The sequence below is a fragment of the Sorex fumeus genome, unplaced genomic scaffold (genome assembly GCF_029834395.1).
Source record: "Sorex fumeus unplaced genomic scaffold, SorFum_2.1 ptg000006l, whole genome shotgun sequence".
Lineage (NCBI taxonomy): Eukaryota > Metazoa > Chordata > Mammalia > Eulipotyphla > Soricidae > Sorex > Sorex fumeus.
In genome coordinates this window covers 32,966,998-33,111,176 of record NW_026606063.1, presented here as the reverse complement: position 1 = coordinate 33,111,176, position 144,179 = coordinate 32,966,998, and positions in this window count along the sequence as shown.

The window sequence follows — 144,179 nt, the reverse complement described above, 5'->3', positions numbered from 1 at the left end:
GCATCTCTCTGTCACTAGGAAGACATATCTGTGAATTGTTAATCCAAAGGCTCTTGGGAAGTAGGCAATCTTTGAGTAGTGCTGACTTTTTTAACCATGCCTGTATATTAGCACCATTAATAAGATTTTACCAGGGATCAGAATGCTGTCTTTCAATATTTTAGTTCAGTAATTCAGGGGTAAGGCCAAAAAAATTTTATGTGTGTGACTCATGTTATTTTATATGAAGGGGATTAAAAACCTAAGACAGACGTATAGAAGGCAAAAGAGGCAAAAAATGATGTGTGGGAGAAGGTGAACACCTCACTCCAGCCTGTATATGGAATTCGGGTTACATCAGTCAGGCAGGATAGCAGAGGTTTCCACAGAAAGAAAACAGTAGAACTGTGTCAAAGACCTCCTGATCTTGAGATCCCCTAGCAAAGAGTTATACTTCTTTCCCAGTCTTCTAGATTGTCAGCCATTCATATATATGCATTTAGATATAGAAGAGTTAAATGAGTTCTCTGGGAATGTGGTCTAAGAGGGAAAAAATTGAAGAAATTAATCTTATTCATATCATAAGATATTTGACACTATAATTTTATATTTCAGGTATGTGGTGATTTTTTGCTTTTTAATTAATTCATACTGTCTTTCAGTAGTTTGACCACGTCAGGCTATACTCATTCATTTTTGTTTAAGATTCACCCCAATTCCTTCACTACTCAATGTCTAAGCCAGCTCTTTGGAACCTATATACCTAGTGGCCTCATTTTCCACTCTGTGACACTACCAAGACACTTTTAAATTTAATAAATCAATATTTGCATAATTAGCAGGAAGTCCTGTTTTTCTACACAACAGGTGTCCATAGTTAGGAAACTGCAGCTCCTACAGAGCCTGTTGTCCAAGAAACTAATTGAAAAAGAGAAAATTATAAGATCCAGATGCTTTCCCGAAACAACACTTAGTCATCACTCTATAGAAAAGATTTTTCCACATCCATTTTCTAAATCTTGTTTATCTACATCCCATAAGAAGAGACCACAATGAATCCAAACCTTAACTCTGAAACATAAGAAAATTTCACTGTCACTGTCACTATCCTCCCATTGTTCATCGATTTGCTCGAGTGGGCCCAGTAACATTGTGAGACTTGTTGTTACTGTGTATGGCATATAGAATATGTCACGGGTAGCTTGCCAGGCTTTGACCTGTGGGCGAGATACTCTCAGTAGCTTGCTGGGCTCTCTGAGAGGGGTGGAGGAATCGAATCTGGGCCCAAGGAAATTTAGTATTTTTAATTTCACAGCCCTTGTGATCTGAAGTAAAGAATACATGTTTAACTGGAATTGAAAAAAGTACCAGCAGACAATAATCAGCATAGTTATGTACCTATCTATAAATATATAGATATATTTATGAGTATATGTTTATATGGATGGATGCATTTTGTCCGTTATCTTATATAAAACCTGGAGATTATTTTGTTAGTAGACAAGATAATAACAGAGCAGAAGACTGCTTTGGAGTCAGACACCTTATTGGTTACAACCAAGAAAAATTTTACTTGACCTTTAGACATTGCATTTTTCCTCTCTGTTAAAGATCATAATACTTATTTCCCAGGATTTTTGAATGAAAATTAAATAGGTTTAAATGCTTACCTTGTCAAAACTTGAAATGTAAGAGACTTAACAAAATATTATGAATCTTATGAATCGAGCATAGCAAAATCCATTCTCTATTATCAAATTATGAACAAATAGCAGACATGACTATCTTAAGTGGATCAACAGAGAGAGTATGATGCTAAGTGAAAAGAGTCAGAGAGAGAGGGACAGACATTAGAAGGACTGCACTCATTTGTGGAATATAAATTAACATATTGGGAGATTAACACCCAAGGATAGTAGAGATGAGGACCACAAAGATTGTCCTACATCTTGGAAACCACCTCACATGCTGGGGGAAAAATGCCGCTCAGATAGAGAAGGGACCACCAATTAAAGGATGTTGGAAGGGCTTGCTTGGGAGCTATTGCATTTTAGACTGAACATGATGGCCACTTAATACTTGTGTCACAAACTATTTAATATCCAAAATGAAAGAGAGACTAAAAGATGATGTGCCTGTCACAAAGGTGGGGTGGGGGGATGGGGAGGTGGTGGTGGAAGGGACACTGGGATCTATGATCAGGAATTTCTCCTGATAGTGCTTAGGGACAATATGAGATACTAGGAATTTAACCTGGTTTGGCCGTGTGCAAGACAAGCCCCTTACCTGCTGTGTGATTGCTCCAGTCCCAGTGAATGTGTTTTTTCTTTTTAAAGGAGTCTAAAAAAGCTAAAGAAAATAGTATTGAGGTCCTTAAAAGAGCTTTTAGATGCATTTAACATTAACTGACTTAAAAATAAGGTATGGATTGTATTTTGTAGTCCCATTAATCCAATTAATCCAACAAAGCACTTTGCCTTGGGAAAATGCTACCTTTGATATTATATCAAGACATACTATCAAGCCTTAAGTTACTGATATGAACTGATTTTGAAAGAAAAGATCACCTCTGTAATAACAGCTAATTGGTCATGACACATATTGGGTGCCAGGCACTTTTCTAATCTTTGTTTATGTTGACACGTTTGATTGCTTTGAAAACTCATTGATGTCAGTGCCAGTGTTTGGATAAAAAATAAGGTATAGTGCAAGTTGACTTTGGCATGCCACTTAGTAGTAACTGGCAAAAATGGGTTTGAGACCAATTTTCCACCCTGCTGTGACTCCATCACTCAGTAGCATTGTTGGGAACAATTTTTCCACAAGGTGCTTGAATACATTGCTCACCAGGTCTGGGCAGAGGTGGGACGAAGGATGATGGGCATGTGGAGAAACATGCTCCAGGGTGTAACATAAGATGTTGAATGCACAATCCTACTTGGTAGGCCTCACTAAAAGGAGCTACATCCCTACAATTTCTGTTTTCAAGAAGCAATGAATGAAAGAAGCAAGCTAATTTTAAAATGGCACTATATGGACATATAAAAATCTCTATATGCATATCAAAATTCTTTGTGATACTTTTCCTCAAAATACATATCCATGAGTTGTATAATTATATGTATATAATATCTTCATCTATTTATAAGTACGGATCCTGTGTCTTCTCATCTGAAATTCTCTTTGTGGTTGTTTTGGTGTTTTGCTTTTCTTGTCTTTTGTATGTGTGTATGTGTATGGATATTTTTTTGAGGAAGTACCACAAAGACCACAATTAGTGGTCACTCTCAGCCTAGTGCTGAAGTTTTGTTCCTCTTGGTGCTTGGGGGACCATGTGGTACTGTTGATTAAACCTGGATTTAATGAACAAAGAAATTGTGGTATATATACACAGTGATGCCATACTAAGTGAAGTGTCAAAAATAAAAGATAAATACTGACTAAATATGTGGAATATAAAATAAAAAAGAAGGTATTTGACAATCCTCAATGGAAACAAAGACTAAAACATGAGAAGTAGAAGTCATTGGGGTTGGAGTGAAGAGGAAAGGGACCATGGAAAAATGCTGGAGGAATTTTGAAACACTGGTGAAGGGAAATTTGTGTAGTATTTTCCAGCCATAACATAAAAACTTTAATAGTATTGTAAACTGTGATTCCTCAATTAAAAGAAGAACCAAGGTGGTATATGGGTATTTTTCTGAGCAACTGAAATCTAAAAGTACAAAAGATGATTCAAAATAAATGGGTATGATTTGTGAATTATCTGGATCCAGTATGCACACATATTTGCATAAAATGCTTATTTACCTTATTTCCATCTCCCAAACTCTCTCACCCAATGTCTCATTAATTAATATATTAAAGTACATATATTTTATTTCTAAAATATTTTAGTTGTTCAAGGTATAAAATGAGTATTTTTTTTCTCATCGAGCTCACTGTTTGCCTTATTAAGAGATGCCTGCTAATACTTCTGTTATGTGTACTTTTATTTATTTGTTTTGGTTTTTATTAAGTGCTTTTTTTTTTTAAAGATCTTTGACATGTCGTTTGCACGATTTCAGCCTAGTTTAACCAGTCAGAAGAAAAACAAGTCATGTGTAAGCTTACTTAGTCTAAAGAAAATGTGGGAGCACCAGTTTCAGACACTTGAACTGTGAAGGCAAATCAAAAGCCATTTAGTCTGATTTGTGTGTGGCAGGGAGTGCAGAGAGGATTAATGAAATAGATGGATTACAAAATGCAAGGCATTAAGTATTGGAAAGGGCTAACAATCAGTGTTCAAAAGTGTAGTCGTTTGACTCTGCACAGGCATGAGACCAGCCAGTGCTTGTGGGAGAGACCACCCAGGAGAAGCAGACAGAGGCTGTGGAGAGGCCCTGGAAATATACGCCAGGGGCTGTCTTCATGCCCCCATGGCTTTGAAGACTGACACTCAGGTTTGGAGGTCTGCTTTGTCTCCAAGATATACCTAGCTGTACCCAGAAAAACTTTCTGCTTGGAAACAAGAAAGCCCTTTGTACTTCAGTTTGTTCTGTGATTATTCCCATTCCCAGCCAGAAACTGCTGAAGGATTCTGAAAAGGTGTATGCAACAATGCTGGGGGATTTCTGCTTGACACTTCAGAGAAAGAGTGCTATGCCTATTAGCACAAGATTATTATCATTATTAATATTCATTTGAAACTCCAGATTTTTAATTTAACTGTATAACTTGATATTTATTGAATGTTGACATTACATTGTCCATATTATGCTATAAAGTACATTAGTAGGATATATCTGCTATATAGTTAACACACATCCTTTTATATTCTTATATTAAGATATCATTAATATAAGCATTTTATTATATATACTACTAATATATAATATAATTATTACCAGTATTAATGTCTACAATAGAAATATAAAGGTGATTATAATTTTTAATCATTTAATTAAATGCTATTATATTAAAATATTTATCATAGACATACCCCTATTCAACAAATCTGATAAGGGTATATGAATAATATGAAGTTCTATTTCCTTTGCTTATAGATTTTTAGTGCTCATAAAAGTGGCTAAAAGACAAAAAGTGATGCACAGCTAAAATAATGATTTTGATGCCAATTATAGATTACATACTAAGATAAACCATCCTTACAATGAAAACAACCAATATGAAAATTCCAAACTTCATTTGGTAAAAATATTTATACCTGATTTTTCCCACAGCCTCTATTTTGTAAAGCTGGGCAATAGCTTAGAAAGATCTAGAGAAAGCTAACAGGTACAAGACCTTTACAATCTCAATTCCAACCCTGCCAGGACAGCATTTACTGCAATACTTTGTTGTATTCAAGTCGCAAGCCTGTTTCAGATTCACAAGTGCTAGAATGTGGACTGACAAGATTTAATCTAGCATTTACACAAGCCTGGAAAATATGTGCATGTTCTTTTTGTTTAACTTGAACAACTCTCCTTTTTTTCCATTAAAAAAATAGAGGCTCCTGATGGTGATGATAGACCTGAAGTCTGGGCCGGGAGGTTTGGGGCTCAGGGTCACCAGGGTTACCTGCAGTAGTCCTAGGTGGATGGGGAGACAGCAGGGATGGGGAACACCTGGCCTTGTTCATATGAGGCTTGTGTTTTACACTGACCCTCTCCCCATGACGAGTCTATTTTCAGCAAAAATTATGTCTATTATTATCACCAAATATTTCTTTGATAAAGAATTAATCCAGATTTTTAAAGTTGTCATGTTAGATAAATATAGATTTCTCAGTATCAATTTGTGTTCCCCAGTTTTAGGATTTAGTTCTATAAATTCTTCAGAGGATTTGGTTAGAGCCAGGACCCTTGAAACATCTGAAGACATTGTTTACTCTAAACCTCTGTTTTCCTTATTGTATGCAGTAAGTAAATTTTACTCAAAACTTTTCTTAAAACGATTGCAAAATTGAGCAGGATTAAAAATTTAGCAGACACACACACACACTGTAGCACTGTAGCACTGTCCTCCCATTGTTCATCGATTTGCTTGAGCGGGCCGAGTAACGTCTCCATTGTGGGACTTGGTGTCACTGTGTTTGGCATATTGAATAGATCACGGGTATCTTGCCAGGCTTTGCTGTGCAGGTGAGATACTCTGGGTAGCTTGCCGGGCTCTCTGAGAGAGCGCAGAGGAATCGAACCTGGCACAGCCGGGGCTGACTGCACACAAGGCAAATGCCCTACCGCTATGCTATCATTCCAGACACACACACACACACACACACACACACACACACACACACACACACACACATTTTTTATCCACATGCGACAAGTGAAATGTCTATTTTTTTTAAGTCAAAAAGCACTTTATGGGGCCAGAGTGATAGTGCAGCGGGTAGTGTCTGCCTTGCATGTGGCTGACCTGAGTTCAGTCCTCGGAATCCCATTGTACTCTGAGCACCACCAGGAGTAATTTCTTAGTGCTAAACCCTAAGTATTGCCAAATGTGACCCCAAAAAACAAAAACCAAAACAGAACAAAAAAGCAATTTATATAGGAGATTACATATATCACAACTGGAATAAAACTTCTTTTTTAAGAAAAGAAAATAACGTTCAAATCTCAGTGTTAACTTGTGTATTTAGAAGCTGAAAACTTTGTAATTTTGTGAAAGTATATTTTCCTATGGAAGGAAAATATATTTATTTTAATAATTATTGTCTTTAGTATATTTATTTTAAATAATTTTGTGGGCTGGAGCGATAGCACAGCGGTAGGGCATTTGCCTTGCTTATGGCTGACATAGCCAACTGGAGTTTGATTTCTCCACCCCCTCAGAGAGCCTGGCAAGCTACTGAGAGTATCTCGCCCACAAGGCAAAGCCTGGCAAGCTCCCTGTGATGTATTTGATATGCCAAACACAGTAACAAGAAATCTCACAGTGTAGACGTTACTGACCCACTTGAGCAAATCGATGAACAGCGGGAGGACAGTGCTACAGTGCTATATATGTATAGTATTTCCCTCTGTTTCCCTCTTGGAGATCCCTGCAAGCTACCGAGAGTATCCTGCCCATATGGCTGAGTCTGGCAAGCTACTTGTGACGTACTCAATGTGCCAAAAACAGTAATGATGATAGTCCTCATTCCCCTGACCCTGACAGGGCCCCCAGTACCCCATCGGGCTACACTAGCATGCAACAGGGATGAATAGACATGTTACTGGCACCCGCTCGAGCAAATTGATGAACAACGGCATGACAGTGATACAGTGATATATATATCTATATATATATGTATATATATCTATATATACATATATATAGAGAGAATTTAGGCTCAAAATTGATGATTCTTTTTTTCTTTCTTGAGGAGTAGGGTTTTTTTTTGGGGGGGGTTTAGTTGGTGCCATGGTATCACCCTGTAGTCTCAAGAGTTTACTACTAGCTCTGCCTCTCTCTGCTGTTTACAAGGCAAGCACTTCAACCACGTACTCTCTTTTGCCCCCTGCTAATCTTTTCTGATTGTTTTCTATGCCCCACATCATGACTGAACAAGCTCTGACTTATTTAGGTTCAAGAAGCAAATGCCTGAGTGACTGTGAAGACCAGCGAAGACCCCGGGTTCCCGAGTTTGGCCCTGTAACTCTGATTTCTTCTAAGTCTCCCCTTAAGTGGGAACATTAGACTCTATGGTCTAAATTTGAAGGTGCTGTTCTACACTTCAATTATTCTAATTTTTAATAACAATCCTAACTTAACTTTATACACCAGGCTTTTCACCCACAATTGATAGAATCCAGTGGAATCATTTCTATTTTCACAGAACTGTTTATTAACAACAGAATTACATACCATGGTGCTGAGGGCCTCTTTTTCCACTGTACAAAGTATTTTAATTATTACTCAGAGTAGCTATAGGAAAAGAGAACTAATGAAATGAAGTGCTGATGTAAATTAAATAAAGGCTGTATTGAAATAAAAAGAAAAACTCGGCAATCTGACTCCAGGATTGTTAAACAATTTAATGCTTCTCTAATAATTATTCAACTCCCCCATAAGATAACTAAAAGATATATCTCAAAATAGGACACAGGTCTCTATCCAAAGTAAATTGGTAAAAACTATGCAGCATCTTGGCATAAAAATTTCCATTTGCTAACAGCCTTGTTACCAAGAGTATGAAAAATGTTTTAAAGTTACATATCATCTTAATACATTACGTGCTATTGCCCAAATTCATGTGCATAACTATATGGTAATTTCAAATATATAATTAAAACCTCTCCGTGGATTTTATTTCTATTTAATTATTCTGTCTTGAGCAAGAGAGATTGTTTTTATTGTATAATAATTTGTAAAGCTTCAAACTACTTAATAACAAAAATATGAATATATTACTATACTTCAAATATTTCTTCAGTAGGGAAACATTGTAGTGACATAGGTATGTGAGTTTAAACTAATCATGCTTGCTGGGGTCAGATGGTAAAGGATCAGAAAAGATATGTCTGCAACTGATTGGATGGACTACATATGCCATTAAATATTTTCCATTTGAGATGCAGTGTGACCACTTGTATCTTATAAACTTAATGTGGTAGACTGAAGATCATGTGCCTAGAGAGTATTCTTCACAAAGCTGGTTAAGTGGAGAGGAGAGACAACAAGGAGACGCATCAGCAGAATTTTCCACGGTGGAAGCTATGGCACTGATGGAGCGATGTGACTGAGGCAATGACTCCAGAGTCATTTCCGTGTCGTGATCAATGGGACAGGGAGAACAAAGAAGTCAGCAGAGTGCTGTTATATTCTGAATCAGCCAGGGATAGCTGTCAGGGGACTAAAGAAGCTGGTCTGGAGTCCAGGTCAAAGGTCAATGTAGGTACCCCTCTTCTCAACATTCTCTTGATTTTCATGACTCTCAGTTCTACTTCTTGTCTCTTAAAATGAAAATTCTCTCCAGTAGAGAAACGCAGGTCTATTATGCTTTCAGATCAGTTTTTCATAATAAAAGGCAAACAAATCAATAACTTCTGAACAAGTTGAATATGCAAATATTTGAAATGGTGGTTATTAAAACTCGTAATTCAGTCTCTGCAGTCTGCCATGGTCTTTATTAAAGAAGTTTCTCAATTCCTCAGTTCGTGTATATATATAATGTGAGAGGAGGTAATGATATTCATTGCTAGCTCTGAGAACATTCCCCTTCATTGGAAGGATATAAACTCTGAATATTTATATTTTAAAGCAAAGGATGAGTTATGCTATATTACTTTTCAATAATTTTATCTGAATTCAGTAAACAGATTATGAATACCATAAATCTATATTTATCAAAGCATTTATATCTTCTCAGTTAGAGAGAGAGAAAACACCTTTTCATTGATCATGGGTTCCCATTTGTATCGGTGTCTATAGATCTAATTTTATGATTGTCTGAAACATTAAGTCACAGAGGGAGTGAGCAGTGAAGCAGGTAACAGCAAGCTCACAGACTTGCCTAATGGAAGTGAATGGGGTGATGGGGAGGGAAAATTAAGGAACCTTAACCACAGGTTGAATTCTTCTTGAAGTTTAGTTGTAAGGTATGGATGCCTCCCAGGTATCATTTTCCTCTTACACTCTTCACCACTTTTAGGATTCTTTTTGATTTTGAGTCCTTCATTATAGTAGCACTGAAGCGCTGTCCTCCCATTGTTCATCGATTTGCTCGAGCAGGTGCCAGTAACATCTCCATTGTGAGACTTGTTTCTGTTTTTGACATATCAAATACGCCACTGGGAGCTTGCCAGGTTCTGTCTGGTGGGTGGAATACTCTCGATAGCTTGCCAGGCTTTCCGGGAGGGATGGAGGAATTGCACCAGGGTTTGCCGCATGCAAGGCAAACACCCTACCCGCTGTGCTATTGCTCCAGCCCGATTATAGTATATCTCTTTTTTAAATTTTTTTTTTCTGGGGAGTGTTGCATAGGGTCTGGAGGAACTTGAAGGTTAAATATTTAGCATAATATTTTAAGGGAGGTATTGGAGAGATAGTACAGGATTAGGGAACTTACCTTATACTTGGCCTACCAGGTACTCCATAAACATAAACATAAATATAAGCATAAACACTCCCACCCCCGAGTCATGCCAAGAGTCATCCCTGAGTATAGAGTATGGAGTAGGAGAACTGTTGGGTGTGGCTCCAAAACCAAAAAATAAAAAATAAAAATAAAAAAGGAATTCTGGGGGAAATGCAATTTACCCTATAACAGTTCTATTACACATTTATTACAAGAGCTGGTTAAGGCTGTATTTTCAGTTTTTTTAAAATTTTTTTAATTTATAAGATGATTCACAATATTTGATCACCATTAATATTCAAACACCAATCCCACCACCATTATACTTTCCCACCACCAAATTTGGTATGTTTCCATCCCAAGATCCAATCCCTGTCCCAAAGCACAATCAAAATAATGTATTTTGTATTGTCTATTATGGGGCTAGAGTGATAGCACAGAGGGTAGGGCATTTGCCTTGCATGTGGCCGACCTGGCCGACCCGGGTTTGATTCTTCCACCCCTTTTGAAGAGCCCGGCAAGCTACCGAGAATATCTTGCTCGCACAGCAAAGCCTGGCAAGCTACCTGTGACGTATTCAATATGCCAAAAACACAATAACAAGTGTCACAATGGAGACATTACTGGGCCCACTCGAGCAAATAGATGAACAATGGGAGGACAATGACAGTGCCTATTATGGAAAACTGCTGAAAATGCTACAAACAAGTATCTGTAGAGGAGACAGTGTGAAGATTGTTTTATTTTGGCAAGGGCCATTAAGACATTCTTTAGAATATCACTAACAGGTTGTTAAAGGTTGAGTGACATGAGCTTTTGTATAAGGCTGTATTTTCAAGTTTTCAAATGTCAAATATTTCATCTTGAATATTGTCCTTGTATTCGGTTAATTGTCCCTTGTGCTGACAGAATTTTATTTTGTCTATTTTTAAAAAAGGTTTGGTTACTCCAGTTGGTATTGTTTTGCAAAATATATGGTGCTGGGGTCTGAACCCATGGTCTTGAACTTGAAAAGGTTGTGACTCTAACAATTGAGAGTCTAGCCATGGTCAGATTTTTAATTAGATAAATAAGCCAAAAAAAAAAAAACAGAGGCAAAAACCAATCAACCAAACAAAACCCCTCTCACAAACCTGTTAGCGGAACCACATGGAACTATAATAATATATAGTTACTTTCTTTATGCTTATAAACATTTATAGAGTCTCTAGTGTCTTACTTTTTAAAAATGATTCTTAAAAAATGTCATACTTTTATAATTTCATAGAAGGTTTGGGGCAGCTTTCCCACTACATGGGGTTGAATCACTATGCCCAGATGCAATTCCAATAACTAATAGGAACAGAAAAAAAAAATGGAACTGTGTTACCGATAAATAAATGAAGCAGGTCAGTGTGGTTACTATTTCCTGTTTATAATATTAATAAATATAAAGTATTTCCATTATCAGGTCATATACATTACCTCTAGCAAGAGGATGATGTGAGTTGGCGAAGTTTTTGTGGTGTTTAGCTACTTGGTTGGAATCCATGATTGGTTTCCATCTTCAGGAAATAATTCAGGCATAAGTATAAAAAGTTTGTTTTACATTTTCTATATGGTTTACAGTCGGGTTATTTCTAAGTAACTAATGGCATATAACTAATTAAATAGACTCAGTACATTTATATCCAAAAGCTAAAATTTTATTGATGAATATTTCTTGACACAGAAAATTATTCTCAAAGCTGTAAAGAATAGAAGGTAAAGTGGTTTAGAAAATATTGCATATATTACAGTGCCATTTTTAGAATTCATTTGTGCAAAAAGTATCTGTCTGGACAGGTATATACTGTGGTGCCCACAAAGGTTGTATCTGGTATTATACATATTTCTGGAATTTATTTTTCTTGTTTCTACTTTTTTGAAATTAAACATGAGTTATAAAGTTATATTTTCTCTCCCACCTTTAGCCACTTTTCTTCATGCTTGAAGTCTCAAGTTCAAGAAGATTATTGTCAGCCTACTTATCAAACAGCAAGGAGAGTTTATGATCTATTTATTATATCACCTGGAATGCATCTTAAAATACTGCTTTCCTAACATGTTTTGATTTTGTTAATAATTATAATATGGAACTTGTGGTCTGGTAACTGGGTGGCCAAATGATTATCAATGCTTGGTGATAACCTTTTAGGAAGTCAAAGTAAGTACTCAATCTATCAAATCCATTAAAAAAATTCTTTAGGAAAATACAACTTAGGTTGTCAGGCATACTTCCTCAGCAAAGAAAGAATTCAAGATAAGCGAGTACTCTGAGTGACTTGGGAATAACATAACCTTGTAAATCTGATTTAACTGAATAGACTTTGAAAACATTAAACAAACAGAATACTTTCTACTGGAGCTTTGCCTGAATTAAAGTGTAAGAAGTATTGACTTTACAGAACTCAATAGAACTATTATTTGTGATTGAATGCCAGATTAAATGTCTGGAGAACAGCCAAATACCAGGTTGTAAATATATAAAGATCAGGAGTTACAGAGAATTCTCTTCTAATCCCCCTGATGTTTTGTTCACTTTCATAGAATGTCGACATTCCTCTTTCCCTCAATTTCTCACCTTTTTAGATGCTACTAACTAGTTTCCTTACTCCAACACCTGGAGAAGAACTATACTAAGAACATTTCAATGTAAAGATAAAGTAGCTTATGAATCTGCAAAGATTGTTGTTTGGCTTCTTCTACTTAATTCCCTGATCCCATTATGAGTCTTGAAGGAATGTCTACCAGAGATCATTCACCTTCATAGGTCTGACTAAAAGAAGCAATTGTTAGAAAAATATCAAGCAGCAGCCGAAAGCTAGGGAAAATTAGCACTTTCACACTGTCCTCCCATTATTCATCAATTTGCTCGAGCGGGCCCAGAAACGTTTCCATTGTGAGACAGTAACGTCTCCACTGTGAGACTTGTTGTTACTGTGTTTGGCATATTGAAAATGCCACGGGGAGCTTGCCAGGCTTTGCTCTGCGGGCGAGATACTCTTGGTAGCTTGCCGGGCTCTCCCAGAGGAGTGGAGGAATAGAACTAGGGTCGGCTGGGTTGGCCACATGCAAGGCAAACACCCTACCTGCTGTGCTATCGCTCCAGCCCACATTTAAAAAAAGCAAAAATAGAACTCAAGTAAAATCACACAACTCACTTTCTATTTATGAAAATAAACACAGACAATGCTATTCTAAACATTTTAGCCCTTTTCTGAAAACTTAAATATGCTTTCATTCCATTTTTTCTATAAGTGACTATCATTATAGTTGAATCAATACCAAGCAACAGTTATAAAGTGCTTTATAGTTTGCAAAATACATCTCATGTATACTTTGTAATATAATGCTCACTGAAACCCCTATTCTACTACTAATCAGTAATACTTCCCATTTCAATTATTGGAAAAATAGCACTATTAGGGTTATTATTATTAAAATTAAAATTTCAGGGACTGTGAGCTAGCCCAATGGACATGCTTCACATACAGAAGGCTCAGATCCTGTCCCTGGTACTGCATGGTTCACTATCACCTACTGGTTCTCTATCACCAATCACTAAAATGGGAATAGCTTCTGAGCTCTGCCAGGTATGCAAGCCCCTAATAGAATTAAATGTATTTTCTAACTCCTGAAATTTATAACCCGTGAGTTCTTGAAAACACCTGGCTCTCATTTTATAGCCCATGAAACAATAAATAGTCAAGAATATTAAAGGTTAGGCTTGAGTCTTCTTAGCTTGTCTTCTGTATTTATATTCTAAATGATCTCAGCAATTTCTCAGGAAATTGCTGTTGTTGCTGTTGTTGTTGTTTTGTTGTTGTTGATATGATGAAGCCAAGTAATTATAATGTCCTGAAGAAATAAGAAAATCATGTGGGAGATGGAATCAGAAACAGGGTTCAAGAGCAAATTTATTACTGATAACTATACTTCTATCATTTGCTTCAGCTTTTGAGAATCTGTTACTTTAATTTTTTGCAATAATTAAATTTGTTTATTCCTTAGTTTGAGATGAGAGAATTCAGTATTCCCTAAGTGTCAATCACATTTCAAGAATCTCTAGGTGGAGAGCCTGAATGTCACAATCGTCTTGGAGAAGTGGTTGAAGATTAAACAGCTTCCTAGTGCTGAAAAATATCATCAGAGATTCCACATACATGATGAACAACCTAGTAGATAATAGAACCCTCTGGGGTATTTTGCATATTTAACTCCTGTCAGCAACAACTATTTACTGATGTGTGTGAAATGTATAGGAGATGGAAGGTGCTGTTACAGGAAGTGTCAGGTATTATTATTTAAAAATTCCACAAAGGTTTTGCCAGAACATGTGCCTTGACATTCCATTTTTACCCACGACTAATAAAGTTTTAATGTTCTAAAATCTTCTTTCAATAAGTAAATATTATTACTTAGTAAAAGCAGCAGGGAACAACTTCCCATGAGACAATTGTGCAAGTTCAGGAACTTGAGAAGAATTCTTTATCTACAGTTCCACAAATGTTCCACAGTCTTGAATTTTTTATTGACCAAATAAGGCAAAACTTTATGGTGAGCTAAGGAATTACTTGTAACAGACCATTTTTTTTTCCAGGAAATCTCCATTTCTTCAAAATGCAAAGATCTAATTAGCTTATCTTTCAAATATAATTTATAGTCTGAAAATGAAATAGTTGTGTGTGCTTTCGCTCTTTGACCAAATGATACAACTGTTTTAACGCATTGCTTAGTATCTTGTATTTTTCTCTAAAAATAATTTGTTGTCTATATTTGCTATGATTTAGTTTCAAAGAAGTTTGCTGTGTGAGCTGTCAAGATAAACAATGAGTTCATCAAATTGAGATGAAATGGTGTCAACAGAACTCAAAATAGACCTACCTTCTGAATATTTTTACAGATGTTAGGCAATCTGGTGTAGAGGAAGGAGTTAGAGTGATAACACATTTGTGTTCCTCAACAAGGGACTCTTCACAGAGACAGGATTTTGCTGTTTGTTTTAGGGCTGTCATGGCTATGAAGGTTTCTGAGAGGACCAGGTTCATTGCCATGGTGAAAGTTGTGTGTACGTGGCTGGACAAGCACAGAAAGGAGTTGAATTGTTTAAAATTTTACCACAGCACTCAAAAAACAAGTGAAAGACATGTTACTTGGGATATTATCAAAAATTTATTTTTAGTTCTCAATTCCCGGGACTTTTTAAATTGCTAGCTGCCCCAGCCTCCAAACCCCATATCCCACATGATCTTAATATTTAAGTAAAATCTACTCATAATCTGAATACTTGATGAAAAAAATACACAACTTATATATGTCCATAAAGAATTCAAATAACAGAATTGCCTAATATTCTTACACTATCTCATACAATGTCCCGACTTGACTCACAGACTTAGGTATATAGATTTAGGATTGAGCAGAGATAAACTTTTTAACAAATAACAAAAGCATCCTCTTTTATTTACTTTATTTTCCATTCTTGCCCTGAAAGCCTAAAGGCACTTAAGCCACTTAAATAGCTATGTTATAAAATATGAACATAGGAAGAAATTGGCAATAAGAAGGAGATATCCAGCCTTGGACAGTTATTATTCGCTTTTAAGTTGGTGTGTACTCAGCTGCTCGATTTGCTCAAGTGGGCCCAGTAATGTCTCCATTGGAGACTTTGTTGTTACTGTGTTTGGCATATCGAATACGTCACAGGGAGCTTGCCAGGCTCTGCTGTGCGGGCGAGATACTCTCGGGAGCTTGCCAGGCTCTCCGAGAGGGGCGGAGGAATCGAACTCGGGTCGGCCATGTTGGCTGCGTGCAAGGCAAACGAACGCCCTACCACTGTGCTATCGCTCCAGCCCGCAGGAGAAAAAAAAATCATGCTCACATATTAATGCCCAATAGCAGTGTGGCATATACTGAAAAAACAAGAACAGCCAAGTGATGACTCTGATTTCTCCTATTCTCCAAAACCAGATGCAGATTTTGGTCCCAAATCGGCACCTGTAAGTAGGGTCTCTTCCTATTGTCTTCTCAGTTTGGCTTTTAAGAATGCTTATGTTTCTAGCAATATTCTTATTTGCATATAAGTGCGTCCATTCCAAATCGCTTCAATTGAAAAAAAAATAGAATAAACACACTGCATGGAACCTCTGTCCCAGAATGAGCTCACAGTACGGACGGGTAGATCCTAAACACTGCTTTGTCTCTGCAATGCACTCATCTTTCTGATATTTCTGACTAGAGCTTCATCTTAAAGTGAAGAAAGTATGAAAATTAGCTAGTAGATATTCATTATGCTATATTGTCAGAAATCTTATATACTTGTTATTATTTAGGTTACAGTAGGTTCACAGTAGATTGAAAATATGTAATGGCTCAAACCCAATGGAAGTTTCTTGTTAACTGTTCTATTAAGGAACCTAGAATCAAGAAACCTAGAATTCTCTATCATTTTCAACATGTGGTTACTCTCTTCGCTCTGCAATAGTCTTCTTCCACCTCCCCTGGAGGAGGGAGGAGCATGGCAGAGGAAGGTGTATTTACTGAACATAAGGGTTAGTTCCAAAGAGGCACATGACTCCCCAATCCCATCTAGGGATTGATGCCAGTCATGTGGTTCATCTAGTGCTTATAGAGATGGTTGCAGAGTCCAATTGTATACCCAGAGAGAGAAGGATATAGACTTGGTAAATATCTCTGCCACACTACTTCTAGGATTATTATAAAGAGTAAATGAGTCAATATATAGATAAAACTTAGAAAGCTCATGAATAGATAGTACATGCTTTATAAACTTTAGCTATCACTATGCACTACTATTAGATATAAGTTCGTTGTTAAAAATTGGTAATTCTCTTCTAGCAGACAAGGAAGCAGGCAAGTGGAAAAAAATTTGGATTTGAAAATGAACCCAGATTTTCTGTAGTGCACACATTTTTTTCCCACTAAGCACTATTTTGTAGATTGTATTTCAGTAGTTTTTCTTGCACTGATTCCTTTTAGTACCAAAAAAATGATGATAAAAAAGTTAATCAAAACATTTGCTGACATTACCCAGAACAACTTTTCTTATAATGTATTTTTTTTACTTCCTAAAAGAAGGGTTGGTATTTACTTTTGTGAAAACTAAAGCAGGTTTAGGAATGGATAGCTCATAAAGTTTAAAATTACTTTCCTTGTTTTAAATGTACTTATTACCTAGTGACACGGTGATTCTCAGTAAACATTTAGTTTCCGTTCTTGACATTTTTTAATTTATGTTACACTGACACACAGCAATTCAACAAAAATTCGCGTTGGAAAATTTTGCCTCAAGGCTGTGAACACATTCCCTGATTGTTAACATATATTCTTTCTTTCTACACATTGTAAGTAAAGGTGGGGTGTGCTCAATCTTCACCTTCTCCCCCTACTCTTGTTAATATCGGTCATTACCTTTGTGTAAGCCTTCCTCCCTTTTCCATGTGGAATGCAAACAGTAAATATGACTCCAGAGCATGAAGTTCTGCTTCTTGATTCTTTAGAAAGATTCTTCTGTATAGTTTTCCCTCTAAGCCTTTTAGGGGAACAACTGTCTTTATTGCATCTTACATATGTATTATCATATCAAGTCCTTGGGATGTATTTTTGTTGACAAGGAAATATGTATAGTGTGACTAAAGATGACAAGTGTGTGAAAGCAAGATTTGCTTTGTCTTTTAAGTATGCCATGTTTTAAGGGCTCTTTGTTTGGAAGGAGTGTTTTCTTCTTGTCATAGCGAACATAATAAATGATGTTGCCTTTTAAGCACATCAATTTAACTGGGTCTGTTGTGTCAGGGGTTTGTGCCTGTCTGGTATGCTTAAGGGAACATATCAACTACCTCTTGAAGGGACACTAGGGTGCCATCCAACAATAGGCAGAGCTTTGTGTGGAGTTTGCAGTTTCACCCTGGAATCTGAGGAGGACCGCAAATACTGTAGGCATGAGAAGTCTGCTAAGATTGTTCAGGGTCACAAATTTGTGGCAACTCTGTGCCACTCTGTGAGAAGCTTTTGGTACAGAAATTATACTTATGTACATTGGTTTATATTACATGGTAATGAATTATGGATATAACTATTTTACAGTGTTCATTTTTTAAAAGAAAACTAATTGTCACTAAAGTGAGAGTTAACTTTATGGCTTTTGAATTTTGCCAAGTGACAAAACTGAGGTGAATAACATCCTTGAGAGTCGTGACTTTCTAAAAACTGTCTTAATAAACCTTAAAGAATGTGAAGAATTATTCAAGCGATAATGAAAAGCCATATTCCACTTTAAATGGATATAAATACATAAGATGAGGAAGTGTGTTTCCCATCAATGATAACCACAACAAAACATTGATCAAATGTGTGTACATTTTATCTGACCAAGATCATGATCATCCTGTTGTTCGTCGATTGCCTAGAGAAGGCACCAGTAACGTCTCCTTCACCCTAGCCCTGAGATTTTAAAAAGTGCCATATTCAAGGCTCTTTCAGGGTTAGGAGAATGAGACCCATCATTGTTACTGGTATTTGGCATATTGGGTACACCATGGGGAGTTTGCCAGACTCTGCCATGTGGGCAGGTTACATTCCGTAGCCTGCCAGGTTGTCCAAAGTAAGAATGAGGTAATAAGATGTCGCATGGCCGCGAATGCTGGGTTTTATAATATCTGGGTCTTGGCCATTGATGGGATTACACAGCGCCGGGGGTGGGGGTGCAGTTGGTGGGTGTGACCACTGCCTACTGGAAGATGGAGGATCTGGGTGGAGGATGATTAGCCCTGATCTGAGCAGTCTTGGAGATCTCAGCCCCGGGACCTGCATGACTTTGTTCCTCTGCTGGTACCTTCATGTGTGTGGAGAGTGGTCTCAGCATGGTTGTCGCTGGTTCCGGAGGTCTTCGGCTGCCGGGACTCTGCTTGGGGCAGGGAGAGAAACTCAACCTGCCCCCTCCAAGGGACACCGACAAGGACAGCCAGGCGTGGGGACAGGAGATTCTGCACTGTTCCCTTCTGGGAGGTGGGTTTTATAGTCTCTGGGTCTTGGCCACTGATGGGATTACATAGTGCCGGGGAGGGGAGGCAGTTGGTGGGTGTGACCCCTGCCTACTGGAAGATGGAGGGTCTGGGTGGAGGGTGCTCAGCCCCATCTGAGCAGGCTTGGAGATTTTATATTATACTCAAGAAATATTTTGAGATAAAAGTCTTGTGTCCATTAAAAATATGAGCTTAACAGATATAAAGTTTCTAGTGTGGAGCTGTACTCTCTACATTTCTCTAATTTTATATCCATAATTCTAACCAGGCCCGACCCTGCTTAGCTTCCGAGATCAGACAAGATCGGGCGCGTTCAGGGTGGTATGGCCGTAGCACAGCGGTAGGTCGTTCGCCTTACAAGCGGCCAACATGGCCGACCCGAGTTCGATTCCTCCGCCCCTCTCGGAGAGCCCGGCAAGCTACCGAGAGTATTCGATATGCCAGACACAGTAACAACAAAGTCTCCAATGGAGACGTTACTGGGCCTGCTCGAGCAAATCGATGATCAATGGGAGGGCCTTTACCTTTACCTTTATATCCATAATTCTAATCAGTACCTGGCATGGTTCTAGCAGTTATTAAACTTTATGATGTTACTGTGCAAGAGATTTAAATGTTGTCTGTCCTGAAGAACATTAGAATAACACAGGCATATTTGAGAATCACTGTATCACTGTTATCACTGTCATCCTGTTGTTCATTGATTTGCTGGAATGGGCCTCTCCATTCGTCTCAGCCCTGAGATTTTAGCAGCCTCTCATTCGTCCTTCCCAACGGTGCTGTATTGGATGCTCTTTCAGAGTCAGGGGAATGAGACCCGTTATTGTTACTGTTTTTGACATATCGGATACATCACGAGGAGCTTGCCATGTTCTGTATGCATATTTGTGAATACAAACAAACAAAACAAACACTGTCCTCCCGTTGTTCATTTGAGACTTGTTGTTACTGTGTTTGGCATATTGAATACTCTCAGTAGCTTGCCGGGCTCACCGAGAAGGGTGGAGGAATCAAACCTGGCTTGGCCGGGCTGGCTGCGTGCAAGGCAAACACCCTGCCACTGTGCTATCGCTCCAGCCCCACACTACAAAAATTTTTATAACCTTTTAAGGCTTTTTTATCCCGCAGATTAATAATTTGAATATTTAAAAAGAAAACTGTCCTGAAACTGTCCTCCCGTTGTTCATCGATTTGCTCTAGCGGGCCCAGTAATGTCTCCATTGGAGACTCTGTTGTTACTGTGTTTGGCAAATCGAATACATCACGGGTAGTTTGCCAGGCTCTGCCGTGCAGGCGAGATACTCTCGGTAGCTTGCCGGGCTCTCCGAGAGGGGCAGAGGAATCGAACTCAGGTCGGCCATATTGGCTGCGTGCAAGGCAAATGCCCTACCACTGTGCTATCACTCCAGCCCATTTAAAAAGAAATTATAGGAATTTTTTATTGCATCCAATGTTTATCATGTATACATAATTATGTTTCTAATAGAATGATGAGCAACATTTCATAATTTTGGTAGAAAATAAATTTGCCTTTATATTATGTGACTAAAATATAAAGGCAAAATGAATTAATAATTCATTTAAAATTCATATAGGCGAAGTACCTAAAACTGCATTGCAGGAGAAATTAGACCCATTTTATAAAGAAGAAAATTAAGGCTAAATATAGTTAGGTAATGACTTAGATCACATAGCTGGAGAAACCAGTGCCTGAATACACATTTGTCTGAACCCTACAGTTATGCTCTGTATTCCCATGTTTTATCATTCTCTTTTTGCTCCTGGACTTATTACTCATGCTCTCAGTGAGGCTTTCTTCTGTTGGAGAGCTAATTATACATAGTATTATTAGGAAGACTATTTCTTTAGTAATGTAATTATCTTTTAAAATCAGATTTCTAACCAAAATATATAAACTTAAGAATATGCAAAGATAAAGAATTTTTTAAAAATAAGACACCCCTTTTCCTATATGGTATTATATAAAAGTAAGTATACTCAGTAGAGTAACACATTTATAAGGTATGCATGAAGGATCTTAAAATTTCATTTTCTTTTAAACACGAGCCAAAATTATTTTTAATACATCTCTTTCTCTCTCTCTCTCTCTCTCTCTCTCTCTCTATATATATATATATATATATATATCCACAACCTATAGGTTTTTCTGCTTTTCTGTAATCTATCTATTATGTGTCCTAAGTCTGTAAGGAGAGTATTTCAGAAGAGATGAAATGGATTCCTTATCACTGCCAAAGTTTCTCTTGGTATGGAATGTTTCCTTCTGTCTTTTTATACACACTCACATCTTACTACTTGAGTTTACTAATGACTGATTCATTAAAGCTAAAGGACCAAAACTTCCTGCAACATTAAAACGTCAGTTCTTCTTCAGTATCACAGAAACAGCTTAGAAAATAAAAATGTTATCTAAAACACGGTTGGATTTAAAATATCTTAAGTAGTTACTCTAGAAAATCTGGAGATATGGTTAGGGAAGAAGGCCCAAATGGATCCTCAGATACAGCTGAATTCACTTAACACATTCACTTAATTCACTTAACACATAGCACATTAAATGATTCCTCATTCATTCAGTCTCACTTATAACAGTTCTCCATGATAGACTCAACAATACACCTCCCTCCCACCCAACTACATATGGTCCAAAATAGTTGCAAAGTACTTCCCCTCATTAAAAAAAATGCACACATGCACGTGTCCACTCACTCGCGCACGTGTGCACACACATACACACATACACCATTTGTGCTAAATTTAAGGATAATCAGTGATATTTAGAAGCTTTTAGACTACACTGTGTCATTGTATCTCAGATGAAGCTGCTCTGGTGAATTAAAAAGGAAGAAAGGTTTGTGACAAGTGTCTTCTTAAAGGTTAGGCAAAATCATAAAAAAAATCACAGTAAAGGGATCACTGGCACTACTTGAGGAATAAGATGTCTCACAAGAAATTGCCTTTGGATTATATCCTAAAAAATAGAAGGAACCTGTTAGACTATGGAAACTACAGAGGCATATGCATATTGTCCTGCTGGGCAATATCAAGTGTTTGTGATTTTGCAAGTAGGGAACGTGTGGGGAGATGAAACTGATGAGCCCTTTGTCTCTTTCAGGGTTAAGAATTTGGAGTTTATTCTGTTCATGATAGTGAATGTAGAAACTTTCAATAGGTGGAGATGCAGCATAATATATATGGATGAACTACATCCAGGTGTGCTTGGGGATTACTATTAGCTCTGTGCTCAAAGATCACTCCTGGCAGTGGCTGGGGAACCAGATGTGTTGCTAAGAATCAGTGATGTGGAGTGGGCAGAGAGTGGGGCCACACAGGGACAATTATAAAGCATGGGACCAAGGCTGCCGATGTCATGGAAACCGAGGTGTCTCAGGAGGACACTGGGTAACTACAGGACACCATACCCCTGAGATAAGAAGAATTAAGGACAGTTTGAGGGTTCTTGAAGAGGAGTCTTCATTTTGCACATGCTGAGGTTGACCTCAATCTCAGGTGCCTGTAGGAATTTCCGAAAGGATGTCTTAGTTGTAAATATATTGATGGGGTCAGGGATGGAATGAATTGGCAACAGTCAGATTGCACATCATCAAAATAAGAGAATAATGGAAGTGCTTGGAATACATCTATTTCCAAGTATGCTTTGACAGGAACATAGTAGTTGCTCCCTAAGGCTCCATACTCACCAATTATGACCAACCCACTTCCCCACTGACTTTCACTCTAAATGGGGCCATCCCATCTTGCCCCATCAAGGATTCCTGCACTTCTATTCACTGTAGTCCCTGGTATGGGAGATTTACTGTTTTACCCAAGTTCCCAGTCTCCACTCTTTATTTGAAGTCTTCGTATTGTTACTTATTACTTGTACTAATGTGTAATATCACACTTTTGATAGCCACCCCCCATTCTCTTTAAAAGCAAATTGATCGAACTCTTGAAGTTTAACCCTGCATTTATTTTCTGTTTTTTTTGCATCCTGTCTTATAATTTACTAGTTGAACAACTATAGAGTAGTTACTTAGACTCTTCCTTCTGTGATTTATTAACACAGTGTGAAGTATATTTTCCCCAGGTTGTTATATGGGCTGTATAATGTGTCAAACACTTTTCACAGTCTAGTACATGGTAATCCCTCAAAACATTAACTGTTATTTTTATTTCCCAAAACTTAAATGTTAGAGTCACTATGTTTAAAAAGGACATAATCCAGACAATAATTGAAAGTTTCATAATGATCCTTATGTTGTTACAGTTTCATTTTTTATTTTCGTTTTTGGTGAAACAATTTCCTGAGTTGTTTCTGTGAGTTCAGTTGATAATTGTGGGATCTAAAGAATTTGTAGTTGAATTATTACTGTTTTACCTGTCTTCTTAATGAGTTTACTGTCATTGGGGCTGAGAAAATTTATACCTAAAATTGTCATGATTCAATAACCAAGGATTAAAATACATTTACCAGTTATGGGGAAAGTGTATTCATCATGGTGTGTCCATATCAGTAATTTTTCTGAGATAGGGGTGCAGTACACATTCCATCTGTGACTTATGTGAGTATTTCATCAGGCTCAGTACTGGTGCTTTCTAATTTTAGGAGAGTGGGATGATGCATCAGTAAATAGGAGAACCTTTAAGATTTCACTGAGTGGTTAAGAGAAACACTTAACCACTCTTTGCATTCTGACTTTTAAAGTCTTTAGTTACATACAAATAAGTGGTTTTCTTTCTTTCTTTCTTTCTTTCTTTCTTTCTTTCTTTCTTTCTTTCTTTCTTTCTTTCTTTCTTTCTTTCTTTCTTTCTTGGCTGCTTCATAAAAACTCAATAGACCATAACCACACGATAACCAAGCTCATTGAGGTTTCTCAGGAGTTCAAGATGCCACTCTGTCTAACGTTCATTGATTTAAAAAAGGCCTTTGATTTTGTTGAGATAGAAGTGGTCATCAAAGCACTAGCCAATCAGGGCATTCATATTCAATACATCAGGATCCTCTGTAAGCTGTGTTACGGATTTACTACCAGAATCTCACCATTCTACAAAGAAGTGATAATCGATGTCAAGAGAGGGGTTCAGCAGGATGATACCATTTCACCGAAACTCTTCAGTGCCACCCTCAAGAACATCATGTGACAACTGGAATGGGAAGGAATGGGAGTGAAGATAGATGGTCAGCAACTACACCACCTCCGCTTTGCTGATGACATTGTTTTAATAACACCAAACATTAGCCAAGCAGCACAAATGCTGGTCGACTTCTACCGTGAGTTTGGAAAGGTTGGACTACAGCTGAATCTTACGAAGACAATGTTTATGAGAAACAGTCTCGTTCCTGACATTCCATTCGCTCTCAGTGGAACGACCATCACTGAATGCAACAGTTATGTGTACCTAGGTCGAGAAATCAACATGATGAATGACCTGGCATCTGAGTTGCGCAGGAGGAAGAGAGCAGCTTGGAACGCCTTCAAAAGCGTCAAAGAAATAGCTAAGAGGATGAAGAACCTCCAGCTCCAGGCACATCTCTTAGATTCCACTGTTCTTCCTGCATTAACATATGCCTCAGAGACCTGGGCCCTATGGGTCTCCCAAAGAGGAATAGAAAGAGCTATGCTTGGAGTATCACATTTCACTCAAATGAGAGAAAGAATCCTGAGTTCCGACCTCCATCAACGGTCAAGAATCAGGAACGCTGTCTCATTTGCCAAGGTGTCGAAAATCAGATGGACTGGACATGTAATGAGATTTGGAGATGACCACTAGACTAGAGCTGTTGCCAACTGGATTCCACGGGACGTCAAAAGACTGTGTGGCCACCCACCTACAAGATGGTCAGCAGTCTTCCTCAAGACCCCAAATGATCAGTTTGAAGCTCTTAGTGTTCCTAGAACAAACAGACACCATTGGGCTATACTAGCATGTGACAGGGACGAATGGAGACATTACTGGTGCCCGCTCTAGCAACTTGATGATTAATGGGAAGTCAAGTGATCAAGTGATCATAAAATCTCATAAGTTCCATAAGACCTCTAATGATTTTATCACTTGCTCAGGTCTTAGAGAACACCAAATGGGCTGGAGAGAGCACAGCAGGTAGGGCATTTGCCTTGCACACTGCCGACCCGGGTTCGATTCCCAGCATCCTATATGGGCCCCTGAGCACCGCCAGAAATAACTCCTGAGTGCAGAGCCAGGAGGAGCCCCTGTGCATCGCCCGGTGTGACCCCCCGCAAAAAAAAAAAAAAGAACAACAAGCTAGGGCAGGCTGAAAGGCAGAAAGTCAGAATAGATAACACTAGCTGCAGAGAGCAAGGTGCCCTGAATTCACACACCAGAATAACGGTTGCTGTAGTGCTGGGTTAGGAAAACTGCATAAGTACTTACTATTTAGGAGCAGTTGTACTTTTATTCAGTGACATTAACCCAATTAGGCCATTATTATATTGCCACAAAAGAAGGGTTCACTTAGAAGATGTAGGAGCCCATGATGTAAATTAGGGAAATATTGGGCCACTTAGACACTGTGCTGTTTTGAACTGAATTGAAAAAAAAAATCAATGTAATTGTGCTTAGGCTAGCTGAGCTCCCCTGTTGTCATGGCTACAACTTAAGTTATCGATTCATCACACTAAATTCTTGATTTCCACGGGGCCTTTGCAAAGTTGGGAATATTTTGCGTAGAAGAAACTCAGTACAGCTGACTCTAAGAACAAAGTCAATTCTCCGGTGTGTACATGGTCCTCCAACTGATGCTGTTTCACTGTCCCTCACAGGTCTAGGTGATGGCCTAAAGCATCTGACAGCATTGACTTAGGGCTAAAGAGCAGGTCTGCAAGAGGCTTGCACACTTCATTTCATTTCATTTCATTTCATTTCATTTCATCATCCTGTTATTCGTCGATTGCCTCGAGCAGGCCCCAGTAACGTCTCTTTCATCCTAGCCCTGAGATTATATTCAAGGTTCTTTAGGAGAATGAGACCCATCATTGTTACTGGTATTTGGCATATTTGGTACGCCACGGGGAGTTTGCCAGACTCTGCCCTGTGGGCAGGCTACATTCGATAGCCTGCAAGTTTGTCCAAAGTAGGAATGAGATAATAAGATGTCATAAAAAGATGTCCTGATAAGATGTCGCATGGCCACGAATGCTGGAATTTGGAGGATCTGGGTGGAGGATGCTCGGCTCCAATCCGAGTAGGCTTGGAGATCTCGGCCCCGGAACCCGCATGGCTTTGTCCCTCTGCCATTACCTTCATGTGTGCGGAGAGTGGTCTCAGCATGGTGGTGGCTGGCCCTGGAGGTCTTCGGCTGCCGGAGCCCTGGTCGGGGTGGGGAGGAAAGCTCAACCCGCTCCCCTCCAAGGGGCCCCAGCGAGGAACAGACAGTCGCGGGGGCAGAAGACTGCACTGTTCTCGTCCGGGAGCTGGATTTTATAGTCTCTGAGTCTTGGCCGTTGATGGGATTACACGAAGGTACTGGCAGAGGGACAAAGCCACGCGGGTTCCGGGGCCGAGATCTCCAAGCCTACTCGGATTGGAGTCGAGCATCCTCCACCCAGATCCTCCAAATTCCAGTAGGCGGGGGTCACACCCACCACCTGGCCCCCTGGCGCCGTGCACACTTGATAGCAGGTTGAAATGAGAGGTTTGAGAACAGTTCTAGAAAAAATTCAGTGAGACAAATGGGTGAAAGCAATCACAGTCATTATGGCCACTAAGTTAATAAGGCAACTATCATCTCTACTCAAAGGCCTAAGACCATTCACTCAAAAGTAAATTAACAAAAGAAAATATTTTAAAGTTATTTTCATAATACAAACACATATACATGTATATGGTGATAAGGTGATATATTTAAGGATGTGAATCACTGTATCACTGTCCTCCTATTGTTCATCGATTTGCTTGAGCAGGCCCAGTAACATTGTGAGACTTGTTACTGTGTTTGGCGTATTGAATAGGTCACAAGTAGCTTGCCAGGCTTTTCCTTGTGGGCCAGATATTCTTGGTAGCTTGCCGGGCTCTCTGGGAGGGGCAGAGGAATCGAACTCGGGTCGGCCATGTTGGCTGCATGCAAGGCAAACCCACTGTGCTATGGCTCCAGCCAGGATGTGAATATTATATATAATTTTTTGTGTAACTCAAAAATGATTTTTTGTAGAATGTTTTTCATCTGGTTGAATAGAAGAACCTAGATCACCAAGGGAAAAAAACAAGTCTTAGTATCTGGATTCTATGAAATGACCAACATAAATTGTTCCAAATGTGTTAATTTGAAGTCTGTTTGTGAGGTAAATTAAGATGAAGGCTACTTTATGACAAAATAAGCCCAACAAATTAGATGGGAAAGTAACACAAGCCAACTAAGCTCAACAAACCGAAGCATTCATACAGAAACTCAGCTAACTACATCTTAACAAATCTTCATACAAAGACTTAATGACACAATCGTGAAATACAACAATTTTCACAAATTTTCTTTTACTGAACTATTTTTGATAGTTCCATTTGGTGGACCACATAGGATGCTGGGGATCAAACTTGGGTCATCTTCATGCAAAGTAAGTGCCCTACACAGTGTGCTATTGTGTTGGCTCCATATTTTAGACTTTTCTATGTGTCAATACTGAGAGTTTGCGCAAACATTTTTTTTCTATCACAAAAGATAATAAATTTTAAGTTCTTGAGAACTAGTTAGGCTGAGAAGTCCTACAGGTGAAGTTCCCATAAAGTGATTTGTATCTATAGAAGAATAAATAGGAAATATCACTTTCTTGGCCACATGAGGATAGTGGGACAATGACATCAGTGAGTCAACAGCAGAGCTCTCTGTAGTATGCTAGCAGCTTTACTTTGGTCTTCCCTCATCCAAGACTATGTGTGATAAATATCTGAAAAATGAGTCTTTCTCAGAGGCTTTCTAACTGTTCAGAAAGAGTTAAAAAGAAGACATTCTTGTGTTAGTTTTCCTCCTCAAATAAGCAAAACACTACTCAAGCTATTTTGCCTTTTCACTGGTCTTTAGTGTGAAAACTTGGTTCTTATTAAAGGCCACTTAAGTCTACATTATTTCACAATGATTGCAAAATTCCTTGCAGATACAGATAATCATCTCAGCTACTAATTGTACAGAAAACAGTGCCTACTGCTTTTTTTTCTTTTAAGTAAAATAAGTAGACACACAAGAATATTGAGTTAATGAATAATAGGGAACAATCATAAATCCAGATAACCCGAATTTGTAGTTGAATAATATATGTTCACCAATAGGTGAATCCTACCAGTTCCAGTAATTCATAGAAAAAAAGCATCACTGGTATTATTCTAAGACTATATGATACTTATATGAAAGTGCAGTACTTCAGTTCAAGCTCCCTTTTAGAGAACTGTAAATGGAATATAGAATATTAATGTGGCTGTTATGACCAGAGAATTGCTAGCTGATGGGAAAAACCCAGACAGCTATTCTTTGTTTTTATTCATGAGTATAAATAAAAATCACTCTTTGAAACCAGGTGGCTAATATAGTCTGGTTCCTAAAAACAGAATGTTTTCTCTAGTGGCTCCAACAGTCTACATCCTGGGTGTAAATATTTTATATTTGATTTCAGTTTTCTAAAAAATGCTGCCCCGACATTTGTGGGTAGCCTCTTTAAAATTCAGATAGCAAGCAAACAAGTAAGATGCCCAGATCAGAACACCTGTCCTTGTGCTGTACAGACATGTACAGGGGAAGATGCAAGTTTCCTGCACTTACAGAATGTACCAGAAAAGATGTAGTAAATTATGTGGAAAACCCAAGGAACAAAATATCTAAAAACTAGGGGTTGGATGTATAACATAATATTTTTGTTTTGGGAAGTGTCCATTTGACTTTGTTTTGTTTTCTCCTCCTATGGCACTTCATTATTTCTATCTCTTTAGGTTCCTATAAGGAAATTATGCATCATCTTATAGTGTAACATTGAAGTCACCTCATGCCTTCAGGGAAGGTAATCAACATCACGCTTGTCTTATCATAGAGCATCAACTTAGTATCCAGAAATTTTCCCCTTGCATGACTTGAATTCTGATTATTTCAATATTTAAGTAAAATTAACATCCTTTACCTCCTGTAGTGACTAGGGCTGGAGCAATAGCACAGCGGGTACTGAGTTTGCCTTGCATGTGGCTGGGTCAGCTAACCCAGGTTCGATTTTTCTGCCCCTCTCGGAGAGCACGGCAAGCTACCGAGAGTAATTCACCTGCACAGCAAAGCCAGGCAAGCTACCCATGACGTATTTGATATGCCAAACACAGTAACAACAAGTCTCACAATGGAGATATTACTAGGCCTGCTCGAGCAAATCAATGAACAACAGGACAGTGCTACAGTTCTTTCGTGACTAAGAAACTGGAGCATTCAAAGTATGTATAAACTTTCCCAAGTTAATATGGTTAATAAATGGCGGTTCTAGAACCAGAACCAAATGGTCTGTCTTCCAGGTCATTATTTTTGCTGCCATGTTTATTTTTGCTCTGATTAAGAATGAATATGTAAATTTTGGGTCTAATTTTTATTGGTATCAGAGGAATTGTTATCTTTCAGGTGGCATAAAACAAATGATTATATGGTACCAGGAAAGAAGCATTTGAATTTGAATACTTCAGACTGAAATGTAAGATCTTTTTGTTCCTTATTTTATGATATGCTTTGAATGTAGGAATCATGTTTCATAATAGCACTGCACTGTAGCACTGTCCTCCTGTTGTTCATCGATTTACTTGAGCAAGCACCGGTAACGTCTCATAAAAAATTGTGAGACTTGTTGTTACTGTTTTTGGCATATTGAATACGTCATGGGTAGGTAGCTTGCCAGGCTTTGCTGTCCAGGCAAGATACTCTTGGTAGCTTGCCAGGTTCTCTGAGAGGAGCAGATGAATCGAATCGGGTTGGCCACATGTAAGGCAAGCATCCTACTTGCTGTGATATCACTCCAGCCCATGTTTCATAATATATATTATATAAATGAAAAACACCAAATTCATAGAACTATGGTAAGAATAATATGAGAAGAATCTTAAAAAAAGTTATCCCTGTGCTTGGGTCATAGTTAATTCTCCGTGTGTAGTCAAACACATTTTTCAGTCTGATACTGGGGTTTAGATTTCCAGAATATTTCTGGTATGTTCCTGGATAGGTAGTAGTGAACACCTGTATGAAGATTCATTCACACAGAAGGGAATGCCTTGCTGGTACCTGGGGAATGATGTAAGAAAGGAGCCCACAACAGAGAATTTGAGACTCATGGTCACCTACCATGAGAAAGAGATATGCTAGCTTGTCAAGAAATCTGGAAAATGACAATCATGAGTTATGTGCTGGTGGCAAAGGAAATACCAGTTTAGTGGGGGAAGGGTATTTACTTTACATCTCACAGAAACTTATTCAGTTTTCATATTAATTAAGGATCCCTTTTGATACTTACCTTTGACCTCTTGAAAGCCTGTAGATTTGGGATCATCAAGGAAGAATTCATTGTCTGGCTACCGAGGTTCTCATGGATGTCTTTTGAGCAGTCATGGCGCAAAACGATGTCTTCAAAAATTGTTTGTGGTGATGGTAGTGGTGAAGCATAAGAAGAATGTTTATGATAATTTTGAAAGATAGTCCCTGGAGGAACCCAAAGGACTTGGTGAGAAACTTGTGGGATAGAAGAAAGGGGATAAATTATCTATTTTTTGGCATAAAACAAAGAATAATACGGCACTGGAGAAAAAAGTACTATATAAAAAGAACAGAGGATTACATGACACTCACATTCTGCCATGACATGAGCCACTGAAGATTTGAATGAGTCATGTCAGTGACACAGTGCTGGGAAATCTGCCTCGGCAAAGTAGAAGGAATTTCAGTTGGAGGATATATATGAGCTTGAACCTAGTTTGAGAGGAAACATCCAATTAATTTTTGCATTATAAATGAAGAAACAAAGGAGAATTCATCTTACTGTGGGAGATGCTGAACAGATGAAAATAATACACCCATCCAGGTGGATGTCCTAGTCCACACGTGCAGCAAGCGTATAGCAACATAGGTGAGTAGGATAAGAATGTAAGGTGATTGCAGCATGTGGGGACTAACATTAATTCCTATGGAGAGAGAAACACGAGGTGAACATTGCAAATCAATTTACAATTGTTCAATCGTGGGTTGTAAGAAAAGCTCACAAGTTTCAACAAGGAGGCACAAAGGCTCAGAGGGATTAGGAAAACACGAAGCTCAGGTATTTTCATTACTATTATTTTTTAGTGTAGTTTTAAATATCTTTGTTTTTTCCCTCTGCATTCAAGGTTGATTCCTCTGGAGATCAAGTTTTTGACAAATTGTCCACTCTTCAGGTAGAAGCTACAGAACACAATTCTACACGCTGTTAGATAAATGCAAAGAAAACAATTAACGTGTTTTTATTTATCCCTTATAGAAATCTCTAGTGTGATTCCTCGTGACTAACTTTTGTTTCTCTATTCTAAGTGTTATCCTAATTAAACCTTTCTACAGATTTTTTTTCACTTTTCAACAAAGTTAGAATGAATGAATTTAAAAAATACAGATTCTAATTAGCACTTGCTTCATATTAAAGAAAATAATCCTTTACTTACTCTTACTAAGAGAATTGTTGCTGGGAAGAAATAAATTACCTTTGAGATATAGTTTTTCTTTTAAGATAGTAGTGATAATTCTTGGCAAAAGCATTGCTACAAACGACAGACATGTCTTTGGGCTAATGAGTTCTGGAACAGTCTGAATGATAGAGGAGCCCCTCAGAGTAGTAGCTATATTTATGGAAAAGAAAAATATCCTTGCAATAAACATTTTATAGGAAGCTATGCATGAATGCATTTGTTAAATTGTTTTAAACAACTCCAGCACCTAATAAAAATAGGATTTGAAGGGAAGCTAAAGTTTCATTTCAGGATATAGTAACATCTGCATTTGTTGAATGATTTATATCTGTGACATTAACTGAGCATTATTGTAAAAAAAAAACACTGTTTGACCTCAGGCAAGCTGGTGTGAGGCACAAGCTTCTTCCAGGTTGAAATTTTCCTCTTAAATTTTTCATGAAATTCTCCCAGCAGGGTCACTGTGGGGTTCTGCAAAGATTTTCAGCATCAGAATTGCTACAGCTCAGCCATCAGAAAAGCATTTATTTCATTAGCACTTCCTCCCCTTCATTGAAATGCCACATGATAACATAGAATAGGTTTAAAGTCCATCAATTGTAAAATTATCATTTTTCACCAAAGCAACATTATATTAAACACTTAATTATTCATTACTAATGCTTGTCAGGGTGAAATATTGGCCCTACTAATTTTGAAAGAACCAGGCCAAGCTTTTCTTCCTTGAAGGTTAATGGCTGAGCCCCTGGTTTCATTACATTTCCTAAATGTAACACACCTCATATGTCATTGTAGAACTTTCCTGAGCCCCAGACCCTTTTAGTGAGCAAAATCCATACCATACGGAGCCATGTTTTATGACGCTATTCTCTATGAGAATGAGAAACTCATTTCAGTGGTCATGGTGAGGAGAGCAGAATCTGGGGTGACATAGTTTGTAAAATACTATCAACTGAATTGATTTATTAGTGGCTATATTATTAAAAATAACATCTCTTGATTTACATAAATTATGTACTATTAAATAAGCCTGTTTACTGACTTGGAATTATGCAGTGAAATGTGTCTGTATGAATTACAGCAGTGTTAGCTGCCTGCGTTTGGTCACGACACTCAAGATTTCAGCACTACCGTCTTAGATATTTACAAGCCAAGATTCCCACTGAGGAACACCTGCATTATGTAGGTTTATAGATAGTTTAAAAAAAAAACCTTGTTGGCTTCCACGTTCTACACGCTATATTGCCTTCTGAATGCTCCACATGATGTTAATTCTGCTAACAGAGATAAGTCTTAATCAATCTGTCTTCCAGTCATAGCTGGAAGCATCACAGAGACTGGAAATATGGACCTGAACTCACAGCCTTGATTTACCTGTGTCTGCAGAATGGTTTTCCTGAGTCAGAAAAGATAATTTTTCTCTGATTTTTCTAGGAGAAGCTTTAGAGAAAAAAAGGTGAATCATCCAGGACACATTCAACACTGTGTAAGGGTAGTCAGAAGGGGTCACCAATCTAGAAATAAATCACATTCTAGGTCATTTGGGATGACTTTCATCTTTGTTTGCATCTGCTAAGGTTTTCGTCTCTAATTTGCTCAAGTAATAACCCAATTTCTTATGCTTATAACAGATTGTTTTCATACTTATTAAAATGTTTATGAGTTTAATATTATAGCTTAATTATGCATCCCATAAATTTATTCATTGAAGTCGTGACCCCCTGTATCTCAGAATGTGACTGTATCAGGAATTAGGGCCCTTAAGAAGGTAGTGAAGGTAAAATGAGAGTGGCCTCAGAAGTAATCATACTGATGTCACCTTGACCTTGGACTGGCCTCAGTCACTGTAGGAGAATAAATTCGATTGTTGCCCAATCTGTGGATCTTATTACAACAGCCCAAAGAGGCATATACTTTTTCTATTTTTCCTTTTTATTAAAATGCTTTGGTAAACATATACATATATAATTCATAAAATTAGATACAATTATAGATTAGTTTTGTTCTCGATCACAGTTTCTTTTTGCCTTTTCCAGTCCAAAAATTTTTCTGTACCATCTTCAAACATACTTTCATAGACCAGTAAAATGTGTAAAAAAATCTATAACTTTTTTATTTCCTCTAGTTCAGGCAAATTTTGCTACAGATATTTTGAAGTTTACCTATTAGGAACATCAATATTTAGAAACGTTCTAAATGTTCTTACCTTCCTCAATAACTATATGTTATTAATTTGTCTTTACATTTTGAAGGTACTTGATAATATATAACATCTGTCTCAGCTTTTTAGTCACATTAGTTTGCCTTATGTTTAATTTCTATCTTTTTTCTTTAAGTTTATTTACATTTAATATATATTGCTTTTAACTTATTTGATCCGATTATTATTTTATTTATATCTAAAACTGTCTACATTTCAATCAATTTTGGTATATTTCTATTTTAGATAATTATTGGTAAAGTTTGTTTTGCTGTTTGTTACACATTTTTCTCAACTTTATCTTTTGGTTACTTGTTTTCTCTTATTTAAAAATTTATTTCTGGTAATTCACATAAATATCACTATTGCTTTTGAGATACAATTCTTTATTCTGAAAATGTGGTGTTCTAAGAAATTTAATATTAATTCTCTATTTTTTTTCACTTTTCATCTCTACTAGGCCACTGAATGATAAATTTCAGCATTTTATGATAGTGTTACTTATTTCCTGGGGTGTTTTGCTACATATTGTACATATTTTACAAAATACAAGTGATAAAGCTCCAGTGAACAGTTTTTATTTTTCCTTTAAATTGTGAAGAATGTTAAAGAGTATTTTTAAAGAATGAGGAAAATAAAATGTCTTTAATATTTGTTAGCTATTTTTTATATCTGTTATCATTATTTCATATTTCTGTCTGATGTCATTTTTCTTTAACCTAAAACAATTTTTCTAATGCTGGTCCACTGGTTACAGATTCTACAGGCTTACTTTTATTAAAAGTTACTTCTTTCTCTGATTTTTGTGGGATAATTTGTTGGGTAAAGAAGTCTGAGGTGACTATATTTCTCCCTTTACCTTCAGTGATTTCAACCCAATTTTTCTGACTTTTAGTGTTTCAATAAATCAATTCTAGTACACATAGTTTCCCCATGTAGGAATATAATTTTTTTTAGTTGCATTTTAGTTTTTTTCCTTCATCTTTGGTTTTCAACAGTTTGACTATAATGCGATAGATATATTGTATTTACTCTGGTGGGGTTTGCTGAGCTTTCTGGGCTTCCAGTTTAATATTTTGCACTAAATTTGGGAACATGTAAATTAGTTTTTTCAAGTATCTCTTTTACTATATATCTTTGTCATTATTATCATACAGATTCCAATTTTATGAGCATTAGTGTTTGATAATGTACACAAGAATTGATGCTTGCATTCTACTTCTTCAGCTATGTGGGTTGACCTTTTCTTTGACCCCTTCTTGTTCTGTGAAGGGGCTCTGGGTGAGCATATAAACCTAATCCTCTTCCTCTCAAATGTTCTGTTCATTCTATTCAACTGCTGAAAACTGTTGTTGCCTACATATAGTTCAATTATATACATTTTATATATAACTAATACAAATCAGAAATCCTATTTATTTTTAAATGTTTTTTTCTTAAGAAATGGGAACCAGGTCAGGGAATTCAGATAAAAAGACGATGTTAAGAAAATAAAATAATATAATATGAAACTAACACCCAACAGTAGAGACAAGGGCCAGGAAGACTGCGCTCCATGGTTGGAAGCCTGCCTAATGAGCTGGGGGACAAGGCGGCTGGAATAGAGATGGAATTATTAAGTCAGTGATAGTTTGAGGGATCTCTCAGGTTGGGAGATGTGTGCTGAAAGTAGATAAAGGACCAAACATGATGGCCTCTCAGTATCTGTATTGCAAGCCATAATGCCCAAAAGACGGAAATTGTCAGGGGGAGGGCTGGGATGGTGGGGAGGGGTGGGATAAAGTGGGGAGGGGGTACGGGGAAAATATACATAGGTGGAGGAATGGATGTTTGATCATTTTATGACTGAAACTCAAAAATGAAAGTTTTGTAACTCTATCTCACGGTGATTCAATTAAAACAAAAAAGGAAAAGATAGTCAAATATACAAACCAGAAGCCAACTATATTGAAATCACTGTAGCACTGTAGCACTGTCCTTCCGTTGTTCATTGATTTGCTCGAGCAGGCCCAGTAGCGTCTCCATTGTGACACTTGTTGCTACTGTGTTTGGAATATGAATACATCACGGCTAGCTTGCCAGGCTTTGAGAAACCCAAAGTTTAACAACCAAACTTAGAAAGATCATGAAGGCAGGCTGGAGGGGTTAGAGGAATATGGGAAGGAACCTGGGAATATTGATGGAGTAATTTAACACTGGTGGTGGGATCAGTGCTGCAATATTTTATGTCTAAAACTCAACTGTGAATGATTTTGTAAATCACAGTTCATTAATTTAAAAAATTAAAAAAGGTTTTTCTCATTTTGTTCCAAACTGTACTAGGTTTTTATTTAAAGAAGTATAAACATTCTCTAGAGAGTTTTCTCACAATATCATAATTTAAAGTAATTATATTAGCATTTTATATTTCTGCTATTGGCTATGATAATTCTTTGCAATTATCTTGTTATAATGGGCACTTATAAAATTCTGTGTCTTTTGTAAGCTTATGAGAGTTGGTGTATTACTATGTACCCAAAACATGCTTAAGAAGTCTTGTTCCTTTGATTGAATATTCTGAATTATTGAGATATAATCAGAAACCTAAACCACACAGTGAATTTCCCGAATATATAAATAAGGCCCATTATGTGGGTGTGTTAATGTCATAGGTTAGACACCACAAGCTACTTTTTGTCTTATTTTAGTCACTAAAATTTTTTATTGCCTCTTTTTTTCGTTGTTTTCCCTTATTGCCTTATAAAAGTTACCGCCTTTTTAGTTTTGATTTGGAATTTTTTTAATTCCTTCCATTAGTTTTGAATATCATAACTGAGTCAAAAGTAAAGCATTCCAAACACTGATGATGTATATCAAAATTTTATCATGCAGGAACAGCCACAGATATTTAATCAGTTTTTCTAGAGTAGAAACACAATTACTTATACTCTAGTTCTGAACAGTTAGAAAAGAATTATAAGCAACTGACTACCTCCAGATTCAGCCCAGTAGCTACCTAGAGAGTAATACGATATGATTCTCAGACTATTTAAATTCAGCATTACAATTTATGGATTTAGAATAAGAACTAGATTTCCCTGGCAAAAGAAACTGGTTTCATTTGGTGATGGAGTGAGTTTCTATTAAAGAACTGTCTGACCTTCTAGCAAAATTTAACTTTCTAAGCCCTTGGCATATATATCTTGGAACTTGAAAGTGTTATAGAAAGTTAAGATATTATTAATATTGTCACAAATTGTGTTTTGAAAAGACTCTTGAAGGGCTGGAGTGATAGCACAGTGGGTAAGGCGTTTGCCTTACAAACTGGCTGACCCGGGGTTATTCCCATATGGTTCCCCAAGCACTGCCAGGAGTAATTCCTGAGTGCACAAGCCAGGAGTAATCCCTGTGCATCGCTGGGTGTGACTCAAAAAGCAAAAAAAAAAAAAAAATTATTGAGAAGAGAGACACGGAGCATAGGCGTCCCTGTCCTTTCTTTTTCTACTCTAATATCAGTATTTTGTAAGCCAGAAAATATATTTATAATTGTTTCGAATTTTTAAAATTGTCTTGTTCAGGTTTCAGGCTGACAGGATCTTGGAAGTCACCAAAAATTCCTACTAACAGGTTAAAATTAAGCAAACCTTATTGGGGCCTTTGGGCCACATTCAATGGTGTTCAAGACTTATTCCTGGCTCTAAATCAAAAAAGTCATAGTTGGTAATTTGGACTTCATTCTTTTTAAAAAAAAACTTCTGCTCTGTAAAGGCTATGTCAAGAAATGAACAGGCAAAGCACAGATGAGAGGAAATATTAAAAAAAGACACGTCCGATAAAGAACTGTCAGATGCAATACACGAACAACACTCAAAGCTTAACAGTAAGAAAATAAACAACTCAACTGAAAAATGGACCAAAGATCTTAACAGTCACTTCACCAAAGAATATAGAGGTGACGCCCTCTCCTCTCTGGAAAGAAAGATGGCGGCCGCACGGGAGCCTTGTGGACAGCAGGTTTGAGCCGGGGGTGGGGGCGGCAGGGACCTCATGGGAAGGGGGACGTTCAGGTCCATCCTTCATGCCCTACTGAGGTCACCAGTTGCCCCCCACGAGCGGCTCTCCAGCACGGCCACGACTCCAGAGCACAGAAACCAATCTCTTAACTATCTAACTTTTAACAGAAATATTTCCAGGGTCAATAAGTAAAATAGCAGAAATCCAAAACTGCGCGGCTACAATAGCGGCCGCACGACATCATTTAATTCTTAAAACCCAGCTGTAGAAAGCAAATCATTTCACAAAGCTTTTTCAGCATGTCTGATTTGGGGGGGAGGGGGTCGTAAACTCTAAATAATAATGGTGCATCTTTTATCGAAACAATGAATCTAGTCAAAGTAGATAGAGTGCTAACTAGAACTCATCTGCCTCACAGGAATTGGGAGGGGTGGGAGGTGGGGTTCTATTGGGGTTTGCGGTTAAAAGTAAGTATTGGTAAAGGGAAATGTGTTTGATATTTACATGACTGAGACCTAAACCTGAAAGCTCTGTAACTTTTCCCACAGTGATTCAATAAATAAATAAATTATAAGGTAAAAGGTAAAGGTAAAGGCCCTCCCGTTGATCGTCGATTTGCTCGAGCGGGCCCAGTAACGTCTCTGGCATATCGAATACTCTCGGTAGCTTGCCGGGCTCTCCGAGAGGGGCGGAGGAATCGAACTCGGGTCGGCCATGTTGGCCGCTTGTAAGGCGAACGCCCTACCCGCTGTGCTATCGCTCCAGCCCAAATAAATTATAAAAAAAAGAATATAGAGGTGAAAGCAAGCATATTATATTATAAAGTACTCCATATTATATCACCGATGAATGTATATTTAAGCCATAGAGTATTACTACACCTATTTGAATAATTAAGACCTTTAACGCTGAATGCAAAGAAAAAGTTGGCCAGAGTGTGAAACAATGGAAATGCTCATTTATTGCAGGAGAAAGTGCAATGTATCTATACTTTGGAAGATTACTTATTGAAGTTTTCCCCCAAATTGACTGCATGGTTCTTGGAGACAAGGGAATGGTCCAACAGGGAGCAGTAGTCTCAGCTACAGTTAAGGGGTGCTAAATAAATTTTTTTTTCTGAGTAGTGGAAAATAGATAAAATGAGTTTAGGAACTTCTGGTTTAGTGGTTCTTATGTTGCCAAAATACTATTAGTATATGACTCACCATTTTATTTTATTTCATTTTTAAAATTGCCGTATGCTTTGATTTACAATACTGCTAATGAATGTTTCCAGGCTTTTTACATGTTCCATTCTAACCGGTTTGAAATGACACATTAGTGTTGGTTTGATTTGCGTTTCCCTAGTTATGAGTGACAATGAGCACTTTTCATATCCTTATTTGTATGAATTATTTAGGAAGGTATCTATTCATCTTCTCTCCCCAATTTTGGATGGTTAAGTTGGAGTTTTTTGTTTTTTGATTTTGGGAGTATTTTATAGAACTTATTAACCCTTTACCTTACATATTTGGGGCAAATATTTTCTCCCATCCAGTGCTTCACCAAAGTGAAGCTATGCTGTGTCTTTTTATTATACCTTTGGTTTCTTTTGCTGTGCAGGAACCTTTTAATTTGATGTAATCCCATGGGGGCTGGAGCGATAGCACAGTGGTAGGACGTTTGCCTTACAAGCGGCCAACATGGCCAACCTGAGTTCGATTCCTCCACCCCTCTCGGAGAGCCTGGCAAGCTACCCGTGACATATTCGATATGTCAAACACAGTGACAAGTCTCATGATGGAGACGTTACTGGGCCCGCTCGAGCAAATTGATAAACAACGGGAGGACCGTGACCATAATCCCATAAATTTGTCTTGTTTTTGCTGTTGTTGACTCAGTGGTCTTGTAGTCAATTTCCTGAAGATGTCTGTGCTTCTTCCAATGCTTTTTCTTCCATTTTATTTGATGAACTTTGGTCTAATCTTTAGGTCTTTAATCCACATTGATTTCAGTTTTGTGAATGGTGTGAGGTATGAGTCTACTTTTAATTTTTTACAAGTTTCCCTAGCACCATTTATTGAACAGATTTTCTTTGCTACATTTGATATATTTAAAGAGCCTTTGTCATAGATTAACTATACATAAGTCTGTGATCAAAAATTTTAAATAATTTATGCTTATCATAGGAGTTAAAAACATATTCACACAAAAAATGGCAATAGAACTTTATAGTAGCCTTATTCAAAATTGACAAAAAATAGATGCAACCATAATATCCTTTAGTAAGGATGAATAAAGCATGGTTTATCCTGACAATGAAATTTTATTTAGCAATGAAAAGTTATGAAATCAGATAAATAAAAGAGGAAACTTAAGTGAACACTACAGAATGAAAGAAGTCAATCTTAAAATACTAACACTGTATGACTACTGTACATTATAAAACTATAAAACTATAAAATATTATAAAACTATAAACATTTAAAAAAAGCTATAAAACATTCTAGAAAAAGCTAATCTGTGGTATCTGTAAAAAAAGTCTTGATTACAGAAGTCTGATATAGTTTGATGAGTATATGAATAGAACATAGATTTTGAAAGAAGTAAAGGTATTCTGTACGATTCATTAATAACTGGTTTGGTGTAAAAACTATAAAATGTACTTAAGTGAACTATAATATAAACATTGTATCTTGGGTAATTATGAAATGTTTATCATTGACACAAATATCCTACCCTGCTGCTGTACAAAGGGTATATGAGAACTGTATGTATTTCTATCAAAATTTCTGTGTTCTAAAACTGTTCTAAATTTAGTCTGTTTTTAAAAGTGTTGTGTAGGAAATTTAAGCCACACACTGTAAATTTTAAGCATAATAAACTAATATTTGTTATATTATTATGTTACTATAATAAATCACCTCCACTACCCAGCCGCAGCCATGCTCCAGGCCACTTTCTGGATGGTGCAGGCCGAGCTCTGCACATGAGTAAAGCCCCACAGAACAAGGTAAAGCAGAACTTAGTGAACTTGGACTCCAGGCTCAACGGGACCCCAAAACAGAGATACTCTGCCTGCTTCCACCAATCTCTGGCTACCCAGGGATCACACCCAGAAGACCCACCATGCTGGAACCTAATAAATAACCTCAGCGACTGACCTCCACTACCTCCACTACCCAGCTTCTGCCACGTTCCAAGCTGCTTTTTGCACTGCATGGCCTCAACACATCATAAGACACTTAATAGCTATCTTTCATTATTACCACACATATTTGATCGGATTCAAATATGGTTTGAACCATGGGAACACCTATAAAGGCGATTAGAGAGTACCCTAAAAGCCTCTGTCCCTCTTGGAGAGCCTGGCAAGCTTCCGAGAGCAATCCGCCAGCATGGCAGAGCCTGGCAATCTATCCGTGGTGTATTGGATATGCCAAAACTGGTAAATACAATGGGTCTCATTCCCCTGAGCCTGAAAGAGCCATCAATATGGCAGAGTTAAGAAGGATGAGCTAGAAGAGGCAGATAAAATCTCAGGGCCAAACTAGACTGCCAACATGAAGAAGGACTAAAATAACTGTCTGTATTTTCAACATGCGTACACTGGCATCGGAAGCATCCATCAAGGACCTGATGGTGTAAGTGCAGAAGATCAAGTATGACATCATTGGTCTGACACAGATGAGTAGATATTGACCACATCACACCATTTAGACACTGGAGAAGAACTGTTCCTTAGAACATGCCACAAAAGAGGTGTCGATGGTGTCGGTGTCCTTGTCAACACAAACTTGGCCATGAGAATTGATTCATTCGAATGCCTAATAACCCGAATTGGATGATTACGCTTAAATAGATGTGACTCACTGATGGCAGTTTCTATCTTCATTGTCTATGCACCAACATCCAATTATGATGAAGAAGAAATTGAAAGTTCTACATGGAGCTGGAGAAGTTCTATAAAGAAGACCACACCTTCTACAAGATCATTGTCAGTGATTTTAATGCCAAGATAGGACCGAGAAGATCAGCCAAAGAACTCCACATTGAGACCCATGGCCTAGAACGGAACAATCAGAGTGAGAGACTGCTTGAGTTCATCATGTCGACCAAGACCATCCATGGTAACTCACAGTTCCAAAAGGATGAGTCTAAACGTTGGACATGGGAGTCTCCCAGTGCATGGTTCCAAAATGAAATTGACCACATCATATTCAATCGATGTTCTTGCCTGACCGATGTCACTGTTGTCCCAAAGTTCCAAACAGGATTGGACCACTGTATTCTTTGTGCAAAATTCTACTTCACAGAGTGGGGAGAAAGGGCTGCAAAGTTTAAAAAGAGAACTCTCAGAACGACAACCAACTGGGAGCTCTTTGGCACTATTGCAGTAACATGGGAAGATGCTGTCCTTGACGTCATTGACCAAGAATATGATCAACTGATTCAGCACCTCCATGATTCTGTGTGGAACGCTGAGAGAGAGAAAGCCACAGAAAGATGCCTGTCTTCGGAAACTCTCGAGCTGTTTAGATAATGTGGCTTGGCATGAGCCTCAGGTAACCACAAATGAAAGTCCCAGCTCACAAAACAGGGCAGAGAAGTGATAAAGGAAGAGCTCAAAGAGAGAAGAGCAGTAGTGCTGGCTGATGTGGCAGGAGCTGGGAAAAGCATTTGCAACACTGACCTGTCCTTCACCAACTACAAGACCAAGATGACTGCCCTCCGAATCCTGATGGATCTGTCACATATTCCAGAAGGGCAATGGAAAAGATTATCCATGACTTCTACTCAGATCTCTTTGATGGCCACGTCCACCTGCCCACATACCAAATTCCACAGGATGGATTCCCAACATTCGCCCTTCTGAAATCTGACACATCAATTCGTTGGTAAAGAAGCAAACAGCACTTCACCCAGACAAGTTCAGATCTTAACAACTGAAGTACTCATCAATACACTGGCTCGGCTCTTCACACACTACCTGCCTGAATGCAAAGTTCCATCCCAGTGGAAAACCAGCAGGACTATACTACTGTACAAGAAGGGAGACATCCATGACATTGGCAACTATTACCTGTTCTGCCTGTTGTCTGACATCTACAAACTGTCCACTCGAGTTATCCTGAATAGGATTTGCGGAACACTTGATGAAGGATAACTATGCAAGGAAGCCAGGTTTTGAAAAGGATTCAGCATGATCGACCATATCCACACGATAACCAAGTTCATTGAGGTTTCTCGGGAGTTCAAAATGCCTCACTGTCTAATGCTCATCAATTTAAAAAAGGCCTTTGATTCTGTTGAGACTGAAGCAGTCATTGAAGCCTTAGGCAAAACAGGGAGTTCAAACTCAAAACATCAGGGTTCTCCGTGAGCTTTATTATGGATTTATTATCAGGATCTCACCATTCTACAAGGAAGTGATCATCCATGTCAAGAGAGGGGTTTGGCAGGGTGATACCATTTCACTGAAACTCTTCAGTGCCACCTTCAAGAACGTCATGCGATGACTGGAATGGGAAAGAATGGGACTGAATATAGACAACTACATCACCTCCACTTCACTGATGACATCATTCTAATAACACCAAACATTAGCCAAGTTGCACAAATTCTGGCTGACTTTGACCATGAGTGTGGAAAGGTCAGACTCCAGCTGAATCTCACAAAGACAATGTTTATGAGAAAAGGACTCATTCCTGATGTTCTTTTCACTCTCAACAGAACGAACATCTCTGAATGCAGCAGTTATGTGTACCTAGGTCAAGAACTCAACATGATGAAGGACCTGGCACCTGAGCTATGCAGGAGGAAGAGAGCAGCGTGGAACGCCTTCAAGAGTGTCGAAAAATAGCTAAGAGGTTGAAGAATCTCCGTCCCCAGGCACATCTCTTTGATTCCACTGTTCTTCTTGCATTAACATACACCTCAGAGACCTAGATCCTACGAAAACAGGGTGAGAACGCTATTCGGGTCTCCCAAAGAGGAATCGAAAGAGCTATACTTGTATTATCACTCTTCACTAAAGCGAGAGAAGGAATCCGGATTTCGACCTCTGTCAAAGATCGAGAATCAGGGCTGCTTGTCTCATTTGCCAAGTTGTCGAAAATCAGATGGGCTGGACATGTAATGCTACTTGGAGACGACCGCTGGACTAGAGCCATTACCAAATGGATTCCATGGGAAGTAAAGAGATTGCTTGGCCGTTCACCTATGAGATGGTCAGTCTTCTTTGTCAAGATCCTGAACAAAGGGCTCCTGGAGCAAGCAGATGCCATCAAGTTACACTAGTATGTGACGGGGATGAATGGAAGTCATTACTGGCACCTGCTTGAGCAAATAAAGGAGCAATGGGATGTCAAGTGATCAAGTGATTATTAATTTATATTTTCCAAAGTAAATTGACAAGCACTTTTCAAAGTAATTAGCATCTTTATGCAGAAAACATATATTTAAAATTTAATATAATTGATCTATAAATACGTATTTATTAGCTTGATGGTCTTCATTGGTTTCTTCTTGGTTATAGTATTGACTCATAATGCATAATGTAGTAGAAACTGTGTGGGTAGAGACAGATAAAACATGATTTCAGCGAAGACTGTCCCTCATGTGGAATTTTCTGTGGACATAAATGATGCAGACCAATCAGATATATGTGCTCTTTATGATTGACAATAACTGAGATTTGCTCCAGGGCCAATTCATAGATAGATCTTTGCTGTAAAGGAATAGTTCACTCATTTCTGAATGTGAATTCCCTTTATAATTCTTTATGTCACAGAGATAACAGTTTCCTTTTTTGGGGGAGACAGACAAATTAATTGAGAAATATTAAACATACATTAATGAAAGATAAATGACTATTCATTAAAGACAATAATTCCATAAATAAATAGAATAGTGAATTAACAGAAAGGAAGGAGGATATAATTATCACTGCATGCTGCATAGTATTTAATCAGCCACACTTAGTGATAACACTTTCCTTGGGCACACAGCTTGTGTGACTTGAATTGCCTTCTCTCAGTGGAACATGAGGAAGAGAGAGACGGGGGCGGGGTGAGGAGTGCTCTGTTGAATGCAGCTTTACAGAGTTATTCCATTTCTGGATTAGAACAGAATGTTAAACAAATATTGATTGAGTGTTTATACATTAGTTTTAGATTCTATAAGGGAGAAAAATAAACAAAGCTTCTTGTCCCTGATTTACAGTAAAGCTATAGAGAGATCTTTGCATTAAATTGTATTTAATTGGAGAAGCATAATCATATGCTTTTTTAAATTTTAGTTTTTATTAAGACATTGTGATTTACAAAGTTATTCACAATTGAGATTTAGATATATTGTGTTCCAGCACCAGAATCACCACCAGTGTCAACCTCCCCCTACCAGTATCTCCAGATTTCTCCACCACCACACTTGTATCCCTGAGCCTCACCCACCAGCCTGTAAACTTAACCTTTTTAAGTTTAGTGTTTTCTTTTTTTAATTTTTTTTGGTCTCCTGCTTTTGGTGTTGTTGACTCTGCAGTTTGGCTATATAGCTACACCATTCCTCTCTATACTAAGGTTGTATATTGCAAATTGCTACAACTTGAATGGATCTGGAGGGAATCACTTGAGTGAAGTAAACCAAGGAAGGAGGACAAACAGGGTGACCTCACTCATCTGTATTATATAGAATAACTGGATGAGTGAACGTAAGGTAGTAAAGAATGGGTTAGTAGATTACCCATGGCCCAAAATATGAGAAATAGAAGGATACCAGAGGGGGGAAAAATGAGGAAGGTAGCAAGAAGAAGCAGACAGGAAGTAATAGGGGCCAGGGTCAAGGGCCTTGGATACTATTCATAATAGAGACCAGAGAGAGATGCTAAGGAAGTTCTCAGGGAGGCAGTGGTTTGAAGTAGACAGAGAAGATTTTGTAGATGAGAAGTACTTGCATGTGAGTCATAAGTAGTTCAAGGACTGGGTTGGATGCTATGAGAACATGGAAGTACATGAGTATTTTAGCAATTGTGTCAGAGTATCACAAGCAGGATAACTTTAAATAATATAAATTTCTTTACAGTTATTTGTTGGGTGACATTGCTTTGTCTTTTCTCCCTTGCCACAAGGAACTCAGGTTTATTACAGTGCTCCCAAGTCACTCCCGTTCCTTTCTTTATCTGTAACCACTTCTATGTTCTCTACCCCAACCAGTTAAACAGATTTTTCCCCTAATTAGAATCTGTTAATTTGTAATGTCAGATCCTTCTAGAACAATGAAATTTTATTGTAAGTTAATATTGCCTTTCTTCTCTCTTTATGTCTTTTGAATAGTTTAATGCAATGTCCTTTATGTATAGATACAGGAAGACAGTTAATATTATGCTTTGTAACTTAGGATTTAACTGGCTTTCAATATTATTCACTCCCAGGCATCTGCTTTTTCGACTTAAGCTCAGTTGCCCTTAGTTCCTAACACCCCAAAAGCAGGGTCCCGACGAGGGACTGAATGGACCCAGGGCAAGCAGTGAGCTACGCTGGCATCGAAATGGGCCAGCCCAAAGTGCCACAATTCTTAACTATAAGTTAAGAGCTTGATCATAGACAAATGCTGTCATGATCCAAAAATAACGACAAGACTAGGACCCTGCTAGGGATAGGAAAGACTATCTGGCCTGAACACTGTAGTCTGAGACTGAGATGGCCCTAGGAGTGCAATTCTATAAGCTTTTTAATGTATTTCTTACTGTACCCATACAAAATGATTAATATTATGAATGCTTGTATGTTTGTTGGATGAGAGGAGAAACACACACGAGATTTTGTTCTAGGGTGGGTCATCCTTCTAAGAGAGTAGCTGTCCTAGAAGAAGTACCCCCTGAGAGAAAAAACTTTACCCCTATGGATTGTGAACACACCTATGTGTAAGCCTCAACCCCTCATGCTTTGGGATATAACTAGACTGTAAGAGTGGGCTGGGGGATCAGGATCCAGACTCCAGAAGGAGAAGGAGAAAGGGCATCAAGATCTAGATTCCAGAGCAAGAAGGAGGATGAAGGGGGATCGAGGAGGAGAATGAATTAGCATGGGGGGAGGAGAAGCACGAGAGTCAGAGGAGAATGGAGATTGGAATGGAATAAACTGCAGCTGACACCAACCACTCTGGGTCTCCTTTTCTTCCTTCACCAGCCCATCACCATCAACCTCCCTGGGGTGGGGGAACCGGTGTGAGTCTACTGAACGCAGGTGGCGGGAGAGGTAGAGGTGCTTCTGTCTTTTTGAGTTTACACAGTTTGTGAAATCAGAAATCTAAAGTGCAGGTTTCTGAGGGGTTGTGTTCTCTCTCTTAGCTTCTTTCTGATAGTTGTAGGCAGATCTTGTCTTGTGAAGGCAACACTACATTTGTCATTCCATGATGGATTTGACTGTGACTTCGTATGTCTTTTTTCTTTTTTAGTAAAATCAGCTATTTTTAAAAAAATTTTATTAGTAAAACACCATGAGATACAGTTGTAAACTTACAAATTTTTGTGCTTTGGTTTCAGTTATACAATGATCGAACACCCATCCCTCCACCAGTGCCATTCTCCACCATCACTGATCCCAGTATCCCTCCCAACCCCCACCCCCCCCATCCCACCCTGACTCTGTGGTAGGGAATTCCCTTTTGTTCTCTCTCTTCTTTTGGGTGCTGTGGTTTGCGAAAGAGGCATTGAGTGGCAATCATGTTCGGTCTATCTTCTACTCTCTGCACACATCTCCCATCCTGGGAGGACCCTCCCAACAACCTTTACTTGATGCTCCCTTCTCTATCTGAGCTGCCTTTTTTCTTAGCGTGTGAGGCTGGCCTCCAAGCTATGGAGTAACCATAACCTCCTGATACTTATCTTGGGTATTATTGAGTGTTAGTCTCCTATTTTGTAACTTTATGTTACTCAGATGAATGCAATCTTTCTATGTCTGTCCCTCTCTTTTTGACTCATTTCACTTAGCATGATACTTTCCATGTAGTACCACTTGTACATAAATTTCATGACTTCATCTTTTCTAACCGCTACATAGTACTCCATTGTGTAGATGTACCAAAGTTTCTTTAACCAGTCATCTGTTCTTGGGCACTCAGGTTTTTTCCAGATTCTGGCTATTTTAAAGAGTGCTGCAGTGAACAAACAAGTGCAGATGTCACTTTGACTAAACTTTTTTGCTTCTCTGGGATATATTTCCAGGAGTGGTATTGCTGGGTCAAATGGGAGCTCAATTTCTAATTTCTTGAGAATCATCCATATTGTTTTCCAAAAGGGCTGAACCAGCCGGCATTCCCACCAGCAGTGAAGGAGGGTCCCTTTCTTGCCTCATCCGCGCCAGCACTGGTTGCTTTTGTTCTTGTGGATGTGGGCCAATCTCTGTGGTGTGAAATGATATCTCATCGTTGTTTTGATCTGCATCTCTCTGATGATTAATGATGTAGATCATTTTCTCATGTGCCGTTTAGCCATTCAGATTTCTTCTTTGAGAAAGTCTCTGTTCATTTCATCACCCCGTGTTTTCATGGGGTTGGATGTTTTCTTCTTGTGGAGCTCAACCAGTGCTTTGTATATTCTTGATATCAACCTCTTGTCAGATGTGTATTGGGCGAATATCATTTTCCATTCTGTAGACTGTCTTTGTATTTTGGTCACTGTTTCACTTCATGAAGAAGCTTCTTAGTTTAAGATAGTCCCATTTATCTATCTCTGTTTTCACTTGCTCGGCCAGTGATGTGACATCTTTGAAGATACCATTAGCTTCAATGTCATGGAGGGTTTTGCCAACTTTGTCTTCAATGTACCTATGGATTCCGGTCTGATGTTGAGGTCTTTAATCCATTTTGATCTTACTTTTGTACATGGTATTAGGCAAAGATCAGAGTCCAGTTTTTTGCATAAAGCTGTCCAGTTTTGCCAGCACACTTTGTTAAAGTGGCTTTGCTTGCTCCGCTTCACATTTCTTGCTCCTTTATCAAAGATTAGATGACTATTTGCTTGTGTGTGGGGTAGATGTCAGTATATTCAACCTTTTTCTTTTGATCTGTGGCTCTGCCTTTGTTCCAGTACCATGCTGTTTTAATTATTACTGCTTTATAGTAGAGTTTGAAGTTAGGCAGGTTGATTCCTTCCATTTTCTTTTTACCAATAATTGCTTTAGCTATTCATGGGGGATTATTGTTCTATATGAATTTCAGGAGTGTTTGCTCCATATCTTTGAAGAATGTCATGGGTATCGTTATAGAGATCACATTGAATTTGTACAATGCTTTGGGAAGTATTGCCATTTTGACAATGTTAATTCTTCAGATCCATGAGCAGGGGATATCTTTCCATTTTCTTATGTCCTCTTTTATGTCCTGAAGTTGCGTTTTGTAGTTTTCTTTGTACAGGTCCTTTACTTCCTTAGTTAAGCTAATTCCTACATAGTTGATTTTATGGGGCACAATTGTGAACGGGATTGTTTTTTTCATGTCACTTTCTTCTCTTTCACTATAAAACACCTGCTACTTTGGATAATATCCTTTTTATGTATTGCCTCGTTTTTCCACTGGGATTAAAAAATATTTTTATCTCTATCATTCTGGTTTTTGTAATATTATGATAGAAATTTATTTTGTGCATCTTTTCCTTTCATACTTTATTTATTGCATGTTCTCTAAAGAGATAATTTTGCTTGTGGGTGGTAAAGAAAGTAAGATAAGTAAAGGCCCTCCCGTTGATCGTCGATTTGCTCGAGCGGGCCCAGTAACGTCTCCATTGTAGACTTTGTTGTTACTGTGTCTGGCATATCGAATACTCTCGGTAGCTTGCCGGGCTCTCCGAGAGGGGCGGAGGAATCGAACTCGGGTCGGCCAACTGGCCGCGTGTAAGGTGAACGCCCTACCGCTGTGCTATCGCTCCAGCTTGTGGGTGGTAAGTTTTAAAAAGATGCTCATTGTGCCTGCAATTGGGATGAACTTGTTTCAAGCTTAGAAAATGCTGATTTTAGGAAACTCCTTGTAGCTATACTAATAGGATGCCATCATGTATGTGCACCCCTGCATTACTTGAGTGTGAAGCAAATTAATGATGAGTTTGCAGTATCGCCCTATAAAAATAGGCTCTTGGACCTCTGCGATTTGTCTAAGTTTTCAGGTGCTTTCAGGTGCTTACTTGCTTGCCTATCCTATACCATTGGTCTGATCAACTGGTGTAATAAAAGCCTTCTTGTGTGCCTGCCGTAGATTGTTCTCATGTGCTTGGTTAAGGAAACTCCCATTATAATGGTAATATTACTTGTTTATTGTAGGTGTTGTGATTTACAAAGCTATCAATAGTCATGATTTATGCATACAATGTTTCAGTACCACATCCTACACCAGAGAGTCTGCTTCCCTTCACCACTGTCCCAATGTAAACCCTACCTTCTTCTACTTTCCCATTACCCCACCATAGAAAGCTTACTTCTGTAGATCAGTTCTCATGTTTGTTATATCATTTTCCAAAATAGTTATTAATATTTAATAATTATAAATGTTATGCATTGTGTATTCACTCACCTTAATAAAATTACATCTGTAGCAATCCTTTTTCCAAATAAGGTCACTTTCTAAGCTGAGTGTTTAGAATTCATTATATCCCTCTGGGGGGCACAATTCCCACAAAAGTAAAAGTAGCCGTGCTTAGAGCAGAGTACATGAGGAAGCAAAAAGTGAAAAGAAGGGGCTGGAGCGATAATACGGTGGGTAGGGTGTTTGCTTTGCATGCGGCCAACCCGGGTTCAATTCCCAGCATCCCATATGGTCCCTCGAGTGCCACCAAGAGTAATTTCTGAGTGCATGAGCCAGGAGTAACTCCTGTGTATCGCTGGGTGTGAATCTCCCTCCCTAAAAGCAAAAAAAAAAAAAAAGTGAGAATAAATGGTAGAATGTAGAATTGTTTCCAGTTAAAACAGGTCTCAGGTGCACATCTGTAATGAGCACACTACTAATACCCACACTTGCTTACTGATGATCAGAACCACAAGGGAAGATTTAAGATACTTTCAGTATGTGTGTCCCTGGGTTCAATTCACAGAGGCTCCATGCGCAGAGTGTAGCCCATGCACGAAAATTTGGAAAGGGTCCAGAGTGACTATGACCATTTCTGGGAAAGGGACAAAACCACATAAGACAAAGCCACATGAAGACTCTAGCAGCCACAGGAGTCACTGCTGGTTTGCACTTCATCACCTTACTTTAGTTTTGTAAGTTTTACCTATAAATCAAAGCATTTCTTCTCTTCCAAGAATATGGTCATTAATTAATAAATAAAATCCAGTTACACAAATACACAGGTCCTGGGTGACTGCTCATATCAGTGAGTCACCTAGGAAAATATTAAAAGAAGATAGAAGAAAGCAAACCACAAGGCTTCACTGCCTATTCTTTATGAGCCTGACCTCACCAGATTACCTGGGGAGAAATTCTTCTGTCTCAGGACTGGGAGGTCTTGGACTGAGAATATCTTCAGTAGCTCTGAGTATGGTTGTGAGTTCACATGATGCACCCAGCATGAAAGTGTAGCTAGGAAGATCATACCTTCATGATTTGTACATTTAGTTCTTGGGAAAATGTTGATGTATATATTTTATAGGTTATTGGGTATGTTATTTCAGCTTGAGTGTCTGAACTCACTGCAGAGCAGAGAAAGCTGTCCATTGTGAATCTGCTTCCCATTTCTGTGGCAGTATGTCTAGTACCAGGTGCTTCCTTTTAAATATCTAATTACACTAAAGTGCGCATTCACACATAAAACCTTTGTCAAAAGAGGTCTGTTGATATTTCAGCCAGAATCATCATAGAATTTGTATGATGAATTCCTGCATTAAATCTTCTAGAGGTAGTCCTGTGGAGTGGAACACAACTTGCTTTGGATTACACATTTGGCATAGTGTCACTGCAATTGGCATTGTAAAGGTCTCTAAATGCATTTACGCCCATGATTGTCCACTGTGTGGTTAATAAGCAAGTTGCCAAACTGACCTCAGGATCTTGTTTTTCTGTCTAAGCCAAGCACAAGGATTTCCAGCCAAATGGGAATGACTAATTGGTAAATTGGAGAACTCAGTTAATTGAGAAAAAACATCTCCCTGATTACAGGATCTCTCCCAGAAATAAGCAAGTATATCCCAGGTTGGGCCAGTAAGATCCAAGAGGAAGGAAGTTTGCTGAAGGGTTTCTGTAAAATGTGTTCAGATTTTCCCTAAAGAGAAAAGCATGTCTTCATTTGCTGTTCCTGAAAGCAAAACCCAGAGCTGTAGTTTAAAGAAAGTGCAGGCATACAGAGAGGCACAGAGATCCAGTTATCCTACAAGGCAAACATTCTAGACAATTTCCCCCCTTGTCTCAGTTTCCCAAACATAACAGTTGCAAAACTATCGAAAACATTGTAAAAGTTCCTTTGGGTATATGATGAGTTTTTACATACTCATTAATTGTACAAAGTTTAAACTTATTTACTTGATTTGGACTATGATAGCAAAATATTAGAGATTAGGTGGCATAAAAAGCAAGATTCTAATTTCTCACAGTCCTAGGGCTAGAGGTCCAAAATAAAGGCATATTCGTGTCTGGTGAGTCTTTTTACTGGATCATAGCTGACACTTGTTATGTTCTCATATGGAGCAAAGTGTAAAGAAGTTCTTGATTCTCTTCTGTAAGGTCCCTAATATCCTAAATGGAGACTCCATCATCATAACCTAAACATATTCCACAGTATCTACCTTCTAAACTCATAAATTTGGGTATTAGGATTTCATTATATACATTTCAGGGGGGGACACTTTCATACTAAAGAATTTACTATATTCATTATCAGGCAGTATAATGATGCTGCCCTGTCCCAGATAACATATGCTTTTCTCAGGCGTTTATGATAAATAAGCATTTCAGCACCCAGAGAGTAAAAGGACAGCAGGTTTCTACTCTCATGAAAATAGAAGGATACAAACAAGCAGTGAATTCATTCATTCCTCTGAGGGATCTGGTTCACTCAATGACATTCAGAGACATGGACACAAAAAGAAAGAAAATGAGCCCAATTCTGAAAGAGAGGGTGATAGTCTACCTGCTATTAGCACCAGCAGGTCTGGGGATGCAATATGGTTAATGAATGTAAACACGTTGACAAAATTATCAAGATGTTGTGAATGGGGTAAGCCTTGGTTTGGGTGTGCCTGTGTTTCTCAACGTGGGTGCATGGGGAATTCTAACTGAAGCCTATCCTTGAAGATGTCTTTTTCCCTTATACCATCCTTTACTGCTATGTATGTATCTGCCCCCGTGCCTGGCTGTCCTCACTGGGGTCCCTTGAAGGCGAGAGGGTTGAGTTTTCCTCCCCATCCCGACCAGGGCTCCGGCAGCCGAAGACCTCCAGAACCAGCCACCACCATGCTGAGACCACTCTCCACACACATGAAGGTACTGGCAGAGGAACAAAGGCACGTGGGTCCCGGGGCTGAGATCTCCAGGCTTCCTCGGATCGGGGCTGAGCATCTTCCACCCAGATCCTCCAAATTCCAGTAGGCGGGGATCACACCCACCAACTGGCCCCCTGGCGCCGTGTAATCCCATCAACGGCCCAGACTCAGAGACTATAAAACCCTGGAAGCTCGCGGTCGCATTTGCGGCCACACAACATCTTATTATCTCGTTTCTACTTTGGACAAACTGGCAGGCTACCAAATATAACCTGCCCACATGGCAGAGTCTGGCAAACTCTCCGTCGCGTACCCAATATGCCAAACACCAGTAACAATGATGGGGCTCACTTTCCTAACTCTGAAAGATCCTTGAATATGGCACTTTTTAAAAAAAATCTAAGGGCTAGGACTAAGGAGACGTTACTGGGGCCTGCTCGAGGCAATCGATGAACAACAGGATGGTCGTGATCATCATGATGTATCTATTGGTTCATGGTTAGGCTGGCACCTCCTGGGTATGACCCAATGCCATGCTGTATCCTTCCTTTTCTTTTTCCATAGAGCATTTTTCTGCCCAATTTTTTTCTCTCTATTCATATTCAGCCTACTTTCCTTGTTTATCTGGATCTCTGGAAAGCAGATGTAGTGTACATTTAGCCATGGCATCTTGACAATTATTAAAAACTCCATATACTTACACGAGACATGTCTTTATTATCATCATTGTCTTTTTAAATTTAAACATCATGATTTACAAAGTTATGAATAAAAGATTTTTAGACATTCGATGTTCCAGCCACCAGTGTGACCTTCGCTCCACCAATGTCCTCCATTTCCCACCTGCCATCTTCAAACCTTTCCCCTTTGCAGGCACAAACAAATTTACTTCATATTGCTTGTTACAACAAAATCATTAATGGAATTATCAAAAAATAGATCACAAAAAGTCAATTTGTGTTCATTGTCACATCTCACAATGGTGTTATGAAAAGTCATTGAAAATTTATTGAGGGGCTGGAGAGATAGCACAGTGGGTAGGGTGTTTGCCTTGCACAGGACCAAACCGGGTTCAATTCCCAGCATCCCATATGGTCCCCTGAGCACCGCCAGGAGTAGTTTGTGAGTGCATGAGCCAGGAGTAACCCCTGTGCATTCTCGGATGTAACCCAAAAAAAGCAAAAAAAAAAAAATATTGACCTGATTGGTGCTAGTTGAACCTTTTGTGTTATTGTTTTTCCTCATGGAGTTTGATGAACTTCTTTGCAACTTTTCCATCAAATGTGCTGTGCCACTACTGGGATGTAAGTACTATGAAATATGAAGAATATGCTTCTGCATGCTCCAGGAACTAGGTGAAATTTGGGTGTGGCAGCTACTGGGCCTATCTGGTAGGGTGTGAGTTCTGCCTGACCCCATTCTAAGAAGATCTCAGAGTTTTCAGTTGGGAGACTGATCTATCTGGGTTGATTTGGTGGCTTGGTGGCCTATTCTAGACATTTCTTTTGGAACAGGAACAGGATGCAGTCCTTTGCCTCTCAAGGACTTGGTTTCTGATTATGTCATTGTTTTCACTCTTAGTAAGATTTCTCAGTATATAGCTTCTTATTACCTACTGCTCCAACTCCTTTGGATCTCCTCAGCTCATAGAAGACCTTACATTAAAATAAGGGTCTAAAAAGTTTAATTTGGAAGAGATAGAAGGAAGCACAGGGAAAGAGAAAGCTGGTGAGAAAATTCAGCAGGTAGTTTGTGACTGGACAGAGATTGCTGTAGGATGGCAAGCTTCTTGGATGTTGATCAACAATTTCCTCTCCCAGAGTGTGGGCATTCGGTCACTTACTTCTCATATGTCTATCAGAAAAGCAAGACTTTACAAACCTCTGGAAGCTATATCCATGTACACTGAGGTGCATCTAAGTAATAGGAACAAAATATTAGCATCTGCACTAAGTATCTCCATGGAGTTTTATCCAGCACACTCCCATTCTTTTATTTATTTTTTTCCTAATGTTTGATGTGCAAGTTTATCTAGGTCTCAGATTTTATAACCTTCCCTCTCCTTTCCTCCCTCTCTTTCTATGTGTTTATATATACTATATAGAATTATGTGCTACATGAATTTTTTGCATTATATCCTGGATAGAAAAGCATTCATGTTTATCTTCTTCCTACTAAGGACCAGGTGCTTAGTACTTTACAAATATGATCCTAGGCAATCCTCACAACAACCTTATAAAGCAAATTTGAATTCAGAAAATTTAAGTAGGTTTTTTTCATGAGAAATAAAAAAATGTTAGAATAGTCATTAGATCTGGTTATGGATTACCTGAGAGCCTGTGAACTTTCTAGTGTTCGATGCTGGTACTCCCTGGAGAATTCACGATTGACTGGCAGAAAATAAAAGAGCTCTCAGCTATTTCTGATGGTAACCAACCAAATCAGCTTGATTTAAAATCTGTCCCTGGTTTCCACATTTTGTAGTAAATTGGATATCAAATGTACACACTGAATTTCATGTTCTGAATGTTTAATTCTTCTCCAAATGTCAAATAATTAGCCATTTGTTACATTAATAAATTGTTTTCATTACTCACATAAATTGTTTTCATTAGTGGTTTTAAACGGGTGAGTGGTGTTACTATGCAATAAATACAAATCATGCTGCAGCAAAAGTATAAGAAAATAGATAACGTGTAGTCCTAAAGCTAAGCATTTGGATCATAATAGAGATCCTAACTGGCTCTCTATGATTAATATCCATACAAGATGTTGGTAGTGAACAGAGGCTTCTATTTTCTTCCTGATGAGCCATATAGGACTCCATAGTGGGAGACAAGGAAATACATATTTCACTAAAGCAAAATGATCACTGTTGTCCACCAAAATCTACTCATAGCTACTATTTTGAGAACCTAAAAAGTCTAAGCATTTCATACATATTCTTTTATTTTAATTTCAGTTATATTATGATACTAATATAATATGATCCTGAGATGAAGTGAGTCAATCATTTACCTAGTAACTTAAGACATATGGAGGATAAGTTCCTGGGTGGGTCTAGATTCAGGTTCAGATAGGTATGAATTCAAAGTTCATTTAACTTAGAATAAGGTTTTGGTCATCAGCGAAAGTGGCCCATCTACTGCTGAGATTTTAGCTTGAAGAACTGCAGTGAAATGTAGAAAACACCAGGCAAAATTGAACCGCTCCATTCTGAATTGGTTAAATCTATAGTGGTTTTGGTTAAATCTGTAGTGGTTTTCACCTCTTCTATTCATGATCTACAATAAAGAAAGAGTAGATGTTGGAAACCTGTTCAATACATTTATTTACTTTCAAAGTTTTGCTGTATTCTAGGGATGTCCCAAGAACAATGGACGTGAGAAATGAACAGTGAGTCCTTATAGGTGGTGCCTCTGTGATTTCATCTATTTGAAACTCTGAAGAAGGAAAGAAGCTGGAATTAGAGACCCCTCTCACCCCAATTTTCAAGGTCCACCAGCAGAAGCTGGTAGAAGCCCCAAATGTCTTCCTGCCCAGATTTCCTGGCAAGATGTTTATCTCCCATAGCCCCACCTGCTTGTAGCACTTCAGGATTACCATAGGAAGCCAGTTACTCCTGTTTGTAAGTCAGAAAGAAATAGATCTCTTACTGGCTGCATGGACATCCTTTAGGGGAATGTTATTCATGCAGTTCTAATTTAGGATTCTGCAGTGAGAACAATGCTTGGTTTAATGATTTGAAAATGCCATATAAGCTTCTTCATGAATTTTAACAAGGACCCTAAATTTTAATTTTAATTGATTAAAATAATCGAGATTCTTCGGTTTGCAATACTATTAATAATAGTTTCTCGTGCACTCAATTTCAGTACCAGTTTATCTCCTCCCTCTTCCAAAGACCCACACTCTTCCATCGCACCCTCCAACTCATTTGTGTGGATCAGTTCTCCTATTATTTTGTCTTTTGACTATTGTTGCTACTTTACTATATACTTTTATGTCCATATAAGAGAAATATCATTATGTACATATCTCTTTCTTTCCAACTTACTTCACTTAGCATTGATATCGTCTAGGTATTGTTGTGGGGTCACATCTTCTTATGCTTGGGTATCTAGGCAATTGGTGGTGTTTAGGATGTGCTGCAGAGACATGGATTAAATTCAGGGCCTCATGCATACATAGCATGTACTCTCCCACTTGAACCAGATCCCTAGTTTCTACATTCTTATTTTGTATTACAACTCATATAATCAGTTTTTTTTCCTGACCCTTAGCTAGAACTTTTCTGCAATTTGCTCTGTAACTTGCTATAGACTGTCTTCTAGAACTTAAAATCATTAAAAATGTTTCATATAACTTTAACTTTTCTATGAAGATTTTCTTGACTTATTACCTTATATGCAACCCTCTGTTGAAGGCTTATCTTTATAGAATCTTTCCATTCAGAACACAAGATGGCTCTGTCTGTCTGTCTGTCCTCCCATTGTTCATCGATTTGCTCGAAGGGGCCCAGTAACATCTCCATTTTTTGAGACTTTTTGTTACTGTGTTTGGCATATGGATTACGTCACAGATAGTTTGCCAGGCTTTACCGTGCGGGTGAGATACTCTTGGTAGCTTGCTGGGCTCATATTATTTATTTATCCATCTTTGAAAATATCTTCCTAACCCTGCTCTCTTCTGCTCTCCTTCTTTTAAAGAGGCAAGTTATTTCCTTTCTTAAAATAAGAACACTTACAGGTACAGTTATTCATTGACACTGACAATTCTTTCCTTGAACTCTTGCTGGGACTTTGAAACTTTGAATCTAGGCTTTTGTAAATCTTTCCCATTTGTGGGCCCATTTTGTCCAATACATTTTTACACAATCCTAGGCTAAGGGGTTTGGAAAATATATATATAAATCAGACATTTATTTGTAATTATTAATATTCTGTCTTTGGTCCACCCCTGACTGGGCTCAGGGCTTACTCTTTCTATGTGATCAGGTATTACTCCTGACGGTCTTAAAGGGACCGTATGTTGTGCCCAGGACTGAACCTGGGTCAGTCATGTGCAAGGCACAGCCTTACCCACAGTACTCTTTCTGTTCTTCATCCAATTAGAAAAATGCTGTTTTTATTTATTTGTGGTAGGGGTATTGTACTGCATCTGGCTATGCACAAGGGCTATCCCTGGCTCTATGCTCAGGAGTATCCTTGGTGGTACTCAGGGGAACATATGTGGTGCTAGATGCTGCATCTATGGTCATAATGGTCAAGAACTTTACCCTTGAATTAGCTCTCTAATCCAAATCAGACATTTATAGATAATAATTCATTAAAAACAGATTTTGTGACAAGTTTTTTTAGGGTTTTTAACAATTCATATAGCCCCTTTGCTGCTATTAGGTTTACTTTCCAATCCTCACTTTAGGTCATTCTTCTTTCTTCCTTGAAACCATTTCTTTGTTTGTTGTGGAGACCAGAGACCACACTCTCCGGCTCTTCTTTTTCTTTTCATACTCACAGGCTGGTTCCCACCTACCTCAACTCTAAATGTTAGAGCCCAGGATGCAATTCTAAACATATCTGCTCAATATCTCCTCAATACCAAAGTGTTCTATATCATATTAATTTTAAAACATTTTTAAAATAATTTTTAAAGAAGTAACAGGATTTATAATACTGTTAATTTCAATTTTCCATGCTTGCATCATTCCAACTTTTCACTCACCACCAGAGCCTGTTTCCCTGTACCAATGCCCCAAGCACCATCCATGTATCCTGTTCTATCTCCAGTTTCAGTGACTCATCACTTGTTGAAATATGACACTTCAGCTGCTGTAGTTTCTTGTACTTTATGACTACGTGTTCCATTATTTCTTTGAGCTTAATAAACATTCTCACCAGGTATCATTAAATTCAGTCTCAGAGTATTCAGAGTTAAATGCACCCCTCATGTTATTGTTTTCACTCATTAAATTGGTGGACTTCTGTTTGTCTTCATTGTGTTTGTCATGCTCCTGCTGTGCCAAGGGTGAATATTTGTAGCTTTCTCCTGCCCTGTCACTCCTTCTCCACCACACACACACACACACACACACACACACACACACACACACACACAGTCCCTGAGGAAGTAGGCAGACAGTTGCTTTTTTTCCAACTCTACCCTTCTTCACCCAGTGACGGAAAGTATAATGGTGACACTTGATGATTATTACTGCCTGAAAGCTGAATTCACAGCTGAAACCGTCACATTAATTTTTCCAGTCCAGTAATACTTTCTGAAATCCCAATCCCATGTTCACTTGGAAGGTCTATCTGTCTACTTGGATACCTAATAACCATACTAAACAGATCCACCTGCATCTCAGTAAGTGCAAGCTCAGTTTTTCAAATGTTCATAAGAAAAATTCTGTATGTTCCACCCTCACTTTCTCTTATCCTACCATCAAACCCTACTATATATATCATCTACCTTTAAACGAAATGTAGGTATATTCACTTCTATGGTGTCTTATTCTATTTTACAGTTACCATGGAGATCTAACCAACTATTCTTCCTCTCCTTGAAACACACTGGTTCTCATTTGATTTTGTTGCTTCTGTTCTTTCTTCCCTCACACTGTTGAAATATGGGAGTTCGAAAAATCCATTTGGAACGTAAATTATCATACCACTTCTATGCTCAGAAAATTTTTATAAGCTTCCCGCCTTATCTAAATAGATTTGAGTTATTGTGGTTACTTTCAAGAGTGTTACCTCCAGAAGCGGTGACCCAATATACTCCTTCCATTTCTCACTGGAACTCTTTTCTGCTACATGTCTTTTGGCTCACTCTCAGGAAGCCATATGCCATCCCTTTATTATCAAACATGTCAGACATGTTTTTCAGAGCCTCTACTGGATTTGTCATCAATAGAGAACATATCCTTTCTTCATTTGGGTGCCTGATCAAATGTCATCATCAATATTTCCATGACACTTAAGCGTCCATGCTTTTGGTGCCTGCTTTCTTCATTGCACAGATCACTGTCTAAAGTGTCCAATACTTTCAAAATTAATTTATCTTTGTCTTTTCCATCACTATAATGTGAGCCATTCATGCAGACAAAGATTTGGTTATTTACTTTATTCTGTCTTTTTAGAATAGGGTGTTATATATTGATATTGATTAAATAAAGAAATAAGTAAATAAATAGAGCACAAAGGGTTACTGAGCATGAAAAATTAATATCAAATCCATGTGCTAAAATATAAGTGCTGGATATATAAGGAAACTGCTTTTGGCTTGTCTATACTAATTTATTTTTTTAATCTTCATTTTGGTTATTTATTTTTCCCAGCTATAGTAACTAGAATTTGGAATTAAGTGGTTGAGAGGACACAGGAACAGTCTTATGTTAAGAAATATCACACACTACTGTAATATTTAACCTTAAAATAGTGTTAAGAAATATCACACACCGAGAATACAGAGTATATAATTTCAGGACCTACTTCACTCACCAGGATTTGAAGAGATTACTGTGCACAAATATATAATGATAGGGCTTCAGAATCATGACCCTAAGATAGATAAAATGAATACTGTCACTGTCACTGTCCTCCCGTTGTTCATTGATTTGCTTGAGCGGGCCCAGTAACGTCTCCATTGGAGACTTTGTTGTTACTGTGTTTGGCATATTGAACACATCACGGGTAGCTTGCCAGGCCAGGCTCTGCCTTGCGGGCGAGATACTCTCGGTAGCTTGCCGAGCTCTCCGAGAGGGGTGGAGGAATCGAACTCGGGTCAGCCATGTTGGCTGCATGCAAGGCAAACGCTCTACTACTGTGCTATGCATTTCAAATACTCTTTTTTTTATGTAGGAGTACTGCTATTTATTCAAATACTCTTTAAGATGACAATAAAACCTGTAAATATTTTAGAAAGATTTCTTCCCCACAGTTTCTTAAAATTTTGTTTCCTAAGGAAATAAGTATGCAAACTTTGCATATTCTATTGATGAAGAGTAGACTTCATTCCATACCTTCCCTTCCTAACCCCCATACAAGATAAATTTGGGGATGAGGGAATTTGGGCCCATACAAGATAAATTTGGGGGTGAAGGGATTTGGGTCAAAGGTGGCAATGCTTGTGGGGTTATCCTCATTCTGCACTTGGTGGGAGTGTCACACTAGCAGTGCTCAGGGAAACCTATGGAGTGAGGAATCAAATGAGTGTCAGCTGCATGTAAAGCAAGTACCTTAATTCCTCTACTGTTTCTGGCTCACATTCTCTACTCAATAGTATATTCTTTAGAAAGTTTTACAATTGAGAATAATAGTATTATTTCAAGTTACTCTATTTGTTACATGTTGACAGCCAGGATAATAGTAACTTGAACATGGTTTAAAAGGGGAAGGAAATAAAGAATTAAACTGGAGCAATATGCTAAGCCCAATTTGGGGGAGGATGGGTTCTTGGATGCCATAAACAGAAATTTAGATTTTATTCTGCAGACCAAGTTGGCAAACACTTTAAGTACATGGCTACCTAATAACTATTTTTAGGCATCATGGATCATATCCAATGTTACAATTTTCTCTTATTTATTTATTTATTTATTTATTTATTTATTTATTTATTACCATCCTGTAAAAACGTAAAACCGTGATTCAACTCAAGGACTACATAAATACAGGCAACTGTCCAGATTGGCCTTTGGGCTGCAGTTTGCATAACTACCCTGCTTTGGGCAATATATAGCCAGAGGGGCTGTAAATGAAAGAGTAAGTTAATCTTATTTAACGTCAACCAGCTTGGTAATCAGCGTCTGATTCCAGATGCTATAAGAGAACTCTATTAAGATCATGTGTGTTTTTAAATACGAGCTGGATACAAATTGATATTTGCTGCACTTAGATCTGATGTACTAATGGTTTTTAGTGTGCATCTGAAATATTTTATATGGATATTGCAGTTTCTTATAACTTAGAACACTGAGACATGATCATAATGCTTTAAAATTTTATTGTATATATATTTAGATTTATATTTATAATTACTCCTATAATGTATTCCACAAAAGTTTTACTTGAAATTTAGAAACTTAGATGTTCTTAATTGCCTTTTCTTTTCTTTTTGCTTTTTGGGTCACACCTGGCGATGCACAGGGATTAATTCCTGGCTCCTCACTCAGAAATTACTCCTTGGGGGTTCTCTGGGAACTATATGGGATCCTGGGAATGGAACTTGGGTTGGCTGCATGCAAGGCAAATGCCTCACTTGCTGTGCTATCACTGCAGCTCCAATTGCCTTCTGCTTTGAGAATTCTTAAAATGGAGATGTGCTGTCATTCTGGGTTTTTTCCAACTGAAATATTTTGAAATAAATAAATACATGAACAGTTTTATATCATGTCATCTGTGTAAGACAAACTTTATAAGAAACTGCTGGTTGCAAAGTGCAATCGCTTCAGAGCCTTTGCATTGTACAAAAGTAAACATTAGTACACACAACAATTTAAAATTGTCTTTAATAATCACAATCACAATCACAACCATCCTATTATTCGTCGATTGCCTCGAGCAGGTCCCAGTAACGTCTCCTTTGTCCTAGCCCTGAGATTTTTTTTTAAAAAAAGTGCCATATTTAAGGCTCTTTCAGAGTTAGGAGAATGAGACCCTTCATTGTTACTGGTATTTGGCATATTGGGTACGCCACGGGGAATTTGCCAGACTCTGCCGTGTGGGCAGGTTACATTCGGTGTCACCCTGTCCTCCCATTGTCTTTAATAACCATAGATTATTATAAAATTATTTTCTGTTTGTTCATGAAAGTTAATTCCAAGGTTTCTATAATGCATCTAATAATATAATCCTTTGGGTACTCATTTTTATTCTGAAAAAGCATTCTTATATTATAGGCAGTTAGTCCACATAATTTTTTCTAGGTCATCTTAGACTACCATCTTTTTACTCAAATGTAAGATAGAAATTTTACATTAAATGGTAAGTACAGGTATAAAAGACCAAAGATTATAAAATAAAAATTAATGAATATTCTAATAGGCAATTCAAGCTCCTTAAGTTTTAGTTGTCTCTGTAATATAAGAATAAATGATATTATAAATAGACAATTCAGTAAATAAGCAGCTGAAGGGAGCCAAATAAATATTTTTTAACTCTTCATTAACAGTGTTTTAAAAATGTTTTGCCAAACAAAATAGCAATTACATTTTCCTTAAGGTAAATTTCTTTTTTTCTTTTTTTCTTTCTTTTTTTTTTGCATGGAGGTGGCTTGTGAACTGATAGACTATAATACAAGATTAGGGACATTGATTAAAGGTTTAGTATACTTGCCTTGCACGCAGGACGTTCAAGTTCCTTCCCTGGCATGACATGGTCCCCCCTGAGCACACTAGGAGTGACCTCTAAGCATTGTACCAGGATTTGCTCCTGAACATCCCTGGGTATAGTCCCAGAACAATAAAAAATTAAAATTAAGTAGGTGGAAATATCTTAAGATATTCAGTGAAAAATATCCTTTATACTTTTATGAAGAGTATTAATTTCACAGCTCATGAACGAGTTGTTAATTTCTTTACAGAAGTCAATTCAAGTAACACTACTCATGGTAAACTTTTCTTGTTATGATGATCAGTTTTTTAAAATAACTTTCTTCAGAATTGAGTTAAAAACAAGTAGATCCAAATTCTCATAAGACATTGTATGGATATATGTAAGGTCTTATTTTTAAGTAAATGAATGGAGTTTACTTTGTTTCCCCTTTACTAATACAACTGCTTGTGACTTTCTGTAAGAATCACCATTTGTTGCATCACTTTCATAGCTTTTTAAATTTGTTTCGAAGTTGGCTTTTTAAAAGTTTTTCCTAAATGATTATTGAACTAAGGCTTCTGCTTTGTGGACAGGTAATACCTGCTTGCTGACTGGAGCTAAGGCTCAGACTCTTGATGCAGTCCAGAATAACTGTTTAAGGACACCATATTAGCATTCCACTCGAAGATGGATCATTCAGTAAGTCCAGTTTTTGGTCATTTTTCTGAAGGGTCTAGAGACTACATTGTGGTGAAGGTGAAATTAAAAATCTTTGGACTATAGTTTGGAGTTGTAAACTGGCATCTGGAGCATACCGAGAATAAGAACAACTAACATGCAGTGAAGGATTTGGGACCCCCACTTTCAATCATGACCCTAACAAAAGCTAGGGTGACTCTCTGCAATTGACTGCTCTTTTTCAGTCCTTTTATATTCCTGATTTTCTCAAAATGGTATTCTGATACTTGATAGCATAGTGATTTTTTTTTATATCCACAGGTATGTCTTATGTCTGATTCTTTTGCAAGGCTTTTCTCATGGGATTGAGTTGTGGAGTTTACAGATAGAATCAGGCTAATTCCTTAAATGATTCATTGTTCCTACTATTTCTCTTTCTCTCTCTTCCTGTGTCTCTCTTCCTGTCTCTCATTCTTTTGCTCTCTCATGATTTCTCATTTTTAAGATAAATAGCACAGTTAAAGACTCAAACAGATTAAAATGTGTTGTAGAATAGTAAACATGTTAACTTTTAACCAACTCTCTAGATTCAAATCACAGTCCTGCTTTTGAGCATCAGTGAGACTTTTAATTGGTTAATATAAGTTATTACCAGATTGTATTTCCTCACCTATAACATGGGAATATTTGGGTCAGAGAGATCGTATAGGGGATAAGTTGTTGTTTTTTGCGTGTGGCCTATCCTGGATTGATTCACAGAACCACAGTACTCAGAGCACTGCTACAAGTGACTGCCAAACACAGGGCCGGGAGTAGCTTCTGAACACCGCTAGGTTTGACCAATCCCCTTCCCTAATTTTTTTTTAAATGGGAATGATGAGCTTAGTCCCAAATTATGTAGTTCTATTTTTAGAACAAATGGCATCTAAAGCTTTAGGATAGTATCTTGCACACAGAAAGTGGTAGGGATATGTATGTCTTTTTTTTTTTTTCACAATTTTGCAAAGAAGTCTAGTAAGTGGCATTCACTACATTATGAGGCTTAATGGATAAGATTTCTAGATTATCAGGGGAAAGACAGCATGCAAACGTCTATTATAAAATTTGAAAATTGCATAAAATTCACTGGGTTATATATTTTTTTTTGTTTCAAATTAGGAATGTAGCAATTCACTTATTCCTTTTAGTTCTTTTAAGTTTCTTATTTTTTCAAATGATACTATCACCTATGGGATGTAAAACATAGCTGAGGGATAATAAATTTCCAAAAGTAACAAAAACTGAGAACCTATATTAACCGAAAATACTTTGAGAATTGTAAATAAAAAATTATGATTACATGCTAGAGAAAAGAAACAGATAATTGATCTTAGCTCAGGAACACAAAAGTCCTATTAAAACTATTATGAATTCTTGGCAATCATGAGGCCCAGTGACTAACTTTTCAAGAAAGTTATAGGACCCTAAATATCTATTCTTTTTGGTCTATTTCAAATTACACCATGTTTTTAAAATTAATTTATTAATTAATAATAAAAGACTGCATCACCACCCACCTGCAAGTTGGTCAGACTTCTTCTGACCCTGAATGATCAGTTTGAGGCTGGTTGTGTTCCTAGAATGAACAGATGCCATTGGGCTACACTAGCACGTGACAGGGATGAATGGAGATGTTACTGGCGCCCGCTCGAGCAAATAGATGATTATCAGAAAGTCAAGTGATCAAGTGATTAATTTTGAGGGGTTGGGGCCACATCAGGTAGTGGTCAGGTGATATTTCCAACTCTCTGCTTAGTTGTATTTATTGATGGTACACATGGAACTATACGTGATACCAGAGATTAAACTAGGGTTTCATTCAACTGCATACAAGGCAAGAACTTTCTCCCTGTACTGTCTCTGTTGTCCATGATTCAAAAAATTATTTTGGGCATTTTATTTTACAATATTAATAATGGAAGCATTTCATACATAAAATCTTTTATCACTACATGTTCCACTAGTGTCTGCTTCATTCCACCATTGTTCCACCATCCTCCTTCCCCATTCCATTCCCACTCCCATCCCCCCTACAGTGATATGCATCCTACTAAAGGCTGGTTCTCAGTTTCTGTTACCTTTGGACATTTGTTATTCCTTTACTTTGTTTAAATCCCACATGTGAGAAAGATTATTCTGTCTTTTTATCTCCTTCTGGCTAACTTATTAAGTACAGTATTCTTGAGATCCATCTACATAGCAGCAAATTTTTAGATTATTTTGTCTTTTTAATAGCTGAGTAATATTCCATTGTGTATAGGTATCATTGTTTAGTTTCTTTATACAGTCATCTATTCATAGCATTTGGGTTGTTTACAGATTCTAGCTATTGTGAAAAGTGCTTCAGTGAACATAAGAATGCAACTGTTTTTCCCGAATTGCTGGGTCATATGGAAGATCAAATTACAGATTTTGGAAAAGTGTTCTCTTTTCATAAAGTTAAATCAGTCAATATTCCCATCATCAGTGGATGAGGGTTCTTTTCTTTCTCAAATCCTTACTAACACTCGTGTTTCTATTCCTAGCGATGTGCATTAGTCTCATTGGTGTGAGGTGATGTCTCATAAGTTTCCATGATTTTTAAAACAACAATTATGCTTTTCACTTGTAAAATCATGTTGAAAACATTGAGAAGTATAAATTTAATAATATTCTTTATCTCAAAAACTGATTTATTTTATATACATAGAAGTTTCCTAATTCAATTTAACTCTTAGGTATATACTTTTATGTTATTCTCTATTGTTTTCAGTAAAACATCTGTTCTTAGCAGTCTGTTTGGGTGTGGTTCTATGTAATATTAATATATTCAACATAGCCTGGGGTTAAGAAGTACCACTACTGAGTTGTTCTAGCCCTAGAGAACAATTAATGCTAGTTTGCAGGCTGGTTTATGTTTGTCTACAGATTTTTGTGTGTGTATGTGTGTGTGTGTGTGTGTGTGTGTGTGTGTGTGTGTTCATGTATGCATTAACAAGCGAGAAGATGAGAGAATGCTGGAAGATGACTGTTAGGGAACAAAAAAAAGGGAAATAGTATTAATTTTTTTTATCCTCGTGCCTTTATCGAGGAGTGTGGAGACACAAAATTTCTCCCATCCATCACTTTTGCTAGAGTGTGACAGACAGTCCATTAAAGGAAGCGAAAGCTGATAATATAAAGTACTAAATGTCTGAATGAGTGAGTAGAACCATGGCAGTACACAAAACAGTAACAAATATTCTCAAGTGTCCAAACAAGCAGCAAGAATCTTCAAAGGGATAGAAAGAATATAAGGGTAGTAGTAGGCACTATGTTAGCAGTACTGGAAAAAAGTAAATTGTCCTTAGTAATTCCATGAACACAGACTTCAGGACATAAAAATGAGACACCCCACTTCCCTAATAAATCAACATAGATCTAGACACAGGAAATGGGTTCAAAAAGAGCCTGGGGGTTATGGTGATGACCATGCAGAATCGCAATAGCGTGGAAAGAAAGGAATTCGGAGAGAACCAAAACAGACTGCTACTAAAATCATACCCGATTAATTCTTTTTCAAAAAATTCCTTATTGTGAATAAAATTGAAGGTTAGTTTTAAAACCATACTGAACTGAACATCCTTTGTTCAAATTTTTATGTGAAATAAGTTATTTTGTTTCACATACATATATTTAAACCTGCTCAGAATATTTCTAATACAACACTGTGGTTTTGATGATTTTGAATACCTTTATTGTCTTCCTAATATCCCAAATGACATAATGTCTTAAATCATATGAATTAGGTAACTATTTGTATTAATTATTTCTGCACAACAAATTATCCCCAAGCAACATGTATTTAATTTCAGTGAAGCCTAGATGGGGTCTTGAAGGGCCTTCTGCTTTGTGACCTACAGTGCCAAACGACTTTCCACTAGGGATAGTTTTGTTTGGAAAAACTCTACATACAAGCTCAGTTCTAAGGCTTGCTTTAAGGAGGACTATTGGACCAAGTGCTTCAGTTCCCTGCTGACAAACACTGAGAGGATTCTCAGAGGTTCTTGTTACATGGCACTGAAGTCTGAAAGACAGTATTTTCTAGTAAGGTGAGATAACAACTTTTTTAATAAAACCACAGATTTTTTCTTTTTATTTCTTTACAAACCAATAGTCCCCTCCATATACATTCAAAAGTTGCTAAGTTTTATATTTATCAGCAGCTGTTCAAGGGGACAGCATCATACAAGACTGTGAGTACCTAGAGGTAAAAATCTTGAGGTTGTCATTTTTTGCTCATACAGTGGAATTGTGTGATAGGGTAGGTACAACTAGATAAGCCACATACCTCGCAGACTGCTACTCTAAGTCTGAACATTTGTAGTGTATCCCTTCTGGTTTCCGGCTCTATTTTCTTCTAATATTTATGCTGACCTTCTATCACTAACACTACCATTATCCTACAATGATGATGATTAGTACTACTATATAATTAGTGCTACTATCATCAGTACCACCTTACAACTCTTATCACTCTGCTGCTGCTACTCACATCACTCTGACTAATTCTCTTCTATTATTGCTGTACTGTTGCTGCTGTCATTACTATTCTGCTATCAATACTATTACTGTCATTCTTACTGCTGCTTAGGTATTACTAATTTAGTCACTGCTATTTCTATGATACTGCTTCTCTTCCTCCTCCTCCTCTTATTACTACTGCTACTCCTATTATGATCGCTACAATTCAGTATTACTATAATTACTGCTGCTATTGCTACTGATATTTGTCATTATTGCAAATGCTGCTACTATCGTTATTTACTATTGCAACTACTATCCTTTTAACTAATGTGCTGCTTCTATTGCTACTACTACTACTACTGCCATAGCTGTTATTAATATTTACTATTACTGCCAATTAATGTTGCTGGTACTATTATTACTATGACATAAAATATTAAATGGAAAGTTAATGAAGTCCTCAAACATAGTAACTGGTCACTTAATGCTGCAATCTTTATCATACAACTTGAACAATGAACCACATCATCACATTTTGGAACTTGTAGAGGAGTAAACTCCATGCTCCTCAGAGCAGCACAACATTCCACTGAAGAGAACTGGAAGACTATTGATGTTATGATTACTATTTCATTGAGTTTAACATAGAATAAAATGCTATTTGCTCTTTAGATACATTTTAAAGTTAGGCTCATGTGAAGAATAGTACAAATGTTTCATAATTTAACTTAACTACAAAATTGAAGTTTTCTGTGCTATTGGGAGGGAGAAAAGAAGGTTTTAGAAGCTTGGTATAAATTATTGGACTCATATGTGATAAAATGAAAAATGGTGTGGTTGTGAGTATTGTCTTTTCACATGTAGATTAGCCAATAGTTCTGGTAGCCTTTCTCAGATAAGCAGCATCTAAAGAACTAGGTTTTACTCTGAATATAAAGCAGTGCTTTGCTGCACGATAGCCCTTTCCTTTCAAGAGATGTCTATCTTTTTGGGTGAATGTTTCATTTGGGGGCCACATCCAGCAGTTTTTAGTTTTTACTCCTGGCTCTGTGTTCAGAGATCACTCCTGGCAGTGCTCAGGAGTCTATATATGGTGCCGGAAATTGAACCCAGGTTGGCATGTGCAAGGCAAGTGCCTTAGATGCTACACTATTTCTTAGTGATGCATATCTTGAACAGTTGCTCAGCAGGAATGTTTTAGTTTTTAACTGTGTTTATGGCTACATTCTGTCCAAACTTCAAGCAATGGGGAGTTGCAACATTTTTCTCTGTGGTTACCCTTTAGCCTTGCAGACTTAGTTATCAGCTAGCAGATCTTGTACTTCAATGCCTTCTTTTGTTCACCTTGGAATCAGGAAGCAGAACTTTCTGTCAAGCTCCCTGGAAAAGGCAGCGCTTCTGCTATTTGCAGCAGTAATGACTTGCCAGGGTTCCTCTAGGTTTTCTCAGCATGACCTTTTCTACCCAATTGCCTTAATCCAACTTCGCTTTGCCAAGGTTCTGGCGACTGCGTCCTGTCATAGGCTTTCCAGGCTCCTCAGCATTTACTGTTAAACTTAATGAGTGGAGACCTTTGGTGGTTAGGCTTTCCTCTTTTGAAAATAATGAAGGCAGGTTGTCCTGCCTTCAATCCCTCATGAACCCACTGAACTTTTCAAAATGTCAGGCAAAAAGAGATAGTCAGGGGTTAACTTTTGTCCTTTGCGAGCATTCTGAAGCACCTGATTACATTAGGACTTTAAAGTTTGTCCTCTCTTAAATTTATTATCTTAAAAAAAATTCTATTATATGCGTGGGTGTTTGATGACACTTCTTTCCTTTGCTCAGTGTTTTCTTTTTCCGAAGAAGGATAATAGCCTTATTCTGTTCTGGGGGAAGTTAGAGGCTGTGAGTGAAATGGGACGGTTGATCTCTGCCCTGTTGCTACTGGGGTAACATTATTTCAGTGATTCCCAGAGGCTTTCTGCTGTAGCTACCTACCACTAACATCTCCGATTGAAAATTGTGAACAGAAGTGGAAGAACTAAACTCTTCCTAATGGTGCTGTCTATTAAATAATTTACGGAAGCATGGTGAAGACTTAAAATTTCCTGTTTGAGATTTGCAAGTTTATGTTATTTATTTATCACACCATTTAATCAAACTGCCTTCACCATATTGCTACATAAAATAGCAACATATGCAATTTGTACTGCATCTATTTATATGAAAACCAGAAAATAATGATGGAAGATTGTAAAGTTAGTTTTATCTGCTTTTAGCCTGATTTTGTCTTATTTATATGCTGTCCATTTATATATGGTTTTTCTTATGGCTTAAGTATAGTACATTGTTGCTTGCCCTATTTTGGGTTATGGGAGAGATAATAACACTTGAATTTTTTCACCCTGAAAGAAGTTTTACATTTTTTAATGTACAATATATATATTATATATATATAAAGACAGAAAACCCACTTACATATACAGATATACGTATATACACACACATATATATATACATATATACTTTGTGTTCTGTGTTTTAAAATACATCAAATTAATTTTTTAAGAATATTTTTGTGTATCTCTGTTGTTTTAGATTTAATATTAAATTACTTAATTGAATCAGAAAACTTCCTCATTCATTGTTAAAGTTATATTAATGTGCTTGCCTGCTTGAAGTTTATTATAAGTTCTTTAAAAATTATAATTATGTTTTGTTGTTCCAATGATAATACCATTTCTTTTCTTATATGGGACCATACATATCTATTATCATTTATTCTTGTAGTTGTCTTGAAGATTTTTTTTTAATTTAAGAAGCTTTTGAGTAAATTCTCTTTTTCTGTATGTTACTTTTAAATTTTATTCTGTGTTGCTGGAGATTGAATTCAGGAGCTCACAAATACGGGAAAAAAGCCCAACTACTGAAGTACATTCATGACACATCTATATGTTACTTTGTTTCCTTCCTGATTCACTAGCTAATAATCTTCAATATAACTTTTGTGTTAGTGTGATGTGGCATATAGAATGCATGCATATATCATTAGTCCTAATACACAGTTAAATTTTGCAATGAATCACAAGGTCTATTAAAAGTCATGAGAAAAATTAAACCTATTTCCAATCTTTTATATTTGCTGATATATCTCAATTTCAATTCTCTTTTACTTCTTTATATAGGTTCACATTATGATGTATTGTATATAAATTTTCTTTAGGCCTCAAGAACTATAGCATAGTTTGTACTTTAAAAATATGGGTAAAATTAATGTTCTAGTTCATTTTCCCCCTCAATCTAATATTATTTTTTAAATCTGCATTTTCAGGCGTTTTTTTCTTTGAGTGTGTATTAATGAGATGACTTTTTTGACACTAAGATATATTTTTTATTATCTTCTTACTACTATGATTTCAGAAAAGTCAACTTTCATGTTTTATAGGTAGCACTGTAGCACTGTCCTCCCATTGTTCATCAATTTGCTCGAGCAGGCCCAGTAATGTCTCCATTGTGAGACTTCTTGTTACTGTTTTTGGCATATCGAATATGTCATGAGTACCCTGCCAGACTTTTGCCATGGGATACTCTCGGTAGCTTGCCAGGCTCTCTGAGAGGGGCTAAGGAATTGAACTCGCTCAATCATGTGCAAGGCAAACGCCCTACCCACTGTGCAATTGTTGCAGCCCCTGTGCTGTCGTTATATACCTATGTTTTATAGGTATATAGATTTTTCCCTAACTTTGGAGCTTAGTATATTTATGGTTTATCAACTAATTAGAAAGAGATATCTGCCTTCTGAGAATGTTTAAATATTGTTACTCATATAACATTATTTTTATTGAATTATTTTAGCAATACTATCACTTTTGTCATGATGATCTAAGTACATTAGAGAGAACTCTATAGTATTTCTATGTTAATTTATTTATTTTTCAGTAGCGAGTCTCCTGCCCCTGCGCCTGGCTGTCCTCGCCAGGCCCCTTGGAGGGGGGCGGTTGAGTTTCCCTCTCTGCCCCGACCAGAGCTCCAGCAGCCGAAGACCTCCAGAACCAGCCACTACCATCCTGAGACCACTCTCCACACGCATGAAGGTATTGGCAAAGGAACAAAGGCATGCAGGTTCCGGGGCTGAGATCTCCAAACCTGCTCAGATTGGGGCTGAGCATCCTCCACCCAGATCCTCCATATTCCAGTAGGCAGGGGTCACACCAACCAACTGGCCCCCTAGCTCCGTGTAATCCCATCAGCGGCCAAGACCTAGAGACTATAAAATCCAGCTCCCAGAAGTGACATCTTCTTATCTCATTCTTACTTTGGACAAACCAACAGGCTACCGAATGTAACCTGCCCACACGGCAGAGTCTGGCAAACTCCCCGTGGTGTACCCAATATGCCATATACCAGTAACAATGAAGGGTCTCATTCTCCTAAGCCTGAAAGAGCCTTGAATATGGCACTTTTTAAAAATCTCAGGGCTAGGACGAAGGAGACATTACTGGGGCCTGCTTGAGGCAATCAACGAACAACAGGATGGCCATGATCGTGATCAGTAGTAGGGACAGATCTCAGAGTTTATTCATACAAGTGCTCAATCAATGAGCTGTATTCCTAGCATGATATATACGATATAAATTAGTTTTACAAATCAATTACTTGAACCATTGTGATTAAATAAGTAAGGCCACACCAAGATGTTTATATGCAGAGATGTTTCCATGGACAGATTGTCTTGGACTATCCAGGTAGGCCTAAAGTCATTACAAGTATCTTTGTAAGAGGAAGGCAGAGTGTTAGAACAGGAAGACTGTATGGTGAATTAGGCAGAGGGGAATAGAAACACAAAACACATTTTTGGCTTTGAACATGAGAGCCAAGGAATGTAGGTGCCCTGAAGTAGTCAGAAAAGGTAAGAAAATGGACTGTCCTGGGGCTTCTAATCAGGCATGTGTACTTCCTGACAGCTTGAATTTAGTCTAGTGAGGCTCACTTCAGATCTCTGACTTCCAAAACTAAGATAATAAATTGGAGTTGTGCTAAGTCACTGCATTTGTGGTCATTTTTTAATGACAATGGTAGCAAAATACTATACAAAATGATTATATCAATAGCATTTCATAATTACTATTTTATAAAAAGAAACAAGGCACAGAGACGCTCATTTACACATATGCATAAAACAACTCTCATAGATATATTTCTATATTATTTTGTTTTATTTTGATGTTTTTGCTTTCTGGGTCACACCCGGTGATGTTTAGAGGTTACTCCTGCCTCATGCACTCAGGAATTACTTCTGGCAGCACTCAGGGGACCATATAGGATGATGGGAATCAAAACCAGGTCGGCTGCATGCAAGGCAATTACCCACTGTGCTGTGTAATTTATAAATTACATGTATAGTTAATGTGTTTATTTATTTATTTATTTATTTGTTTTTTGGGTTATACCTGGTGATGTACAGGGGTTACTTCTGGCTCTGCACTCAGGAATTACACCTGGCGGTGCTCAGGGGACCATATGGGATGCTGGGAATCGAACCCAGGTTGGCTTCAAGGCAAGACAAACGCCCTACTCACTGTGCTATCGCTCCAGCCCCATATGTTTAGGAAGAGGTAACATATTTAAAGTTTGACTACCAGTGACTTCAGGCATCTCTCGGAAATCTTGGGGGTTTTGTTTTAGGGTCATACCTGGCTATGCTCAGGGTTTACTACCAGCTCTGTGCACAGGGACTACTACTGGAAGATTTTAGGGGACCATATGCTTTGGGTCGAATCCAGTCAACTTTGTACAAGACAAGTGCCCTACACTCCATATTCTCTTTTCCATATCCCCATGGAAATCTTGAAATGAATCCAACAATCTTAATTGCCTGTGCCTGCTCTATTGTTGCTGGTAGAATATTTTCAAGTTTCTCATAAGAGGTTTTATGATTCGATCATATTTATAAGTAAAAGCTTATAACTGACTTTTTATTTCATCTAGACTGCTTCTTCATGTGTTTCCTTTTATAATACAAACTATTAGCATAAAAGGCAGCACCACAATGCTTTAGTGCTTAGGAAAAGATGTGGCTTCACTTTTTCAGATTGGATGACTAGGTATGGCCAGTGGAATGCAAGAGGAAATAAGATTTCATGGCCAGCTTAGGTGGAGGACTTGTGAGTCTCTCTTGGAGATAACATATTCAAATAAAGCATTAACAACAGAGGTGCCTGGAACCCTGAGTTACCTTTTTTTCTTGGAAAAGTCTGTTAGGGAGAGGGCTTGTATAGCAAAAAGAAAAAAAAACATTAATTTTGTTATCTATGGACACCCTGGGACTATTAGCAGGAGATATTACCTAAATAATAATATATTTACCAATAGAATGAAGGCTAGTTTGGGAAACCATAGTGATAGCTGAGTTATGGCTTGTAGGAAGTCTATGATAAGCTCTGCATTTAAATACATCCTTCATATTTCTGTATCATCCCTATCCACTATTTTGTTAGGAACCAAAGGAACAAAGAAAGGAAGTTATTTATCCAAAGGTAATAACCAGAAGTTGATAGAATTGAGATCTAAAGTCAGATTCAATTTTAAATTTCATGACTTTTTCACTGCAATACACTACTTTTAAGTTTCAGAAATGTATTAAAAGTAGTGTATTTAGGAACTGCTAAAATGACTTCGTTCAACCTCTGTTTACAGATGCATAGGAAGTAAATTTAAGCAAGTTGTTTTCTGGTTTCTTGAGACACTTTGAAAAAAAATTTGGTAGGCGAGATATTGTATCCAGAAGTATTCAGGGGCTAATCACAGGTGCTTGGGGGTAGCTCCTTAACAAAACTTGGGGTACCAAGTTATGACAGAAATCAAACTGTGGTCATTTGTCATTTGTATGCAATACACTTAATCACTTAACTTCCCGTTAGTCGTCGATTTGCTCGAGCGGGCGCCAGTAACGTCTCCATTTGTCCCTGTCGCGTGCTAGTGTAGCCCAATGGCATCTGTTCGCTCCGGGAACATGAAGGGCCTCAAACCGATCGTTCATGATCTTCAGGAAGAAGTCTGACCATGTGGTAGGTGGGCAGCCACGCGGTCTCTTGACATCCCGTGGAATCCAATCAGTAACAGCTCTAGTCCAACGGTCGTCTTTAAATCTCATTACGTGACCAGCCCATCTGATTTTCGACACCTTGGCAAATGAGACAGCGTCCCTGATCCTTGATCGTCGACGGATGTCAGAACTCCGGATTCTTTCTCTCATTTGAGTGAGATATTCCAAGCATAGCTCTTTCTATTCTTCTTTGGGAGACCTGAATGGCGTTCTCATCTTGTTTGCGTAGGGCCCAGGTCTCTGAGGCATATGTTAATGCAGGAAGAACAGTGGAATCAAAGAGATGTGCCCGGAGCCGGAGGTTCTTCATCCTCTTAGCTATTTCTTCGACGTTCTTGAAGGCGTTCCAAGCCGCTCTCTTCCTCCTGCGCAGCTCGGGTGCCAGGTCATTTGTCATGTTGACCTCTCGACCTAGGTAGACATAGCTGTTGCATTCGGAGATGGTCGTTCCATTGAGAGCGAATGGGGCGTCAGGAACAAGGCTGTTTCTCATAAACATTGTCTTCGTAAGATTCAGCTGTAGTCCTACCTTTCCACACTCACGGTCAAAGTCGGCCAGCATTTGTGCCGCTTGGCTGATGTTTGGTGTTATTAAAACAATATCATCAGCAAAGCGGAGGTGGTGTAATTGCCGACCATCTATCTTCATTCCCATTCCTTCCCATTCCAGTCGTCGCATGATGTTCTCGAGGGTGGCGCTGAAGAGTTTCGGTGAAATGGTATCACCCTGCCGCACCCCTCTCTTGACATCAACGATCACTTCTTTGTAGAATGGTGAGATCCTGGTAGTGAATCCGCAATACAGCTCACGGAGGATCCTGATGTATTGGGCTTGAATGCCCTGATTGGCTAGGGCTTCAATGACCGCTTCCGTCTCAACAGAATCAAAGGCCTTCTTTAAATCAGTGAACGTTAAGCAGAGCGGCATCTTGAACTCCCGAGAAACCTCAATGAGCTTGGTTATTGTGTGGATATGGTCGATGGTGCTGAATCCTTTGCGGAACCCTGCTTGCTCGCATGGTTGTCCTTCATCTAGTGTTCTGCCAATCCTATTCAGGATGACTCGAGTGAACAACTTGTAGATGACAAACAATAGGCAGATCGGGCGATAGTTGCCAATGTCATGGATGTCTCCCTTCTTGAACAGTAGTACGGTCCTGCTGGTTTTCCATTGGGACGGAACCTTGCATTCAGACAGGTAGCGAGTGAAGAGCCGAGCCAGTGTATTGATGAGTACTGACGGCAGGTTCTTCAGGTGTTCAGGTCTGACCTTGTCTGGGCCGGGTGCTGTTTGTTTCTTTACCGACGAAATGGCGTGTCGGATTTCGGAGGGGAGAACATTGGGAACAACATACCCATCCTGTGGAATTTGGTATGTTGGCAAGTGGACATGGCTATCGAAGAGATTTGAGTAGAAGTCATGGATAATCCTCTCCATTGCCGTTCTGGAGGATGTGATGGATCCATCAGGACGTCGGAGGGCAGTCATCTTTGCCTTATAGTTGGCGAAGGACAGGCGGGCGTTACGAATACTTTTCCCGGCTTCTGCCGCATCTACCAGTACTTCTGCTCTTCTCTCTTTGAGGTCTTCCTTGATCGCATCTCTGCACTGCTTTGCAAGCTCGGACGTTAGCTTGCGGTTGCCTGAGGCATGCGCCAAACCACGCTGGCGAATTAGCTCAAGAGTTTTCGAAGATAGGCGACTTTTTGTGGCTATCTCTCTCTTGGCGTTCCTCGCACATTCATGGAGGTGCTGAACCAGTCGATCGTATTCCTCATCAATGTTGTCAACAATGGCATCTTCCCATGTTGCCGCAATTGTACCAAAGAGTTCCCAGTTGGTGGTCATTCTGGGAGTTCTCTTTTTGAACTTTGCAGCCCTTTCTCCCCGCTCTGTGAAGTAGAATTTTGCACGAAGGAGACGGTGGTCCGATCCCGTTCAAAATTTTGGGACAACAGCGACATCAGTCAGGCAAAACCGTCGATTGAATATGATGTGGTCTATTTCGTTGTGGAATCGTCCGCCGGGAGACTCCCATGTCCATCGTTTAGATTCTGCCTTCTGGAACTGTGAGTTACCATGGATGGTCTTGGTCGACATGATGAACTCTGACAGTATCTCACCCTGTTCATTCCATTCTAGGCCATGGGTCCCGATGTGAAGTTCTTCAGCTGATCTTCTCGGTCCTATCTTGGCATTAAAATCACCCACAATGATCTTGTAGAAGGTGTGGTCTTCTTTATAGAACTTCTCCAGCTCCATGTAGAACTTCTCGATTTCTCTTTCATCATAATGAGATGTTGGTGCATAGACAACGAAGATAGAAACTGCAGGCAGTGAGCCACATCTATTCAAATGTAAACGTTTGATTCGGGTTGTTAGGCATTCGAATGAATCAATGCTCTTGGCCAAGTTTGTGTTGACAAGGACACCGATGCCTCCAACACCTCTTTTATCGCATGTTCCGAGGAATAATTCTTCTTCAGTGTCGAAAACGGCGTGGTGAGATTCGTGCCTTCTTGTCTCGGTCAGACCAATGATGTTGTACTTGATCATTCGCGCTTGTACCATCAGGTCCTCGATGGATGCATCTGATGCTAGCGTACGTGCATTGAAAGTGTTATGCAATACAAGTGTTATATTTTCTTGAAAATTTCTTGAGTTTTTTTTTTAATCTCACTAATGCAATTCTTGGTGGGGAAGTCATGTGTCTGAAAATTTTGGCTGTTACTGTGTAATCACAAAATAAGTGATTCAGGGCAGCATGGACTTACCAGCCACGTGCATAGAAGTTGGCCATGAGCTACTTCCCCAACCTGGTCTGCAGCCACTGCCAACAGGTGCATGAAGGAGGGAACAGGATCACCAGGCTGGTTGGTGATCAGTCACAGTTTATTCTAATATTGTCTCCCTCTGCCTCCTTCCAGTCTCAGCCACTCCTGTATTCCTCCTGTCCCCCATGCTCACCTCTCAGTCTCACCACCTTAGTCTAGAGCCCAACTTCCAAGCATTGGTGGTAACAACTACATCTAGGTGAGGTAGCACAATCAACATATGCTTAGCCCTTACTTCCGGAGGAAGCTCTTCTAAGATGAAGATATCCTGCCTGGAGATCTGCTCAAGAGCATGTTTTTATCTACGAACATACATCTCCTTTCTTTAGTCCATAAACAATTATCTTAGATTTACTTACTTCCTGATAATATTAGTTATTTTGTATGGACACAGTAAGAAATACATTAAGCTTATAATAGGGTGGCTCTCCTGGGGACATCTGGCTATAGACCCCAGACTACATTTCTCAGACCAGATTAGTCCTTCTTAACCCTAGCAGGGTCCTTGTCCAGTCACTTCTCTTTGGGTCATGACAGAATTCATCCATGACCATGCTCTTAATTTATAGTTAAGTATTATGGAGCTTGGCCTGTCCCGTTTCGATGCCAGGGTAACTCACATCTTGCCCTGGGTCCATCTAGTCCCTTTGTTGAGACCCTGCTTCTGGGGTGCTAGGAACTAAAAGCAACTGAGGCTTAAGTCGAGTAAATATGAGAGATGCCCAGGGGTAAATATTATTTGGAGTCAATTAGCTCCCAAATAACAAAAGCATAGCACTAACTGTCTTCCTGTGTTTATACAAAAAAGACACTATTCTGAAATAAACTATGCAAAGGACATAAGGGAAGGAGAAAAGAAATATTTCACTTACAAATACAAAATCAAGAGTCCTTAGAAGGATCTGACCTTACAAGTCACAGGGTCTGGTTTGGGGACAATGGTGATTTACAGATAGGGGAAGAGAGCATAGAGGAGAAGCTAAAGATAAACACAGAGGTATGGGAGTGCCTCCGGAGTGCGGTGATGGGTGTAACCCAATAAACCTAAGCTTCCCGGGGCAAGGGAGAAAGGACAAACCAATGTTATCCTACAGTTGCAATTGAAATGATGTACCAGTATCAAGCAGGAAGCTTGATGTAGAAATACTTCAGAACATCCTAGAATACACAGAACATCTCCCCCAAACAAATAATGATCCACTCCCTAATGTCACTAGGGTTGAGCTTAAGAAATCCTGTTGGAGAGATACAGTCACTAAGCACTAGAGACAAGATTCAGATCAAGGAACCATCACAATGTAATGTGTTTCTAAGAAAAGTCTGATTATCTCAGGCCCAGAACTTTGGATTTATTATTTAAATTCATAAATTAAGAATCCCAAGAGATACATAATAGAAGCATTTTAATACTTTGTAGCAAAAATGAACTTTTACTACAGTGCAGAAATCAAGTCTAATGTTACTGCTGTTACAATGTTCTAGAATCTAGCACATTCCATCACAGATCATTATCAGTGTTTATTAAATTAACACATAGTTGATTTTTTCTGCTCTCCCACCCACCTCAGTTGGTACTCACTACTTTTTAAGAACTTCAGAAAAACAATTTATTAATCATTATGTTGCAGCTTTACTCAGTCTTGTGGCACCATGACATTAAACTCTAATGTCTGTTGATTTGAGTGGAACAGGTCTTATTTCCCCACTAGATTTTGAGGTGCATTTACTCTCATGCAGTATAGCTGTAGCTTTTCCTCTTTTTATCTAAGCCGTGTATTTGTTGACAGCTGCTATCAAAGGATATCACCATGCCAGCGGTTTGGTACACTGGATCTTTTTGATTATCTTCCCTGCTGCTCCCCAGCAGGGTCTGAGTTGTTATTATGTCTTATTTCCATCTGATTAAAAAATGTCTCCTGTGCAGAGGTCTTTCCTTAATTGAATATTTTTTTGTTGAGGGTTAGGAGAGACAGTCCCTCCAACTCTTCCCTCTTTCAAAGCTATCACCTCTTGACTCATGGTTGCCTATTCAGATCCCTTCTGGTCCAGAAACTTTGCTCCTTTGTAGTTGATTTGATTCTTAACTCAGTGTCCTTGGTGTTCATAGCTCTCTGAAAAACAATTTTCCCAGTTCATAACTTCACATGTTACCTGAGCTATATCAGTTATTTCAGCCCACTAAAAAAAATGACTTTATATAACTCCCTCCCCACCCAAAAGATACATTTTGCAGGTTGGTGTCATACCCAGATGTGCTAAGGGCTTTCTCCTGGAATGATTCCTGGCAGGGCTGGAGTTAAACAAATGTAGTCTAGTTATCAGGCCTGGGTCAGCTGTATACAAGGTAAGTATCTTACTTGCTGTATTATATTTCTGTCCCTCCAAAGATGTTTTATGATGACAACACCCTCAAGGATAAAATTACATGCTGAATTTTTTTATTAATAGCCATGAACTTAGCCATAAAAATCATGTCTGCAATGAACTCTGAGCTTGTTCAATCGTTGATACATATTTTAGTGTCTACTTAGTGTCTACTTGAGTAAGGGCAGATAAAGCTGGCCTTCTGGCTAAATAATGAAATTTGTTTGTTAATGCCATTATTTTCTTAGATCATTATTTCCTTAAAAAAAGGCAAAAACAGTTGTTTGTTCCATGGATTTTTTTCCACTCAAATGCCATATTCTCCAATAGATCCATGACATTAAAAGAATGTCAGATTCTGTGATATGTGTGTAGTTTAAAAATTTTGCCTTGCTTGTTTCAATTTCGACATTGCCAGATGTGTTTGAAATCTCTATGTAGAGAGAAGGAAGTAGGTATGATCATTTTATAAGGGTGATCATGAAAGAATGAAATATTATGTCTGAGTCCAAAGGCAGAAAGAAAGTTTCTAAGAGCTGTGAACATTTTTCTTTTGGAATAGAACACTCTTCACACATTTCTTCTCTGCTTGCAACTACTATCTGCATGCATAACATCAGGCTGTCAGTTTATGTTCTTCTTTAAAGACCAGTAAAGAGTGGATAGCATGCTCTGACACTGCTTTGGGTGGAAACAATCTGAGTTCTTTCTTTGGGAAATTTGCTAGGACATGGGTATATTTTGCTTCTATAGCATCTATTTCAATGTGACTGTAGTAAAACCAGCAAGGTTAACAATTAATGTATTCTACATCACTTGATCACTTGACATCTCGTTACTCATCGATTTGCTCGAGCGGGCGCCAGTGACGTCTCCATTCCTCCCTGACGCATGCTAGTGTAGCCCAATGGCCTCTGCTAGCTTCAGGAACACGAAAAGCCTCAAACCAATCATTCAGAGTCTTAATGAAGAAGTCTGACCATATCATCTCGTAGGTGGGCAGCCACGCAATCTTTTGACATCCTATAGAGTCCAGTCAGTAATAGTTCTAGTCCAGTGGTGGTCTCAAAATCTCATTATGTGTCCAGCCCATCTGGTTTTTGCTGTCTTGGCAAATGAGACAGTGCCCCTGATTCTTGACAATCGACGGAGGTTGATAAGGCCCAGGTCTTTGAGGTAAATGTTAATGCAGGAAGAACAGTGGGGTCGAAGAGATGTGCCCAGAGCTGAAGGTTCTTCGTCCTCTTAGCTATTTCTTTGATGTTCTTGAAGGCGTTCCAAGTTGCTCGCTTTCTCCTGCACAACTCAGGTGGGTTTGCATCTCTTTTCTGAATTTCTGAGTCAATAAAAATGACTAAATAGTCAGAGATATAACACAGGGGTTACAACACTTGCTTTACATCTAGCTAAATGTTTCAATCCCCAGCAGTTGATCTCTATCACATATAGAATACAAAAGCCCATAGTAAGGGAATAAAAAATGGTTCTTTTTTAAAAATTTTTATTAGTGAAATACCAGGAGGTACAGTTGCAGATTTACACATTTTTGTGCATGGGTTTCAATTCTACAATGTTCGAGTACTTATCCCTCCACCAGTGCCCATTCTACACCACCAATGATCCCAGTATCCCTCCCGCTCCCCCTACCCACCCTCATCCCTCCCTGCCTCTGTGGCAGGGCATTCCCTTTTGTCCTCTCTCTCTTTGGGGGTGCTGTGGTTTGCAAAAGAGGCATTGAGTGGCAATCATTTTCGGTCTATAGTCTACTTTCAGCATGCATTTCTCATCCTGAGAGGATCCTCCCAACACCCTTTATTTGGTGCTTGCTTCTCTATCTGAGCTGCCTTTTCCCCTAGCATGTGCAGCTTGCCTTCAAGCCATGGAGTGAACCTCCTGGTACTTATCTGGGCTATTATTGGGTGTTAGTCTTCTATTTCGTTACTTTATGTTCCCCCAGATGAATGCAATCTTTCTATGTATGTCCCTCTCTGCCTCATTTCACTTAGCATGATACATTCCATGTAGTACCACTTGTAAGTTCATTGCAGCACTGTTTGCAATAGCCAGAATCTGGAAAAAACCTGAGTGCCTGAGAACAGATGACTGGTTAAAGAAACTTTGGTACATCTACACAATGGAGTACTATGTAGCTGCTAGAAAAGATGAAGTCATGAAATTTACAAATGGTTCTTAAGGCAAAACAGTATAAGAACTGCACGATGGAATAGAGCTTCCTAGGGCAGTGAGAGGAGAGATGTGGCTTGGGAATGAATGGGCAGGTAGAGAGCAGTAAAGGAGGAACTCTTGAAAATGGTGCAAAGAAAGAAAAGGGCACTGTGATGGCAGGTTGTTGAAATATCATATAATTAAACCTTCTATTGACAGTATTGGGCTGGAGCGATAGCACAGCGGTAGGGCGTTCGCCTTGCACGCAGCCAATACGGCCGATCCGAGTTCAATTCCTCCGCCCCTCTTGGAGAGCCCGGCAAGCTACTGAGAGTATCTCGCCCGCACGGCAGAGTCTGGCAAGCTACCCATTACGTATTCAATATGCCAAACACAGTAACAAGAAGTCTCACGATGGAGATGTTACTGGGCCCGCTCAAGCAAATCGATGAACAACGGGAGGACAGTGACTGTGACCGTGATTGACAGTATTATAAAACTGCAAAACATAGTGGATAAAATAAAGTATAGAAAAAAACAATAAGAAAGAATTTGTTAAGTGACTTGAGATAAATGTCTCAATCTGTTTGCAGCACAATTATAAAGTCACTCTCTATCTTTTTCTTTTGTTTTTGAGACACACTGCATCTGTGCTCAGGGATCACTCTTTGTAGTACTTGGCTGACCATCTGCTTTTCTGGGATTCAACTGCATACAAGGGAAGTGCTTTGCCCTTGTACTTTCTCTCTGGCCTATTATAAATATCTTCAGTGTGTCTTGAATATCTCAACAAACTATAAAATGAATACTCAATTTATAAACTATGTTGTCTAAAAATCATGTCTTTTATTAATTTATTCTTACAATCCATTCATTTTTTCCTTATTTATTAATTTAAGTGCCCTTATGATCCTATTGTATTTTTCCCCCATACCACTTTTTATCCCAAGGTGAGGTATGTATCAGGGGTACATGATATTCTAACCTTTCCTATTTTGTTAAGAAATATGTATTCTTCCCCTTTGACCATTTTTGGCACAGAGAAGGAACTCAGAAATACTTGTCAAATGGATGGTCCTCCATGTGGATGGCACTGAGGAAGGAACAAAATCCACTTGAAGGAATATTTGAATCTGATCATCTCTACACTAGGAGCATCAAATAAACACATGATTCTAAACAATAGTATTGTCCAAACAAAGTTACAGACAAAGATGCTACGATCAGATTGTTTCACTTTCAATCTTGAACCCAGCCTGCTAAATAGCAGTAGAGACTTAGCTGAATTGCTGACATCACTTAAAAGTCAGGCAGGTGTCACATTTTCAAAGTTGAGTAAGTAACTACATTCTGAGAAAAAGAAAGATAAAGCAATTATAACATTAACAATGAAATTTTTGTTGTTAGTTAAAACTACTCAGAATGAGGTTTCTGCTTGAATGGTTCCGGGCCCATATAAGGCACATATGTTGTCTGATTCCCACTGCATACACTGCCTACTTTCTAGTTATTTATAGATTCTCAAAATCTTTATTGAAAGGAGTAAAAGTTTACTGATTGATTATATAATGGGAGTGGAAATAGTCTCTCTCACCACAATTTAGATTCCTTTTGCATTGTGTGTATTGCTAGACCTCTTGTCAATTCTGTGTGGTCCCTAGGAAACTGCTGTATATCCAAGTGACAGGATTATGATTGGGTTTAATCTCTCAAAGTATTTCTCTTTTGTTTTGTTTTCTGTAGGTGATAGCTTACATTTTCAGGTCTTGGTACTATGCTGACACTGAAAGAAAAAACCTGAGAAAGAAATTTGCAATTATATTGGCTACTAGTACAGCATGTCACATTGCCAAAGATTCTTGTAAACTTGGTTCCATGACTCTATATGCTCTTGTGAGGATAGTGCTATTTCTAAATAAGTGAGTAGGTCGAGGTTGTTCTATCTTGAATGGGAAGTTGATATTGGAATAAATTAAATGACAAATTGAGGCATCTAAAGTCTGGGGGTTTTGAGGTTTTGCTGTTTATTTGATCAGTGAGCGCATGTATTTTTTGCATATCTACACAGAGGCTGCTCTGATAAATACATTATACACACATTTGTGTATATACATACATACATACATACATACATACATACATACATGTATATAAAGGTAAAGGCCCTCCCGTTGATCGTCGATTTGCTCGAGCGGGCCCAGTAACGTCCCCATTGGAGACTTTGTTGTTACTGTGTCTGGCATATCGACTACTCTCGGTAGCTTGCCAGGCTCTCCGAGAGGGGCGGAGGAATCGAACTCGGGTCGGCCATGTTGGCCGCATGCAAGGCAAACGCCCTACCCGCTGTGCTATATATATAAGCAAAAAACAAAATGTGTTTTGCCTGAGGCTTTTTATTTTTGTCTTTAAATGCATGTGCAATTTAGGAGAATTTTTAGACATATGTTTTAGATTCACTTACACTTAAATCAATAGAGTGTTTTTTTTATTTTTTGAGTTCTTGTTGATAAACTTAAAACCAATTTTAAAGTTATTTATAACTCCCTTTGATATATTTTTCCATAAAAATAGTGTCATTGTTTTATTAAGAAAAATGAGACAAGTTTCCACAGGCACTTTACAGAGCCTTGCTTTCTTGTCTAGAAACAATTCAATTTTACCTTAAGGTCACACTGAGTATCCAAAGACCACCCACCCAGGTTCAGAGAATTTACAGGTGATCCCCTTTAGCAACTTCAGCATTCCTAGACAATAGACCAATGGATCAATTAAATGCTAATGAGAATGGTTTATGTCCTCTGTTTCAAGCAACCAAGTCTCAGATGGACTCCCCCCACAACCTCCTCTTCTATTAAAGAGAATTTATCATATTCTTTCTGTTCCTTTCACCTGCCCTTTTACTGATTCTCTTTTAAATTTTCTATCCTGAAAAAAATTCATGAGGTGCCTCCTCTCTCTGAATAAAAATGGAAAATATGGTTTTAATTTTTATTTTTTATTGATATGTTGTATTATGTTGATTGACTTTGCAGATGTTATACTATCCTTGCATTCCTGCAATGAATCCTACTTGGTTAAGGTGTATGACCTTTTTGATGAGGTTTTGAATTCTGTTTGCTAGAATTTTGTTGAAGATCTTTATACCTGTGTTCATCAGGGGTATTGGCCTGTAATTCCATTTTTTATGGTGTCTTTGCCTGCTTTTGGTATGAGGGTGATGTTTCCCTCATAGAAACTGTTTGGGAGTGTTTATCTTTCTTCAATTTCCTGAAAAAGCATAAAAAAGATTGGGAATAAGTCCTTTTTAAAAGTTTGAAAGAATTCACCAGTGAATCCATCAAAGCCAGGGCTTTTCCTTGCGTGTGGGGGGGATTTTTGATTACTTTCAATTTCCTCAGTAGTAATAGGTCTGTTCAGATATTCTGAATATTCTTGGCTCAGCCTTGGGAAGTTATAGGAGTCTATCTATATATATCCCTTTCTTCTAGGTTCTCTTCTTCCACAGCATAATAATTCTCAAAGTAATCTCCAAAGATCTTTTGAATTTTTGTGGTTTCTGTTGTGATGCTTCTCATATTTGATTCAGTTTTATTAGAATTCTCTCTGTCTCACTTTCTTTGTCTCTTTAGTGTTTTATCCAATCTTGTTTGTTTTTGTCAAAGAGCCATCCCTTGATTTCATTGATCATTTGGGACTGTATTCTTGGGATTCCAGTTCATAAAAAGGAAGAAGAAATGCACAAAAAATTCCTCAAGGAAGAAATTCAAATGACTAAAAGCACATAAAATATGGTCCGTATCAATAATTATATGGGAGATGCAAATCAAAACAACCATGAGATAATATCTCACACTACAGAGATTGGAACATGTCCAAAAAACCAAGAACAATCAATGCTCACATAGAAGTGGGAAGAAAGGGACTTTCATTCATTGTTTGTGAAAATGCTGACTGATGCAGCCATTTTAAAAAACAATATGGACATTCATCAAAAAACTATAAATTGAGCTTCTATATTACGGAGCGATACCACTTCTGGGAATACACCCTGGGGCCTCAAAAATGCAGAGCAGAAAACCCATCTGCACATCTATGTTCATTGAAAAAATATTCACAATAGCCAGAATCTGGAAACAACTTTAGTGCTTAAGAACAGACTACTGGTTAAAAAAAAACAAAACTGTGGTACATCTACACAATGGAATACTAGGCAGCAATCAGAAAAAATGAAGTTATGAAATTTCTTATAAATATCATACTGCTGAATGAAATGAATCAGAAGAGGGAAAGACATAGAATCATTTCACTCATTTTGGGGATATAAAAAACAGTAAGAGACTAATATCCAAGGAAGGAAGAAACAGGGTCCAGAAGACTAGTTCATCATTGGAATCACAACTTATCACAACTATGTGGGAAGCAAGGGCAGTGGCAGTTAGGATAGAGAAGGGACCATTATGGTAAAAATACTTGGAAATAATCACTCTGGACAAGAACTGAATGCTGAAAGTAGGTAAAGGGACATTCATGATTACCTTTCAGTACTTATATTGCAAACCATAATGACAAAACTAAAAGAGTTAGAGACAGAGACAGAGAGAGAGAGAATAGTGCTTGCCATAGAGGTAAACTTTGGGCAGTTGGTGGTGGTGGGAGGGAAATGGGGACATTTGTGAAGGAATGGTATGAGTGTTGGAACATTGTATGATTGAAACACAATAATGAACAACTTTATAGTTCTTTATGTCACAGTTACTCAATAAAAAAAATTAAAAGAGCAAATGGAAATCTTGAGGAAGATGGAGGAAAAGCCCATTACAGTGACTCTTCATGAGTGGAATTTGTACCAAATGTGAAATATTTAAACCAAAAGCTATCAGTCAAGTTAACGTTGGACAACCTCAATTTGATCCACTTTTAATAGCATCTCTTATTTGAGATTCTAATAACAGAAACAATCTTGCATAAATGTGCAATTCATCACAATTTCCTCACTAGAGTATAACTTGGTGAATATTAACTCAGAGTTAGATATATGGGGGTTTTTTTGTTTGTTTTTTGCTTTTGGGGTCACACCTGACAATGCACAGGGGTTACTCTTGGCTCTGCACTCAGGAATTACTCCTGGCAGTGCTCAGGGACCAATACAGGATACTGGGAATCAAACCCAGGTTGGCCGCGTGCAAGGCAAATGCCCTACCCGGTGTACTATTGCTCCAGCCCCAGATGTATGTTTTTAAGACGATTATTTGTTTTTTTTGGGGGGCGGATATCTTGAACTCATATTCTTAATTCCTCTTATTCAGTAGCTGTGGAAAACCAACTCTGGATAAGGGCTGATCTCCAAAGTCAGTCAGTTCAGATCTCAACTCCTACTTCAGGTTAGGTGTACAGTTTGTGAAAACTCTTCTTACCTACTAGCTCAGGGTCACCTTTTAAATAAGACAATATTAGCAGTTGCCCTGTGAAAACAGCAAGCATGTATAGCTAAAACACAGAAACTGACACGTCAAATGTTCTTCTCAACATCTTTCTTAGCTTCTACTGCTTTATTTGGAGATTATGAATCATAACAGTTTTTACCTAAAAAATTTCTGTGGAGATTAGATAAGATTAGCATAGAAAGCAAGGTATGCAGTAGAGAGAAAATTTCAAATAGTAGCATTTGAAAAATAAATAATTCTGTACTTGTTCAAATAAAAAAAAGTTTAAAATTAAAACTCTAGGAAAAATTCACTATTCAGATGATTTCAGAAGATAAAAGATGCTTTTAATAATGTTAAGAAGAGTGAAATTTAAAAAGCAAAATAAAAAAAATTCATATAATTCTCAATAGACCCGGGAACAGAGATCCTCTACCTGCTCCCAGCAGCCTGGCAGACCTCCATTACCTCCACTACCCAGCCACCAACATGCTCCAGGTCGCTTTCTGGACCACCTGCAAAAAGGACCGAGAAGATCAGCCAAAGAACTCCACATCGGGACCCATGGTCTAGAATGGAACGAACAGGGTGAGAGACTGCCTGAGTTCATCATGTTGACTAAGACCCTCCATGGTAACTCACAGTTCCAGGAGGTCGAATCTAACCATTGGACATGAGAGTCTCCTGGTGGATGGTTCCACAATTAAATTGACCACATCATATTCAATTGATGGTTTTGCCTGACCAATATCGCGGTTGTCCAAAAATTCCAAATGGGATCTGACCACTTTCTCCTTCGTGCAAAGTTCTACTTCACAGAGCAGGGATAAAGGGCTGCAATGTTTAAGAAGAGAACTCCCAGAATGACCACCAACTGGGAGCTTTTTGGCACTATTACTGCAACATGGGAAGATGCCATCGTTGACAACATTGATGAGGAATACAATCAACTAATTCAGCACCTCCATGATTGTGCGAAGAATGTCAAGAGAGAGAGATAGCCACAAAAAAAACACCCAAAAACAAAACAAAAAAAAAAAATGCCTGTCTTCGAAAACTCTTAAGCTCATTCGCCAATGTGGCTTGGCGCAAGTCTCAGGAACTGCAAGTGAACATCTGAGCTTGCAAAGCAGTGCAGAGAAGTGATAAAGGAAGACCTCAAAGACAGAAGAGCACCAGTGCTATGAAGCAAAAGCTGGGAAAAGCATTCATAATGTCTGCCTGTCCTTTGCCAACAAGACCAACATCAATGTCCTCCGAAGTCCTGATGGATCTATCACATCTTCCAGAAGGGCAAGGAGAAGATTATTCATGACTTCTACTTGGATCTCTTCAATAGCCATGTCCACCTGCCCGCATACCAAATTCCGCAGGATGGATATGTTGTTCCCAAATTTCTCTCTTCCAAAATCTGACACGCCATTCGTTGGTAAGGAAGCGAACAGCACCCAACCCAGACAAGGTCAGACCTGAACACCTGAAGAACCTGCCGTCAGTACTCTTCAATGCACTGGCTTGGCTCTTCACTTGCTACATGTCTGAATGCAAGGTTCCGTCCCAGTGGAAAACCAGTAGGACTGTACTACTGTATAAGAAGGAAGACATCCATGACATTGGCAACTATCGCCTGATCTGCTTGTTGTCTGTCATCTACAAGCTCTTCACTCAAGTCATCCTGAATAGGATTGGCAGAACACTAGCTAAAGGATAACCAAGCTAGCAAGCTGGGTTCCAAAAAGGATTTAGCACAATCGACCATATCCACATGATAACCAAGCTCATTGAGGTTTCTTGGGAGTGCAAGATGCCGTACTGCCTAACGCTCATTGTCTTAACAAAGGCCTTTGATTCTGTTGAGATTGAAGCAGTCATCAAGGCCCTAGCCAAACAGGGCATTCATAGTCAGTACATCAGGATCCTCTGTGAGCTATATTTCAGATTCACTACAAGGATCTCACCATTCTATAGGGAGGCGATCATTGACATCAAGAGAGGGGTTCGGCAGGGTGATACCACTTCACTGAAACTCTTCAGTGCCACCCTCGAGAATGTCATGCAACGACTGGAATGGGAAGGAATGGGAGTGAAGATAGATAGTCGGCAACTACACCACCTCCTCTTCACTGATGACATCATTCTTATAACAGCAAACATCAGCCAAGTGGCACAAATGCTGGTCGATTTTAATCGTGAATGTGGAAAGGTCAGACTACAGCTGAATCTCACATAGACAATGTTTATGAGAAACAGTCTAGTTCCTGACCTTCCATTTGCTCTCAACGGAACGACCATCTCCAAATGCAACAGTTAAGTGTACCTAGGTCGAGAAGTCGACATGATGAATGACCTGGCACCTGAGTTGTGCAGGAGGAAGAGAGAGGCTTGGATCACCTTCAAGAACGTCAAAGAAATAGCTAAGAGGAAGAAAAACCTCCATCTCTGGGCACATCTCTTTGATTCCACTGTTCTTCCTGCATTAACACATATGCCTCAGAGAACTGGGCCCTAAGAAAACAGGATGAGAACGCTATTTGGGTCTCCTGAAGAGGAATCAAAAGAGCTATGCTTGGAGTAACATGCTTCACTAAAATGAGAGAAGGAATCTGGAGTTCTGGCTTCCATCGATTGTCAGGAATCAGGGATGCTGTCTCATTTGCCAAGGCATCGTAAATCAGATGGGCTGGACACGTAATGAGATTTGGATAGGATTGCTGGACTAGAGCCATTACCGACTGGATTCCACGGGACGTCAAAAGATCACGTGGCTGCCCACCTATGAGATGGTCAGACTTCTTCATCAAGACCCTGAACAATCAATTTGAGGCTCTTCGTGTTCCTAATGAGCAAACTCCATTGGACTACATTAACACATGACTGGGATGAATGGAGATGTTACTGGTACCTCATGTCAAGTGATCTAATTCTTTTTTTGCAGGGGGAAGCATCATTCCTGGCAATGCTCTGGGGTTACTCCTGGTTCTGCACTCAGGTAATAATGCTTGATGTTGCTCAGCGGACCATATGGGATGCCTGGGGATTAACCCAGATTGGTCGCATGCAAGACAAATTCCTAGCCACTGTACTATTGCTCCATCCCAGTCAGATATCTCTTAAGGTATAATATAGAAATGTATAAGCATAGACAGCAAACATCTAGAAAAAGGCATCAATATAGTCAGAGTACTTTCTGAATTTGTAACATATCTTATTTCTCAATTTTCTCCCTGTTTTTTGGGTTACACACAGTGATGCTCAGGGGTCTGCACTCAGGAATAACCGAGGGCAGTGCTCGGGGAACCCTATGGGATTGAACCTGAGTCAGCCACCTGCAAGGCAAATGCCCTCCTCTCTGCTATCACTCAGTCCACTTATTTTTCAAGTTTTAAAAACTGATTTTCCATACTAATTTTAAAATCTCGGGGTGAGGATATGAAAGATACTTCAATTTTTATTATGCATTAAACTGGGCTTTGGGGAAGAGCAATAGTACAGTGGGTGGGCATTTGCCTTGCATACGGCTGACCCGAGTTCAATCCTGGGCATCTCATATAGTCCCCCAAGCAGCACCAGGACTAATTTCTGAGTGTAAAGCCAGGAGTAACACCTGAGCATCGCTGGGCGTGACCCAAAAGGAAAAAAGTAAAATAAAACAAAATGTTTCATATTTTTATTAAAAAAAATAAAACCTTTTTACAACACTAACAAGACCCATCTTTTTCTTCTATTTTCTTTTTAAAATAAACTTATTTAAGCACTGTGGTTTACAAAGTTGTTCATAGTACAGGTGTTTTGGGCATTCAGTGTTCCAACACCGATCCCACCACCAGTGTGGTCTTCCCTTCACCACTGTCCCAGTTTCCCGTTGACCCCCCCCTCCCCAGCTTCCGGTGGAGATTCAAGCCTGCCCTCCTGGCAGTCACAAAGTAACTTATTTTATATTGCTTGTTACAACAAAATTGTACCTGACCTTAATGTTGCAGCTATACATAGTAGGCTAATAATAGTTCTGGTGTTCTACTCCCTCCTACTGGAATCGCTTGGCACACCATGTTGCCTCTACATAACTCCCTTTCCCTCCCCCTACATTATTTTGTCCCTTCATATCTAGTTTGCTCAGTTTCAAATCTCTTTATTTAGGATAGAATATGGACCAAGTACTTTATTCTTAGGGCCATATCTCCTTTTTGTTTCCAGTCTGGTTCTATTTCCTCTGTTGTAAGTTCCTGAAGAGTGGATTCTGTTATTTTAGAATGCTCACCTATTTCTGCAATTATGCTTCCTCTAATATGACTGATAATTGCTGTGTCTTCTTCTGTGGTAACTATATATTCTTAGTGCTTTGAAAATTTCAGAGACTAAATCTCGTTGGATAAGTGAATAAATGCTGAATTAATTAATCCGATAATAAACATATTGGTATTTAAAGAAGACAATAACAGTACTAGGTTTTAATGGTTCTTAAAGCTTTAATACATTGAATTCCCTATGTTTGAAGTAAGTAAACAAATTGCATGATTGTAATTATCCATAGTTTAGAGTTTGATAAAGATAATAAGATAAATAGAGAGAAAGTGAGAAACTTAGAGTTATATTTTACTGACAGCTCAAACTAGAATCTAGAGTAGACCAGTACTCTTTTGACAATAGGAAATACCACTCTGAAGGGAAGGTTTGGGGAATTCTTGCTGACCTAATGTGGACATTTTGCATAAGGAGTTATGAGTTCAAGCTGGAGAAATAATACAGTGCTTAAGTTGCATGCTTTGTAACCAGTTAACTAATTAGATGACTGGCACCACATGTTACCCAAAGTATCACTAAATGCAACCATAGATGCCCCAATGTACTTCCAGGTGTGACCCTGGGGACCCCTAAGAGCCCTGAGCACCACTGATCTAGGTAATCCCTGGCATCCCAGGACAGAGTAACACTGTATTCTTGGACTCTAGCTTTGGACAGCGGGAGCAATTGGTCAAGAATCACTCTGAAGGACCCACGGCTTCTTAAGTACAGTTTGGGAGACCTGTCAGAAAAAAAAAAAGTTGAGTTATTTTTTCCTCAAAGAAGTGAAATATCTGACATTCTCTTTGATTTGTTTTTCTTTTTGGGTCACACCCAGCGATGCGCAGAGGTTACTCCTGGCTCTGCACTCAGGAATTACTCCTGGCAGTGCTTGGGGGACCATATGGGATGCCAGGGATAGAACCCAGGTTGGCCACGTGCAAGGCAAACCTGCTATACTATTTTTTTAAATTTTTTTTGTTTTATTAGTGAAACACCATGAGGTACAGTTGTAGACACACAAGTTGCTGTGCTTGGGTTTCAGTTATACAATGATCAAGTACCCATCCCACCACTCGTGCCCATTCTCCACCCCCACCAATCCCAGTATCCCTCCCACCACCCCCATCCACCATCCCACCCTGACTCTGTGGCAGGGCACTCCCTTTTGTTCTATCTCTCCTTTTGGGTGCTGTGGTCTGCAGAAGAGACATTGGGTGGCAATCATGTTCGGTCCATAGACTACTTTCAGCAGGCATCTCCCATCCTGGGCAAATCTTCCCAGCACCCTTTATTTGGTGCCCCATTCTCTATCTGAGCTGCCTTTACCCCTAGAATGTGCAGCTGGCCTCTAAGCCATGGTGTGAACAACCTGGTATTTATCACAGCTGTTCTCAGGTGTTAGTCTCTTATTTTGTTACTTTATGTTACCCAGATGAATGCAATCTTTCTATGTCTGTCCTGCTCTTTCTGACTCATTTCGCTTAGCATAATATTTTCCATGTAGTACCTCTTGTATGTAAATTTCATGACTTCATTTTTTTCTAACTGCTACATAGTACTGCTACATAGTACTCCATTGTGTAGATGTACAAAAGTTCTCGGGCACTCAGGTTTTTTCCAGATTCTGGCTATTGCAAACAGTGCTGCAATGAACAAACACGTGCAGATGATATCACTTCGACTATACTTTTTAGCCTCTCCCAGGTATATTCCCGGGAGTGGTATTGCTGGGTCAAATGGGAGCTCAATTTCTAATTTTTTGAGAGTCGTCTATACTGTTTTCCAAAAGGGTTGAACCAGTCAGCATTCCCACCAGCAGTTAAGGAGGGTCCCTTTCTCTCCACATCCACGCCAACACAGGTTGCTTTTGTTCTTTTGAATGTGGGCCAGTCTCTGTGGTATGAAATGATATCTCATTGTTGTTTTGATCTGCATCTCCCTGATGATTAATGATGTAGAGCATTTTCTCATGTGTCTTTTAGCCATTATTGCTCTGGTCTCTCCCTTTGATTTCTTGTTGCCAGATAATGAGTGATAAGTCATGAGTGATAAATGACATCACTGAGAGAAGAAATCCTAGCCTTCCATTACTAACATGGAGAAGCAGAACTCTGCATTTGGTTGTCTTTAAAACATCCTGCCAAATCATAAAGAAATACTTCACTTTCATGGTCATTTTCATTATGGATAGTTTGCTCAACTGGGGTCAGAAGTAGAGATAGTTGCTCTCAGAGAGCAAGATTTGGTTAAACCTGAAAAAAGCAGTGAAAACCATTTTCATGATGGTCTAATGGTGCTCCAATTTATAGTTGTCAAAGTTATTTCCAAAACTACTTGTAACAGAAAAAGTCACTTCCAGTGCTGTAGGATATGCAATATCCCCAGGATTTTCTCCTATCTCATTTGTAACTCAAATACTATAAGTATATAAACGTCTTGGGTTTCTAGATTGTATCTCTACCAGTAGGGTTACTGACACACTTTCTCTTTCTTAGTGAGAGAATATTAAGAGAATTTGGTGACTGGGTAAACAATTCTTTGTAAAATCACTTTAGTAGTAGTGGTGGCGGCACAGTACAGAAAATAATGTACCTGCCCAGCATGCAGTTGATCAGGGTTTGATCCCAGGCACCCCATATGGTCCTCTTAGCACCACTAGGAATAATTCTTTAGTGCCAATCTAGGAGTAGTCCCTGAGCATTGCCAGGTGTCACCCCAAAACAAAACCGAACTAACTCTCTTAAAAGCACTCTGGTAGCTATTATGACTGATATAAAACTTGGTGGTGGCAGTGGTGGTGTTGGTGGGGAGGGTGGGTTGTTAAAACATGAAATCAGTTTCTTTTCCTTTTTTTCAGCTTTTTGGGTCACACCTGGCCATACTCAGGGGTTTATTCTGGCTCTGCTCTCAGTAATCACTCCTGGTAGTGCTCGGGAGACCATTTGAGATGTCAAGGATCAAACTGGGGTTGGCCACATGTAAGGCAAATGCCCTACCTTCTATACTTTCACTCCAGCCCCTGAAATGAGTTTCTTAAAAATACATTCAAGTTAAGGAAAATGCTTCTATTTCCCAGATCATTTCTTTTTATAAAAGTGTATTATATGATTCATACATGAGTAATTTTTTTTGTCATTATGAGTTATAACCATTTTCTACAGTTTTATGGAGGTATAATTTATATGTGAAAAAAATCATACTTTTTAAAGTAAATCTCTAGAGTTGTGCTACCATCACTGCCATATTGTTTTGGAAATTTCCATTATAGAACCAGGTGGCTTTAGGACCCTTATCAATCTCTGATTCCTGTTGTTGATGATCTTTTATCTTTCTTGTGTTTGATATAAATGAAAATATACAGAGGGTGGGAGCAAATCGAAGATAACAGACCTTGTTTTAATATTTTCTTATCCTTTTTAAATTTTTACTCGTTTGGAACTCCATCACATTTCTAGCCATGTGGTAGCCAGAATGAACTGACCACTGGTATAATTTTTGCCTATGATGTCACTATACTGGCCCATAAACTCCAGAATAATTCTTTATAATCTAACTCTTTCTCTCTAGTGATCAGAATACCAAAATATTCTGCTGCTTTTTGGAACTTTGACTGCAAAGAACCAACTCAAAGGAGACACGGCAAGAACTTGGCATTAACTGTTGAGTCAATGAGCATGTTGGGGTTGACTGGCCCCCACTGTCCAACATAGACAGTCAGGCAGCAGTAGCACCCGTATGACATGTACTCAAATTCTTTATTGCAAGGTTCTCAATTATAAAGGATCTGAATATAAGCCGAGGGACTTTTTTTTAAATAATTAGGCATTGTGTTCACTCTTGAATATCTTGAGTTACTAGTGCTGTTACTGAGTTGGCAGAAGGGATGAAAGTGATCCATAGTAGGGACACAATAGATCCCAATTGTCATATCCAGGGTAACACTTGAATAAATAACACTTCACTGCTAGCTTTTTGTTAGTTTTTAGAGCTTTTAAAATGATTATTTTTAATTTTTTCCAATTTAATATTTTTAGAAGTATTGGGGTACTTGGGGGTTATTCCTGGCTTTCTGCTTAGAGCTCACTTCCAGTGATGTCCTGGGAACAGGTTGTCCAGAGGCAAGGTATATGCTTTAAGCCCTATATTATCTCTTCTGCTATAGTTTAATAATATTTTTATGGGGGAGATACTTGCTGACATTTTTACTCAGGAAACATTCACGATCACAATCATCCTGTTGTTCGTCAATTGCCTCAAGCAGGCATCAGTAACATCTCCTTCATCCTAGCCCTGAGATTTTAAAAAGTGCCATATTCAAGGCTCTTTCAGGGTTAGGAGAATGAGACCCAACATTGTTATTGGTATTTGGCATATTGGGTATGCCACGGGGAGTTTGTCAGACTCTGCTGTAAGAAACATTGAGTCATCTATAAGTTACATATATGTATAAAATATTTTAGCAAAGATAAAATTATTATATATGGTTAAAAGTCAAAATGAAAGAAAGTTAAAAGGAAGGAATTATATACACTATTTTTTTTCATAAGTGTCTTCTAATTCTCCTTTTACTTTGTTCTGTATTCACTTTTCTTTTTACAGAGTAGGGGACAGCTCCCATTTTATGTTTCTTTCCTTTTGAATGGCATGTGTCTTGGAACACATAAAATAGAAAAAGATTTAATTTATGTGCTAATGGCTCTAGAAGTTCCTTTCATTTCGTAAGCATCAACCAATCCTAACTTCCCTTAGAGGTTAAAAAGATATTGCCAAGAATTTATGACTAAAGAAACTTCATTGTACTTTCTGTTCTTTCCATTAAACTCTGATTGCGAAGGTAATGTAGCAAGTGTATCTTCTCTAAATTGTATTACTAATTTATTCAGTATGTTGAGTTTATGATAAACCATTCCAAATTGTTTAGGGAAAGTATAAAACTGAGAACTATAAGATACACTTCTCTCTCTTTTCCTTCTTTCCTCTAAGCCAATGGCTGTTCATGCCCTTGAACCACCGGATGATGCATTGGTGTGGGACCACATACACATGCCACAAAGTGAATATCCTTTCACAAATGAAATGAACTCATGAAATAGTCATCCTTAGAGCCTTTATTTTACATGTTAATCTAATTTTCTGATGAAAAGGGATCATTTAAATTGGTTTGATTCTTCTTTGAACTCTTTGTCAGAATTCATCCTTGCAATCCAATTTCCTGTGTCAGCAGGAAGCATTTGTGCATGGCCAATGCCATAGCAGCTCCGGACAAAGGGCAGTGATAACAGATTTGCAGGTGGTTATAATGGCTTCAATTATAGCAAAAAGGGGCAGCCAGTGGTCAGTTTTCACACACATGTCAACTCAGCCAAGTTCTGGCCACTGGGTTCCCATTTCTTCCAATAGAAGATGGTGACAATGTTGAGATCTTCTTGAGGTATCCAATAGGAAAAGGAAAATTTTCACCAACTGTTGAGGCTTTTAGCATGTGAATGATGCAGGCATTTGCTCCTGGAGAAACCAGGCCTGAATACATGTTCTAATCAAATAAACACTGGTTCAGTCTCTCTTTTATTTCTTCCTTCCTTTCTCACTCTTTTCTTTCCTTTTCATCAGAATTTACTCTTCATTACAAACAATTTAGCTATTGAAGATCTCATTGCAGACTTTCTTTTGTAATTTACTTGGTCTTCCATAAAATGTTTTTATTCCTTTGTTGAGAAAAATTGAAGAAAAAATAGCTTCTTTTCACCATACAAATCTTTGTAACATGGAGTATTAAAAATAAAAGGAGAAGGAAAAGAAAAGATCTGTGGCAAGCAGAAAGCTTGGAATTCTGTCTAATCCACAAGGTTTGGGGCAAGTGTTTGCTAATTACTGAAAGCCAAATAGAAGTTACAGACAGATAAAATTTTGAGCACATTTTGGAAATAACTGTATTTTGAAAAAAATAACACATTTTATTTTAAGCAGTTTTATTCAATTCTTTATAATTTCCCCCCACATTTAAATAGTTTTTTCTAACTTATAAAATTATTTATTTTAAGGTGTTTAATAAAAAGAAAAGAGCATGAGAATGATTCATTCATGAAGGGTTAGCTAATTAAGCAGGGTAGAGAAATCACAGTTGGTGGGTAAGATAGGATTTAATGGATAAACTACTCATGCCTGTGCATGAACATTTTCTATAAATTCAGATATATAGGCATCATTATATATACTACATCATAGAAAATGCATTTTGAGTGTGCCTTGATTTAAACAGACAATTTGATTTCAGCAGCACATTTTAGTGGTAGTACTCAAGGAGGTTTTATAAATTTTATTCTGTTAATCATTGCTGTGCTCTGAGAAATCAGGTAGTTGGTAAATATCATTGTCCTTCCTTTTGACAGTGGGAGGACCACAAATAGGGAGAGATGAAGAGATTTGCCCAAGGTCACACAGGAAGTTAATTGCAGTTTGGAATAAAATGTGTGTCACATACCAGTGTTCTTTCCATTAGATCTTGCTGTTCTTTCTCTTCTCCTGGGTGTCTCAGCTCTTAAATGTGTTCCTACCTTTTTTGCTACTAATTAGCAAGTTTGTAAGGCTTTTCCTTATAAAAGGTTTAAAGACTGAGTAGGCATGGGAACCAGTTAGGATTTTATTACCTCTGAAGCCACCTAGCTCTGAACGCACATAAAAAGTTATCTAAGAGATTGATGAAAATATATTGTTTACATGCTTTTCAGAGTTGGAGCTGAGCAAAAAGCTCCCTTCAAACAAAGTAACTTGAAGTTGCTGACATAGGGAAGACCAAAAATCTCTGTGTTTTTAATGAATTGGTTCCAGATGCACTGCATTTCTCAATTGTTAATTGTCCAAAAGTACCCTATGTGAGTTTTGTTCCTCAGAGTTCATTGGTATAAAGGTAAGACACTGGAAGAGGCAGTGATGCAGATAGCTAACTATTGCTTCTTTATAAACTGTTTTCTTGTTCATTTTTGTGGATATTATTTTGTTTCTCTCAATAATCTATGCTTGCGACCGTGGAATCATCATATAGCCTGTCTCTCATTTCTTTTTCACATGCAGTGAAGAAGGCCTAGTGGCTGCAATATCTCATTCGATATCTTCCTTGACCTCTTGGGTTGCACAACCATATATAGGCGTTCTTTTTTGCCAATTGCAGCCACTCCAGGCTCTGCTCAGTGTAGACTATCATTTTAGTCCTGATCTAATGTTTATCTAAATGAGTGTACTTTACTGTACTGTTTTCATATTGTTTTCTAAGATATACATTGTTAGTTTTCACTGTCACTTGAGAACCTGTTTCCCTTCTTAGCTGAGAGTAACTGGTATGTGTAAAAGACTCAAAATAAAATAATGGGAAATCTAAACCTAAAAATGAGAAGCATTTATTTTGTCACAGAGCAGATAAAGCAAGGGCATACTGTTCTCATACATTTAAAGAGCTGTCTTCAAATATCTTGTGGGAAAAGGATTCAGAAGTAATGATGTGGAGACCAGAAGTAAAATGAAAATGAATAAGTAACAGTTGCAGGGTAGTAACTAGATTCTGAGCACTTTTAATCAACTAGAATTGTCTAGAAACAGATTTCTATTTTTGTTCACTAAAAAATTTCTTCTTTATGAAGATTGTCTAGAAGAGGTTGAAGAACTTCACAAGGTGCTGCAGGTACAAAGAATGTGGTGACAAGAACAAAAGCAACCGGTGCTGGAGCGGATGTGGTGAGAAAGGGACACTCCTTCACTGTTGGTGGGAATACCAACTAGTTCAGCCCTTCTGGAAAACAGTATGGATGATTCTCAAAAAACTAGAAATTGAGCTCCCATTTGACCCAGCAATACCACTCCTGGGAATATATCCCAGAGAGGCAAAAAAAATATAGCCAAAGTGACATCTGCAATTGTCTGTTTATTGCAGCACTCTTTACAATAGCCAGAATCTGGAAAAAACCTGAGTGCCCGAGAACAGATGACTGGTTGAAGAAACTCTGGCACATTTACACAATGGAGTACTATGTAGCTGTTAGAAAAGACGAAGTCATGAAGTTTACATACAAGTGGTACTACATGGAAAGTATCATGTTAAGCGAAATGACTCAGAAAGAAAGGGATAGACATAGAAAGATTGCATTCATCTGGGGAACATAAAGTAACAAAATAGGACACTAACACCCAAGTATGGCAGAGATTAGTACCAGGAATTTTACTCAATGACCCGGAGGACAGCCATACATGCTAGGGGAAGGGGGAGCTCAGAAAGAGAAGGGAACACCAAATAAAGGGTGTTGGGAGGATCCGCCCACGATGGGAGAGCATGCTGAGGGTAGACTGTTGACCAAGCATGATTGCCACTCAATGCCTCTTTTGCAGACCATGGCACTCAAAAGGAGAGAGAGGGAAATGCCCTGCCACAGAGGAAGGGTGGGATGGGGGCTGGGAGGGGGGAGGGGATGCTGGGATCCGTGGTGGTGGGAAATGCGCACTGGTGGAGGGATGGGTGTTTGATCATTGTATAATCGAAACCCAAGCACAAAAATGTGTAAGTCTACAACTGTACCTCATGGTGCCTCACTATTAAAAAATAAATAAATTAATTAAAAAAAACACATAAATAAAAAAAAACAAAAAAACAAAAAAGTGTGGTGAGACTTTGGTTAAGGAGACAAGTTAAAAGAAAATAACTTTTTAAATGGGTTTGAATGTCAAGGAACATAAATATCTACACTAAATACAGAAATAAGGAATGATATAGAGATAGCTCTCTATCAATCTATCGCCTATCAATCATCTATTTTTTTGTTTGTTTTATTTGGGTCACACCCAGTGATGCACAGGGGTATGCAGTCCTGGCTCTGCACTCAGGAATTACTCCTGGCGGTGCTCAGGGGACCATATGGGATGCTGGGAATCGAACCCAGGTTGGCCGCATGCAAGGCAAATGCCCTTACTGTTGTACTATCGCTCCAGCTTCAATCATCTAATTTTCTAACCACTTGAGCATGGTGCTCAGGAGAAAGGGGTCTTGTGGTAAGTTAAAGTACATTTCCTACTTCCTGGAATTAAAATATTATTTAAGCAAAGACCCCAAATTTGGTCACTTGTATCACCTGAACTCCTAACATGACTGTGTGGCTCTGGTGACTCCAATACTTCAGGGTATAATAGCACTGCATTGCCTGCTTGTCAGGCCTGTGCAGTGTAGGACCAAGAACTGCCAGGATCAGTTCTTCAAGTCCTCTCCCAGCATAGCCTGGGATGTCAACATCTAAAAATTAAAAGTAAATTAAAATTGAAGTATTATTTAAAAATTATATCATTTATGGGGCTGGAGAGATAGCACAGCGGTAGGGCGTTTGCCTTGCACGCAGCCAACATGGCCACCCCGAGTTTGATTCCTTCACCCCTCTCGGAGAGCCCACCTGGCAAGCTACAGAGAGTATCTCGCCTGCACGGCAGAGCCTGGCAAGCTACCTGTGAGTATTCGATATGCCAAACACAGTAACAACAAAGTCTCCAATGGAGACGTTACTGGGCCTGCTTGAGCAAATCGATGAACAAAGAGGACAGTGACAGTGACATATCATTGATAGCTGCTTCTTCATCTTCTCAGTTATTTATTGTTCTTGCTTAAACTGTTCCTCCTACCTGCTACCCCACTCAAATGTTGCCTGGGACAAAGACTTGCTCATATATGTGCTCAGTGCATTTTATTAAAAATAGAATTGGGGGCTGGAGCAATAACACAGCAAGTAGGGCATTTGCCTTGCATGCAGCTGACCCGGGTTTGATTCCCAGAGTCCTATAAGGTCCCCTGAGCACCTCCAGGAGTAATTCCTGAGTTCATGAGCCAGGAGAAACCCCTGTGCAATGCTGCTTGTGACCCAAAAAGAAAAAAAAATAGAAATCACTTCTTTTACAGTAATATTATTTTCTAATAAATATATGGGGACACTAGCCTGATGAGTTGCCAGTCCTCTTAAAGAAGAAATTCTAACTATGAAAACTACCTTTAACAATGATGGAAGGTTTTTGTCTTTTCATTGTTTCTAACTGGTTCAACTTTATTCACTGTGAAATTATAATGTAAATTAAAATGTCTGTTCATCTTTGTTTTAGCTGAGTTAATGCTGTTCAAAATTGTCTGCAGATATTCAGAAATAATAGGACTTTTGCACATCATTTATAGCAGCATTTAATGCAAAGTAATCTAGCTATTATCATCAGTAGCTTTAGGCTACTGACTCTGGATCTTTTAAGAAAGGACTGGCAAATCCCTCTTATTAATGTAGAAAGACTTATAGTAAAGTGACAGACATTAAGATTCATAGGATTCCTACCCCTATTTCACTGAACCTGCTCAGCATATCATCCATAAATTAAATTATTTAGACAAATATAAAAGAATAGGCTTCAGGAATAAAAGGGACAACAAAATGATGGTATTAGTTTAATTGCTCTATAGTCCAAAGATAGCTCAGAATTGCTGTATAGATAAGAATACTTAATATTCTTTTACTCTTGATGTTCTCTACTTTAAAATTCCATCACTTTTTGCCACAAATTCCTTTTTAATACACACAACACACACACACACATACTCACACACAAACACACTTACTTCCCATTAAGGTACCTATTATTATACTAGAGAGCTTCCAGTTAAATAATTTTTTTAAAAGCAACTTTCTTTCTTTGCATAAATGCACAGACCCAATAGAAATTGGAGAAATATCACTTTGCTTGAGCGGGCGCCAGTAACGTCTCCATTTGTCCCTGTCGCATACTAGTGTAGCCCAATGGCATCTGTTCGCTCTGGGAACATGAAGAGCCTCAAACCGATCATTCATGATCTTGACGAGGAAGTCTGACTGTCTGGTAGGTGGGCGGCCACACGGTCTTTTGACATCCTGTGGAATCCAGTCAGTAACAGCTCTAGTCCAGCGGTCGTCTTTAAATCTCATTACGTGACCAGCCCATCTGATTTTCGACACCTTGGCAAATGAGACAGCGTCCCTGATTCTTGATCGTGGACAGATGTCAGAACTCCGGATTCTTTCTCTCATTTGAGTGAAACATGATATTCCAAGCATGGCTCTTTCTATTCTTCTTTGGGAGACCCGAATAGCTTTCTCATCCTGTTTGCATAGGGCCCAGGTCTCTGAGGCATATGTTAATGCAGGAAGAACAGTGGAATCAAAGAGATGTGCCCAGAGCCGGAGGTTCTTCGTCCTCTTAGCTATTTCTTCGACGTTCTTGAAGGCGTTCCAAGCCGCTCTCTTCCTCCTGCACAGCTCGGGTGCCAGGTCATTTGTCATGTTGACCTCTCGACCTAGGTACACATAGCTGTTGCATTCGGAGATGGTCATTCCGTTGAGAGCGAATGGGGCATCAGGAACGAGGCTGTTTCTCATAAACATGGTCTTCGTAAGATTCAGTTGTAGTCCTACCTTTCCATACTCACGGTCAAAGTCGGCCAGCATTTGTGCTGCTTACCTGATGTTTGGTGTTATTAAAACAATGTCATCAGCAAAGTGGAGGTGGTGTAGTTGCTGACCATCTATCTTTACTCCCATTCCTTCCCATTCCAGTCGTCGCATGATGTTCTCGAGGGTGGCACTGAAGAGTTTTGGTGAAATGGTATCACCCTGCCGCAGCCCTCTCTTGACATCAAGGATCACTTCTTTGTAGAATGGTGAGATCCTGGTAGTGAATCCGCAATACAGCTCACGGAGGATCCTAATGTATTGGGCTTGAATGCCCTGATTGGCTAGGGCTTCAATGACTGCTTCCGTCTCAACAGAATCAAAGGCCTTCTTTAAATCAATGAACGTTAAACAGAGCAGCATCTTGAACTCCCGAGAAACCTCAATGAGCTTGGTTATTGTGTGGATATGGTCAATGGTGCTGAATCCTTTGCGGAACCCGGCTTGCTCGCATGGTTGTCTTTCATTTAGTGTTCTGCCAATCCTATTTAGGATGACGCGAGTGAACAACTTGTAGATGACAGACAATAGGCAGATGGGGCGATAGTTGCCAATGTCATGGATGTCTCCCTTCTTGAACAGTAGTACGGTCCTGCTGGTTTTCCATTGGGACGGAACCTTGCATTCAGACAGGTAGCGAGTGAAGAGCTGAGCCAGTGTATTGATGAGTACTGACGGCAGGTTCTTCAGGTGTTCAGGTCTGACCTTGTCTGGGTCGGGTGCTGTTTGTTTCTTTACCGACGAAATGGCGTGTCGGATTTCAGAAGGGAGAATGTTGGGAATGACATATCCATCCTGTGGAATTTGGTATGTCAGCAAGTGGACATGGCTATCGAAGAGATTTGAGTAGAAGTCACGGATAATCTTCTCCATTGCCATTCTGGAGGATGTGATGGATCTATCAGGACGTCGGGGCAGTCATCTTGGTCTTGTAGTTGGCGAAGGACACGCGGGTGTTACGAATACTTTTCCTGGCTTCTGCCACATCTACCAGTACTTCTGCTCTTCTCTCTGTGAGGTCTTCCTTGATCGCATCTCTGCACTGCTTTGCGAGCTCGGATGTTAGCTTGCGGTTGCCTGAGGCATGTGCCAAACCACGCTGGCGAATTAGCTCAAAAGTTTTCGAAGATAGGCGATTTTTTGTGGCTATCCCTCTCTTGGCGTTCCTCGCACATTCATGGAGGTGCTGATCCAGTCGATCGTATTCCTCGTCAATGTTGTCAACAATGGCATCTTACCATGTTGCCACAATAGTGCCAAAGAGTTCCCAGTTGGTGGTCATTCTGGGAGTTCTCTTTTTGAACTTTGCAGCCCTTTCTCCCCGCTCTGTGAAGTAGAATTTTGCACGAAGGAGACGGTGGTCTGATCCCATTTGAAATTTTGGGACAACAGCAACATCGGTCAGGCAAAACCGTCGATTGTATATGATGTGGTCTATTTCGTTGTGGAATCGTCCACCAGGAGACTCCCATCTCCATTGTTTAGATTCTGCCTTCTGGAACTGTGAGTTACCTTGAATGGTCTTGGTCGACATGATGAATTCAGACAGTCTCTCACCCTGTTCATTCCATTCTAGGCCATGGGTCCCGATGTGAAGTTCTTCAGCTGATCTTCTCGGTCCTATCTTGGCATTAAAATCACCCACAATGATCTTGTAGAAGGTGTGGTCTTCTTTATAGAACTTCTCTAGCTCCATGTAGAACTTCTCGATTTCTCTTTCATCATAATGAGATGTTGGTGCATAGACAACGAAGATAGAAACTGCAGGCAGTGAGCCACATCTATTCAAATGTAAACATCCGATTCGGGTTGTTAGGCATTCAAATGAATCAATGCTCATGACCAAGTTTGTGTTGACAAGGACACCGACGCCTCTGACACCTCTTTTATCGCATGTTCCGAGGAACAATTCTCCAGTGTCAAAAACGGCATGGTGAGACTCGTGCCTTCTTGTCTTGGTCAGACCAATGATGTCATACTTGATCATTAGCGCTTGTACCATCAGGTCCTTGATGGATGCATCTGATGCTAGCGTACGTGCATTGAAAGTACAGACGATCATTTTTGTCTTCCTTCGTTGTGGCAGCCTAGGTCGGCCTTGAGATTTCGTCGGCCTCTCCTTTCTCATCCTTCTCAGTGCTGCCATGTCGGTGAAGCCTTCAGGGTCAGGTGAATGACACCAGTTGTAGTTACTGGTTTTGGCATATCGAATACACAACATGTATTGGAGAAATATAGAATTTATTTATTATTAGAAAGCAAAGTCCATAGTTGTGTTACAACAATTTTAATCATAATACTATCTTGAAGATGAATATTTTCTGTGATAAATAGAAAATGAAATAAAAAATGAAAACAAGAATTTCAGTGTTCAACAAATGATGAAGCAAAGATATTTTATTTAAAAAGAAATGTAAAATGAAATGTATCCAAGATAGAATGTGGACTGCTCCAGAGAAAAAAGAAAGTACCAATTGCTATAGGAATGGGTTATTTTTGGGTTTTCTCCAAGTTGCCTGGACTTGGAGTTCTTCATACATACAAGAATTGTTGCCAGAGTCTTGTAAAGAGGAAGGACTTTGAACTCTCAGCACTCTTTTATATTCTTTTAAACATTTAATTTTTAGGCATTGTGATTTTCAATTTTGGGGGGGGGATGGACTGTTTTTAGATCACACCCTGTGGTGCTCAAGACTTAGTTACTCCTAGTTCTGTGCTCAGGAAACACTCCTGGTGGGACTCAGGGAACCGTATGAGGTACTGGGAATCAGATCAAACCCAGTTGTGTGCAAGTGCTATATCTACTGTGGTTTTTAATTTCTACTGCCGAATTTGTAATATTGTTAATAATAGGGTTTCTATTATATGAGGTTCCAACAGCACATTCTCCTCCAGAGTGCTCCCCCCTCTCAGGTTCTGTTACCTTTGGATAATTGTTATTCATTTCTTCTTCTGTTTTAAGTCCCATATAATTATTTTCAGAGTTTTTTGTTTAAAGTAAAACATCTCTATTAAGGAGATGTAGTATTTTGTGCTTGGGCTGTCATCATTCAGAATCTTAGTAGACCTTATTTCACCAAGATTCATCACCAAAGGAGTCCACCCTCCATGCATTTTGGGCCAGGTACAGAGTAATTCCTCTTCAAATCATGTGTTAGTTTTATTATCTTCTAAAACCCATTGCCTATAAGGTCCCTTCCCTGACTACCTGCCTGTCTACTTCTCACACAAATATTAGGTTTCAAAAGAGGAGGAAGTTATCCAATAGAAAAACTTTTAACCTATGGAGGAAGTAAATTGTTACAGTAGCAAAATAAACCAATGGTAAATATCATGTCTTCTTCTAAAGTGGTCAGACCTCCCAATAATAATTTTTTTTTTTGTTTAGTTTTATTGGGCTGGAGCAATAGCACAGCGGGTAGGGCGTTCGCCTTACAAGCGGCCAACATGGCCGACCCGAGTTCGATTCCTCCGCCCCTCTCGGAGAGCCCGGCAAGCTACCGAGAGTATTTGATATGCCAGACACAGTAACAATAAAGTCTCCAATGGAGACGTTACTGGGCCTGCTCAAGGTTTATTGGCGGTCCACAAAGAGAACAAGGAAATAAACTTAATGTACTATATAGTTCAGTACTAAATAGAGGATATGTTCATCCTGCTTTTTTAGGAGAGTCTGTAAACAAAATTCCATGGGACTTACCAAAGGAAACACCACCAACTCAACTTCTGTCTCTCAGTCTCTGATTTTCTTCCTCCAACATAGTTTTGACCTAAGACCTTTCAGTTTCTCTAGTTGGGGTAATGAGCTACTATGAGAAACCAGGGGATCTGTTTATGCAATAAACTTTGTTTCTTACTGTGAACAAAATTATGTACCTTGTCTTTTGCTTTGGGCTGGAGCTTTGAGCTGTGATAGCACAGGGCTGGAGCGATAGCACAGCAGGTAGGGCGTTTGCCTTGCATGCAGCCAACCCTGCCAACCCGAGTTCTATTCCTCCACCTTCAATTCTTCTACCCCTCTAGGAGAGCCAGGCAAGCTACCGAGAGTATCTCGCCCACACGCCAAAGCCTAGCAAGCTACCTGTGACATATTCGATATGCCAAACACAGTAACAAGTCTCACAATGTTACTGGGCCCACTCGAGCAAATCGATGAACAACAGTAGGACAGTGACAGTGACAGTCTTTTGCTTTATTTAAATGTATATTGAGGAAGAAATAAAAAAGTAAAGCAATGGAAGATTACTATTGTGTTGTTATTAATGATTTATCAATTTTCTCAGTCAATAGATACCAATAAATGTGGATGTTTTTACATCAAGTTGTGACAACTTCAATGCTTTGAAGGTATTTTTATTAAGATTTTTTTTTGAAATTTGGTAAAGAACATGAATTCTTAAAAATATGTAAGGATACTGGTCTATGAGTTGCAGAATCACTGCTGGACTGTGATGATCATTGATAAACTATCGGAAGAAAAGGAGGGTCATCCAATGTCTCTGATGTCATCCAATATCTACTATAGACAATAGTACTGTGTCTAGGTGTGATTTATGTTGTCTCTTTGGAAAAGAAGTTTAAAAGTGTGCTCCTTAATCAAGTATTTTTGTTGGTGTGCTTGGTCTGTGTTGTTGTTATTGAAAGCATGTTAATGGTTCTGGACAATTAAAAATATGTGTAAATCCACTTTTCCTTTTTTTCCTGCTTTGTCAGTGACGGATGTTGGGTGGTGCTCAGCATTAGCTCCTAGAGGTGCTCATAAGACCATGCATTAACGAGGTTCTCACTCAAGCTTTAAATGCAAAGCATGCATTGAGTTCTTTGAGCTATCACTGTAGCCTGACCCTTTTCTTCTTTTAAAGACAGAAATAGATTATTTTCTTCCAGCTAGTGACTATTATTATAATACCTTATTAAAAGCAGTTTAATGTTTGTTCAAAACAATTTACCATACTATTTTCCTTGTAAAAGGAATGATATTTTTACAATGACTTGATTTGTACACACCTGAACTTACAATGCCCTAATTAAGTGCGTACTTTAAAATCCATACCGGATACTTCAGCTGTTTTTATAAATTAACTTTGTTCAAATAATAACAAAACTTCCCCTCATTCTAATAGAAAAAATATGTATGCTTTCAGGGAGCTCTGGAAGTGCCTCCAGGTTGAATATGTTTTGTATTTCCTATCTATGCAGTGAAATCTATAGAGGGATATTGACCCAGATGCCACATGATCTTTCAATTAAATTACTATGAGCACTTCTATTTTGAAGCAGGAAAACCTACAAACACATTCGCCTCTTTTTCTTCTCGAGAAACAGGAGAGCAACCTTTTTGTTATTGTTGTTTACACTGTATTAAACAAACGTGCACTATTTGTTTCAGTTAATTCATGATATCACCTTAATGTTTTTATTAAGCTATAAAGTATTCTGTCATGCTGAGTTCTTAGTACCTTCAAATCTAGCTAGTTACCTTTTGTCTCTCATATGCCAATGCATAATAGAAGCTGCTGGTTGCTTCACATAACAACGATTAGAAACTGGTACTATTCTATATTTAGCTTCTGTCATCATCCCCTATATTGGCTCTATTCATAAACAATTATTAGTGCTTAAAAACATGCCTTGCTGATGTACTTTGGTGACATTTGAAAGAAAAGATAGAATACTTGAGTTTTAGTCTGCTGAAAATTTCTGCTTTGATGATAGTGATACTGTATCTAAAGAGTGCCAGATGCATTCAGCTGGTCACTTTGAATCTCGACCATAAAAAAGTAGCCAATCAATACAGTTAATGGGATGGCTGGGGGTAAGAGATGGCAGCAGATAAAAGGAAACCCAAGCCTCTCTCTGTCTCCGAATACACCGGGACAGACTACTGGATCAGGTAGGGCTCCAGTGCACCTGAACAGTTGGCATATTCTGGCAGGACTTGGAGGAATCTCACTCACCCACAAGTACGTGGCAGTGGCCAGAGACTTGCAAAACTGGGAGAGCTGGAGCAGAGTTCAATAAAGGCCAGCAATAAGATTTTATTTTATTTATTTTTATTAGGTAAAGGTAAAGGTAAAGGCCCTCCCGTTGATCATCAATTTGCTCGAGCGGGCCCAGTAACGTCTCCATTGGAGACTTTGTTGTTACTGTGTTTGGCATATCGAATACGTCACGGGGAGCTTGCCAGGCTCTGCCGTGCAGGCGAGATACTCTCGGTAGCTTGCCAGGTTCTCCGAGAGGGGCAGAGGAATCGAACTTGAGTCGGCCATGTTGGCTGCGTGCAAGGCAAACGCCCTACCGCTGTGCTATCACTCCAGGCCCATTTTATTACTTTTATTTATTTTATTTTATAATGTATCACCGTGAGGTACAGTTACAGACTTACAAACTTTCCTGCTTATGTTTCAGGCATACAATGATTGAATACCCAACATTCCACCAGTGCCCCTCCCCCACAACCCCATCCCACCTCACCCCGTGCCTCTATGGCAGGTTCAATTCCTTTTGCTCTGTCTCTCCATTTGGGTGTTGTGGTTTGTAATACAGATATTAAGAGGCCATCGTGTTTGGTCTATAAGACTATGAACTACAAGAGTTTCAGCACCCATCTCCTGTCCCGAGCTAGCTCTCCAAGCATCCTTTATTTGGTGGTCCTTTCTATATCTGAGCTGCTTTCCCCCCCTCCTCCCCAGCATGTGAGGGTGGCTTTCAAGCTGTGGAGGAATCTTCCTGGTCCTTATCTCTACTATCCTTGGGTGTTAGTCTCCCATTCTATTATTTTATATTCCACAAATGAGTGCAATCTTCCTATGTCTGTCCCTTTCTTTCTGAATCATTTCACTTAACATGACACTCTACGTTGATCCACTTATATGCAAATTTCACGACTTCATCTTTTCTAACAGCTTCATAGTATTCCATTGTGTATATGTACCAAAGTTTCTTTAACCAGTCATCTGTTCTCGGGCACTCACGTCTTTTCTGGATTCTGGCTATTGTAAATAGTGTGCAACAAGATTTTAGAGTGGGAAAGCATAGTCTAGATAGCAAGTGATGCAGGGTCAAGACCAGACCATCATACACTGAAGGTTAGTAGACTGTGAGGGACAGATCAAGGAAGTCATACATGGGACTAGGCAGCACAAGAGTGGATGGGTGACAACATACAAGGTTAAAGGAGAGGCCTGAACATTTGGGACAGACAAATGGCCTAGACTCGTCCATGTAAACTGTGCAATCAACTCTAACTTCTTAATTTTCAGAGATTTGTATGCAAATATTTCATACAATTCTCAAGAAATCACCAGTTTAGGAAAATCCACTTTTGCAGTAACAATAACTCAATAAACTTGAATGTATTATAAGTTATTTGTGAGTCAGGAGTGCAGCCTTTGTTCTATATTTCTGACTTATTATCAAGTGACCAAACTGTCACACTGGAAAAATTTTCATTTCTTTAGGTTTGACTGGGCTGGGGCGATACCACAGTGGGTAGGGTATTTACCTTTCACGTGGCTGGACCCAGCCAACCTGGCTTTGATTTCTCCGCCACTCTCAGAGAGCCTGTCAAGCTATTGAGAGTATCTCGCAAAGCCTGGCAAGCTCCCTGTGGCGTATTTGATATGCCAAACACAGTAACAAGTCTCACAATGGAGATGTTACTGGGCCTGCTCGAGCAAATCGATGAACAACAGGAGTACAGTGCTAAAGTGCTACATTTGACTAAATGTCTATAACATATGCACTATACCATCATATGTTTTATTAGGCTGTTATAAGAATTAAATAGGGCTGGAGCGATAGCACAGTGGTAGGGTGTTTGCCTTACAAGCGGCCAACATGGGCGACCCGAGTTGATTCCTCCGCCCCTCTCAGAGAGCCCGGCAAGCTACTGAGAGTATCTCGCCCACACGGCAGAGCCTGGCAAGCTACTCGTGCATATTCAATATACCAAACACAGTAATAACAAGTCTCATGATGGAGACGTTACTGGGCCCGCTTGAGCAAATTGATGAACAATGGGAGGACTGTGATCGTTATAAGAATTAAATAGGTTAATGTACACAAAGTATATATATTTTTATTCAACAGCTGTTTAGTGTGCACCTATTGTGTGCTTGGTACAGTTCCAGACATGGAAGCAAAAATGGAAGTTCTTTTTTTCCCTTTGTAATTTATCATCTACACTGAAAACAGGACTGGGAAGGAAAAAATAAAAAGTAAATATCGATCACTTGATCACTTGACATCCCGTTACTCATCAAATTGCTTGAGCAGGAGCCAGTAACGTCTCCATTTGTCTCTGTCACATGCTAGTATAGCCCAATGGCATCTTCTCATTCTCAGAACACAAAGAGCCTCAAATCAATCATTCAGGGTATGGAAGAAGAAGTCTGACCATCTCGTAGGTGGATGGCCCCGCGATCTTTTGACATCCCGTGGAATCCAGTCGGTAATGGCTCTAGTCCAGCAGTCATCTCCAAGTCACATTACGTATCCAGCCCATCTAATTTTCGACACCTTGGCAAATGAGACAGCATTCCTGATTCTTGACTGTAGACGGAGGTTGGAACTCCGAATTCTTTCTCTCTCTTGAGTGAAATGTGATACTCTAAGCATAGCTTTTTCGATTTCTCTTTGGGAGACCCTAATAGTGTTCTCATCCTGTTTTTGTAGTGCCCAGGTCTCTGAAGCATATGTTTATCCAGGAAGAACAATGGGATCGAAGAGATATGCCTGGAGCTGGAGGTTCTTCGTCTTCTTACCTATTTCTTCGATGCTCTTGAAGGCATTCCAAGCCTCTCCCTCCTTCGCAACTCAGGTGCCAGGTCATTCATCATGTTGACTTCTGGACCTAGGTACACATAACTGCTACATTTGGAGATGTTTGTTCCTTTGAGAGCGAATGGAACGTCAGGAAAGAGACTGTTTCTCATAAACATTGTCATCGTGAGATTCAGCTGTAGTCCAACCTTTCCACACTCATGGTCGAAGTCAGCCAGCATTTGTGCTGCTTCGCTAATGTTTGGTGTTATTAGAATGATGTCATCAATGAAGCGGAGGTGGTATAGTTGCCGACCATCTATCTTCACTCCCATTCCTTCCCATTCCAGTTGTCGCATGGCATTCTTGAGGGTGGCACTGAAGAGTTTTGGTGAAATGGTATCACCCTGCCGAACCCCTTTCTTGACATCAATGATCACCTCCTTGTAGATTGGTAAGATCCTGGTAGTGAATCCATAATACAGCTCACAGAGGATCTTGGTATATTGAGTTTGAATGCCCTGATTAGCTAGGGCTTCAGTGACCACTTCCGTCTCAACAGAATAAAAGGCCTTCTTTAAATCAATGAACTTTAGACAGAGCGGCATCTTGAATTCCTGAGGAACCTCAATGAGCTTGGTTATCGTGGATATGGTTGATCATGCTGAATCCTTTGTGGAACCCGGCTTGCTTGCATGGTTTTTCTTCGTCTAGTTTTCTGCCAATCCTATTCAGGATGACTTGAGTGAACAGCTTGTAGATGACAGGCAACAGGCAGATCAGGCGATAGTTTATAATGTAGTGGATGTCTCCCTTCTTGTATAGTAGTACAGTCTTGCTGGTTTTCCATTGGGATGGAAACTTGCATTCAGACAGGTAGCATGTGAAGAGCCGAGCCAGTGTATTGATGAGTACCAATGGCAGATTCTTTAGGTGTTCGGGTCTGACTTGTCTGGGCCAGGTGCTGTTTTCTTCTTTACCAATGAAATGGCATGTTGGATTTCAGAAGGGAGAACATTGGGAATGAAATATCCATCCTGCGGAATTTGGTGTCTGGGCAGGTGGACGTGGTATCGTAGAGATCCGAGTAGAACTCATGGATAATCTTCTCCGTTGCACTTTTGCTAGATGTGATAGATCGATCAGTACGTCAGAGGGCAGTGATCTTGGTCTTGTAGTTGGCGAAGGACAGTTGGGCACTGCGAATGCTTTTCCCAGCTTCTGCCACATCTGCCAGCACTGCTGCTTTTCTCTCTTTGAGAGAATATAAATATTATATTTATTAATATAAACAATAATAATTTTTCTGGTTTAATAAGCAATAGGGGATCATAAGCAATAGGGGAATAAAAGTGGAACAGGGTATAAGAGCTTTAAACTATTTTAGGGAAGCAAAGGTGTCTTGTCAGATTGTTGCAAGTGATCTGAGTGAAATGGAAGTGAGGTAAGTAGCCTTGAGAAAACAGTATTTTCAGAAAGAAATACCTGTTGTGGGTTCAGATTGGTGAAGACTTCTATCTGCCAGCATAGACATTAGGGTCTGACCAGCCCACAAGGCAGCTATCAAACTGTGCCTAAAGTCCTTTTAATGTAAACAGCGTGGGAATTTGTCTCCACAACTTGAGATCCCTGAAAGCTGTGAACTCAAGGCTGACAGAGGAATTGCTTTTTTGCAGAAAAAGGAAAATCAGTCCTAATCTTTTATCAGGCAGTCACCTTAGGAACATTTTCATCTCTTTTTTCATTTCATTTCATCATCCTGTTATTCGTCGATTGCCTCGAGCAGGCCCCAGTAACGTCTCTTTCATCCTAGCCCTGAGATTATATTCAAGGCTCTTTAGGAGAATGAGACCCATCATTGTTACTGGTATTTGGCATATTTGGTACGCCACGGGGAGTTTGCCAGACTCTGCCCTGTGGGCAGGCTACATTCGATAGCCTGCAAGTTTGTCCAAAGTAGGAATGAGACAATAAGATTTCATAAAAAAAAGTTCTGATAAGATGTCGCGGGGGCCGCAAATTCGGCCGCGTGGTTTCGGGATCTGGATTTTATAGTCTCTGAGTCTTGGCCGCTGATGGGATTACACGGCGCCAGGGGGCCAGGTGGTGGGTGTGACCCCCGCCTACCGGAATTTGGAGGATCTGGGTGGAAGATGCTCGACTCCAATCCGAGTAGGCTTGGAGGTCTTGGCCCCGGAACCCGCGTGGCTTTGTCCCTCTGCCAGTACCTTCATGTGTGCGGAGAGTGGTCTCAGCATGGTGGTGGCTGGTCCTGGAGGTCTTTGGCTGCCAGAGCCCTGGTCAGGGCGGGGAGGAAAGCTCAACCCGCTCCCCTCCAAGGGGCCCCGGGAAGGAACACCCAGGCGCGGGGGCAGAAGACTGCACTGTTCTCGTCCGGGATCTGGATTTTTTAGTCTCTGAGTCTTGGCCGCTGATGGGATTACAGAAAAGAATTTCAGGAGGCGATAAAACAGTGAAGTAAAAGTGACTAAAAGAGATTTATGGTGCATCTCAAATTAATTTGCATCTCAGAGAAATGTTGTCTTCATGCTTTTAGTCTATGTCAGGACGAGGCAATTTCTTCTTAATTTTTACTTTTTCCCCAAATACTCATAATCAGGGCTCCCCTATTTAGCTATCTACAACATTATAAAAAAATAAGCTAAATTGAGAATGAAACAGGGTGGAGGGTTGGTGGCTTTGAGGATAGCTGGGGAAGTCCAGTATGGTAGGAAAAGGCAAAAACAAAGGCTGAAAAGCTTTGCTCAAACTGCAGCTTTTGGTCCTGCTCTGAGAACTTTCTGAAGTTACGAGTTCAAGAATAATGTGTCATAATTTATTCTGGAAAGACTGGCTCTGTACTATTTTGAGAACAGATGTTTCAGAAGGGGAGACTCAGGCTACTAGAACAAACCTGGTAGAGATAGTGTTAGCAGGAAGTTGGAAACAGGTGTTTAAATTCAGGAAGGAGCAATACGGTCATTATCAAGGATTCAAGATAGAATGAGTGAACCCTACGTTGAAATTGTTGCAAGTGGCTTGGTACAGTGGGGAGCAAGGGAGGTAATGTTGAGAAAGAGTGTCTCCAGCTCTCTGCTCAACCCATCTTGGCCATTTAAGGAATTTCCTGGCATAGGTTAGAACTGGTAAACTTCTCTTCAACTCGCATTTTCTTCCAGCCCCATGAGGCAGCCATGCAGCTACTCCCAAACTCCACCTGTTCTGTATGGCATTCAAAGGGTTCCTACAACCCGAGCTTTTGGGGTTGCCATGGAGCAAGGATGGAGCAAGGAATTTCTTTTCGCACGAAAGGAAAGTCAGTCCTAGCCTTGGTACAGTCATTCCAAGTCCTTTGACTTTCTTGACAAAAAAGAAATAAAATGAAGAAAAATAGTTTTTACTGAAAGACATTTGCTTAGATGTGAGGACTGAGAAAAAGAGGGGTACGTATTCAAGAGACAACCAGGGCTTCTCCAGACTGGAAAAAGCTGAGAATGGCTTTTGGGAGGAGGTTATGTGCAATCCTCCAAATCATCTTCACCAGGAGTTCTCCCATCTACACTTAAATTAATCTGGGTTTGTTGGAGAGATAGTGAAGAGGATAAGGCGCTTGCATGCACAAACATGGGTTCCATCTCCAGCAACACATATGGTTCTTCAAGTCTGCCAGGAGTGAGCCTTGAACACAGGGCCAGGAGTAGCCTTGAGTATACAGATGTGCTCTCTCTCCAAAACTCCCACACAAAGAAGTTAATCTGGACTTTGTCTCAGGGATAGCCTAGCACTTTAGATCATCTTTTCATATTCTTATCATGACCTTTAGATTCTTCTGTAGCTTCTTTTTTTCTGAAAGGTCCATCTTTTTGAGTGGGGCCTCAGTTTCTCCATCTCCACAGAGCTCTGGAGTAACATCTCAATGAGATTTCAATGGCGTCTCAATGTTCTACTTCAGTCTGGCTGGGCAATTTCTTCTAGCTTTATTATTTCCCAAAAGCTCATTACCAGGACCTCTCTATCTATCTGCCTGCAACATTTTGGAGGAAGTCAGGATGACTCTGAGTTATTTGCCAGGAGCCATTGGAAGAGTCAAAGATGCTAGCAAATGTAATGAGGAGGAGGACTTGGCCTTGGGGACTGGGAAGTCAGTTTGATAAAATACCAGGAGACAATTGATTAGAGAACCTGAGTTTTACCTGAAATTTAAAACATCTTCATAAAATCAATAGTGTGCCACTATTCTTTCACATGATTGGTGTGGAGGCTGCCTGCACAGGTTGGAGGAGATGAGGGTTAGTGGGAAGGGAAAAATGTCGATCTCTGGAAATAAACCAAAGCACTTTTGGGGAATTTTTGACTGTCAGTCTGCCTCCCTGATTTCTCAAGTCTGTCTAGTTGATGCTAGGCCATCAATAAAAACAAAGGACTATGCTTTCTTTTCTTTACTATCTTCTCCTAGCAACCTGGAGCAAAGAATTGAGCTCTGTTGGGTCTGTACGCTGACTTACAGCGGCTGTGAGATAGTAACTGCTTGCAGGCCCCACCTCTGAGGCAAGAAAATATATAACAAGAAAATAAATATAGTGGCCAACAACAAACGAACACTCCTCTTTCCACAGTCATACCTGTTTCCCCAATTCTGTTCACAGTGCCTGGAGCTTAATCAGCCAGCACTCTGCCTTTTTCTCCATTTCCTCTTAGTTCCATAAGTCTGACCCTTTGTTAGTTTTTTTTAATTTATTCTTTTTTCATAATCCCTGTAGTTACTGTCCTAGCCTGTCCTAGTCTTTATCCTCAAGCCACCCACTGCCAACACACACACACACTTATGTTTCTAAAAGAGTTTTCCAAATAATTTTCATATTGCTTGGTTTTTCTTTATGTTTATTTCTTAAATCTTTTTTGGGCTAGGTCTGTATACAGTCAGATAAGACTTTCCAAAGTTGACTTAAATTTAGCAGTTTTTTTTAAAAATATATAATAGCATATTTATTCTTTCCTCACTCTATTAGAAAATTGCTCTATACATGAATATACATTTGCCTTTGGAGTACAACTGGTGGTACCCAGGGGCTATTTCTAGGTTATAAATGGTGACTGTTTTGGTGGTTTTCAGGGGACAAGCAATGTCAGGGATTGAACCCAGGACACCTATATACAAAGCATGAACTCTAGTCCTGTAATCTATTTCTATGACCCTTAGATCCCAAGTTTATGAGACACCATTCGGCATGTTATTCTGCCAGATTCTGTATGTAGGGACAGACCTCAGTTGGTTGGTATCAGCTCAGAGGTAGAAGCAATGAATTAATGAAAACTGAATTATATACAGTAATAACCAAAGGGTTATATTAAAATATAGCCAATGTTGTAGGTTCAAAATACAGGTGGTATATTTTTAGAATGTCAGAGGAAGTGCAACTGAATTTAATGTTTGTCTTGGAATCATTCAGTACTCATTCTTGGCCATTTTTGTTTGTTTTCTGTGAGTTTACAAAGTAATGTGTGATGTGTGAGCATAGAGAGACAAAGGTGGGGGTTAGGGGGATCACAGCCTGATGCCCATTTAAATCAGAGCTGTTAGCATACTTATAGAACATCTGAGGGGGGTTGAGGTATAACACCCAGGTGTGATCTATCGCTTACATCTGGAAATTTACATAGATAATTTACATAGAAAGTCATTAGCATAGGAAATTCTCTTGGGGAGATTTAATGCAGCCAGGAGACACTTTGTCTCCCAGAGACATCTACATTGCTTTTTATCTTTTCCTCTGGTTGTATATGTTATCAATATTTGCAATTGTTTGGATAAAAACTGTAATAGACAAAGATCCCAACACTTAGTTCTCTGGGCTCTGAGAGCAAGCAAGTCTTTTACCATAATTTCCAGTTTCCTCAGGCCAGTTCAGCTTGTCCTTCCCCATGGGGGTCCTGTCTCTTCAGTCATAACAGATTGCATCAGGACCATGAATTTATGCTTTCTAGACTGTCACATTTCCATGCTAGGGTAAGTTTGCCTACTTTGGGTCCATCCCAGTCCCACAGTGGGACCTCTCTTTTGGGGTGTTAGGAACTACAGCAACTGAAGCCTGAGTCAAATAATTATGATCAATGCCCAGAAGTAGATATATTTCAGAGTCAAGCAACTCCCAAATATTAGGAGCATAGTGTTCATGGTCTTTCTGTGTTTAATCAAAGAACATTGCTCTATAGTAAAATATAAAAAAGCTATTGGGGAAATAGAAAAGCAGGTACAAATACATAGCACTTCAAATACAAAGCACAGAATTACCAGAAAGCTTTGGCTTATAAGTTATCAAGACTGACTTAGGGAACTGTGACAATGAGAGGTAAAATACAAAGGAAAGGTTAAAGATAAACTTTAACTAAATTAGGGATGCTAGCAAGAGCACTATAAGCTACTCTGGGAGGAGGAAAAGTGTCAATTAACTGATAAAGCCTAAAACACTTAGGGTTAATATTCAACATTTTCTTTCAGTTGCTTCTATTTCTTATCTAATGCATTCTTGTTACTTAGATCTTCTATTTCCATTGAGCTCTCCATTACAGCATGGTAATCTCTGGCCATCCTTGAACCAGTTTTATTTTATTTTATTCAGTCACTTTCAACAGTTCTGAGTAGCTATTACAGTAGTTTTAATCAGCAAAGAGAAACAAACAAAAATGTTTAATAAAACCCTTTTCTTGAGGCCCTGATGATATTATTGAAACCATGCTGAACAATATATATAATATATCTATAACAATATATAATATATATATTCTTTATTTATTGAATCACCGTGAGAACAGTCACAAAGCCTTTCGTTCAAGTCTTGGTCGGTCATACAATGATCAAACACCCGTCCCTTCACCAGTGCACGTTTTCCACCACCAAGAACCGTAGTATACCCCCCTCCCACCCACCCTCCGCCTGTGTGGCAGATTTCCACTTTACTCTCTCTCTCACTCTACGTTGATCACATTCAATATTATAACAAAGGGCCCAACATTGTTATTTGGAATTTTCCCCAATATTCAGACCTGCCACAAAGACATCATTAGATAATTTGCTTTCTATTGCTGATTATGAAGAGCATATGATGTTGTATGGCCACAATAGTGACCACGTGAATTTAGATTTCTGATATTTTAGTAATAAACCTAGAGGGATTACTGCCAGAAGTCCCTGGGCTCCGAGATTGTTATGTGTGCTTCTGGGTTCATGAAGCAATAATTTTTTTCTTTTTTTATTAGTGAAACACCATGAGGTACAGTTGTAGACTTACAAGTTGTTGTGCTTGGGTTTCAGTTATACAATGATCGAGTACCCATCCCACCACCAGTGCCCATTTCCCGCCCCCACCAATCCCTGTATCCCTCCCACTCCTCATCCCCCATCCCACCCTGCCTCTGTGTCAGGGCACTCCCTTTTGTTCTATCTCTCCTTTTGGGTACTGATGAAGTAATATTTTTAAAATATTAAAAAAATAAATTTTTAGGGGGCCAGTGCACAGTAGGTAGCGTGCTTACCTTGCATGAGGCTGACCTTATTTGAATCACGTTATCACACATGGCCCTATGAGTCCTTTCAGGTGTGATCGCTGAGCATCATAAAGCCAGGAGTAAGCCTTTAGCACTGTTGGTGGTAACCCCAAAATCAAACAAATAAACAAAATTAACTCCTTTGTATTTCTTAACACTTCCAAAATTAATGTACTAAAATAAGCTCTAGAAGCTCAAAGAAAGTCTTTGGCTATGTGTAATCAGCAATATATAGGACTTGATATGCCTCACATCATTGAGAATAATGAAGTACTTCCTTACCCCAAGGGAAGAAAAAGGGAAGTTCTTCATATGACAGAAAAGGTCTTTGATTTGGAGGTGTGCATGTAAGTCTGAGTTGTGAATTTACTAAAACTGCTTTAAAATATTTTTTAATAAATTCATTTTGTTGGCCAAATAGAGCATTGTTACTCATTTGAGGTCAACAACTACATCATAAACACTTTACAAGGACATATTGTTATATATTTTCATCTTTTTCAGGTCTATTGATAGATAAATAGGTGCATAGTAAATGCTGGGAAGCCTGATTATATCTTCATGTAGTAAGTATTATTATTTTGTAAAATTTCATTTACCTAATAAATGATTTTCATTGAAAAAATCATTCAATTGTTTTCCAATAAAAATAATCATTTATTTACTTCAAATGAGATTAAATATCTTTCCCATATTTTAAGGGAACTTGAATTCTCAGCAACAATTCTGAGAACTTGGAAGGAAGGGGAAAATATTTCCAACCTACTTTGTTGATTTATCAGGGAAATATATATGAATTTTACCCACACAGATGAACAACATAATGATAAGTGCACTAGAAACAGCTGAATATACATGTCTCTCTTGAGACTTTAAAATATTTTAGACACAGTCAGCTGATACTTTAATAATTTGCTTACTTTTAGAAGTTCTCTTATTGGAAGAATTAGAAATTTGAATTGTGTAGGTGTAAGATTGTCCAGAGGAGGGCATCAGTCTGATCTACAATCAGACTGGAAGATTGTACCTTAAAGAAAGTGGTGCATTTTTGTAGAAATTTCAAAATATTTGCTGTACAATTATGATATTTCTATAGAATACATATAGAATAATTATGTTTTATGGGTTCATGTTCATTTGCTTTTAGAAAAATTTCTTAGGTTTTTATTTTCTTTCTTTTTTAAATGGGCTGGAACAATAGCACAGTGGTAGGGCATTTGCCTTGAAAGCAGCCAGCCCTGCCAAGCTGGGTTTGATTCCTCTGCCCTTCTTGGAGAGCTCAGCACACTATTGAGAGTATCTTGCCCGCACATAAGCCAAACACAGTAACAAAAAGTCTCAAAATGGAGACATTACTGGGCCCACTCGAGCAAATCGATGAACAAAGGGAGGACAGTGACATTGACAATTAAATGTGCTAAGGGCTTACTTCTGTTTCTATGCTCAGATGTCATTCCTTATAGGGACTAGAAGATCATGTGGAGTTCTAGAGATTGTTTGAAACTGGATTGAGCACATACAAGACAGTTTGCCTTATCTGTTATACTATTTCTCTGGTTCCACTTAGAAACAATTAAAAGAAACTTTATAGCAGATAATGTGAATTGATTTTTAAATAATTTGCACAAAAAGACTAACTGGAAGATAATGCAGGGGATAAAGGACTTGCCATGAAAGTAGCAAACCCCAAATCAATCCTTGGCACCACATATATTTCCCAGAGCACTTCTAGGAATGATGTCTAAGCACAGAGCTAGGAGCAATCCCTAAGCACAGCTGGATGACCCAACTACCCTCCTCCCCACAAAATCTGTTTATTTAATTATGACAAGCAAGAATTAATCACATTAAAACCAGACATAGTGTAAGGATTCCCAAAGAATTATTTCTTAAAAAGTTTAGGCTGATTTATAAAAAAGAAAAGGGAAGTATCAGAGCTGTATACAGAATGACTAAAATGTTTTTATACATCACGGTCACGGTCCTCCCGTTGTTCATCGAATTGCTCCAGCGGGCCCAGTAACGACTCCATCGTGAGACTTGTTGTTACTGTGTTTGGCATATCGAATACATCACGGGTAGCTTGCCAGGCTCTGCCAGGCGGGCGCGATACTCTCGGTGGCTTGCCGGGCTCTCCGAGAGGGGCAGAGGAATCGAACTCGTGTCGGCCATGTTGGCTGCTTGTAAGGCAAATGCCCTACCGCTGTGCTATACATAGGTGATAATATTATTTACTAACACAAAAAACTTCATCAGTCTAACAAGGGAATGTAGTTCATTTGCTGCTGATGAAATTTACACACAAATTTCATAATCCATTTATACAATAGAAATGACTGTGATAATAAAGATCCCACTAAAATTCCCATGAAAAATGCAAATACATATGTATTTGTTTTTCTTAGAAAACTTTTAGACATTATGATTTATAATACTGTTTAATGGTAGAGTTTCAAGCACAAAGCATTCTAGTACCACACTCTCTATCAGAGTGCCTGCTTCTCTTCACTTATGTTCCAGTGACATCCTTGTCATTTTATACCCCATGTAGTTCTATCCACTCCTGTGTCCTCTGCTGTAAGCTTCCTACTACAGGCTGTTTCTCAGTTTCTATTACAACTGTACTCTTCAAAACTCTAGGAATAAGCCTACTAGATATTTATAAAGTCTTATGGAGCAATTATGAAACATTAAAAATAAATACATTAATAAATATAAATCCATCTCACATAGCTAGAATATATACTAGAATAAATGTATTAACAATTTTCCAATTAGTTCCCCAATTTTTAAAAATTTCAACAAAACATTTTCATAGGCCTTTATAAATAAAAACTAACCTTAAAATTCATATGGATGAACAGAAGGTTAGAGGCAGTGAGAAAACTTTGAAGAATTGCAAGTTTGAGAATTCTGTCCCTGGAGATATCACGATTTATGATTGATTTGCTCGAGCAGGCCCAGTAATATCTCCATCATGAGACTTGTTGTTACTGTGTTTGGCATATTGAATACATGACGGGTAGCTTGCCAGGCTCTGCTGTGCGGGCGAGATACTCCCTGTAGCTTGCCGGGCTCTCCGAGAGGGGCAGAGGAATCGAACTCGGGTCGGCCATGTTGGCTGCGTGCAAGGTAAACGCCCTACCACTGTGCTATCGCTCCAGCCCACGATTTGTGATAAATCTATAATATTTAAGAAAGTGTTGTATTGTTGCAGAATCAGAAAAAAGTGCAGTGAATAGAACCAGAGAACTCAGAGTAACTCTGTTATGGTTATAATCAAGTTCCCTAAACTAGGAAGCGTTAAGCAACATAAATGTATTCTTTCACAATTCCAGAATCTGAAAGTCTAAAATCAAGGTGTTTTAAGACTGTTTTCTAGAAAGACACTAGGGAAGAACATTTCTTTTCTCTTACAGCTTCTGGTGGTCTCAGGCACTCAACACTCCGTGGTTTATGAATTCATCACTCCAGTCCTAGCTCAATCCTCAGTAACTTTCATCTCCGCTTGACTCTGTGTTTGAATTTCCCTACTTGTCTAAGAATATCTGCAATCAGATCAGGGTCCATTCTAATTTTAGTATGATCTCATCTTAAATTAATTTCTCTGCAAAGACTCTATACTTCCAAATAAGATCACATGTGCAGATGTGTTGGGCTGGAGCGATAGCACAGCAGTAGGGTATTTGCCTTGCAAGTGGCCAACATGGCTGACCTGAGTTCGAATCCTCCGCCCCTCTCGGAGAGCCCCGCTACCTACCGAGAGTATTCCACCAGCACAGTAAAGCCTGGCAAGCTATCCATGACGTATTTGATATATCAAACACAATAACAATTGTCACAATGGAGACGTTACTGGGCCCACTCGAGCAAATGGATGAACAATGGGAGGACAGTGACAGTGACAGCACATATATGTTGTACATATCCCTTGGGAGTACAAAATTTAACTACAATACAGACCAATGTATATTTGATATATTAATATGATACATTTCACAGACATAACACCATTTTATTACTTTTTTTGATAAATACCATCATAGAAAGATCATATAATTCATTGAATTACTTATTTTTTTTCCTTGAACTTCACTGCTTTGGAATAATTTTTTAGTTGTGTTATGGATAAGCAGAGTAATTACTCTAAAACTAAAAATGCCTCATATTTACAAATTGATGTAATAACAGAAGACATCTATTTATTTTCTAAATTTTCTTTTGTTGTCCCAAGAATGATCTTTTATCATTACATCTGCACCAGGCTTCGGGGCAGGTGAGAGACCTCCCCACCACAAGGGACCCAGTCCTGGCAGCTGACTTCCACTGCCTAATCCCGGCCACGCTCCAGGCCACTTTCCAGACCTCAGCCGCATGACACATTATAAGACACTTCCTACCCATTTATGCCTCTCAGAGAGCCCCGCAAGCTACCAAGAGTATCCTGCCCTCAGGGGCAGAACCTGGCAAGCTCCCTGTGGCGTATTCAACATGCCAAATACATTAACGACAATAGGTCTCCTTTCCCTGACCCTGAAAGAGCCTTCAATCATTGGGAAAAGACGAGTAAGAAGAGGATGCCAAAATCTTAGGACTGGGATGAATAGAGAAGTTACTGGCGCCTGCTCGAGTAATTCGATGACCAACGGGATGACAGTGATACAGTGATACAGTGATCATTACATCCTAACCTAAACCTACTGCCTACATATTTTATGTTGAAATTTGGAGAATTTGCTCACTAGGGTATTTCCTAAGAGAGTTTCTCTTTTATGAAATGGTTATTCTGAAACCAATTTTTCCATTGCTGAAATTATGGACATATAATAATATCTGATTGCCAACTCACTTTTATCAAATTTGAAGTAGAAAGGTATTTCCCATTTTAACTGAAAATATAGCCATGTCAACAAGAAAAGTGAAAAATTCAGGATTTCAATTCAAGGGGAACAAATCCAGGGGTTGAAGATAATACTCTTTCTTTTCTGCATACATACATACATACACAAATACATACCTATACATAGCTATATGTATATGCATATATATGCATATATATCTTATTTATTCTTGTAAGAACATGATTCACAGTATGCCGATGGTATCACTTAGGAGATATTTCTTAAAAGCTACCCAACACATATCTTTTTAGGGTACTGGACTTTTTAATTAAAGCTATTCAATAAATAGTTAATATTTATTAAATATTTAATAGTTAATATTTAATAGTTAATTTTATTGACTATTAAAATATAGTTAAATTGTCGACATGGTGTAGCATATTGGAAGTTTCTTTGCTCCTCTGGGAAGTTCTATTTGTATTGAAATGAAATACTAAAAATATAATTTTAATATGCATCTAGAAAATGTCATTTTTCCAAGAAGAGTGCCATGATTCTTGGTACTGTTTCTCACTATAGTTTTAATCACATATAAATAATCTTGGAATTTAAATATTTCTGATTTCCAAATAAACCCCATTCATAGAAGACTAAGTGAAGAACATAGACTGGGGATGAGATAATGTGGTGTTTCACTCTTAACTACTCTTTCCCAAAGTTCACTGATCTGGAGATAATAAACATACATACTTATGTTATAAAAATAAAGCAATGCACATAGAATGCTTAAACATAGTTTTTGGCTTCCAGTAAGGACTATCAATAAATATGAATTAGCAGTTAAAAGTTTGGCAGGATAATAATAGTGTTATAGCCTCTAGTTTAGTTTTTATAGCAGTTATATTTGTGCACATTTGTGAATGTTGCTTTGTGGTTCTTTATTTAGAGGGCCCGGCCTTAGAAAAATAGCAGCTAAATGAAATAACCTACTGGAAGATACTTTGCAGTTATGAAGAATTCATTATTGTTCAAGTTGTATTGGAATCTATTTTTGTCATCTTTCTATTTCGTTATGCAAAAGTTATAACTCATCTCTAAGTCTCAGAGTCATAACTGGTGTCTCAGTGACTTTTCAGACAAGCAACTTTTCTAAACTTCTGGAAACTTTCATGGTGCCTGAAATGAGTGGAATCATTAAAAGTACCAATAACCAGAACTTTTGGAGAGACCACAGTGATAAACAAAAGAGAGAGGCTGCCTTGAAGCATTCAATGATGCTATGGGATGTGCGGTTTCTGTGTTGTTTATACAACTAAGCATTATGGATCAAGGAAGAGATATGGTCACTCCAACCATAGTGTAGAAAATAAAAAGATAAATATTATACTTGCCTGGAACTTTTTAAGAATGAGTAAAATTTAACTAAGCAAAAAATGAGCGATAAGAAAAGGATGATAAAGTCTGAGCAAATGGCTAGAGCAAAAAGAAGTTTGTATAAAACTCTTTATATGAAGAGTTGCAATAGTTTGAGGCCATTAAAGTGCACTGTGAAGCAGAGTGTAAAAGATGAGGGTAGAGCATGCCCCAGGACCCTGCTATACAAATCTTATTCATGTGCCATGGGGGGAAGTGTAGATTCTCTATTTGGTAGCACTGCACTTTAGCACTGTTCTCCAGTTCTCCCTGGATTTGCTCAAAAGGGCAACAATAACATCTCCATTGTGACACTTGTTACTGTGTTTGGCATATGGAATACCTCATGGGTAGCTTGCCAGGCTCTGCCATGCAGGCGGGATACTTTCGGTAGCTTTCTAGGCTCTCCAAGAAGATCGGAGGAATCGAATCCAGGTCGGCCATGTGCAAGGCAAATGCCCTACCTGCTGTGCTCTTGCTCCACCTTATTTGGTAGGTTCCTAAAATATTTCAAGAACAAAGTATCACACACATGTGCTTCTTAGTGTCAACTTGCATCTGAGATTTTTGTATTTCTAATAACTTCCCTAGTAATGCTCCACTTTCAAGGACATATTCTTCAACCTCAAGGAAAGGAAGAACTGCATCAATGCCTGCCTTTAAAAAAGAAAACAAAAAAACCCTCACACTGCCAAGTCATTCTTTGAGTCTGTCTTTGGTAATGTTAAGTGTCTCCTGGAAACCACCCAGGAGTTAGTGAGAGCCTCTGACTTTACCCTGTCTGGACTACTTTCTTTCTTTGCATTAAATGCGGAGCTTTCATCTTCCAATGCATAATTTTTAAATGACATAATTGTACCTGCAAGATATTCTACTTTTTGCCTCCACTTCCTGCTACATCCCTGGTCACATTCTTGACTGATACTAGAATCTTGAATTTGACTTCTCTTTGTTTTAGGTGCTTCTCCTAGGAAGTATTTGAGCATCATATAATTCTGACACTTCTCTGTGCTGAATACCAGGTAGCTTTTACTTGTAGAGCCTACAATAACTCTGGAGCAATCTTTCTTAAAATGGACTTTTAAAATTGTAAACATTTTCTCCTTCTCATTGCCCTGTCTCTGGTTTCTGTTTATTGTTAGAATATTGTTAGGTACTTCTGAGAAAGGAACTCTACCTCTTTTACCATAGTCATTGAGGTTCTTAACATTATGGTATTATTTAAAAATACATACATAATGTAGGAATCAGAAATGAGTAGCTTACAATTAGTTAATAAATTCTAGAAATTTAACATGTGACTAAACTTATATCTAATGATACCATGTAATTCCATTTTATAGTATATGATATGCCATTTTTATGCAGAATTATTGGGGTTGGAGAGATAGCACAGCGGGTAGGGCGTTTGCCTTGCACACAGCCGACTTGGCCGACCCAGCCAGCCGACCCAGGTTCAATTCTTCTGGCCCTCTCAGAGAGCCTAGCAAGCTACCGAGAGTATCTCACCCGCACGGCAAAGCCTGGCAAGCTACCCGTGATGTATTCATATGCCAAACACAGTAACAAGTGTCACAATGGAGACATTACTGGGTCCTCTAGAGTAAATCAATGAACAGTGGGAGGACAGTGACAGTGACAGATGCAGAATTGTTATATTGGTGAAAAATAGTGTATTATTATGAATTTCAAAGTTGAAAAGGAACTAGACCTCGATTATTCACAACACACACACACAAATAATTTTTTGAAGTTTACTAATGTCATTGCAGTAACCATACTGAAATAACAAAAAAACAAAATTTAAACCACATTTTAAATATTTCAAATTTCATTTCAAAACTAGTATTAGCATAAAGTAAAATGAGTCAGTTTATCAAGTCATTTTTAGGTGTGTGGTTTGAGGAGATTTATCTAATATCTCAGAACATTTATCCAACATCTATTCTTTCTCTGTCAAAGAGTAATGGTGTTAGCTCTTTTGTTTTTCTCTTATTTTTTTGGGGGGGGGGAATGGTTAGGAGTTGGAATTCCCTGGTGGTTTCCAGGACATTCTACTTGTTCTGCGTAAAGGGATCACTCTGACAATAATCAGAGGACCTTATATAGTGCTCTGGATGAAACATTGTTGGTCATATGCAACACACTTCTGTATAATCTCTCTGGCTCCTGATCCATATTTTTTTCCTGCTGTTGTTTGAAGATTATTCTATATAACACTGAAAACAACTTTTGCAATGCTTGAAAAAGCAAAGCCCATATTAGTTTCCCATTCCTCTTTCAAATACTACCTTCCATCTTCAATGGAAGAAATTATAATTTTGAGGTTATATTTTGTTTACAGACAGTTCTGGAAAATTATTTTGGCTGGATCAAGAAATTGTGGTATCTACACACAATACTCATCTAGAAGAAAAGATAAATCTTGCTGTTCACTCCAACTTGAGTGGAACTGAAGAAAGGAATGCTCCCTTAAGTGTGTCAGGAGAAAGAAAATTATTCCAGATGATCATGCTAATTTGTGAAGTATAAAGTAATAAATCAAGGGGTTATACAATTACTAATGGAAATATCTCTGAGATGAGATCAATAGAACGGTGATATTAGGGTGCATGATGATAGAAGCCCTTGAGATACAGTAGTAGAGGGATTCTGGCCTTTTTATAAAAAATAAAATCGAGCAAAAAATGTTTCTATTGTATCTGTATGTCAAATTAAGAGCTTTTTAAACTTAGACACATGGAGTTATTTTTATATTATTTTTTCAAATTTTATGAATACATGGAATTCTTAAAGTCCTTTATGTCTCAGATAGTATTTAAATATCTTTTGAGCCCTTCTGCCCTCCCCCCACGGCCCCAGAAGCACAAGGACTTAATGCAGAACCCAGCATCTTGGAACAGAAAAGTGAATGGACTATGCATTAATCCAGGCCATCATGTCTGCCTGGAGGGGAAAGGTTGTTGCTCCCTTCCACCCTCCCCCCTCTGGAAAGAAAGATGGCAGCTGCATGGGAGCCTTGTGGAGAACCGGGGTATGAGCCGGGGTGTTGGGCGACTAAAACCTCATGGGATGGGGGGCATTTCGGCCCGTCCTTTATGCCCTACCGAGGTCACCAGTTGCCCCCCACGAGCGGCTCTCTGGCATGGCCACGACTCCAGAGCACAGAAACCAATCTCTTAATTATCTGACTTTCAGTAGAAATACTTCCAGGGTTAATAAGTAAAATAGAAGAAATCCAAAACTGACATCATTTAATTCTTGAACCCAGCTGTAGAAAGCAAATCATTTCACAATGCTTTTTCAGCATATCTGATTTAGGGGGGGTAAACTCTAAATAATAATGGTGCATCTTTTATCGAAACAATGAATCTAGTCAAAGTAGATAGAGTGTTAACTAGAATTCATCTGCCTCACAGGCATTGGGAGGGGTGGGGGTGGGGGTTTATTGGGGTTCTTCATGGTGAAAAATAAGTATTGGTAAAGGGAAATGTGTTTGATATTTGCATGACTGAGACCTAAACCTGAAAGCTTTGTAACTTTTCCCACAGTGATTCAATAAAATAAATAAATTATTAAAAAAAATAAATAAATATCTTTTGATTAAACCTGAAAATTTTAGGAGATACTTTTTACACTTTCCCATATTTAGATTTTAGCATTATAAAATATGCCTGCAGTATTCCTCTTTTTCTTTTCTTTAGTTGGGTTTAATCACCCAATCAAGAAAAATGTGCATATATCAAAAACCAAACCAAAGTGAGACTAACAAAACCAAAAAGTGATATGGAAAACATAGGTAAGAGAGAGCCAGGTACTGCAATAAGATATAAAACTCAATAAATGTTTCCAGAAAATAGGCGAGTCAATTGTACTTTCTAGATCTAGCAGAATAACTCTCTATTACCAAGAGCTTTTTGTGACGGTTGCAAATAAATGTTTATTTATGAATACACTTGAGTGTGTTAAAATTCAAATTCCTCTGCATACCAGATTTTAGAATGTCTGTACCATAGATGAAAAGGAAAAAAAAAAGGCAAAAACAGAACAAACAAAAAACACTGTTTTTGCCTTTTTTGGTTTTACAGAAGGAAAATGAGCTGATACTTCCAAATGACCCTTTCAGAGATAAACCTTTTTTCCCCTTTAGTTGGCAATTTAAGAACAAAGCCAGTAATTATTACAGGTGGAATTCTCATAGCTACAGAACTCTGATTATTGGACCATTTTCAGCTTATTGCTGCTAGATAATAGCAAAACAGTTGATTGGTATTATAATAAAAAGAATATGTATATTGCATTCTGTATTGAGATTAAATATGAAATGAGCTTCAAAGGCATAAAGCTGTATGAAACTACTCTGCTGCTTGTTAATCCATAATGTGTGTAAAGATCACTTCTGATGAAGACTGATGGAGTACCACTGGATATCTTCGGTCTAGTTTCTGCATGAATTTATGTTTGTCATAGGAATAACATCATCACCTATCCCAACTCCTACCATTCTGATAATACTCTTCAATATTATTAGTCTTTCCTCTCTAAAACTAAGTCTTTTAAAAAATGTGACTTTATGGAGATTTCACTGTAGCCATGTGGAACTCATAGTTCAATTTTTTGATAGATTAAAATATAGAATTTCTGTGAAGTTCCTTCCAGATATTATTTGATACTATAAAGAAAGACAACCAATTATGGGCCAGCGTGGTAGTCCCTGCATCCTACTTGGCCCTAGCACTACTAGGTCCAATTTATGAATGCAAAGCCAGGGATAATCTCTGAGCACTGCTGAGTGTGGCCCAACAAAACACCACAGAAAAAAAAAAATTAAAAAGAATGACAACCAATGAAACACAAAACATTCTTGCCAAATATTTATGTACTGACATAAATATCATCTACCAATAATTTTAAGGGTATTCCTTCTTTTCTACTTCCTCTAATACGTTTACAGGGTTATTATTGGTGTCAATCCTTGTACCAGAGGATTTGTATCCAATATCTCTTCTATATACTAGGAAACATTACCATAACCATATCTAACTTGTGGTTTACCAATGCAAAAACTTAATACTAAAAGAAATTAATAATTTTTTTCAAATCCTTCAAATAGTAAATTATTTATTGCATAGCGTGTAGAGCAAACTAAAGTCTCCCTTGGGAAATTCTTGTGGAAGTTTTGCTTATGTTTTGTTTTTCTCAAATGGTCTTCAGGAGGCCTCTCTGAGATTCTTAACCAATCAGGAAGCAGTTCAAGACCAGGACATGAGGATGAGGTATTTGTACTGTAGCAGGAATTTCTGGTTATTCCAGTGGTGCTCAAGGGCCTCTGAGCTACACCTGACCATTTTGGGGAGGATACAGTAATTCCTGGGGAAGCACATGATGCCAGAAATAAAACCATGGTCTACCACACATGAGGCAGTGCCCCACAGAGCTGTGTCTTCTCTTCAGCTCTATTATTAAAACATGCAACATAGCATATTATGGTGGTAATTCTTAAAATAAGGAAATATAAAAAGAAATAAAGGAATAAAAGAGAAAATAGAGGGAAAGAATGGAAGAGAATACAGAATTTGGAGGGAACTATTAATAGGTAGAAACAGTGCTATGTAGATTAACTTTATCAGGGTTAATTTCAGTATCTTTATATGAAAGTATTATCTGATTAAAAATTCCAAATAGATGCCTTATGTTCTTAGAAATCAGATTGAAAGAGAGTTTATCCATCTTATTTATTTTCCAATAGTACAATAGATATATACTCACTCAATTAAGTTTATAAAATTGTAAACTTTCTCCCTTAATTTCTTTTGGATATATTACTTGTCACAAAGAAAATTTCTACTGAAATAACATCACTTTCTAGATAATGATGATTGGAGTATTGGTATAATATCTGGTATAATATGAAACTTGTCCCCACATCTGGAAATTAAAGAGTGGTAGAAGGAAAAAAAAGTCAATCTAGTGCAGATTGGTAGGTGGCAATTTTAATGGCCAAGAAAATTTAAATAAATCTTACCTGGGTTGTCACTGGGTTTTCAGTATCCCAAGTCAACTTCAGTACCTCAGAAGTTTACATAATCATTTTAACTGTATTCAGTCACAAATGCAGTTCAGATAATACCGACAACACCTTGAACATTCCACATTTTTTTCAGACTTGGTCACAGGGGACATGAGATGAGATACCTCTAGTTTCCTGAGTTCAACTCCCAAGTCAAACTAGTGGTTCTATTTCCTTGATTATCTTCTCCAAGAGGTTTGCAGTCAGACTATATAGGATCTACTTCAGTTTTGGATCACCCAAAAATATGCAGCTTTGTGCAACGGACTTAACATTTTGATTCTTAGTTTACTACATGTAGATATGGGTAATATTCATTCAAATTGCTAATAAAATTATGTCATGTTGCTTATTATAGTTACAGGCTATATAGTAATAGTTATAGGCTATACACTAAATGCTAGTTCTATTTTTTCTAAATATGTATTAGATTCAAACAAAGCACATTTTCTTTCACATATATATAATAGTTTTAGAATAAATCCATAATCAGTCTGAGCAAAAGTATAAATCTTTTTAAAAAATAAGGTAATTAAACAAAACCACATCTTTATTTAAATTGGTTTTGGAGTCACATCCAGTTGTGCTCAGGACTTATTCCTGCCTCTGTTCTCAGGGATTACTTCCAGTAGTACTGAGGAGACATATATGATTCTGGGAATTGAACCAGGGTCAGTCACATGCAAGGGAAATGTCTCAATTCCTGCCTTATCTCTCTGGTACCAAAATTATTGTTATTTTTAAGGTGTAGCATTTGGAAAAAAGGAATTTTTAATTAAATAAAACTAAACTAATAGTTATTTGTAAGGCTATAAGAATCTTAAGGGAAGAGTGAACAAATTGCTAGGTTAGTTGATAGGTTGCTAAATGATGAGCAATCTAGTTGCTAAAAAAGTGGTTAAATTATCAAAGCAAAAATAAAATGTGTAAAGTATATATAAAAAATAGTCAGGTACCAGAAAGATAGTACAATGGACAAAGCATCTGTCTTACAAATGCTGACTTGTGTTTGATACTAGTGGTCTTCTAAGCACTATGGTCTTCTGAGCACTACCAGAAGTGATCTCTGAACACAGAGCCAGGGATTAGCCTGAGAAGTGTTGCGCATTACCCCAAGATAGAAGGAACTGCTATTTTAAAGTACCAAATAAAAAATGCAGTATATTGGTAAATTAATTGAAACAAAACATTACATGAACATTTCTCATTTTTCAACTTAATTATAGATTGAAATCTTGTAGAAAGATTTATACTACTTTTTAGAATTTTCCTCATAAATATTTACTGTTTTTTCTTGACATTTAAAACTTTGTGTTCTTCTGATTTATCAGTACAAAACATATTTTTGTTGTAATAATTTATGTTATCTCACATCACTACATAAAATTTTTCTTCACAGAAAGTGATTTTGTTTTCCTTTTGTAATCTCAAGCTCAGTTCTTAGCATAAAATTACCAGTGACAATGACATTTATTCTTCAAGAGCATAGTAGGACTCATGAAGTGAGCAACATAAGTTGGTCATTTAAATTAAAAATTCAAATCCATTGCTAAACCAAAACAATGAAACTTTGAGTGTAATTAAAAGTTAGGTAATATTAGATAGGATAAAATTAAAAATAACTGCAACATGCAAATTTGAAAATTATTACAGATAACTAAAGATTTAGATAACTTTAAAATTTAGAGGCCAGTTTTTATAATTAACTTAGTTGTGTAGAAATACTTCTTTTATAATTGGTATGACAAGAAAAGTAATTTATTAAGAGAAAAAAGAATTCCAATTTTGCAAAAAAGGATGGTTAATTGCAGACATAATTAAACTGGAATGACTTTACTTTCCCCTCTTTAATGAATGGATCAGTTCCTTTCTTGAATAATTTCCTGTATGATTTAAAGGAGGAAATACTCTTCCTGAATTTAAGCCTAAACCACTTTTGTGATAGCATTTTTGTTTAAAGCTTATAATCCACTCTATAGAAATGATTCTTCTTATAGACACTGTTCTAATGTAAGCAAAGCTATGTTAAGCTAATTTAAGCATACTGCAAATAACATTTTAGCACCTGGGTGCTTGCTGGTAAAAATCATTCTCCTCCTCTGAAGATTAGTATAATAATCTTGGCAATAAGCATAACCAGTGAATATTCTCACTGTATCTTCATTTTAGTTTTTCATAATCAACAGATTATCACTGAATTCTCTCTTGCTTTACCATATAGGAAAACAAATACTCAAAGAAGCACCAGACATTAAAAAGATTCTTTAAAGAACAAATGTTTAAATATCTAAAATACCATAATTATCTTCAACTGGTATCATTATTTTAAATTATTTTTATATAGATACCTACAAGTTCATGAAAAGGTGAATACACTTTATAACAATTCCAATACTTATACGCCTGATGGGAATGCTGACATTTGGCAATTGGCTTCAAATGTCATCTTTAGGTATTTTATTTATACTATCGTAAAATATTCAAATAGTAAATCTTACTCTGTATGGAAATGGGAAAATATGTATTTTCAGATGCTTATTGAGATACAAGCCAATTATTTTCTTAGGCACAAGAGATAGAAACATGAGTGAGACTTAATGTGATAGTCACAGTGAACTGATAAATGGCATAGTTGATGCTAAAGGAAAGATGTACACATCTCTGAGGGAAGACAAGTGACAACAAGCCACAGTTCCTGTAATTTAAATTTAATTGGGTGCAATGGTTTTGGTGAGCTGGGAAGGGTATCTCTGGCAGAGAAGGAACATGAGCCAACAGCCAGAGAGTTAGCATATGCGACAGTTAAATTGCCTTCCATAAAAAATATGTTCATCATCAATGGAATACAGCACGGTCTAAGTATCTACGTTTTATTTTGTTGTTGTTCATAATGTACCAAATATCATCCAAGGCATATGATATTAGAATCAGTCCACAGACTGAAGAGAAAGTGGTACTCTAGAGATAGAATGAAAGTTATTAAATTATTGGAAATATATAATTATTATGCAGTGCCTCACATTTTATTTTCAATTAAAGTTAGGCTATTTTTTGAAGCAGAAATAGTTCTGACTAGGGTCAGATCTTCAGTCTGTCAATCAACTTGATTAGCATCTACCCAACTCATGATAGTTTTTATGGAAACTTATTTACAAAGATGTGAGGGAAGAAAAATAGAGCAGTAGGTGTTCAAGAGAGAACAAAAGCTTCTCCAGAGTGGAAGCAGGCAAGCAGAGAAACAGAGACAAGTGAGATATGTGCACAAGAAAGAATGCACGCTTGAAGAGCAAGCCTGCTTTTATTTCTCATGGCTGGACAGTACTTCATTGTGTATATGGACCACACGTTTTATTCCATTAATCTATTGTCTCATATTTGGGTTGCTATCATAATCTGGCTATTTTGTTTAGCGCTGCAGTCAACATAGGTGTAGAAACATTTTTTTCTAATTAGACTTTTTTGTGTGTGTGTGGGAGGCATAGATACCAAGAAATGTATAGCTTGGTTAAATAGGAGCTTCATTTATTTTTTTGAGATCTACCTATGTTGTTTGCCATACCGGCTTGACCAGGTGAAATTCTCATCAGTAGTGAGTTAGGGTTCCTTTTTAACCGAATCTTCAAAAGCATTTATTGGTTTTGGTTTCTGTGATTTTACATGCACACACACACACACACACACGCACACACACACCATATATTTATGTATAGCACTGTAGCATTGTCGCACAATCACCCGATGTTCATTGATTTGCTTGAGTGGGCACCAATAACATCTCCGTTGTGAGACTTGTTGTTACTGTTTTTGGCATATCTAATACGCCACGGGGAACTTGCCAGGCTTTGATGTGTGGGCAGGATACTTTCAGTAGCTTGCTGGGCTCTCTGAGAGGGCCGGAGGAATTGAACCTGGATCAGCCATGTGCAAGGCAAACGCCCTACCCACTGTGCTATTGCTCCAGCCCATTTATATATAAAATATATAAATGTATATTTATATATGAATACACTGTCCACTGTCCACTGTCCTCCCATTATTTATCGATTTGCTCGAGCAGGCCCAGTAACGTCTCCATCGTGAGACTTGTTGTTACTGTGTTTGGCATATTGAATACGTCATGGGGAGCTTTCCAGGCTTTGCCATGCGGGCGAGATACTCTCGGTAGCTTGCTGTGCTCTCCTTATATGAATATGTAAATATATGAAAATAAATAGCACAGCAGTAGGGCGTTCGCCTTACAAGCAGCCAACATGGCCGACCCGAGTTCGATTCCTCTACCCCTCTCGGAGAGCCCGGCAAGCTACCGAGAGTATTCGATATGCCAGACACAGTAACAACAAAGTTTCCAATGGAGACGTTACTGGGCCCACTCGAGCAAACATTTATACATTTATATATATACATTTATCTGCAAAATATCACTTAATCACTTGACATCTCGTTACTCATCAATTTGCTTGAGCGGGTCCAGTAATGTCTCCATTCGTCCATGTCAAATGCTAATGTAGCCCAATGGCATCTGCTCACTCCAGGAACATGAAGACTCTCAAACCCATCATTCAGGGTCTTGACAAAAAAGAAAATCTTGTAGGTGGGTGGCCACATGATCTTCTGACATCCTGTGGAATCCAGTCGGTAATGGCTCTAGTCCAGCAGTTGTCTCCAAATCACATTATGTGTCAGGCCCATCTGATTTTCGACATCTTGGCAAATGAGACAGCATCCCTGATTCTTGATCATTGACTGAGGTTGGAACACCGATTCTTTCTCTCATTTGAGTGAAGTGTGATACTCCAAGTATACCTCTTTCAATTCCTCTTTGGGAGACCCAAATAGTGTTCTCATCCAGTTTTCATAGGGCCCAGGTCTCTGAGGCATATGTTAATGCAGGAAGAACAGTGGAATCGAAGAAATGTGCCCAGAGCCAGAGGTTCTTCATCCTCTTAGCTATTTCTTCAACGCTCTTGAAGGCATTCCAAACCGTTTTCTTCCTCCTTCACAACTCAGGTGCCAGGTCATTCGTCATGTGGACTTCTTGACCTAAGTACACATAACTACTGCATTCAGAGATGTTCGTTCCATTGAGAGTGAAAGGAACGTCAGGAACGAGACCGTTTCTCATAAATATTGTCTTCTTGAGATTCAGCTGTAGTCCGACCTTTCCATACTCACGGTTGAAGTCGGCCAGCATTTGTGCCACTTGGCTAATGTTTGGTGTTATTAGAACAATGTCATCAGCAAAGTGGAGATGGTGTAGTTGCCGACCGTCTATCTTCACTCCCACTCCTTCCCATTCCAGTCATCGCATGACATTCTTGAGCGTGGCACTGAAGAGTTTTGGTGAAATGGTATCACCCTGCTAAACCCTTCTCTTGACATGAATGATCACTTCCTTGTAGAATGGTGAGATCCTGGTAGTGAATCCGTAATACAGCTCATGGAGGATCTTGATGTATTGAGTTTGAACGCCTTGTTTGGCTAGGGCTTCAATGACCGTTTCAGTCTCAACAGAATCAAAGGCCTTTTTAAAATCAATGAACATTAGAAAGAGTGGCATCTACATATACATTATATATTCAAAATATATTATAGAAATATATGTTTATTTATTATAAATATAAATATATATTTTATATTTATAAATATAAATATGTGCTGTTTGCCATTCTCACTGCTGTGAGCTGATACCTTTTTTAAATTTGTGTTTCACTGAAACTAAATAATATTGTATGCTTGTTGGCTATCCAAAATCTTCTTCATGGAAGTGTCTGTCTCTTCTCCCCATTTTCTCTTTTTTTTTCTTGGTTGCTGAGATTTGTGATTGCTTTATAGATTTTTTTATTGCTTTATGGATTTTAGTATTTTGTATAAAAATCATTCTTTCAGTCAGTGTGTGTCTTTTTAATTTTGCCTGAGTTTCTTTTTACCATTCAGATTTTTAAATTTCATATAGCTCCACTTGTTATTGTTGCTGTTTTTGTTGTTAGTTTTGCCAGGAGATTCAGGTCATTGAAGATTCCTTTGAGGTCCATATCCTGGAAAGCTCTTCCTGTGTTCAATATATAGTATTATTTCTAATTTAAGGCAGTTTCTCTCTTTCGGAGAGCCTGACAAGCTACCTACTGAGAGTATCCCGCCCACATGGCAGAGCCTGGCAAGCTACCCATGACATATTCTATTTGCCTAAACCAGTAATAATAATGGGTCTCATTCTCATGATCCTGAAAGAGCCCCCAGTACGCCGTTAGACTATGCTAGCACACGACAGGGACAAATGGAAATTGTTACTGGTACCCACTTGAGCCAATCGATGAGCAGTGGGACAAGCGATAAAAGTGAAGTGATTCTAATTTAATATCTAAGTCTTTGATCTACTTTTGTTTAATTTTTCTATGGTATGGGATACAGATACAGTTTCATTTTTTTAACAGGTACCTATTCATTTCAATTCCATTCACTGAAGAGACTTTCCTTGCCCCACTTCATATACCCTATTCCTTTGTCATAGATTAACTGTTCAGATATCTGTGGATTTAGCACCAAATATCAATTCAGATTCCTTGGTCTGTTACTTCAGTAACATGCTAGTTTGATTACTGTAATATAGTTTAAAGTCGGGGAATGTGATATTTTTTTTCCTAGGACATCTCTCTCAATTAAAATTTGTACAAGCATACAAATTTTACTAATTTTGTTCTAGTTCCTTGAAGAATGTCATTGGGATTCTAATAGGTATTGAATTAAATATGTATAACAATTTGGGGTGGGTAGACATTTTTACTCAATATTAATTCTATAATTCATGAACATGGAATAGTGTTTCATTTTCTGGTGTCCTCTTCTATTTCTTTCATTAGTGTGTTACGGTTTTTGTGGTAAAAGTCTTTCATAGACTTTACTAGTTGATTCTTATGTATTTGATGTTTAGGGGCACTATTTTAAATGAAGTAGACTTTCTCTACATAAAAGCTGTCATTTATAACAAATTCATAGCTGGTACCATACTCAATGATGTATAACTGAAACCCTAGGCCTGAGATGGAGTACAAGGCAAGAATGTACACTGTTAGCAGTACTACTTAATATAATCTTGGGAGTTATTGCTGTAGCGATTAGATAGCACTGTAGCACTGTCGTCCTGTTGTTCATATATTTGCTAAGTGGGCACCAGTAATGTATCCATTGTGAGACTTGTTGTTTCTGTACTTGGCATATCAAATACACCACGGGGAGCTTTCCAGACTCTGCCATGCAGGTGAAATACTCTCAGTAGCTTGCCAGGCTCTCCCAGAGGGATGGAGAAATTGAACCCGGGAAAGCCGCATGTAAGGCAAATGCCCTATCCGCTGTGCTATCGCTCCAGCCCAGCGATTAGATAAGACAAATCAATAAAAATGATATAAAAAATGAAAAAAACAAGTCAAACCATCACTATTTTATATATATAATTATCATACATTAAAATATGCACATATATAAATATATATATATATACACACACATATAACCTTAAAAACTCCACTAGCATACAATTAAAACTGGTATAACAAAGTAACAGGATACAAGACCAATGCACAAAAAGCTATTTTTATGTATTGCATTTTTATACTCAGCCAATATTCTCTTTGTTAAGATACCAAGAATCTATGTTAATAATCTTTAATGGTAATTTAACATTCCCTTTAATGCTTTTAACTCACATGTGTTCTGCTTTCAGGAATAATTTTTGTGGCCCTATGTCTTCTGAAATGCAACAATTTTATTATTTTTATTATTTTTATTTAATCAACATGAGATACACACTTACAAAGTTGCTCATAATTGGGTTTCAGTCATACAATGTTCCTGTACTTGTGTACCACTCTTTCACCAAGTATATATCCCATCAACAATGTCCCCAGTTTCCTTCCTTCCACCCTCCCATCCTGTAATTTAAATCTATGCTTTAGATATTTTTAGCTTAGTTTTGCATTTTTCTTTGCCCTTATAGTATTTTTAATTTTTGTTTATATTTGTTTGTTTCTGGTTACTCGGTGGTGCTCCTGGGCTTTATCAGGGACAGAGGTGCCTGCATGCAAAGCATTCAATCCAATCCCTTGATCCATTTCTCTGACTTTACCTTGTAGCTTCAGAATTTCTCAATGGTTTTAGTAGAAGCTAGTTAAGCATTTGAGGTTTTTCATTCTGTTAGTATAGATCTTCTTAGTTATAGTCATTGTTGATTTCTCATTTGAAGGAAAGATTCTCCTGCCTGGGTTCTACCCTAAACAATAGCCGTGTTTAAAATAAGCAAATATTTCCATGGGGTATAATCCAAGTACCACAAACTCAGCTCTATTTTGAGCTATCATCCTGGATCTTTTATTCCCCAAATTCCTAATTATTTTCATATTTATATAAGTATCTTGAAGACATTTTTTAAAACATAATTTATTGCCTTTTTTAGTGTCAGTAGAAGAATTTGCCTAAATTGGCCTCCAACATCCTGTCAAAAATAGTGCATTTCATTTCATTGTTTTTGAAGTTACATATAAAATGATCATCTACAGATAATTTTTTAAAGAGGTAAAATTGACTTTCTGGAGACTACTGGGACATCTTCTGGAGGTATCTGTGATGTTGTATAAGGAATTGGTAACCCACAAATGGTCTAAAAATTTTAAAAGGTTTTTATGTGGTAAGGGACTTATACATTTTTGTATAGTGAAAATAATCATGAAATAATATGAGAAGAGAAATTTTTAGGTATAAGTATGAAGAATTTTCTCTGAAATCCAGATCTCTGAGGAGACAAAATATGCTATCTCTGGACAAATTGTAATTGGTCTCTTTGCAGTTATGGAGGCAGAGTTAAAATATTCTTTGAGGACTCCTATGATTCATTTTGATTCTGTAATTGTATTTATCAGTTTTTTATTCCCTTATAATGATATAGATTGTGCTTGTATAGCATTAATAACAATTTATACAATTACTAGAGGGCATGTCAAAAGTTTCTGAACTCATGTATTTGGCTACTTTGTTATCTATGTGAAAGAAATTAGCTCTCATTCTACCAAATGGATATTATAGCAATATTTCTGTCTAACTCTTAAGCTAAAAGAATTATAACTGCCTGCATCTACATTCTTCTTACCATAGAAAATATGCTTTTGGAACAAAGTCCATTCTCAGCTGTTAAGTACCTATTCATAAGAGAGAAAAGTAGTGATAATTTTTTACAGTAGTTAAAGACTTTGATGCAGCAATTATGCTATTTTCTGTGTAGGTTGTCGGGTTTATCATAATTACTACATGTCACATTCAAATTTCATCATTTTCAGAATAACTTATGCTTGGAAAAATTGCTCAGTGTTTGAATTTAGAATAACAAATCAGTCTATGCAGATATAAGAGCTGATGTTTGCAATATATCTAATTGCAATTTTCATGTAATGTTTTGTTTAATAAAAACTTATTAAAGGCATAGCAATAATAATGACATATATTTTAAGAACTATAGTTTTATATACTTTTAATTATTTAAAAATTTTTTTTTGCTTTTTGGATTGCACCCAGTGTTGCTCAGGGGTTACTCAAGGCTCTGTGCTCAGGAATTACTCCTGGGGGGTCTAGGGGAACAATATGTGATGCTGGGGATTGAACTCAGGTCGGCCACATGCTAAGCAAATGTGTTACCTGCTATACTATAGCTTCGGTCCCAAATTTTTATTATTTTTACATGCAATATTAGGTCAGCATCACATATGTCCATGTGTCAGGAAGGACAATATTTAAAATTCCAATTTTTTAAAGAAATATTTTCAAAATAGTTAATTGACCTGTTCATCCACAATGAAAAGAAACAAGTATTAAGACTAGAGTTTCTTTATTTCAGTCTTTCTGCTTTTATTTTTTTTTTACTTTTTTTTCGCATTTAGCTTTTTTTTTTCTTTTATTAGTGAAACACCATGAGGTACAGTTGTAGACTTACAAATTTTTGTGCTTGGGGGTCATTTTACAATGATTGAGTAGCCATTCCTCCACCAATGCCCATTCCCCACCTCCAATGCTCCCAGCATCCCTCCCACCCACTCCCCACTCCCCTATCCCACCCCACCCCTGTGGCAGAGCATTCCCTTTTGTTCTCTCTCTCCTTTTGTGTTCTGTGGTTTCCAAAAGAGGCATTGAGTGGCATTCATGTTCTACCTATAGCCTACTTTCAGCATGTGTGTCTCATCCTGGGAGGATCCTCCCAACACCTTTTACTTGGTGCTCCCCTCTCTATCTGAGCTGCCTTCTCCCCCAGCATGTGTGGCTGGCCTCCAAGCCATGGAGTAAACCTCCTAGTATTTATCTCGGCTCTTCTTGGATGTTAGTCTCCCATTTTGTTATTCCCCAGATGAATGGAATCTTTCTATGTCTGTCTCCCTCTTTCTGACTTGTTTCACTTAGCATGATACTTTCCATGTAGTATCACTCATATGTAAATTTCATAACTTCATCTTTTCTAACAGCTGCATATTACTCCATTGTGTTGATGTACCAAAGTTTCTTTAACAAAGTATTGGTTGAACTCCACAAGAAGAAAACATCTAATCCCATCAAAAAATGGGGTGATGAAATGAACAGAAACTTTCCCAAAGAAGAAATCCAAATGGCCAAAAAGCACATGAGAAAATGCTCTTCATCACTAATCATCAGAGAGATGCAGATCAAAACAACAATGAGATATCATCTCACCCCGCAGACACTGGCCCATATCCAAAAGAACAAAAGCAACTGATGTTGGTGTGGATGTGGCGAGAAAGGGACTCTCCTTCACTGCGGGTGTGAATGCTGACTGGTTCAGCCCTTTTGGAAAACAGTGTGGGCAAATCTCAAAAAATTAGAAATTGAGCTCCCATTTGACCCAGCAATACCACTCCTGGGAATATATCCAGGAGAGGCAAAACTGTATGGTTGAAATGACATC